The sequence below is a fragment of the Vidua macroura genome, chromosome 17, assembly GCF_024509145.1.
Source record: "Vidua macroura isolate BioBank_ID:100142 chromosome 17, ASM2450914v1, whole genome shotgun sequence".
NCBI lineage: Eukaryota > Metazoa > Chordata > Aves > Passeriformes > Viduidae > Vidua > Vidua macroura.
The window spans coordinates 4,583,123-4,723,533 of NC_071587.1; the positions used below are offsets into that span (position 1 = coordinate 4,583,123).

At 46.1% G+C, this 140,411-nt stretch overlaps 4 protein-coding genes across 6 annotated transcripts; all 4 read left to right on the forward strand.

Moving 5' to 3' along the window:
- The first annotated feature begins 11,665 nt into the window (after positions 1-11,665).
- On the forward strand, positions 11,666-66,497 carry PPP1R16B (protein phosphatase 1 regulatory subunit 16B). Its single transcript, XM_053992929.1, has 11 exons — positions 11,666-11,731; positions 29,267-29,669; positions 56,589-56,659; positions 58,596-58,741; positions 59,924-60,027; positions 60,279-60,403; positions 62,168-62,293; positions 62,651-62,726; positions 63,104-63,233; positions 63,973-64,141; positions 64,715-66,497. The coding sequence occupies exons 2-11, from the start codon at positions 29,423-29,425 to the stop codon at positions 65,234-65,236; spliced, it is 1,716 nt and encodes a 571-aa protein (XP_053848904.1). The 5' UTR covers positions 11,666-11,731; positions 29,267-29,422; the 3' UTR covers positions 65,237-66,497.
- Positions 66,498-71,441: 4,944 nt separating this feature from the next.
- LOC128815948 (protein FAM83D-B-like) lies at positions 71,442-78,450 on the forward strand. The gene is made up of 4 exons (XM_053993113.1): positions 71,442-71,891; positions 74,473-74,640; positions 75,361-75,485; positions 75,834-78,450. The coding sequence occupies exons 1-4, from the start codon at positions 71,442-71,444 to the stop codon at positions 76,786-76,788; spliced, it is 1,698 nt and encodes a 565-aa protein (XP_053849088.1). The 3' UTR covers positions 76,789-78,450.
- Positions 78,451-78,711: 261 nt separating this feature from the next.
- LOC128815949 (protein FAM83D-B-like) lies at positions 78,712-83,752 on the forward strand. The gene is made up of 4 exons (XM_053993114.1): positions 78,712-79,216; positions 80,086-80,253; positions 80,879-81,003; positions 81,249-83,752. The coding sequence occupies exons 1-4, from the start codon at positions 78,767-78,769 to the stop codon at positions 81,637-81,639; spliced, it is 1,134 nt and encodes a 377-aa protein (XP_053849089.1). The 5' UTR covers positions 78,712-78,766; the 3' UTR covers positions 81,640-83,752.
- Positions 83,753-84,260: 508 nt separating this feature from the next.
- On the forward strand, positions 84,261-112,907 carry DHX35 (DEAH-box helicase 35). 3 transcript variants are annotated; one of them, XM_053993108.1, is made up of 22 exons: positions 84,261-84,336; positions 85,738-85,871; positions 86,252-86,344; positions 86,504-86,581; positions 88,168-88,272; positions 89,106-89,167; positions 89,759-89,828; positions 90,455-90,514; positions 92,417-92,529; positions 92,696-92,792; positions 93,885-94,043; positions 95,309-95,519; positions 97,721-97,845; positions 98,311-98,365; positions 103,225-103,320; positions 103,671-103,765; positions 104,343-104,420; positions 105,538-105,667; positions 106,356-106,437; positions 106,982-107,053; positions 108,659-108,797; positions 111,164-112,907. In XM_053993108.1, the coding sequence occupies exons 1-22, from the start codon at positions 84,297-84,299 to the stop codon at positions 111,206-111,208; spliced, it is 2,139 nt and encodes a 712-aa protein (XP_053849083.1). In that variant the 5' UTR covers positions 84,261-84,296; the 3' UTR covers positions 111,209-112,907. The 3 variants fall into 3 exon arrangements, with proteins under 3 accessions (XP_053849083.1, XP_053849084.1, XP_053849085.1); XM_053993109.1 differs by having other exon boundaries at positions 108,659-108,770; XM_053993110.1 differs by lacking the exons at positions 108,659-108,797; positions 111,164-112,907 and adding an exon at positions 108,169-108,252.
- The last annotated feature ends 27,504 nt before the right edge of the window (positions 112,908-140,411 follow it).

The window sequence follows — 140,411 nt, forward strand, 5'->3', positions numbered from 1 at the left end:
CCTGCCACTAAATAAGGCACCATGAACTACTCACCACCTCCACTCTGCTTTATACATTACTGCAACAATTACATGGCACATTTGGTTGGAGCATTTCTAATCCTTGCAGAATAAAAGGGATCCTGCCCAGCTGTGCCTGTGCTGTGTTGGTGGGTGCATTTGAGTGCCTGGTGGTGGGCTCAGCCAGTGGAGGAGGTGTGGGTAGGCAGGAGATGAGCTCAGAGGGATGGGATAATGAGTGTGGAGGTTGTCCAGCTGGGAATCAGCTTTGTCTCACAGGGGTTTGATTTTCAGCCATGTGAGTTCAGAAATTTTGGGTCTGTTGGTTTGCATTGATGGCTGCTGTTAGAGGGGAGGAAAACAGGTCTCTGATTTGTTGCTTTTCCTTCTGTAGTGGAGTAACCCCAGTGATATCCCATTTTAGGTGTTCCTGTAACTCCTGTTAGACCCCTGACTCAACTCCCTGCTTGGCTTAAGCTTTGTGGGATGGGTGGGTGCTGAGGGTGGGATTGGAATGGTGTTTCTGCAGGACAGGTGTCTCTGGCCCCTGTCTCCTGGTGAGCAGAGCTCCTTGCAGAAACCCTGCAGTGGTCACAGGCTCCCTTTTCCTTTGCTTAAAGGAGGCTTTACTCAAGGTAGAAGAGACCAGGTTTCCACAGAAGACAGGGAAGAAAGCTGTAGATATACCTAAGACAATGTTCTCCTTACTCTTGAATTAAGAGAAGGCTTAATGATGGCTCTGAGAGTGTTTCCTACTGCAGCTGCTCAGAGAAGCAGCTCTCCAGGGATCACCAGCATCAGGACTGTTTCCCCATCTCTCTGCTGGCTGAAAAGAATCTGTAGATGGATTATGCTTTGCTGCTGGGGTTGTGGACTCTCTCTTTCCCAGACCCCTCCCCATTTCTGCCATGCCTGTGCATGGCCGGGCTGAGCACTGGGGGTGATTAGGGCAGGAAGAAGGAAGGGAAAAAGCCAATTGTCACAGTGTGGGCAACAGCCCACTGGACCTGCGGGAAGCAAAATCTATTGCAGCACCCTTGGCAGCAGTGCTGAAGGCAGGGCCTGTGTCTCACGGGCTCGGTGCAGGAGTCAGGGGCCTGTCTCCAGCCATGCTGTGGGTATGCTCAGGGCTGAAGTGAAGGATTCAGGCTGAGCAAGTTCAGCCAGGCATGCCAGCAGCACTTGGTGCTCCTGCCAGGTTTGCTGGGGACTCGCTGAGCTGCAGCCTGGCAGGGCTGTGCCACTGCTGAAGGGCTGGGACTGTCACCTGTATGGTGAAAGGAGGATGCTGTGAGGACACAAATTAATTATTTGAGTTATTCTTCTGCTTGTGATCTCTGTTGATGTGTCTGATCCCGGGTGGTTTTGGTGACACTCCTGTTTGGTGGCTGCCTTGGCACACTGTGGAAGGCACCAGCTGGCTGCACTTTGAAGGGAAATGGGTGAGGCCCTCAGGCAGAACAGGTGGAGGGGTGTTGGCTGACTTCTTGAGAGGTTCGTGCTGCTGGGGGCTCATTCTCTTGTGTGCAGTGCTGGAGCCCTGGGAACCTGAACAGGAGTGGTTTGGGTCCTTTTTAAATTCCCAGCAAAAGGAGGTGTCCAGTAGCACTGGGTGAGGGGGTCAGAGGACAAATGAGGCTGTGACCCATGGCAAGCCTGGGGCCAGCCAGGTCCACATCTCCAGCATGCCTCCTCCTGGGATTTCTGACTGTTCCTGCAGCCCCTCTGGGCAGGGGAAGGGCTGATGCCTCTCCAGAGGTCATTTAAGAGTTCTTGGTGATCTCTAAATTGGGTGTCCCCCAGGCCATGTGAGAGCCCAAGGAAACCACATGGACTTTTCCCTTCCAGTGCTGCTGTGTGCCATTATTGGGCAGAGGCAGTGAAAGCATCAGCTTTCCAGAAATAAGGAATTTATAGCAACCCATTAACTTTGTTAATTCTTGCCTTAAGAAGTGAAAGGAGCTGCCTGCATGAATCAGTAAAAGGCAGCAGGAGAGGATTTTGCTCTATCCCTCCCACAGGTGTGAATTGGGAGTGGGGCACCTCAAGCCTGCAGTCCCTGTGCTCCCAGGGGAGCACTGCAACATCTCCCACCTCCAGCTGGGCTCTGCCAGGCAGCTCCCATGGCTTTTCCATGGACTGGTGGACGATGCTGCCAAACCAGGTGTGCCAAGGCCTGACCTCCAAAATGAGCCTCAGCATCTCTGTGTCCATGAGAGCTGCAAAATGACTTTTTAAAAAATATGTCAGACCTGAAACTTCAGTTACCCTCCATGGGTGTATGTATTTTATTTAGATATACATGCCTGAGTGAGGACGTACAGCCCACCACCCAGGGGAAAAGGCAAGATCTTGTCCCTTGCTCAGCAGAATTTCTATTTCAGGCATTATAAGGTGATTTATAAGTGTCCAGCCTGATAACAAGACAAAGCTTCTGTTGATTATCTTGGGTGCAAACTTAAACCAATATTCATTGCTTTTGGAAACCTTTTTCCTACTGTATTTCAGATTTAGATTATTTCTTCCCCCACTGTTTCATGGTCAGGGATAAGAATATCTCCTTGATAGAAGGTAGTGATATTTTATCACCAGGCTGCTGTAGTCCAGGTATTAAAATTATTTGATAAGAATGTGATTTAAGGCACAGCCAGGAAAATAATTTTACTGTGAATACTCACAGCAACTTTAATAGATTTAATAAATATAAATCTGTGTTTCTGGTGACTTCACTGATGCCTCACCCCCCATATGCCTCTAAAACATTAGAACCAAGAAAATTTAAGACCTTACCAAAGTAGCTTAGCCACAGCATTCTGTGTTCTATGTTATTCAGGGTCCCCAAGTGCTGAGCAGGGGTTTCTGAGGAAGGGAGGGGTGGTTTAATCCCACACCTGAAGGCTTTGGTGGCTGTTTTGAGGGGGCTCCAGCTGACAGACCTGGCTGCAGAGTCTGTTGGCACAAGGCAGACCAGAAGTCTCCCACTGTAAGCACTGCCCCTCAGGAATGACTTAGCATGGGTGCCAAAGCATCTCCTCAAACGAAGGAGCAGCTTGTCCATCTCCAGCCCGTTGTAACCCAGCCACCCCTAATTCTCCCTACTCCAATCTGCAGAACTGAATTTCTCCTATGACTATAAAAATACTGCAGCTCCTTAAGAAATTAAGACTACTCAGATTAACCATCAAAAATCCTCCCTTCTTTCCTTCTCCTCCAGAATAATCCTTCTCAAAAACCATTAGGAAATGAGCGGGGTTAGGCTTGCAGAGCACTGGGACAGCCAGGTACTGCTGTGAGCTGGCCCTGTCCCTTTGGGGTCTGTTTAGTGCCACCAGTTTAAGTTCTGCTGGTAACCAGCACTGAGTCATTACAGCATTAATTCTGCTGAGCCTTTGAAAGTGCTCATTTCAAACATCAGGGCTTCAGTCCTTCACCTGTGGGTGGAATTAAAAAAAAATTAATTAATGCAAAGCAGTTATCAGCATCTAGCAGTGTCTTGTGTGCTTTGGAATAACTTCACACAGGGTCCTCTTATATTTTTCAATGTCATCTTCCTTTCTGCACCTGTGTTTTCCTGGGAGCCTGAGCAGTGTGGTAGCTCTGTATTTGTCCTGGCTACTGAGCCAACACCTGAAATGCTTTCAGACTGGAATAAGTGTTGTTTATGTAATGTAAGTGGCCAAGGCTCCTTTTTGATAACTTCACTCCCAGTGCTATGAGTTTTTTATCCATGCAGTCACCTTTAGAACAGCTGAATGGCCATGGTTAAATGTGGTTATTATTAAACAAGCAGCAGCATTTGAAGAGGGGATGTTGGGCATAGATAAGAACTTGAAATAAAGCCCTCTGCCTGGTCAGGCACCAAATCTTCTAACAGGAACTAGAAATTAACAGTTTTATGTCTCATAAAATGGAGAAGTATGTGAGGAGAACTCATCTGTGAAATAACCATCATCTTGCTCTTTGTTCCTTTTTTTCTTAGTATTTCTTTTTCCTGGAAGTTCATCTCTGTGTTAAAAAATATCAGCCAAACTCGGTGGGTCAGTAGGTACAACTGTGAACCAGACTTTCAACAAGCACTCAGAGTATCAGCAGGAAACTTCCAATTAATATTGATTAGAATCAATTCCCCCCCCACCTCGTTTTAGATGCTGTAGGACAGTGTATGTTGTCATCATCACTTTTCCTGTTACAGTTGTAATATTGATTTTTTCCTACTCGTTAGGATTTCAAAGAAGAAATGGTCTCTCATTTGCTGTGTAACACGACCAGGGCTGGTTAACTGGAATACATGTGAAAGCAATTAGGAACATCTTGACCTGCAATAGATGCAGGGCCATGCCCAAATGAACTGCTGAATGCACTGGGAAAGGAAAAAAACATTCATCTGCTTTGCTAAAAGCTTGATAAAAGTGGGGAAATCTGGGGGGTTGCAAAATAAAACCCAGGTTTGGGGCAGGAGTGACCTGTGTGTTACCATAACCAGGGAATGGGGTTTGTTCTGTGTGTTCTGCTCTGTTAGGGTGTCTTGATACATCATTAAACCAGGTCTCAGTAGCCTCAGGGGGAGAAAAAGAATCCTGATGTTGCTTTTAGTGCTGTGTGTGTTGTGTAATACTGAATATTCAATTGAGGCTGGATACCTTAACCTTGAGTCTGTATTTCGAATGTCAGGGAACTTTGATAAAGGGCTGAGTTTCTGCTGTCTCCTGGTGTGTCTTTTGGTGTTGCTTTGTTCTCATTCTCACTGTTCTTAAAAGCTGATTATTTAAATGTGAATTTGTGGATTTAAAGAGCAGAGGCATTATGCTCCCTTTGGGAAACAGTGACAGGGGAACTCTGAGAACATAACCCAGGTTGTTTGAGTGCTCCTGCTGCAGTCTTGTGCTTGCTCAGCATCATCACTGTCAGGGCAGCTGACCAGTAAAGCCATCCTTCTTCCAGAGGAGAAAGTCCTAAGCATGGAATATCTGTGTTTAAATCCCTATAAGCCAGCCCCTGACTCTCACAGCTGTAAGCCCAAGCTGCAGCTTTCCTTCCTCAGGCCCTGCTAAAACGAACATGGGGACTTTCATCAGCTGTAGAAACTGGATCTGGCTCTGAAAGATGGACAAAGGCTCCTGACACTCCTGCTGAGGCTTTTGTGCCTTCAGCTATCAAATGTGTTGTGTGCAGAGAGCGCCATTAAAGATGCATGGCCTGTCAGGATCATTTCCCTCGGGGCTGGCAGCAGCAGCTCCAGCATGCACAGTCTCCTTGTCTCCTTTCCTTCACAGATGGTCAAGTCCTGCTGAGCTCGGGGCCCTCTGAAGCTGTCTGGTGTGAGGGGTGGCAATGCCAGCCTTCCACAGCACGCTCGGGGGTGCTGCTCCAGGGGACAAAGTGTGTGGTCACCCCTGGGAGAGGAACAGGACCTGGGGGAAGGCACCAGAGCTGTGGGAAGGGCTGGAGAGAAGTTCCTGAGAATAAACCCACCTGGAAACTGGAAGAGGAAGCTCCTCAGCCAGCAGAACCAGGTGACTGAGTAGGCTGCAAGGACAGCATGGCTGGTTCATCTCAAGGGTTAAGTGCCAGAGCAAGCCAAGAGCTTGAGGTTATGACTCCAGAAGTGTGTTTGCAGTTTTTCTGTTCCAGAGGGTTCTGAGGCCGAGTTTCTCTCTGAGCTTGGATTAAAAAATATGTTGCACAATTGTATATCTAAACAGAAATGCCAGGCACACCCTTAAACCCTCCAGCTTGTCAAATACCTGAATGCCACAGGGTATTTTGTGGCTAAATGTTCTGTACACTTACTGCAAACCAAATTATTGGACAATATTTGCTTTAACTGGGGAGAAAGCTCACAGATAATGACAAAGCACTGATGAGTTTCAAGTCCAGTGCACAGGAGATATTTTAATTAATTCCAATCAATGGCTGCCTAATAAAAGGTGGAAGGGCCTCTAATGGGACCAGTGTGTGAATGTTGTGTAGAAAATGTCATGGTTTTCCTCTGATAGCGCCCTGACTTTCCCTCTAAACCACAGCCCTCTGCAAAAGTGACATTTGCTTTCAAAACCAATGTTGCTCTTTGTATTTGCCATTACACTTAACACTGTTGTGTTCCTGTGACCAAGGGCTTTATTCTCAGACTTTAAAAAACAGATTAAAGAAACCAGAAGTTAGAGAAATGAGTGGTGCTGCAGGTGTTTGAGGATGGTGCAAACCCCATTTTGCAGGTGTCCCAAACCTGGTAGCACAGCTCTGCTCTGGGTTTCTGTGTAAGTCTCTGGGCATAGTTCCCAGGCTGGAGAACAGGAGCATGGCAATTATTTTCCAAATTTCCATCAGCTGTGTGAACTACAGGCGAAGACCCACCCTGTTCCACAAGTGAATTATGGGCTGGATGATTTCCTCAAGGCCAGAAACGGAAAAATTCAAGGATGATATCAAGAGGGATAGCTGCAAATAAAATAACATTGTCTCATCTGGATGCTAAAGCATCTTGCAGTAGCTCTGTGCTGAGATATTTTAGAAGAATCCTGCTCTGCCTGATGTGATATTTTCTTCCTAAAAACCTTCATCCCTGACACCAGAGCTGTCCAGAAAGGCCTGGTTTCAGGTATCCAGAAGGTCTTGCTTCTGATTTGCTGTTTTTGGAGACTGTATTTTGAGGTTTCCCTCCTCATGAGTAGCTGTGACCTTTAAAGTCCTGATATGAATCTATTGCCAATGTGTCAATGCAGTGAGCCTGTGCAGCACCAGCAGGGTTGTGCTTTCATGTTTTAGTCTGTAATAAACATAAACCAGCTTGCTGCTGACCTTCAAAGTTTCCAGCCAGGTACAAAGTTTGCACCTTGAGATGATCTTTGTGATTAATCTCCCCAGAATGCTGCGAAGAAGGTAAGTAACAGGTATTAAAGTGCCATGGGAGGGTGAGAGGAAGGACACAAGCTATAGCAGATAAAAGGTTTTCATCTCCCAAACTATGGACAGAGAGAAATGCCTGGAGCTGTCTGTATGGTCTTCCTCAGAAACTTCTGGAGATGGCACTCACCCCACAGGCTGCTCTGCTGCAGCAGGAGAGAGGCCCCAGCAGGGATTGGAGGCACTCTAGAAGAGCTAGGGGTTAGTTGTGAGATAAAACCAGTGCTGCTGCAGGGCTGTGCTCTGCTGCAGTGCAATTCCTGCTTGGCACTGCGGCTCCTGTGCAGAGTGGGGGGAGGAAACCTCCTCCAGAACAAATCCCCTCAAAGCAAACCCCACAGGATTTTGTGCCAGGCACTCAAATGACCCCACAGATGTGCTGACCTGACACCAGGGGACTGCTCTGGCTACAGGCATCCCTGACGAGGTGGGGCAGGCGGTGCCCATTCCTTCAGCCCGAGGATGAGGAGGAGCAGGCTGCTAAAAACCAGGACACAGTTTCACCCTGGGCAAGCAGGCAGCTCCTAACCACAGGGATTTTGACTCGTGACCTTGCAAGCCATGGATCTTTGCCCACCAGCTTGTAATATTTCTTTCCTGTCAAGGCTTGAAATTCTTCACAGGTCAGCCCGGTCCTGGCTCTTTGTGAGTTTAGAGAGGTTTTCCTCTCCAGATCTGCTTCTGGCTTCTGTGTCTGCAGGTGGCCGTGCTGGGAAAGTCCTGAATGTCACAGTGCAGCTTTCACTGCCTTGGGTGACTGCTGGGGCTGGTACTGACTGTTCTGCCTGGAGGGAGTTGGCCTTTGTGCCTGCAGAAGAGCGGGACTGAGTGGTAGCCTGTGATAAGGGTGTGTTGTACAAATACTGGGGATTGATCAAGTAATCCTTTTTCTTCTTTTGGTCTATTTACAAGGCACAAACTGCCACTGGCACCATCTCACGTCTTAATTTTCTTGCAGTGGTGAGGAAACACTTGGAGAGTTTGTTGGTGTGTTGGGAATTCCTTGTGCCAGTTCACTGCCCAGTTTGGTGTGGACTTTCCCGGAGCAGGTGGAGTGATGTTCTCAAGTCACAGCCCCTCCCACCAACCTTTGCAAAGTTTTTTACTGATCTGAAGCTGAAGCATGAAATATTAGTTACTTTTGACTTTTCTTGCTACAGCACTTTTAAATTCAGCTGTACTGGATATATGCACCTTGTTTTTGCATCCTGGTTTATTCTTCAGCTAATCTCTGATATCCTCTCCTGAGCTTCTAGTGAAATCAGCATGAATATCCCAGATCTATTCCTCTGTCTCTTTTAGTCCCTCAGTTCTGCTGCTACTTTTACCTTTCCCTTGGTGTCCCCCTGTGTCCTCTCTTCTCTTACTGATTTCCTTAATCTAATTTTCCTTTTTAAGTCAGACTCTGGTTATTCCACTTGTAAGACATTTGAGAGCTTTCCCATGACATCAACACTTTTAAAGCCCTTGAATCCGTTGTTTGTTTGTTTGTTTAACAGAGAATAATCAATGTTAGTGTTCTTACTTATAAATCTTTCTCTATGATATTGTTTCACTACTGGCAACCGCCTGGCCTGAACATAATTTCCTTTTCTTGCCTCTTGCTGTTGCCTTCTAGAGAACCCACACACCACAGCTGGATCACTCCTCCCCTCCCACCACCCCGCAGCTCCCCTTGTGCTGCACCACTGATTTCCTCCCACTGTGCTCAAAACCTGCCCTCACCTGCAAGTTTTCTGTTTCCCTGTCTCTGTTTTACCCACCTTCTTTTCCAGCACCCTCCTGGTGCTTTCTGTGCCTCCCTTGGCTTCAGCTCCTGCTCTGGGTGAGCCCCAGTGCTCGGAGCAGCCCACATCCACCAGCCGTGGCCAACTTCTGCCTTCATTTGTTGTCTCATGACTTGTTCCTCCTCCCCAGCCCTCACTGTGCTGCCAGAGTGCCCATGGGCATTCCCAGAGGTGTTTGGACGTGCAGGCAGGGAGAGGACACCTCTGCAGAGGCTCTTGCTCCTTCGCAGCAGGTTTAAGTAAGGACATGGTCTGCTCGCTCGCCATCAGACAGCAGCTCTGAGCTGGAGTCAGATAAATACACCAGGAGACCTTGAAACACCACCAAAGGAGAACTTTGCCAGGGCACTAAAACTGCAGGGATTGGAAGCACAAATTGAAGAGGGGAGAGGAAAACACAGCAGCAGCCTCAGCCCTGTGTCGGGCTGTGGCCCAGCTGTGCCCAGCTGTGGGTTGGACAAGCTGGCAGCAGCACTGCACGGTGGAGCAGAGACCACGGGCACACGTGTCCTGCATGCCTGCAGAGCAGGGCAGGAGTTTTGCTGTCACCTCACTTCTTCACTTTAAACTCCCAGCATGGCCCATGGCAGCTCCTTCTGTGCATCCAAGGCACAGGGACTGCTCAGCGTCCTTCAGCCACTGCAGCTTTCCACCTGTTTGTTTAATCCAGGAGGCTCCTCTCACCACTGAGCAACTTATGTATTATGAAAGCACAAGAGAAAAATCTCCTTCTTAGGCCTGGATGAAATATTTCCAGCAAATAGTGAGCTTCCTGAAGAAAGGAATTTGAGCAACCAAAGCTATCTGTGAAATTGGATTGAATGCTGGATGAGGAAGAGGAATCTAGGAACTGGGTCTTTGAAACTGCTGGATGCTTTAGTGGTGCTTTTTGTTCAAGTTCACCTTTGAAATGTCTTTTTTTTTTCCTTAACTTAGGTCTCTGCAAAATTTTATTTGTACTGGAAAAAGAAAAAAAAAAACCAAAACAACTTGATGCTGTGAATTTTGACTATATTAGTAAACAAACATTGTATTTCTCTTCTAGCTCCAAATCTTTGCATGGGCAACTGAAGCAAAGGCTTTGATTTGCCAGCAAAAACGAGGATGATGCAGATGCCTGCGGGCTCTCAGATGAGCTCAGCCTTCCTTCTGCCCTGAAGGTCTCCACCTCCTCCAGTCCCAGGCCCTGGGCACTGCAACATCCTGCTGAGGCTGTAGCTGTCCTTATCTTCCCAATAACAATGCTGATACCCAAATTTGAACAGAAAAGTCAGGGGGGAGGGGCTGGGAGAGCAATTTTGAGGATATTTTAGGGTTTTTTTTAATCTTGTAGCTGTTAAGCTGCATTTCAGCTCTTTACGCTGACTCACTGGTCTGGCGCTGAGCCAGGGTATTTATGAGACTCCCCCTTCATTTCCATACGTGCCTCAGAAAGCAGCTGTGCTTACAACACAATTTCAATAAACAGACAGCTGAATTATGGACTTCAGAGACTGATGCAAAGTTGCTGAGCTCTCCAGTGCCCTGGGCTAAGGCTCTTGCTGCCAGACTCGGGCTTTGGAAAGCCGCCTCCACCCTGCGCAGCCCAGGGCTGCCAAGGTCCTGGCTGCTGATCTAAGTCTATCCCAGAGCTGTAATTAACCTCTAACGTGGCTAAAGCTTTTCCCATTCCATCCATCCTGCACCTATTTCCCTGTGGATCCAGCGAGGAGGAGAACACAGATGCGCTTTCTTCTCACCAGCTTTGTTTTCAGATTTTTGCACATACAGAGGCAGCAATAAGACAAGTTTTGCAGTTAAGCCATGTCTCCATGGGTCACTTGCTGACTCCTAAACTGTGTTCTGCCACGCTGCAGTAGTAATAAGTGAATTCTGGACAGAGCTCTCAATCACATGTCAGGGAAATCTCTTACCTTAGTCAGACCTTCACCCTGTGGATGGCTTCTCACGCTCCTGTACAATTGCAAAGATTCAGGTTTATTACCTGTGAGCACTTATCTACACCTTTTCAGGGAGTGACTCACATTTCAAACCTAATGACCTCTCTTGGGCTAGAAGGGTTTCAGTGAAACCCCACAGCTCAGTGTCAGAGCTGCTCCCCGTGGATCTGTTCAGCCTGGGAGGAGGCTCTTTCCCAAGGAGAAATAGAGTCCATGGTGATTAATCCTCCAAACCCTCTGAAACCCATTTCACCCTGGAAAAGGCAACTGATCCCAGACACAATATCTGACAGCAGCATGAGGAATCTGCTCCGCTCTGCTCCCAGTGGGTGAGTGTGGGCTCCCCGGTGCCACTCCCTGGCCCAGGAGGCTTCTTGGCTTCTCTCCCAGTTCCAGTGACTGGTTTGACTCCTGGCAAGGGCTCTTATCTGCCTATAAAATTGGCATATGGCACACTTCAGGAATGGCATTTGGTTTAAAGCGATGTTACACTGCACTGGGAGGATTTTGGTTCCTCCTAAAAAGTTCTCTGGGACCCCATCCCTCACACCAAATCACTCTGTGGCAAATAGGAACCTGCTGCCAGGCTCACATATTTATGATCAACACCCTGGCAAAACAGTTTCTTCTTCACATATCCACCTTCCAGCCTCAGTGGGGGCAGCAGCATCCCTCACCTTGTGCTAAGCCAAAAGTCGGGGTAAATCTTATCCATAGGCAGCTGGACAGGCAGGGGCGCGACCTTACACCGAAATTCAAAGGGTTTTCTTTAAAAAAATATTTATTTATTTATCCTAATTACCCCTCCCGGAGACAGAACCAGCCCCGCTCGCCCCATGCGGACGAGCCCTCGCTCCCCAGATGCCGCTCCCGCAGCATCCCCGGGGATGCTCCGCGCCTTCACCTGCGGGGCGGGCGCCGCTCCCCGCCCGCCTCCGGCCCCGGCCCCTCCTCGGGGCGGAGCCGCGGCCGCAACCGGGGCCGGAGGCGGGCGGGGACCGGGTCTGCGCGGCGCCGCTGCCTCCCTCCGCTTCCCTGCGCTTCCCTCCGCCTGCTCGGCTGCGGGAGCGCGGGGCCGGGCCCGCTGCGCGGAGCTCCGCGGTGAGTGCGGGGCCGGGGCCGTGCGGGGGGCGAGCAGCGGGGGCTGGGGCTGGGGCTGGCCCGGCTGGGCTCGGTCCGGCCCGGGGGATGCTGCGGGGGTGCCGCGGTCCTGCCGCGCCGCGGGCGGGCGCGGTCCCCGCCGCGGTCACCGCGGAGTTTGGGTAACTCCAGCCCCGGAGCGGGCTGTGCAGCCGCTGCCCTCCGCGGGCAGCCCGGCGACCTTCCCGTGGCACATGGATGAGGACGCGGCTCGCCCTCGCGGGGCGGTTCTGGCTCCTCGGGTTGAAGCGCCGCTCGCAGCGCGGGTCGCGGCGCGCTGTGGATGTGCGTGCTCCGGGCCGTTCGTGGGTGGGTTTTGCTCGGTGCACGGAGAATTCCTCTCCCTTCTGGCACGAAGGGGGTGTGGTAGAAATTTACTCGAGGTAGCACAAATACGAGCAACCGTAATTACTGAAATGGCATCGGGGTTGTAAGTGCCGGTTTCAGGTGAGGTGAAGGGCTTTTGGGGACAGTCTCCTTCAGGCTATGACAGACCGGGGGAACTTCAGCCTGAACTTCAGCCCCTTCTCCAGCTCCAGGGCCTGAGGTAGCAGTGGTGGTAGAGATGCTTTTTTGCCTGACGAGCTTCCAATTTCTGGTTTATTTCTCTGCTTGCTTATCGCTAAAAGATCTGTTCTGCACGGTGAAAACCAGTCGAGGAGGAGAAGGAAGATACTTCAAGCTGCAGTAGGGTAATAGTTGGAAAAGTGGCTTTTCTCAGATTGTCAGAGAAAGGAGAGGATTCACAAACCTGGGGAAAAAAAACCAAAACAAACTCAAACCCAGCTCTGAGCCCTCCTGTTCCCTAACAAACCCTCAGGGAACCTCGGGAGCAGCCGCTGCCTGGGCTGCCCTCGCTGCCACCTTGACCCAGCCTCCCTTGACCCGCTGTCCTGAGCCCTGCCATTACTGTTAAGTGGTTTTTCGCAGATGGAAGGGCCAAGTGCTGTTATGGCAGAAAGCAGAAGGGTTTTTTCTGGCTGGAACAGAACTTAGTCAGGAGGTAGATTGTGTTGTGAAAGATGTAATGTATTAAACCCTGATAGTGAAGAATACTTTTTTCATTCATGTTTTTTCCTTCCTTTCCTTCTCAATGCTACGAGTTGGATAAAAAAACTGTAGATGATATAAAAATACTCTTATTCCAGTATTTTCATGGGTTTTGCTTTATGTCCTGAGATCTCTTCTGAGGCTGGAATTTAAATTTAAAAAAAAGTTAATTTTCCCTCTGACTGGAAAACATAAGTGACTATTTCATAAGAAAAATAAGGTTTAAAGTGTTGAACTTCAGATATGTGTGATGGATGTGATGCAATGCTGAGATATCACATCTTCTTTTTGCCATCAAGATCACGTGTCCAGGATGTGCATTTCTAACAATGTCTTGTTGTTGAGTCAGTTGTTGCAGGAAAAATGACTCTGTGTAAATGTGCTGGTACCAATTGTACCAGCTCCTCGGTGCTTCTGCATCGCTTCTGCAGTCACTTTGTTGGAACCTTATTTTCCCTTGGTTTAATAATTTATAAAATGCCTGTTGCCTCTAGGCACATTTCATCCAGCAAGAAGAAAAACATCAACCAGTGTTTACTGGTTATGGAGCCTGAGGTTGACAAATAATGAAGCTTTTGTGGATGAGGGGGTGTCTCATTTTTATATTCTATAAACTCACAAAAATGCAGGATTTGTGCTGAAAGTCTTGCTGGTTATTACTTGGTTCTTTCCCCCGTCCTTTAAAAGGATGAAACTTGCTTGCTGGTGACAAAGTGGGTTTTAACTGTGACCTTCCTTACCTTAATTTTGGGTCTTCTCCTTTTTCCTTTTACTTGAGTCTGATTTAAGTTTAGCAGCTCTTAAGTATTTAACAACTGTCAAGTAAGATGGCAAAATCAGATCCTACATCTTCACCAGCTGAGCTGCTTTGGCTGAAAGAGATCAACCTTTTTTTGGGCAATAAATTGCTCTCTCAAATCCTCTGCCAGATACTTATGAGCCACTATCATTAACTGCATTTTGAATCACTCATTGAGCTGGAGGGGGGAAATTGGCCTGCAGTTCATCTCATCTCCTTTGAAACTGCTAAATGATGATTCAGTGACCTCAGTGGGCAAATTATATCAGCAACTAATTGGCCTAAGAAGAAAAACTTGCCTGATACCAAATAAACTGGCTGCTGCTGTTCATTACGTGAAGAAGATGCTCCAGGTGAAACCTCCAGTTTCAAACGGTGACAGGGTTTTGTTGTGGCACTGGCAAGGGGACACATTGAGCACCTTCTTTTGGCCATACCTGGGTGTGGTGTCCGCTTCACGTCCAGCAGGTTTTGAAGGTATTGTCCTTTGAAGGATAAAAATCTTAACACTTCAAGCTTGCCTTCCCCTGTGGATAGCCCTCTCCTCTTCCTCCTCAGAGGAAGAGGACCTCCTCAGACCTGCTCACTGGGGTGTGGTGTTTTTGGAGGACTTGGCTCTGGGGGGATCCCAGCAGAGCTGAATTTAGGAAGGAAGGCAAAGCATAATGCAGGTGCCCCACTCATCACCCTGTCATTCCCATGCCTGCTTTGGCAAAGCCCTTTCCAGGAGCCATGTGCCACTTCCCAAAGATGCCTGGCAACTTCCTGGCCCGATGCTGGGGACATGGGTCGGGGTTAACCCCTTGTGGGCAGTGAAACGTGCTGGGTGGCTGCCTGGGGAGAGGAGAGCAGGGTGCTGAGCTCTGCCGGTGCCACGGTCAGCCTGACCTCGCTGCTTGTTCTAAACAGTTCAGGGCCAGTGGCTTCTCTGCAGGGAGAGCTGGAATTGCAGGTGAGTGCCAGGGTAGAAGCATCCAGGTGTGGCCTGTTCAGCTTTCCTTGCTTAAGCAGCTGCAGGAATGAGCTGGGATCTGTGAAAGGGGTCAGCTGCTGGCAAGGCTGTTAGTCGACTTACACCACCTCCTAGGATGGTCTTGCCAGCTGGCTCATCCTTTAGGGAAGTTTCAAGAGGCTTATCACAATCTTACTAGAAATCTGTCGTCTTCTATTAATCTGCTTGTCTCTCCTTGTCGCCTTCCCGAGCGCTCCCCTGCACATTCACCTCCACAGCCCCGCTCTGCTGCTGGCCCACACCAGCTCTGGGGCTTGCCAGAGCCTTGTTTAGGGCATGCACAGTTGTGGGCTGTCACTTTTTACCATCCAACATGTTTTTTCTTTATATATAGAGAGATACTATATTTTTAAAGGTTTTCTTTGAAGGTGGCGCTCCTGAAAGGACAGTGGAGCCCAGCTGCTTTGCTGGCTGGGTGGAGGTGCAGGGTGGTACCAGCAGCAAGCTGAGTCCAGCTCTGATTAAGGCAAAGCCCACTCCTAGGTCAGGTCCTGCTCAGTGTGCAGCACGGGGTGCTTGGCCAGGGCAGCAGCACCAGGAGCAGGTAGTGGTGGGTGTGAATCACCTGCACCTCACCCACTTTGCTGGGCAGTGCAGGGCTTGGCTTGAGCACAGAGCAGCAGGAAAGCTGTCAGACTTTGGGAGGTGAGAGGAATGAATGCAACACCCCGGGTCTCACGGCAGTGGGCAAGGGTTTGTCAGTGAAGCGGCTGACACGGGACTGAGTCAGAACTCGGCACTGCTGTCTGGGACAAACGACACCTGCAGAGTGATGTGGCTCTTCCTGACAGAGCTTCTTGCAGCGCTCAGAAGTGTGTCAGCACTGGGGTTAACAGCCACATAGGCACTGAGGAAAAAGAATGAATAGCTTGAGGAAAGCTAAGCCTTAATACCCAAACAAAGCAAAAAAAATGGTGTATCGTTTGACGGCGATTAAGTGAGCTCTGAGATCTCTGGCTCTAGAGGCCCAGCCAGGAAATACACAGCCTTTGACAAAGGTGGCTTGGCTGCCCCTGCTTCCAGAGACAGCATCCATGTGCTGATGCAGGTGCTGAGCTGCCGGGGCCGCCCATCTGCCTCTCCCCTTGACTTTCACAGGGATGCTCTTTCTCCTGCACAACACATTGTTTGCTCTCCTTGAATGTTGCTAGCTGGTAGGGAAAGAGATCAGTCTGTTTTTTTCCAGAATAGTCAGCTGATTTCATCCCATGGGAAGTGGTTGAAAAGCATGAGACAGGTGGGTTGGCATTCCTGCTTTGTAGCCCTCCATAATTCCAGCAGGAGAAGGATAACCGGGAGAAGTGCAGTTGCTGGGTACATTTCCGTGTTTGCATTTGAAAGAGCTTGATAGGCTGTGATTAACGGGGCTAAATGGACGCTTGATAAATGGTAAATTCAAAGGAACCTCAAACAAAAATGGCTTTACAAGGAGGCCTTGGGGTGTGTGTAAAGGGCAGGCTGTGGGTCTGCTGTAGTGCTGTTTGGTTGCAGTGGGCAGAGAGCACTGCAGGCTCTGTTCCCTGCCTTGTGTGTCCCGTGCACCTGCTGAGGGACAGCCCTGTGGCTGTGCAGACACTCCTGCAGGTGGTTGTTTTTTTCCTGGTTTAAGTTAATATGATGTTCCCAAATTGAGAGTACCACATCTGCATCCCAGAGCCCCCCGTGTCCCCACAGCCAGGCTCCAATTAAGGATGCTCTAAAAGCAGCAGGCCAGCTACCATGGCCTTGCAGATGAGAACCATTGGCCTAATCTATTTTTACAGTGAATTAAACTAGAAAAAGGTACTGCCACTCTAGAATAAGAAGCCACCTGGGGAGTTAACCCAGAATAGTTGTTCTGCTTTGAATTCACGCCCTATCTCACTTCAAAATAACTTTCCTTCCATATATGCAGGCCCTGTAAATGCAAAATACAGGGCATGACTTAAGCAGGATCCCCAACAGAGCCAGGAAAACACCATATTTTTCCTGAGGTCTTCTCTGCATCCACACACACTCCTTAACTCAGGCATCCTTCTCTGTCATGATGTTTCATGCTCAGTGCCTTGCAGAGAGCTGTGCTCCTTTCCCACCCCAGCTCTGTGCTTTGCTCCAACACCGTGACTGCCAGCTCCCACAGCCACCTCTGCTGTCCTCCCCTGTCCCCATCCAGCTCCTGAGCAGGTCACACACAGTGAAATGAGCATCCCGAGTGCTCAGTCCCTGTCAGGATTGTGCAAAGAGCTTTTCTCAGGCTCGCCACCTTTCTCAGTGAGTCAGTGTGAGCAGCAGCTAAGAGGCAGCATCAGGTGGTTTTTTGGAGCTGGGGCTGATAACTTGGGCTGGCCAGAGGTGCCAGGTGTAAATTATTTGGAGTGGCCAAAGGTTTTGCTCTGGTGCTGCTCTGGTCTTGTGTCCATCAGGAGGAGCAGTGGGGATGTTGGCCTGATGGTTTGAGATGTGCAGGGACATTGCTCCTCTGGCTTTGTCAAACTCAAGTTAAATGTATGTAATTTTAACATCTGATTCTTCGGGGCCTGACTCATGCTTTCTTGGCCTGAATGATTCATAGCTCTTGAACTCCATTGCTAAATTCATTATGCAACAATTACAGGGTTGGAAATGCCACCCTAAGTGCACACAAACAAGCTGGCAGCAACTCCCCCCTCCTTTTCTCTCACCCTGAGTTGCCAAGAGACCTTCCTTGTGAGTTTGCTCTTGTCCCTGCTTGGTAGGTGAGGCTTTGCTATATCTTGATGCTCTGCCCTTGAGCAGGGAGGGGCAGGAGTTGCAGGCTGGTGTTTCTGGAAGAGGAGAGAGGACAGCCTAGAAGGGAAGGATGGAGATGCACAGCTTCATTCATCAGGACCAGTTGCCTTAATTTTATCCCAGCTGCTCCATATGATGTTATGGCATCCTTAATGATCCATATGGGAAAACCCCAAGTATGAGGCATTGCTCTAATCACCATGTGGTGATTTTGGAGTTTGGCAGCATTTCATGGGCACAGATTCTGCTTGATGACTGGCACAGCAGCTCAAATACCCCTCCAAGGAGAAAGACCAGGGAAGGAAAGAGGGCCCTGTGCTGGCTGTGAGGTATCCAGTAATATCTTCATTTTCTCTCCTTGGCGGGGCTAAGCTGAGATTTAAGGATTTGTGTAGGACTTGGCTTTTTACTAGTGAGGTCTCGAGCAAGAGTTCATCTGGTATGTGAAGTTAAGTGGGTTTTGTACTGGGTGGGCTTTGCTTAACCCCCCCAAAGCAGTGGGTGGGAGCAGGGCTGTAGGGCTGTCAGCGGGATGCAGAAGGGTCATCCCCACCATCTGCTCATCTGAAATCTGATCAGATTTCAGGCTTTAAGGTGCCCCTGTTACCTGAATTTGACTTCTGCACTGGTTTTTCTGCCATCCAAATAACATTTCTTCTCAGAACAAACATGCAAGTGAGGTACCTATCAAATGGCAGGGTTGGCACCTCTGCCCAGGCAGTTGTCCCTAAGAGCAGCCATTCTTCCCAGCTGAGGCCTTAAATCTTGATTTGGGAAGAGTCTCTCCTGGACAGGTCTGACTGTTTGCACATTGGGACACAGAAGAATGGCTGAATGTTGGGCTCATCAATGGCTGAGGTTTTCCAGGGTTTTCCTTGGTCCTTCTTGGCCTGTGGCAGCAGAGCCCTTGTGCTGGTAATCCCAGAAATGGCAGAAGCAAAGTAAGAACTGGACTGGTGAGGAGGAGAGCTGTACCAGCAATTCTGGTTCCATGCTCGCAAGTCAAGTCAATCTAAAGTAGACAAAATCCTATTTTCAAACGGGTAAGTGGTAAATATTTGATTAAACTAGATGTCAGAGCAATTGTATTGTCAGAGCAGCAAGTCAAGCCAACAACCACCCTGACCGTGGCCAAGAGGAGATGCAGAAAACACAGAAAGTAGGGCACGCATGGTGACGTGCGGGTTGATAGCTGCGCCTAAAAATAAGGTTCTTCAGAAATAAAAAATCTGCCTTGCAAGCAAGGCAGTGGCAAGCTGCTCCCAGAGTCTTGATTTCAGACTGAAACAGGCGATGTTGGCACTGCAGAGAGCTGTGCTAACGTTTTGTTAGCATTCTGCTAGCAAAACATTTCGTTTCAGTCTCATGGCTTGCATGTGAGATAAGGCGAGTTCCTCTGGAGTGGGGCGGGCAGAGGTGGAAGTGAGAGGCGGTGCTGCTTTTCCCGTGCAGGCTTTCTGCTCATCTGCATCTTAAGGAGCCTTTGTCCTCTTCAAATATTGTGGTTTCACTTTCTAGAAGATGCTCTTGTAATATTCCTGCAGGCTTCCAGGGAAAACAGCCTGGGTTGCCCTGGCTGATGCTGATCGTGGGTGCTGCTGTGAGTGGGCTGGCCCTGGTACCCTATAGCAGCTATAGGGTGCTGTAGGAGGCCTGACCAGGTCTGTGAGTGTTGGATCAGCAGCCTCAGGGACCCCTCCTTGCATGCTGGGGGCTAACCTTGACCTGCAGAATGTGGGGGAACTGGAGGATGAATTTTTTGGTGACATGTGCGTGGTTTAGCAGGTCAAGAAGTCATCATGGAGTTCACCGAGGTATAAGGGCTAAACCCTAGACAACAAATCCAGATGTCTGAGCTGTCTGGAACAAAGCATCCCACACTATCACATGGATAAACAATTTTTCCCAAAGTCTCACCTCTTTAGTCTCCCAGCAGAGCCTGTGGGCACCCCGCTGGTCCCTGCACAGCAGAGGCAGGAGAGTAGCACTACCCTGAGCAGCTGTACGGGCTCCCTGATGGATGCAGGATGGGTCAGAGGGCGTCTTTTTATGTTATTTTGTTAAGACCTTTTGAGGATTATTGGAATTGTTGTAGATACGCTCAATAATGTCCATAAGCTTTAGAGCTGAAAGCATTTTGTTAGCAGTAATTAAATACAACCGCTGTTTAAAATGGATGGATCAGATGGTTGGGAAGAGAATCCTCTCATAAATCTCCCACAAAATCAATATTCCTGCTGTCAGGTGTGTAGCAAACACTTTTAAATTCTGCCAATCAATGGCTTTGTCACCGTGGTGCCACAGAGCTGACAGCATCACACCTTTGCCTTGGAAAGGGGCCAGCAAGGCAGGACTTCGTTTTGGTGGCAGAACCCCCAGAAAAATCAATAAAAATTGAGGAATGCAGTCCCACAGGATGGTAACTCCCTGTCAGGAGGCACAGCCCTGGGGGTGCACATCTGCATGGAGGCAGGTGGGATGCCCAGAGTGGGAATTCCCAGGGAAAGGCACATCCCTGTCCACAGCTGGGAGCCTGCAAGAGCCCCTGATGCTGGCACATCCCACTGGCACGGCCTGAGGTGCCCAGGAGCTGCAAATGGAAAGTCCAGGCACTTATCTAGCTTGTTGCTGTGCCAGAATAGGGCTGTTCCTAGGATTATTTTTTTTTCCCCAGTGGGCCAAAATATGTGTAAATGGCTTTAAACAATGGAAGGATTTCTGTTAAAAAGAGTGGGGTGCGGGTGCGAATAGGGTTGTAATTTATATCTTGAGGAAAGGGTGTGGGCTCTTCCAGTGGTGTTTTTGAGATTCTGTTGGAAATTAACTTGGGGTTTGGGTTTGTTTTTTTTTTTCCCGTTTTCCCCATGTCTTATTTTAAAGCCTGTTTTGAGGGAAAGTTGTTGTTTTCCAAATTACAGATCTCTCAATGTGTAGCTGAAAATGTCAGGAAGAGGGATGCAGTTTTGGAAGCCTCCACACATCTGTCTGTGGCAGGGTTGATAAAAAATGGAAGCTCTAACCAGAAAAACAAATAAAAAGAGGTAATATCACTGTCACAGATGGGTCGGGCTGCTTTCCCTGCAGGTGTCTGCATTTCAACCCCCACTCCCATATAATGTGCTGTGGAAAAAATAAATTGAGAGCCCAATCGGAGACTTATGCCCTCAATTAATTTTTGTTCCACATAATCGGAGCTGCTGCATGCCTTTCCTTCAATATTTAACTGCCTGGCTCAGGGGATGGGGCTGCTCTCGTGCGAGGGAAGTTGGGATTCGTTTCATGTTTGCACAGAAATCCCATTCTGATCCCTCTTTCTTTGCCTAAGGGCAGGGATCCTGCTGCTCCTCTGATGCCGGAGATAAATTTTTGTTAGCAGACACTTCTCTGCTAAGGGGAGCAAAGGGGAGAGGTGTGTGCTGGATTCTTGAAGGAGTAAAATTGCCTTGTCTCCAAGCATCATCTTCCCCGGAGCCGTCTGTGCTGTCTGGGGCACAGTCAGAGGGGAGAGCTCTGCTCCTGGTTCCGTGTGCTCAGCCCTCAGCTCAGGGAAAAAGGCAAGCAGGACAATTAGTGAGCGAGTGCTGTCTGCAGCTTCACAGCCGCCGAGTGAGGTTTCTCTATGGCACTGAGTTACAGGGGAATGCCTTGTTCTGGTGTCGTTTGAAATTGAGCCCTGAACTTGCTTTCTGGTTTTTAACTCGACTCGAAATCGCCGTTAGGATTCTCAAGTTGAAGCTGGCAGAAACGCCCCCCTCCCTTCTCCTTGTGGAATTTCATAGCCAAGAGCCCAGGGTGTCTGTTTTTACTGATTCACTGATCGACCTGAAAGCAGAGGGGAACCCAAGGTGTCCCCTTTGGGAAGTACAAGGGGGCTGAGCAGTTTTTACAGCTCCAGTGCATCCTTCAAGTTGTTCCCAGTGCCTGGACTAGAGCTACACCTCAAACTGGGGCTGGAACAGCCCATGGATGTGGAGGAAGGGCCAGTGAGAGCAGAGCTTAGCTGGTGAGGAAGGTGATAGGGAATAAAAATAGAGGGGAGAAGAAACCCCCAACTGTTAGTGAGTGGGAAAGCCATCCACATGGAGTTTTAGTTTTGAAAATATCCCCAGGCAAGGGCAGCTTAATGCAGAAAGGTGTGTGAGAAATGGTGCTCACTTTCAAAACATTTAAAATGTTTATTGAAAGCTTATCAAAAACACAACAAAAGACTGAATAGAGAAAATGTTACAGCGCCGGGAGCAAAGGATTTTTCCCCTCTGTGTGCTCATCCACGCAGTGGATGTTTTGCCTTTTAACCCTTTAGCCCCTCCCAAAGTTCTGTCCATCCGCTCCTTCTTTGCTGTCCAGTGGTGGAGATCACTTTCTTACACCTTGATGGGAGGTCAGGTGCTGCCATGGTAACGAGCCAACCCTCCCAAATGTCCCAAACCCATTGTTATCAGGCAACCCCTGATAACAATGCAAGGGAGGGGTGAAACACATCTATAAATCTCTAAAAAACTTCTCTTAACATACACATAATATCTGCCCTTTAATTGTGAGAGTCAGCCATCGCACTGCTCATCTACCACAGGTGGCAGCTCTGAAGGGCTGTGCTGGAGCAGAAACAGAAAGGTGCATTTGCTCTGCAGAGCTTTTAGAGGAAGGTTTTTAAAACGCCTCCAGGTCCTGCTGCCTTGCGTTGGAACGGGGCTCCAGGAGCTGCTCTGCACAGGAGCCACGTGGAGGGAAGTGAGATCTGAGCTGGTTTAGCTTTAATGCTCTGGCGTGCTCCTAAATCCTGGGTGTGAGCTGTGCTCAAAGCCCTTCCCTGCTGTGCCTGCTGAACCCCCAGACAGAGCTCTCCAGCCCCTGTCGGGGCACCACCACCAGCTTTGGGTTACTCCTCACTGCACACTGATCTGGGGGTGGACTGCTTGGCACAGAATGGGTTTTTAATTTTTTTTACATTTTTTTAAGGAGGCCCACGTTGAAATATTGATAGGGAAAAGAATGTATATTGTGCTGTGTTGGGTGTTTACAGGAAATATATAGTGAAAATACTGAGGGGCTTTCCTCAAACAACTGCCAGTATTGTTAGGAGTGGAACAGTTGGGAGGAGAAATGAAAGAGGCGCTTAAAATTTTCTTTTGCCAGTGTTGGCTCCAAAGAGATTTTTTTTACTTTCTGCTTCACTTTTTTTTCTTCTTGCTTGTATTTTATTCCCTCTGCTGGGAAGGAGCTCATTGAAGACAGAGAGATTATCTGGAATTAGAGATAAAGCAGCCAAATGAAAATCTTCTTAATTCTCTGGAGCAGAATTTGGCTTGAAATTTTGAGCTTTCCATCAAGCTAGAAAATATTTTACAAGGAGGAACCTTCAACACATTTGCAGCAGGCAGCAATGAAAGTTCCTTTGCTGCAGATGGTAAAACAGTATCTTCACTTTAAGAAGGTAATTGGGGCACAGATTAAATTACTTACTTTGCATACAAGAAACGTGTGGGAAAGCCAAGAATCTCTCCTGAAACTCCCAATTTCTGACGAGATCTCTTACCCAGAATATTTCTGTACCTGCTCTTCCACACCAGCACTTCAGGGCAGATGTAGGAGTTGTGTTCCCTAAGGGGTCCTGGCTGAAATATATATATATTTATATATATATATATTTTTTTTTTTAAAGTGATGTTTCCTGCCACTTTCCCTGTCATTCCCTCAGGAGGAACCATTCTTCTGGTAGTGCTGAACATCTGCTGCTTAAAGTGTAGCTGAAGCCCCAGGTTGGGGAAGGAGCTGTTTACTTCTAAGATACCAGTGAAGTTAAATCAAGCAGCAACACCTTTCATAGTTTTCACTCCTCTGTGTGGTTAACCTGTGGGTGCTGTGGGGCTCACAGCACAACACAGAGAGAATCACACGGTGTGCAAGAAGAATTTGCCACCAGAAGCAATAGCCAGAGCTCCCAGAGCAGCACTGAGGGACCAGTAGGCTCCACCAGTAGGTTTGGCACCTTGTGGCAGGAGCACAGGACTAGAAATAACAATCCTGAGGTGGTGATACAGCTCTTGCAGTGACTTTGCTGCCCAGAGAGATGCCAGTGACTTTGATATGTGTTCATCTGCTCACCTGTGGATGCTCTTGAGCTCTGGAGAAGGGTTTGGTGCAGATTATTGAGGGCACTGGCTGAGGTGTGTGTCCAGCTGTGGTTTGATGTGCTGCCTTGGGCTGTGGGCAGGTTTCTGCCCTCAGCTGTGCCACCAGCCCTCGTGTCCAGAGCAGACTGTGGTCAGTGCCCACCTGTGTCACACTCCATGCACAGAGACCCAGACAAGGGAGATGGTACAACCCACCTGGCAGGGTGATACTGGAGAAATAAAAATTTAGGCTTCAGGAAAAAAGGAAACCCTTCAGGAGGCTGGAAATGCTGCTCTGTAGGAAAAGGGACTGTGTCCTGTGGCACTGCAGGTGAAAATGAGTGTTTTGGGACTGTGATTCTGTGGAGGAATAGCTCTTGTGATTTGAAATCCCTTTCCCAGTTTGCCATGTGGTCACTGTTGGTGTCCACCTCTGTGTGTCTTTGTTTGAAAACCCAGTGGCCAGGTCCCCTGTTGTAGGTGTGTGAGGCTGTGACAGGTGGGGCTCAGTGCAGTGTCCTTATTGATGGTGCTCTAATGAAATGTTTGCCCAAAAGGTGGGAAGTGACAGAGGCAGTTTTTAAAAATCAGTTTTAGGCTGTGACTGTCTAAGCATGAAGGACCCTCTTGATTTGATGCACTCTACGAATGAAACAAATAAACCACACAAACCCCCAGAGCTCCTGTACAGCACAGGGCTCCCTGCTCCCATCAGCAGAGGGAGTGGTTGGTTTCCCATCTTCCTGGAGGTGCTGCAGGTGAGAGCAGCTCACGTGTGTGTGGTGGGGAGTGCCTTGGCAGAGCTGCTGGTGGGTACGTGCTCTGTGAGACATGGCTTAGGAAATGACCTGGAGGTGTTCCCCTGGGAAGGCTGGGAGGGGGACGCTGCTGCCCTTCCCACCCAGGCTGGGCTGTGGGAAGGAGGGAAAGGACCTGAGCTCCTTGTGTGTGCTCAGCCCCAGGGCACATCCCCTGAACCCACCTTGTCCTCCCTGGGGATGGCTGGACTCCTGTGCCTGCCTTTCCCTGCTGTTCCTGCCCGACCCTTGGGCTGTCTCCTCCTTTTCTCAGTGGCTTTCTGGCTGGCTGTGTTTGTCTTTTGGGCTCAAGTGAGCTTGTGTCTCACTGGGGACCAAGGGGTGAAGAGCTGCTCTGCTGCTTCCTCCAGACCCTGGGAAGATCCTGGCCAGCAGCAGGAGCACCCATGCAGAACATGCATTTTTGGCTGGTCTGTGTCCCCAGACACTGGGGACAATGCTGAAGGTGATGCCCAAAGGAAAACCTGTGAATTCTTCATTGGTGCCTGCTGCCAGAGGATGGGTTCAGCAGAAAGGCTGCAGTGGGCTGGTCACTTTGCATTTCATGGGACAGGAACACACAGATTGGCTTTGGCCCTTGCAGGGAGCAGAAAAGGTGAATTTGGCAGCTGCTCACCTTCCATGGTGCAGGTGTTGGTGTTAGTGAAATAAATCAATCAGGCACCACCTCCTCTGCTGACTGCTTATGCCCTCAGATCCCTGCTGTAGGCTTTGGTGCTTGGTTTCCAATTCCAGTGGAGAGATTAGCTTGGTGTGGGGAGGAGAGGGCTATTTCTGTCTGTTCATGCCACTGACTTTTCTTTGTGCTGCAGACACCTCACCTGATCATCCAGGCCCAGTCCTGCAGGTGTCTCACCACGAGCAATCCAGTGGCTGGAAACGATCCCCTCAGCTTCAGAAGTGGCTCCTCTGGGCCTTCCTGTTTTCCCTTTGAGAACCTTTAGAGAATCTCCAGCCTTTCACTTCAAAGTGTACCATTCAAGGGCTGCTCTTCCATGGTTTGTGGGATTTTTTTTTTTTTTTAAGTGGAATAAAAAACTGAAATCAGTTGATGACACTTAAGTGAAGGAGTTCTGTGAGTGTTTGTGTTCTGCATCAATGTCATGCTGTGCTCTAACTGCTGCCTTGGGAAGATGTGACAGAGGATTTGCAGGTCTCAGCTCCAGCTTCATCATCAGATGGGGAGAAGAAGAGCCTCTCCAGCCTCACTCAGCAGCATGGCTGCTTTAACAGACCCAGCTCCAGCCTCAGCAGTCTTATGGCAAACTGTCTGCAAGTTGAATGCTTAGTAGGAAGGTCAGGGGGGCAGCTCTGAGTGTGTGCTGGTGGAAGAAATGAGTACCTTTGGTTTTTCACCTATGAGGGATGCAGGTACCAACCTCAAAGAGTGAAATGGGAAGGAGTGTGTGTGTGTGAGGTGCCTTCAGACAGGGTTGGTGGCACAAGCTGCAACCCCTGAGTCAGTAAACTCCCACTTCACTTGTACTGGCGGTGAGTAACCTGGCCTTGAGAGTCCTTTTGGGCTTAATCAGGTGACACAAACGACACAGGAAATGCAAATTTACAAAAAAGTCCCACGGTGGTGTTGGCCAACACTTGTGTGCCCTTTGCAGGAGCCAATCTTTGGTCAGAGTGAGCCTTTCCCTGCTGCAGTACCAGGAGGAGGGGGATGGCACCAGTGCCTTGCCTTCCTTTTGGCCCCTGAAGTGGTCCCCATTGTCCCTGCAGGGCCAGGGGCTGTGTGTGTGTGTGTGTGTGGCAGGATGTGCTCAGCCTGGTGGCACCAGTTCTGCTGAGCTCAGGGAAACTGCTCAGCTCGGCCCAACAGGAGGAATGGTGCTTTTTTTCTGCCCCCTCTGCTTCTTTAAATAAAACGGAAACCAAAATGCGATGCCTTGCAAGCCACAGACACCCACACAGCCACTTCTGTGTCACTGTGCAGGTAAGCAAATGCTGGGGCCTGGACCTGTGCTATAGTTAACCTGTTTGTGCCACGAGTCAATGTGCCATTTCTTTGGTACAGGGAAGGAACCAGGTCACAGGAAAACAGGCAGCCAGAGCTGTGGGGACAGAGTCTTTTTTGGGGCTCTGGGGTCTGTGAGAGTGATAGGGAATTATGTCTGGGAGAAGTTGAGCTGTGTCCACTTCAGGAAGAGCTCTCAGAGTGACCTTTTAGCTCCTCTAGAGGTTCATTTTCTGGTTGGATTGAGGACATGCTGGCATTTGGTACTTCCAGGCATGTCTTGATGTCTGTGGATCCCCCCTCTCCATTTCACTCCCCTTTGCAGACCACCTGAATCTCCCATTTCTTCTGTTGTGAGAGCAGAGGAGCTGCTGGAGGATGAGGTGCACGCAGGAAAGCTGAAACATGGGCCAGCCCAGCCACACTTGTCTTTTACTACTTATAAATTGCACTTTCCAAGGTGAAGTCCTAAACCCAAAGAGAAAACTTCCAGCCTATCTTGTGAAATGCTGAAATAAAGTTTCCTGCTTTAATAATCCTGCAGAATTAGGTCCTAGTTTCTACTCCAGGTATGTTTTGGAAAATATTTGTTCATCTTTGAGCAAACAATGGCAGAAGTGGCCTGGAGAAGGAGCAAGGTGGGAGTGCCTGTTCGGTATTCCGGGAGGCATTTCCTGCCCTTATCTCCCCTCCTTCGAGGTATTGTAACTGGGGCTTCAGATCTGCAGCCTGTGCTGCTGCAGCACAGACTGAGATTGCCAACAAAGATACTTCCCAGGAATGCTTGCCAGGGGCAGGAGCTGAGTTCACCAGAGGTGCTGAAGAGCTTTCCAGCTGAGCGCCTGCGCTCGGGAAATGCGTCTGTCCCAAAAGAAAAGCTTCTTGGGAAGTGCATTCATGCATTTTCTGTGGGGTTTCTGGGGACTGTGGTGAGTCCCAGCCCGTGGGGGCTGTGGGCAGGGGTCAGGGACAGCTGTGAGTGGCTTTGTGCTGTGGAGGAGCCATGGCACCCTTCCCTTGCTTTCCAGCGCCGTGCTAAAGCCACAAGTTGGTATTTTCCACCTCTAGCAAGCAAATTAAATTTGAATTTTGATTTAGTAGCTCCCTTATGAAAAACTTTGCAAGGTTTTGGGTTTGTTCCTGTGTGGAATTAAAGCATTTTTCGTCACTCTTAAATTCTGACAGGATTAAAGAGGTTTTTTTTTTTTTCTGTTCAGGTCTATCCTGAAGTCTTCAAAATAAGGTTTACAGGTGCTACTGAAGCTGTCCTTGGCCATTTGCTAGATAAAGCAGCTGCCTGGACCTGCCTGTGTGCTCTGGCCGAGTTTGTTTGTTTTCAGTTCCCAAACCAATTATCTGTTGGAGGAAATGGCGTGTCTCGCTCTCAGTCTGCCCAGATATTTATAGGTAAGGTCAAAGCCCTGTGGAAGGTCTGAAGCAGTGTTTAGTAGGTGTGGATGCCTCAGCCAGGATTCCCTGGGATGTGGTGGATGTGCTGTGTGGTGTGGATACTGCCCTGCAGCCCCTCAGAGTCCCCTCGATGGGCTGCTTCACCCTCTGACAGGGATGAGCCGTGGCTTTTCCTGCCTCACCTGGATGGGTAAGGTTGGGTACCCTCACCATGGCTCTCAGCTGGGTCCAGCTGCCTTTCCTCTGCTGCTTTTCCCATAGATTCTCTGCATCCAGTGCTTACAAGGCTGTTGCTTCCTCTCTTTGCAGCAGCAGAGTTGAGGTTCAGCTGTCTTATTAAGGCTTTCTCAAGTGCTTGTGAATACTTCAGCTCCTCAGTCACCCTTTCCCATCAACGCTTTATTTTTCTTTGTCCTTTGTCCCCTCCGAGCTGGCTGAACCACACAAGCTCTCATCTCATACCTGAATATTCTTTGCTTGCCAGGATTTTGCATGAGCCATTCTATGTGCTTTAAAGCACAGGTCTGATTGGAAAGGATAAATTCCATTTGCTTGTGATTTCGGCTTTATTTCAAATGCACCTGTTGGACATCTGAAATCTGGGCTGTGTTTCCTCCTCCTGTGCAGCAGGCGACTGGGCAGCTGCCCGTGGGTCCCTGGTTGGTCACTGTGGGTAGCCCTGCTCAGAGGTTTCTGTTGTGGTCACACTGAGGCTCAGGAGCTGTGAGCTGACTGCTCTCATTGCTTGTGGACCCCAAACAGCAAAACCAGAGTGATTTAGTGTGTGGTGAAGAGAAAACCTGAAGGAAGAGGGAGATGGACACAACCCCCGTGTTTTTAAGAGCTGAAGTGGTTTAAGTGTTATTAATACCTGAGAGCCAGGTCTATCCATCTGTCCTTAGCTGGGGCTGGATGGATGAGGCAGAGCAGCACAGATGATGCTCCTGGTGGGTCGAATTCCTCTGGGAAAACCTGCCTGGACTCGAGGCACCAGACAGGTATCCCCAGATATGTCCAGCCTCTGGCTTCTGGGTTATTTCTGCTGGAACGGCCTCATCTGGTGTCTGTGGCTGCCCTGGGCACTGCAGCTTGGTCCCCTCTTGTGCCTTGCTGCTCAGACTGAAATGCCTCAGGGAGGTGGCTGCTGGTGTGCATCGGAGCAGGACTGTGGGGAGGGGACACCTGGAACAGGGCTGGTGGGGAGGACCAGCCCAGGGAAGGATGGGAGTCTCAGTACTCCAACTGCCCCCAAGTTGTCTGACAAATGGTATCCAGCGTGTGGAAGATCTTTGCTCATTAACACTTTATTCTGCTCGTGGGAGAGAGTTAATGTGAGCAATAGACATGAACGAGCTGCACGGTGGAACTTCTACTTAATCAACAGGGTTTTGCTGGGTTGTTTGGAGTGGGGGAAGGAGGAAATCACCAAGGCTGGTAAGAACAATTAAAGCAATTACAGCAATTAAAGCACAGTTAACTCGGCTGCCTTTTGAGGTGGTAGATGTTGCCTGTTGTGTTCTCCAGCAGGCTGAGCTCATGTGCTTGGTGATACTTGATCTCTCCTGCTTTTCTCCTCATTTCAGGTTCCCACCACATTCTCACCGGACTCTGCCATGGGCCCTCCCCAGCTCGGCCTCGGGATGCTGGTATAGCAGCAGGAGGCTGCCATCCAGAGGAGCTGCGGTGGGACATCCCTTCCCACTGGGACATCCTCCCCGTCCCCTCTCTCAGCAGAAGCCATGGATGCCCACGTGGACCTCCTGACCGAGCTGCAGCTGCTGGACAAGGTGCCCACGCTGGAGAGGCTGCGGGCAGCCCAGAAACGGAGGGCTCAGCAGCTGAAGAAATGGGCCCAGTATGAGAAGGAGATGCAGCACAAGAAGAGGAAGCATGAAAAGAAGAGAAATGCTGTGAACAGAAAGAAAGTGTCTTTTGAAGCCAGCGTTGCTCTGCTGGAGGCGTCTCTGAGGAATGACGTGGAGGAAGGTATGGTGCTGGTGCCTGGCAGGTTTTGTCTGGCTGCCTGTGAGCTCCATGTGGTGTGCAGCCCTCTGTGGTGTGCAGAGGCATCTGTGCTGTCATCCACGGACTGCCCTTGGTGTGGTGTTGGGCTTTGGCATCTCTGACACAGCTCTGAGGTCCTCAAAGCCCCGTGTGACACCAGCGTTACCTTGGCTGGCTTCAGGAGTGGGTGCATGAGTGCCAGGATAGGGCAGGAATTGTGACCGAGATTTGGGTGAAGGAAGGCAGTTTTCATCTCTCTCCTTCTCACACTTCCTACTTACAGGAGGTGTGAAACACTTCCTTGCCTTCTGGGTGTGCCTCTCAGTGGTTTTAGAGGAGTCTGTCGCAGGGATTTACATGTCAGTGTAAATCTCTTCACTCTCCCTGCTTGAGGGCATGGATTCAGAGCTATGTGAATGTATGAATTTTTTTTCCCAAAATACTGGGAAGCATGGCTTTGCTTAGTGCTTTCTGAAGAAGAGACCTGCAAATCGTTCCAAAATTGGTTTAATTGCACCATTTCAAAGTGGATGAAAGTGCTTTGCTACAAAATCTGAAGGGAGGAGGGAAAAATACGTCTAAAAGTCAATAACCATTAGCCTTAGCACAGCATGGGGGAAAATCTGTGAGCTCTGGGGAGCCGGAGAGTGCTTCTCTGCAGACGAGTAAAAATATCTCTTGCAGGAGAGCTGGAGCAGCCTTTGGGGTTGGTGCTCTGCAAGGTAGCAAAATTGGTGTGATCTTCCTGATCCCTTGGCGTGGCAGAGGAGGGTGCTTAGGAAACCTGGCCAGCTGAGCACCTCTGCTAGGGAATGTTGCTCTAGTTTCCAGCACCCTCTACAAGAGGCAGTGTATCCTTGCCCGGTACGTGGGGGGAAGGCAAGGACCTCATCTTGTCTGGTGAAGAATCTCCCCAAAGTCATGTCCCTGTTTCTGAGCAAGCCTTTTCTGCACTGTAACTTGCCCTCGTGTGTGTGCTTTGCTCCTGTTTGCAAACAGAGCATGGACAGTGGTGACCCTGCCTGGACATTGTCACTGCATTTGCCAAGCCCTGCCGTGGCTCTGGTTCTTTGTGCTTTTGTGACCTCCCTGGGACAGCAGACCTGTGATAACGCCCTGGAACTGCAGGTTTTTATTTGTTCCTTCCTTGCTCTAGAGGTTTCATAGCTCTCTCCAGCTCTCTGCTTCAGTGGCCCTGTGTTTCTCTGAGCTGCTGTGGTCTTCTAGGAGGGCTCCAACAGTGAAGCCAGCTGTGACAGCTGGCATTGCCTGAGGGGGACACGTTTGGGACTTGTATCACCTCTGCCTGTGCTGGCAGGTACTGGCAGGTTGTGGTTTGGGTTTCATACCCAGCTGTTCAGCTGCCAGTGACAGGTCACAGCGTTGAGATGGATGATGAGAGTTTTACCATCTTCATTTTGTGTGGCGCCAGTGCCTCTGCTCAGCACTGTGCCCGGGGGTGTGATGGGTCTGCAAGAGGCCCAGCCCCAGTTTTGCTTTCAGCTCTCTCTGGTTTGGGATCTGGGCCGTTTGGAAGGAGGAAAGCTCCTCACTGTCTGTCCTACAGGTGCTTTCTCATTTTGTGAGGGAGGCAGGAATGGTGGAGGTGTTTGTGCTCAGGGCCCTGGTGAAGGATGGCTGTGCTCCCTGAGGGCAGCGAGCGGGCAGGGCTGGCGCAGTGTGTGCAGGCTGTGACAGGAGTGTTCTGGTGGCAGGGTCCTGTGGACAGTGGTGTTGCACCACGTGTGGACATGGACACTTCACTGCTGAAGCTGCAGAATTGATCTTTCAGCTCCCAGCTTCACTCTTTTCCTTCTGTGAGGGAAAATCCATCACCGCAGGTCTCTTTTGGCACTATAATCCTGTTCACCTCTTTCTGTGGGTGAGCCCAGGTTGTGGGCTTGAACCAGCAGCTGCTCTTTCCAATGTGATGCTGGTGATAAAACCCAAATGTTACAAAGCCACTTCCCTGCTGACAGAAAATCAATTTCCTTACCCCATAGAGAGGACAAGGGACAGTATTCCCAGGGCACAGGTGCTTCTCAAGTACTGGATTTTTCAGATGCCTCAAGTTATTACAGTCAATTTGTTTTGTGCTCAATTAAGTCCTAAAAGTAGTGTGTGGGCAGGTTCTGTGCCAGCTCTGTCCTCTGTATGATGTGGGACCAGGATAAAGGGAGGAGGGGACAGAGTCAAACCCAGGTGCCAAACTGGCAAAATTCCTTAGCAAGAAAGTGTGGGAACTCGTGGGCTTTTGGAGGTCCCAGGTGATTATTTTGATATATGAATCATCTTTTGTTTCCATGTGGGTTGTGGAGGGGGAGGTGAAATACAAATGATTAAGAAGTTGATAAGTCAGTGTGAGGAAGGTTGGAGCTGGGGGCGCAGCTGGCACGTGTCACCTCTGGGCGGCTGTGCCATTGCCATTCCTTGTGACTTCTCTGCTTATTTTTGTCATTCTCGCCCCCAAAGTGGGAGAGGGGATGGTGGTAGGTGCTGTGCAATGCAATCAGGGAGGAGAAAGTGGAGTTGGCTCTTTGTCCAGATGGTGTCTGAGGCTGTGGTGTGTATCACCACCTCCTGAGGTGGTAGTTGAGTGCTGTAGGATGGAGCTGGTGGGTGCAGAACCCAGCCCTGCTCTTCTGGGGTCCTGAGGTCCTGGACATGCTGCTTTCACTGTCCTTTGACTGCCTCTTGCCCAGGTGTAATTGAGAGAGCTACTGTGTGCCAGGTCACATGTGAAAGGCAAGAGGAAATGGCCTCAAGCTGCACCCCAGGGTAGGTTTAGATTGGTTATTAGGAAAGATTTCTTCACCCAAAGGGTTGTCCAGCCCAGGCACAGGCTGCCCAGTGCAGTGGTTGAGCAAGCATCCCTGGAGGGATTTAAAAGATGCATCCATGTGGCACCTGGGGACATGGTTGTTGTGGCCTTGGCAGTGCTGGCAGAATGGCTGGACTCGATGATCCTGGAGGGCTTTTCCAACCCAAATTGTTCTGTGGCTCCCTGGTCTCAGTGTGGTGGCCAAGCAGGACTGAAGGCAGGGGCTCCTGGAGACCATCAGCTGCGAAGGGGTGATGGCTCCTGTCTGCCTGCTCCTCTCATCTTCTGCAACAGATCTGTCAAAACACCCCAGGTTTTACAAACAAGCTGCTATTAAAAGCTCCTTTGGGTGTCTGCTGGCAGAAGCAGGGCAGGAGCACACTGCAAACACGCTGGTGGCAGATGTGAGCGGGCAGCCGCGCTGGGGACAGCGAGGTGACAGGCAGTGACCCCAGACTGAGGGCACAGTGCCCCTGGGCTGCAGGGGGCCACCTGGACCTTCTGTTTGGCAAGCTGGGATAGCTCCACACAGCTCGTGGGTGACTCTGAGGTGGGAGACCAGAGCACTCCCAGCTGCCAGGCTGGACCTGGTCCATGCTCCTCTGTGGGAATGCTGGGGAGGGGCATCCCACACCATCTCCATTTTACTTGGAAATATGCTCCAGTCCTCACCCAGCTCTGGGCTCAGTCTGAGCTGGTTTCAAAGGGATGCTGCAAAGGGAGGACCCCCAGCCCACACAGAGCTTACAGGGGGTGTGGTGCTGGATGCAGCCTCTGGGCTGTTCTGATGGCTGCAAAGGAGTTGCTTTATAGTGCAATAAAGGAATGCTTTATGAGCTACTCTACTGATTGCAAAGGATTTGAGAAGATAAGAAATTGCTGAGGGCTGTGGCCCTTTGAGGCTGTTGTGTGAGGTGATGGACTGAAACCATGGAGAGGAGGCTGGTCCTGCCATTCCCAGGGCAGCACCTTGTCCCCAAAAGCAGCCAGGGCTGTCATGTCCAGGTCTTTCTACATCACTGAGCTTTTCTAAAAGTAGCCCCAGAGCATGGGGAGACAAGCTGGTGTTCTGTAAACTAAAAAAACCAGATCCCAGAGGCAGGTGAAGTGGCTGCTTGTACAAACATGTGGCATTTGCTGTCTGGAGCTCCCTTTGCACACCTGGGCTGTTTGCAGTGGGAGCTCCTGCTTGAATGACACAAACTGCAGGTGTTGGCATTGGCTTCAGGGTGAGCTGGGCTCCTCCAAGGAGCCAGCAGAGAAGTAGAGACCCCAAGGATTGACTCACTTCCCAGCAGCATCAGAAATGCCCTGGTTTCTCCTGCTCTCTGGTGAGAGCTGCCTCCCACAGGCACCTCCTGCCCCCGGCGAAGGCATCGCTGCAGAGTCCTTCAGCTCCCACCTCCTGGCACTTCATCCTGCAAGCAAAACCTTATCAGACCCAGAGTGTTGCATAAAGCAGCACTTCTGCAGGCGTTTAACTGTGCAGATCCTCATGGCTGGTGAGCCTGAAATTGAAGGAAAACTCAGCTTTGGTGACCTTGGACTTGGCACCCGGCAAAACAGTTCCCAGTGACAGAGCAGAGGGCATGAGCTTGGAGCTCACTGTGTGGGGAAGATTTCCCTGGGCAGAAAACAGCTTATTCCTATCAACACATCTCCCTGCTTCCCTTTGTGCCATCCCAAATCTCCTGTTCCTGTGCCGTGGTGCCCAGCATGGTTCAGGCACCCTTCTGGGAGCATCCCTGAGCAGCTCTGACCACGCTCCCTTTGCACCTCTCTGGAATAAACCCAACCTTGTCACTTGCAAAGGCACTTTTAAAAGAGGCCCTAATTAGTGTCTATAAATTGCTTTCTTTAACCTTTCCAAGCTGATGTGATCTGTTCCCTTGTTACTTCAAACCCTTTATGAGGTGCCTTAATTTTCCACCCACATTATTAATCTCCTGAAGCTTTTTTTCGTGGGGTTCCTGTGTCCAGGTCTGTGAGTAAGTGCATTTATCTGTCTGAGAAGGTTTTCCCTTGGGTTTTGTGTCCTTTGAAGGGCTCTGAAAAGAAAAGATCTCTTATCACCATCAGTCTGAGTGTCTATCTGGGTATTTGAGAATGGTTTGAGTGAGAAATTAAGTTTCTTTTCAATAACAAAGGCATTTCTCTGAGTTTTAAACTTGCTGGGTGTGGAAATGAGAGCTGTCCTCTTTAGGAAGCTGTGTGTGGGAGCCCTTGGCAGTGATGAATTTTGTTAATTTTGTTAATGGGGGTTGGTATGTCTTCCAAAAGCAGATTCACGTATTTGGCCACATTTTAACTTGGCTTTTTCATGCAATTTGGATGTGATGCCAACGTGGGGTGATTTGCATATGGCAGCTAACTAGAGGCATCTGGGAACGTGAGCAATATTGAATCAGCAACTTTCTCTGTTGTCATAACAAGTAAATATTTTTAAATATTTTTCCCCCCTACTCTCTGAAATTCAGTCAAGTGGGGAAATTATATCCGTAAGAGACTCAAATGCCAACTTTCCTGTCTTGAAATTAACACTGAAAGTCCACCTAAGGTTTTCCTGGGATGAGGCCCTCTCCCTCTCCAAATCTGGAGTCAACCTCAACAATTCATTTGACAATTTTGCTTTAAACAAAAAAGGTTGATCAGAAATACTTCTCTTGTTTCTCAAAAGTTGGTCATTTACGCATCATTTCATTTTCTGGCTTTTACGCTTGGGCTGCCTCCCACCATTTTTGAAACCTCTGAAAATATTTCTGGTGTATTTTGTAATAGGATTACAGGGTAATGAATAAACATTGGATTCACACTGCAGTAAGAATGGGCTGTTTGGGTTTAAGGTGTTTTTAATCAAACAGGGATCGGCCAATCGCTGCTGTCAAGATTTTGTTTCTTACAAGAAGTAGCTTAAATCACTTAATCATCTTCCAACGTTTGGCTACAGTGTGTTTTGGAGGAGAAACTCAGTGTCTCCTTGGTTGCATGTGCACATAAACACAAACTGGACATTTCCTTGGTTTATTGGTGGTGTTAATGGTGTTGGTGTGTCGGTGTGTGAGAGGTGTTGCTGCCTCCCAAGGAGATCTGGGCAGCAGGGAGGAGAGGCTGGAACTGCTCAGGTTGTGCTGCAAGGTGCAGTAGGTGGGATATGTCAGGTCACCATCTGCTCTCCAACCTGCCCGGCCAAATCACGGCGGGGAGGGCTCAGAACGGGAACGTCAGACTTTTGTGAGCACAAGGCAGATTATCAATGGGACCTTAATTCAACCAGGTGCCTGGAGATGTCCCTGCCTACAGGTGCTAAATCAGTGGCATTTAACCTTTCCCTTCCCTGTCCTGGCTGCCCTGCTTCCTGTGATGTGCAGGCAGCCTTGCATGCCTGCTTGTTTCCTGGGGTCCAGAGAGCTGCCAAATGTCAAAGCCAAGACTTCCAAGGCTGCTACTACTTGCTGATATGTCGGTGGCTCTTTCTAGCCTGTAACTCCCCAGCTTGGTTGTCCTTGTGTTTCCTCCTGAGGGGACCACTGCCTGCCATGTGCACGAGGGGGGGCCAAGGCAGGGCTGTGGGTGGGATGGAGCACTGGGAGCAGCACTCCTGGCTCCTGCTCAGTGGGATAACAGCTGGAAGGGCTGGCACTACAGCCCAGACAGGTCCTTGCCCCAGGAGATGAGACATGGGGGCTTTTTCTTGCAGTCAGAGTGTTTCTTGCCTGCCTGGCTGCCTTCCAGGTGAGTGTTGTTTCCTGTGCTCCGATTCACGGTGTGTTTTGTTGTTGCAGTCAGGTAGGAAAATTATCAAAGAAAGGCTTCATAAAATCAGGCCTGCACTGTTAGATTGATGGCTGGCCTGTCATTTCTTCTAAGTGCAGCTAGTACTTTGCAAATTCCATGTGAAAACAATCTTGGTGTGAACAGGTGGTTAACATAGCAATCTATTCCTAGGTGGAAAACAGCTAGCACCTACATAAACATTAAATCTGTGCCATGAAAATCAGTGAAGGAAATATGTAAACAGTTTAAGAACAGAGAGATTTGATGGACAAGTAAAATACCTTTCACTAACCAGTAGAGTAATTGGCAAGAAAACTATTAACCAATTACAGTTGCACACGAGTTCTGTAAAAACAGTATAAAATAAGTTGTGTGAATAAAGAATAGGCTTCTCCACATGAAGAAAATGGAGTCTCACATTATTTATTCTGATATAATGTCCCAGTCCAGTGGTGAGGAACCAGAGAGCGTAAACAGCAGCTCTGTTGGGAACCTCTGGTGTCTTGTGTGTAAAAGGCAGCACAACCCAGAGGGAAATTTCATCTGCTTTCTGTCCTTGGCTGTGAGCTCCGAGAGCCAAGGCTCTGTCCTGCTGTGGGGCTGTGCTGTGGGGTCTAATCCACTTCTTCCAAGGGATGTGGGACATGAGCCTGATTGCTCCTGAGAGCTCGCTGGCTTTTTGCAGTGTCATTCTGTTTTCAAGTGTATTTTGTGCAGCAAGGCACAACCAAAACCACAGGTCTGCAGTCTGTATCTGATTGTTCTTTGCAAATGAATGTTGGTGGGGAGATGAATGCTTTGTGGGGGTGAATCTTTCTTGCAGGGTGAAACCTGATGTTGCTGCTTTACCCCTGGTACAGCTGAAAATGCATTCCTGGCTGGGAAGAAGCTGCCTCTAAGCTATGGTTGCAGGCTCTGCTTTCTGCCCCTTTCTCCTGGTCAAGGAGAACTTGAAAAGTGGATTAAATCTATTTTTTTTCCAGATTTAAATTCCTGCCTTTCTGGAGTGAGGCCAGCTCAGCTCAGCTGGTGTAGATTTCTGCCTCCTAGAATCATGGAAAATAGAGGTTGAGAGGGCCTCAGGAGGTCATGTAATCCACCTCCTGCCCCAAGGCAGGATCAACTGTATCTAAAATGCTTGCTAATGAGGGTGGAGTTAGGTATCTTAGTGTATTTATAGGCATCTCCACAACACCAGAGCACATCTACCCGTGCAAGGAGCCCTGCTTCTCATTCAGTTGTGCATATTTTTCCTACTTGTTTGTATTTATCCTTTTTTTTTTTTTTTTTTTGCTTTGCATCTCATCCTTACATCTTTATTGACTGGGAGTTTTCTACTTCCGTGAAGAATGCTCTAATTCTTTCTTTAATAGCAGTTGCTATGGCAGCTGGTTCAGGCAGTGCCTTATAGCCTAGTACAGAGCTGCTTCTACAGACACTTCCACTGCTTGTTTTTCCCTCTGGAGCTTGGCCAGATCTTTGGGAAACGTTATCATTCACTGCGAGTGTCTTGAGAAAAAAAAAATTTAAAAAACTCAGATGCTGGTATATAAAAACACCTCCTAAGCCTTGCCCACCCTCTAGCCCAGCACTAAAGGATGCTAAATAGGCCAGGAAGCCAACTGTTTAATTCTGGCTGCTGCTGGTGCATTTGTAATCAAGAGCCAAGATGCAATCAAGCACCTTGCACTCCCTTTTAATTCGGGGAACAAGAGCCCATGTGCAGCTCTGAGCAAGCAGATGCAGTTTCCACTGAGGTCCCTACAATTTGCAACTGTTTGTTGCTGGATTTGGCCTCTGGATTCCCTGGCTAGCGTGAGGTATGCTGGCTGCAAGTGCCACTCATGTGGGAAATGGGCTTTAGTTACTCTGGGGCATTTCTCCTGCCCTGAATACCTTTTTATAACAGTTCATAGCATTTCTCAGTTTGGCCAATGTTGTCAAACTGGGCCTTAATTCACATTTCCCTGGTGGTTTTGTCTGCTGTGCTGGGCTTTGCTTTCAAAGCAGCAAAAAGATCTCTGCCTTGAGTGTAAGAGCATCAAACTCTGAAATGTAGTGGGAAACTTCCAAAGTCTCATTTATCTTGGTTTGCCTTTACCTGGGCTGACAAGAGAAATCCCATTAGTAAAAAAAAAAAAATGTTAACCACAATCCTCCTCCATAATAAAACCCCAAGCAACCCACCCACCAAACAAAACAACACTCACATTTTTTTGTCCTAAGGGCTATTTCTATAGAGTTCACCCCTGAAAAAGGGGAGACTAGAGCAGGAATTAACCTCTAAGGCACTGTCACACCGTTCTCCTTGCTTGCACCAGCCTTGTTTTAGCCTGGTTGGCAGCTGATGGTGTCCATGGCAGAGTTACCTGCACACAGCTTCTGTTTTGTCCTGTGTTGCACCTGCATCTGTCTGGACACATCCACGTTTTGAGTGGCTGGGGAAGACTGTGGCACCTCCAAAGCATTTCCATTTGGAGCAGCAAGGGTTAGAGGTGAGGTGCTGACACTTCCATGGTTCTGGTTGCAATGATTAGGACTGAGACATGATGGCTTGGTGTATTAATGGTCTTTTAAGTTATCTGATCTGAAGGATTCTCTGAGGCAAACCCATCCTTATCAATAAACAGCAAAGTTTTACCCTATTCATTAACGTTGAATGAAAAGTACAAAGTCCTTGCACAGGAACAGAGCAGTAAGGTTTCACTGCTGCAGGGTGTTTGTGGTTTGCCCAATGACTGGGTCAAGGAATTCACCTGGAAATCCATCCCAGCTCAGCCTCCTGGGGCTGGAGAGGAGCAGAGAGCCTGCAGTAAAGAGCAGCCATTCCACCCGTGCTGGGGACCTGGCGAGAACTTTCTGTATCTGTCTGCCAACACTGCCTTCAGATCTTGGGTGCTGTCAGGGAAGACAGGTGAGATCTGACCTGGGGTGCTGTGATTCACCCTCTGGAGAGCCCATCAGCTCCACAGAGACCAGCACCTCACTGAGGAGCCTGGGGCTGGACAGCACACAGTGCTCCCACAGAGAGCAAGCTTCAACCTACTTAGAGCTCAGACTTGTCCTGTGCCTCTCAAACTTTTCAGACCTGGTTTATTTTATCATTTCAGATCCTGTCAGATTGTCTTTAATTAGCAAGGCTAGAGCAGGGCTCCACGAGAGTTTTAATGGGCCTCTTGTTTTAATTAAAATTGTGGTGTAACAGCCTGAAATAGCAGGCGTTGGAAAGAGCCAGAGCTCCACTGAAGGAGGACAGTCCCTGTGGATCTGCAGTGACATCCTCCTGCCTGTCAGGCACTTATCACAGGGGTTTCTTTCCTCCTACAGCTGTGATGCTGTCACAACAGTGATGCAAGGCCTGAATGTGATATGAAGTTCCAGTCTAGGCTGTAACCAGCTTCCAACCTGCTGCTGGATGCTGTGCCAAAACCACAGCATGTCTGGTTTGGGAGGTGGCAGTGGGTCATGGAGAGGTGCTGGAAGTCCATTTTGCTTTTATTAGAAGGGCAACTGGGTTCAAAATTTCATCTGTAAAGGCACCTAAGCAGGATTCCTTGTGCTTTCATAGGAAATTTATTTCTCACAACTTCAATCATGCAATTGTGAAATAGCTATGAAAAAGCTGCTGCTCTGTCCCCTGACCCAAATTACTCTCATTTGTGGCAATTTTCTACCACTCTTCAGAGCCAGGAAAGGTTCATCTGAGTACAGGTCAGCACTGGATCTGTAGCATTAATTCAAGGCTTGGCTCATCATTGCACTGTTTCAATCAGTGCTCTAGGATTTGCCATGTGTTCAGTAATGGGATGTTTGCAGCATTGATCTGTCAGTTACCCTACGGGGAACAAGTGAACAGGAAATATTTCTTGCTTTGCTTACATCCAGAGACTTGTCTTGTAGCTCAAGGACAATATTTGTTGGCTGATTTTTCTCCTGTGAGGTGGGATTGGCAGCTTGGCTTGCAGGAGGTGGAGGTGGAAGGAGCTGTGCTGAGAGCAGGGTGAGGGTGCTGAGCCAGAGGTGTGGCCATCTGGCTTTGCTTGGTCCTCGTGTCATTCTCGTGGGGTTCAAAGCTTCCACAAACACCTTGCTCACTCAGCTGTCCTGGGCTGAGCTCTCATAGGAGCACCTTCAGCTACCTCTCACTGAGGGCTTCCTAATGAACCCTGAGCATTTTGGCACAGACCTCTGAAGATATTTGGGTATTTTGCCTTTATTGCAGTCAGTTTGGGTGGGTGACCTAAAGCACTGTGCTCCATAGGATCCAGAGTCCAATGTGAAGAACACTCAGCTCCTTCCTGCTGGATGCTGCTGTACAGACCACCCCATTAATCCCTGCCCCATGGTATTAAAATATATTGACATGGCATTTTGAGTCCCTCGGGGATCACCCTGATCAGAACCAGGAGCTCCCAGCAGCACTGGTAACATCCTGTGTGTGCCATGGGCAGGAGTGGTGCCCTGGGACAGCCAGTTCCCAGTTTTGGAAGCTGACCCCAGTGCTGTGGGCTCCCCACCCTCCTCCTTCCCTTCCTGCAGGAAGGGCCTGTGGGTTTTCCAGCCGTGGAACAGGAAAGAAGTGGGGATCCTGTTTACCTACCCACTGAGCTGCTCACATCTGTTTAAAGCTCCTCCCTGTCCCATGCTGCTCACGGCTGTGGCCTCATTTGTCAGCTGTCCTGTCTCTGCTGTTCCCTCTGCTGAGAGCTCTGCATGGAGCATCCTGAGATGCCACAGCCAGAGAGGCCTTCCAAACCCAACAGGCTGGTTCCTGTGTGACTGGGACATGAAAAGAACTGCTTGGTCACCCAGGGATCCTGGGACTGGAGGGCACGAAAAGGGTGTTTGCTGGCACTGCAGTGGGCAAAGTTGGTTTTGCCCTGTCCCAAAACAGCATCTGTGTTAGATCCTAATAACATCCAGTGCAATATCAGCTCCTTGGGAGGTGCCAGGTGGCATCTGACACATGCAGGAGTGTGGAGGGGTGGTGGGACTCATGCAAAGTCTCAGCCACGTTTATCTCTCACTAAAATATGAGAGGACTTTGGGCTCTTTTATTTTGGGCATCCCTTTGCTCTTGTTGGGGTGTCTGGATTCTCCACATCTGGGATAGAAGCCAGCAGGATGAGACACAGAGCTGTGAGAGGGTGTGCTGGTGGAAATGCTTATGGAGTAGGTGAGAGGGAGGCTGGAGGTGTCGCTGTCAGAGCAGGGTGAACGCTGCAGCCTGCCCGGCTCTGGGACAGCCTCCTCAGCAACAAAAACCTCTTTAGATTGGGCACAATTTGTGGTGTAGAGCGATGCTGTGGAACGCTGCCTCGGGGCATAGGTGTTTAACCTGAACCAAAGTGTCACAGGCTGGGGAGTGTCTTTGCTACGGAAAAATGCTGTGTACCTGTGCTCACACATCCCCTGGGACACTCACAGCCCTGGAAAGCAGCAGGGCTGCCAAGAGCTTGTGGGGACACTGCCAGGGTGGCCTCTCTGAGACTGCTGGTGGCAGGGAGCTTTTGTGCTCTCGTCATCTCTGGGCAGTGAGCTGTTCCCGTGGGGTTTGGGGACAGCAGAGTGGCTTCATGGAGCTTTTTACCCTGGCAGCGCCTGGGTGCTGCTGCAGAGGCACTTGCCCTGGGGTAAGGAGGAGGCTGTGGCTGTGCTGGGCATGGCACAGGGTGCTGGGGGTGGCTGAGAGGAGCCCCAAAGTCACTGAGCAGCTGCCTTCAGCTGAGGGGGCCCCTGGGCAGCAGTGGTGGCAGCTCTGTGCAGCAGAGGCTTTGCTGCAGGAGGTGCTGGTGCTGCAGGGAGCAGGGGCTGTGTCAGCCTTTCCTTGCAAGGCAGCACGGTGCTCCTGGGGGGTGTGTGTTACATTCCTGCACTGTTCAGTGCTGCAGCATCCCAAGAGCAGCACTGAGGTGCCCTGCCTGGTGTCAGGGACCACGGAGCCACGCTGCAGACCTGTGCCACAGCCAGTGCTGGCACCAGACCTGGGGCTGTCTGAAATGGGCTGTGCCAAAAGCTGGGCTCTGGCAATGCATCCCTGCCCTGCTGCAAGCAGGACAAGGTGCCCCGAGCGGGGAGAATGGCACTGACTGTCACCTACTCTGTTTAATTGAATTTGGGAGGCTTTTTTTTATGGCCTATTTTAATTTTTTTTTTTTTTTTTTTGGACAGTTGCTTAACTGGGAAAGTAAACTGGAGAAGAGAAGCTGTCCTGGTTTAAAAGGGTCTACCCTTAGCCCACAAATCTGGGCCAGATCTACTGGTACATGCTGATGCTTTAAGCAGCCCTAGAAAGGAAAACAGGCATAAATATCACTTTATAGCTGTTCTGCTTTGCTCCCTGAATCTGGATCAGTGACTCTCTCCCTCCTAATCGGGTTAGTTTTCTTTTGATCTACCTCTGTTAAGGAAATCTAAACTGATTTAGCTATTCCCATCCATTTTCCATTTGCCTGATGGCTCTTTCCACAAGGCTGTCTCAGCTCTACCCTAATTACTGTTGAGTTGTCTGATGCTGCAGCAGGTGACACTCTGCTATGGAACTTCGTAAATCTTAACCAATATTCACTGGGATTTTTTTTTGGCAGATGTTTTGTTTCATTTTTGGACAGATTCATTTTAAATTGGCAAATGCACTAGGCTTAAGGAGAAGACAATTGCTACTAGCTGCCAAAAAGAAAACACTAATTATCAATCATGTTTTATTGAGCCTCTGTTGAACTGATTTGCTGTAGAAAACATAATTTTCTTGTACTCTAGCTTCAGGAAATCTGATTTTTGAGAGTTCTGCTCTCCTGACGGCGGTGATGTATGATAGAGCGTAGAAGAGAGGAAAAATTAGCTCAGAATTAAAATCTGTGACATCTTGGAATTTTAATCACCTGCTTTTAGGGACATAAAACCATTTTCTATGCTGATGTGCCATAAAACCATTGCAGATGCATCTTCCTTGTCACTCCTGCATGAAGAGCCTGTCCCTGCACGTGATTTACAGCAGAGTTCAGTGAATGCCATGGCCTGTTAGTTGGCTCTCAATAGGTCCCAGTTTCCAATACTGTGAGACAAGATAAGAGCAGCTGGGGGAAATCTCAGTGTTCCTGCCTTGCTGTGGGGCTTGGCTGCTTCCTGTGACTGGGAGCAGCAGCAAAGCACTGGCTACCTCTGGAATCACCCGTGTTCTGTGAAGCTGCTGCTACAGTCACTAAGTGAATCAGGGGTTTAGTGAGTTATTATCCACTGGGGTTACATGTGATGGCTGAAACATCTCTCACTGTGCTCCTGGTGTCTGTAACACGCTCAAACTGCCCGCTGGGAAAGGCAGGTGGGGCTGAAGGAGCATCTTCCCAACTGGTTCATGTAGCCCCTTCCTGACTGCAGACTGGGCTGGTTTTTCTCTTGGGGTAAGTCCAGCAGGGCAGCTTTTATCCAGCTGTTTTTCTTGTGAGGGGGCAGTGCCATCTGTGAGGGGAGATGCTGTAGCCTGTGTCCTTGGACACGTGGGAGCTGGCCCAGGAGTGAGGTGGCCAAGTAGGACTGGTCAGTGTGTCAGCATAGCCTGGCCCCTGTCCATCACTGCTGGGAATGTGCTTCATCAACAGCAAATTTCTCCTTAGTTTCAGCAAGGCTGTAAATTCCCAGCCAGGGAGCTGGGAAACTTTGTCATTCAAATCTAGTCCACTCTCTGAAGAAACTCCTTGATTTAAATACACTGCATGGGGAAGGAGGGATCAGATGGTTGCAAAGCATCTCAAAGCTGCTGACAGAGTAAGGACCTCCTTATGAGAGCTCCTGGTCCTTTCACAGTCCTTTGAAGAACCTCCTTCTAATGCTATTTGGCATTTTACTGCAGAATAGAAACCCAAGGGAAGGTTTGTGCATCTTGCTGAGCTGCTCTGGGGCTCAGGTCTGTCCATATTCCCACCTGACCAGGGCTGTCCTGGCTGGTGCTGGGGTGGAGGAGGAGATGGCTTTGCCTTGCCTCTTGTCCCCTTCCCAGGGTGACTCTGCAGTTCCCAGCTGCTGTGCTTTGCCTGCATGTGCTGAGCTTTCATCTCTGCTTTTATGGGTGTGTTATTTGTTAGACTCTCTGGTGCAATATATTCTTCTTCTTAATGTCTTTGATGCTGCCGTGCATTGCAGGCACAAAACACCTCACACCAATCTGGTTATTGGGTCTGTGAAGAGAAAGAGCCCTCCTGAGGAGCTGGGGCTGCACTGGTGAGCAAGGCTCCAGCAGCTAAGAGGTTAATGCTGTCTGCCCCAAAAAGTCTCTGTGTCACCTGCTTGTCACCTTGGTCCTTTGAGCTGTTCTGTCCCAGGGCAGGCTGTTTGCCCCCTGAGGGAGGAGTGTGCTGGGGAATGTCCCTTGCTCCAGGGCTGCTGCTGCCCTGTTTGGTGGCACAGGCAGCACCAGCTGGGCCTTTGTGTGTCCTTCAGCCCAGAACTGGCTGCTGATGTGTGGAGAGCTTGGCCACCAAACCACGTCCATCTCTGAGTTGTAGGTGACACTGATCATACAATTTATGCAACCAGAGCCCATTTTTAACTCACTTTTTGCTGGCTATGCCAGCAGCATAGCCCTGCTGGCTGTGCTGGATGGAGGAGACCTAACAGTCCTGTTGGGATGTGGAGCCAAGCTGGGATTACAGCTGTGGGAGGTGGCAGCAGCCAGGGCAGAAGATGTGTGCAGCCTTCACGTGCTCACTTCTCAAAGGGAACAATAGAATTTGGTTCAGGGTTTGTAGGTCAGGTTTCCATTATACAACTGTACTGGTTGCAGCTGCTTGTGTGAGACCCAGCATCGCTGGATGCTCCTGGTGGGGTGGGCTCCTTTCCCTGGGAATGATTTTTTGTGATCAGATGAACAGAAAGAAACAGGATTTCTCTGTTGTAGCACTAATTGGGTGCTGATGGAGGCTTGGAGTGGGATTGTTTCAGCCTGTGAAATGTGAGAGACGTAGCAAAAGCGTTTCTTACAAACAACTGACTGGAAAAAGAATAATTTTCTTTAAGCTTGTGTTTTTCCCAGGCAAAGCTGAACCAAAAACAGCTGGGGAGGGATCTTGTGCTTAATCACACATCTAGCAATGAGGATCAGATCTGCATCTCCCAAAACAGACACAAGTGCTCTTGGCACAAGTCACACTGAGCACGTGGGGGTCTCTGCCCATGCCTTCAGGAGAGGAGTACTTGTGTGAGGAAAGTTCTACCCCTGGTTTATTGAGGGAGAGTAGAACCCTCCCACTCCATTTCACAGGAGTTTAAATGGTCCATGATGTCTCCAGGAACAAGAACACTTGGATTGCTCTCCTTCTGAGGGTCTGTAAGGGCCCTGTCACCTTGGCTAGCCAGCCCTTCTGTTAATGAAGGGCTTGCTCTCAGAAAGGTGGTTAGGAGGATGCTCCAGGTCTCTTCTGCTGGGTGTTGTCTGCAGAAAACCAGCAGAAGCTGCTGGAGTTGCTCAGTTCCACTTGGTGCTGGAGATGCTGAATTTTGGGGTTAGGAGCAGGAGGAGCCAGGGGAGTGCAGGGTCCAGCCCAGGGATGGCACAGGGCTGCACAGCTGCCCCTTTCCATGCCAGCTCCTGGTCCCCTTTGCTGTCGCTGGGATCCACCTCTGCAGCCTGTAATTAGTGCTGTCAGCAGAGCTGTAAGCAGCCACTTCAGCATTAATTACTTTAATGAACTTAGCCAGGTGGGTTGAGCCACTAAAGCATTTTGTTGTTCTTGTAAATGTTCAAGTCAAAATATTAAACTGCAGAATTGATGGGGGATGATGCAAAGCTGGAGCCTGGATTTCTTCTTGCCTTAATGTTCAAAATTGGGGTTGTTTTAGTTAATTTGGTCATGTAGTCTGTTCTTATCAAAGCAGCATGGCAGGAGAAAGTAAGGAGGCTCCTTTACTCTTCCTTTACTCCTTGGTGTAAGGGGAGCAGTGAGCACAGGGCAGTCTGCCATTCAAGCCCAGAAGATGGATGTCACCATTGCTGCTCTGTGACAGCTCAAAGGTGGTCCATGGCACTCAGGCTCTTGTAGTGTTAAATATGTAATGAAAAACTCCCTGATAAGAGGGATCCGCTGGTGAGGGAGCTTTCAGAAACAAACAGGGTGGGATAAAATGGCTCATTAACAACACGGGGTTTACTACAGAAATAAGTAGAGTTTTCACTGCTGCTGGGAGCAGAATGGTCCTGCTGGTGCTAGTGGCAAAACTTAATGGGGAATTTTAATGGCTGTTAATTATTTTGCAAACTGCCATTTTATTGGGAAATGTGATATACTTTGGCAAACTGAAGCTGTTCTCCACTGGTGCAGGAAAGAAAACTAGAACTCCTCTGAGCTGCCTCTTGCTGCAGAGGCTGGGGGAGGCATTTCACTTGCAATTCTGACATGGAGACTTGTCTTTCATCCCAGGATAAGAGTCCTCTCACAGGGATGAAGGGAGAGAAGTCAACAGATGGTTGGACTTGATGATCTTCAAAGTCTTTTCCAACCTGAGCAGTTCTATGATTCTAACTGGGATATATTGTGCTCTCTCTGCTCCCTGCTGTTGCCTGCAACTCCTTGTTCCCAGCATCAAGGAGCTGTGGCTTCAATGTTCAGAGATACTGCTCTGATAAGTGGGGTGCTTTAAACCTGTGTAAGAGCTGCAGGAATGACGTATTTTTTAATTTGGTGGTTTGAGCTATGCATTTTGTTGATATGTATTACAATAATATATTCAGATAACACATAATACATGTAATTATAATAAGCTCAGCGTGTGAACACAAAGCAATGAATTAAAACTAAATAAATCAGTGTGTGCATAGAGACAGAAGTGCTCGTCTCGTATCAGTGACCTGGCCTGAAGCACTAAGGCAAAGCACTTTATGGAGGAGACTTTCAGTTCTTTTCCTCTTCATGTTAAGTAAAGGCTCTCAGGCTGCCCCAAAGGCTGGTAGAGTTCTGAGCTCAGAGCTCCAGTCTGAGCTGCCGTAGGTTTGGACCCCAAACCTCTCCTTCCTCGAGGGAGCATCCTTGTTGCCCTGCCAGGAAATGGAGAGCTTTACTCTCTCTGCCCATCACTAATCTGAAGGGGTTTGCTGAGTTCAGGCTGTGTTGTGCAGATGAAAGAGTGAAGCTGATGGAGATGGCTTTTGAAAGTGAGGTGAAAAAGGAAAGTGCTGCCAGCCCCGTGCTCAGTTCCTTTCTTCTCTGCATCAAAGTGCCGGAAGCTCAGCAGAGGAGAGCTGGCAGCAAAAGCTGTCCTGAGTTCACATGAGGCTGCACTTTGGTGTCTGTGCACAGGGCAGGGATGGGTGAAGACAGCCAGCTGGGCTTTTTTGTGCCTTTCTAAGGTCTAAGTGACCTGTCAAGCTCTGGAGCTGCAGTCACAGACCTGTACTGCATCACCCTGCCTGGGAACGCTCATCTTCTCCTTCTTGAAGTGGTGGCAAGCAGAAATCATGTGGAGCTTGTGACAGAAGTTGCTTGAGAGAGTTTTCAACTTTTGTGTGATGGAACAGATGAGATAATTATTAAAACAAGGTGATCTGTGTGCACAGCACTCACAGTCAGGTTATAGACCAAGCCAGGTTGTATGGCTGTGTGCCTGCTTATTTTGAGCAAATGTGAAGGCTTTTTTGCAGTCTCTGTCTCATTTATTGCAAGCACCACTGCAACTGTGAAAAACCTGCATTTCTGCCAAGCTCAGGTGCTAACTTTGGATTCCACTCTCACATGTATGAGTTGGTTTCCATGCAGTGCTGAATACCTCTTGTGATGATGTTCACAGATAAAGCTGACTTCTCTGACAAGAGTTTGTTGGTAACCAAGGGACGCTGGACTTTGGGGATTGCTTTGGAATTGGAGGTATTTGACCTGGAGAGCAAATTTGAATGCACTGCTTAGTTCATACAAAGAATAAATTATGGTTTGTGTGATTTGTCTGTGTGACAGGTGCTGAAATGAAGGTTCAAAGAGCAGTGCTTGGAAAGTCTGAGGGAATAATGAGATTTGATCAGCCCTTAAAAATTGCAAACTTCTGGGACTTGGGCATGTGAGAGCAGGGATAAAAGATTGCTGTTAGCACTGAGGCTTCAGCTGCTTTGTCCAATTGCTCTTGGCTGAGCAACAGAAAGGATGGGGGAGAGCAGAGTTTTCTTGTGCTTAAAGGGCAGAGCTGGGACCTGGGCTCAGGGGCAGTGTCACAGGACAGTGCCATGGACTGTCATTGTCACCTTGGCAAAGAAAGGTCCCTGAGTCTCCCAGAGCCTTGGTCTGACTTGGGCTGAGATGTCACAGCTGTGAAACGAGGCAAAAACTGATTGTAAAATCCCAGGAGATAGCCTGGAGCTCACTCCACTGAGGGCAGCTGCACTTTGAGAGATCTCTGGATGGAAGGTGCTGTTGAAATTCAAATCTCTGAAATGTGTAAAATTTCCTGCTGAATAATTGCAGGTTGCAAAAGCAAAGGGGTTGCTAAGGATTGCCAGTGCTTCTCTGGTAAAGTTCAGGTTGCTGCTTAACTTGCATGAAAGTTTTTTCTGTTTTTTTTAAATGAAACCATATTCTGCCTTTATCTGATATTAGAAAAGGGGCTGTGGGGGGTGATTTTCTGCTTTTATAGACATTTCCGTTCCCACACTGCGTGGCAGCACAGCATTTGCAGTTAGAAACAGTGCCAAGGAGCAGAGGTTTTAGCAGATTACTCTTTAACTGCTGGCATGTCCCTTGTGGTCTCCCAGGTGGGAAATGGTGTGAGACACATCTGGGCTGGCAGCAGCTCCTGCTGTGGCACTGTCACACAGAGCTGGGCGCGTGTCCTGGCACACCGCAGGCCCTGGCAGGCGTTCAGGAGTGCAGCCATCCATGGGAGCACACCTAAGGGTGTGATGTGGGTCTGTAGCTCTGAAAGATCTCCATCCCCACTGCACTCATCCAAAACAAAAAAGAGACAGCTTTGGAGGTGGGGAATAAAAAAACCCCAGTAAGCAGCATCGACTGAGGTCAGAGTGGAGCAGTACTGAAACAGCCAGAGCAGGTGGAGAGAACAGAGCAGGGCCCTCTGAAGACCAGAGTGTGGTTAGAGAAACACAGAACAAGGGTCTCTGGAGTGGGGCAGAGGAGGAGAGCCCAGCCTGCCATGAGCTCCTGGGATGTGGTCAGCAGGCTGTCACTGCAGGGAATTGTTCAGCATGAACTCAGGGCAGCTTGAAAAGCAGATCTGTATTTCCCCACCCTCCACCACAACCTCTCTTCTGCTACTCTAAGTAGAAAGTTTCCTGTTTTATAATTGAAACTCTTAAAAACGTTCCTGTGGTTCAGGTCACCATACAGCTGCTTAGCTGAGGCCATAGGATGCCTGAAACACGAGCTGGGGCAGAGGCTGTTGGCTCTGGAACCTAAGAGCACTTTCAAGTGGCAATAGGAGCTATTTCCTGCTACACAGAGCACATCAGAGTATCTTCTTGCAAATCCTGACAGTCTGGCTCTGTGTGGAGGTTGGAGGGGGCCTTTGCAGTCTTGCTGCTCTGATCACCTGTTAGGTTATTGTGTTCATGTGGCTGGGGAAGCTCTTCACAGACAGCTGCAGAAGTTTCCCTCCTGACACCATTGCTCCCTTTTATCTAAACACTTCTCAGGCTGTCATTTCTGTTAAAGCCAATTAATTTTTATGATGCATTTCCTTTTTAGTACCCTGATAGACTTAATTTCTAATAAGATTAGTACAGACAGGTGCTGAGTGCTCCATGTCTCAGTAGATAGATTTTGGTCCAACACATCAAAAGTTGTTTCTGAACTCGTGTACAAGTGAGATCCTCTGTGCTGCTCAGATAAAAGGCACATGTTGTGTTGATTTTGTGTTGTCTGAATGGATTTGCTTGTGTTGTCATGACTTCCAAGAAGTGCTTTTTGTAGGAAGAAAGCTGGAAGTAGCCAGAGGAGTAGGAGAACAGGAGGTCCTGGCTGAGTTTCTGGCTCTGTAGGGGCCCTTTGTCTCGCTCTGCCTGAAACTCAAATTAAAATGAGATGAGTTGCTCACCTGCTTGGGCCCACCAAACCCAAAATTTCAGGTGTGAACTCAGGAGATGGGGGGTGCTGGTGCCCCTGGAGCTGCTGCTGGAGAACGTGGCTGTCCATCATCCCTCGCTTTGTGTCGTTCCCTGCTCAGGCCACTGAGCCATGTGGCTTCCACCACAGCAGGACCATTCCCTTTGTGAGCTCTCACACCCTAAAAGCCAGCACTGCTCTGCTGGTGCCAAGCTCCTGAGTCATCCTTGGGAAACTTGGCCTTGGGTTGCTTGGGCCATGCCTCCCAAAGTCTGAGTTAATATATATTTTTTAGTACTCTTTAAATCAGGACTGTTCAAATAACTACTCTGAAATGCCTCGTAAAGAGAGAGGAGGCTCTGCTGCAGCCCAGGTGTTTCTGTCACAGTGATATTGGGGAATCTGCTTTCCTGGCTCCCTGCCCACAGCAATCCTGCTGAAGGCAGCTGAGCCCAAAGGTTATATAAAACACTCATCCCTTTCAAATCCCATCATCTGTTTAAAAACCATCCCAAAATGATTTATTTATTCTTCCAATATCAGATGACAAATGGGAAACCAGGGAAGTAACCTTTGACTTTAATTTTGCTTTATGTATTTAACATTTCCAGTGTGGTCCAATTTCACTGTTGGTCTGACATGAGAAGAGGATCAGGATACTTTTGAGCATGACATTACACCCTTTGAAAGGTGTGTCAGATGGCAGCATCCTCTCATTTTTATTTTCCCATTTGAAATAAATTTGGCTTTGTTTCTGCTACGCCCTTCAAGCACTGTGGCTGCAGGTGGGTAACTTGCACATTTCCTTATCCCAGTAATCCCAGGTGGATGGCAGCCATTAAAGAAAGATGCTTTATCATCACTAGCACTAAGTGGATTATCAGAGCTTGAAGTCCTGCATGCAGAACAGGAAAAATGTGGGATGCAGAAGGATGTGGGGCCAGGCTGTGGCCCATCCACCCAAGAAGCAGCTGTAGGAGGTTGTCCCTTTGTAGCATTGCTCTTGTTACTGTGGTGCTCCAGTGATGGGTAAGGGTCAAAGCATAAAGCAGAAATGGATTCAAATATGCACAAGCAGGAGGAGAAAGAGTTGGACTCTGTGCATTAAATAAATGTACGACTTGTTGACTTGCTGCCAGAATAAAACTTGTATAAGCCAGGCTCCCAACCATGCAGGAGGAGCCTGCTGTGAAAAACAGGCTCCTCGGGGCTGAGGAGGGCTGTGCCCTCTTAACTAAGAAGCATCAAAGTCAGAAATAGATTTTCCTTGAGAGAAGCAGCACCTGGACTCAGTGTGGCTGCGTGCAGTGTGCCTGCCCTGTGAATGTGGCACCAAGCAGCTGGCCTCTCTCCAGACTTGCCAGATTTTGTGGGTATATTAGAAGCAGCGTGTGTGCCTGGCTATAAACTGGGTGGGGAGCGTTTAACAGGCTTTGAGCCTTGCTGAGAAAGCTCAGAGATCAATCAGGATGGGATGTCTCGGCAGCTGGCTCAGCAGGCAAACTGGGCCATATTTATTTTTAGGAGTACTCTCTGTTTGAAGCTGAGTGTGGCATTTTGCTTTCTGTGGGGTTTTTCTGTCTTTCAGAAAGCTTTAGGGAGCTGTGGAGTTTATCAATGGACCAGCATGGGCTATCAGCTGTACATTGCAGGGAGTGGAGGATAAGGCTGAGTGAGTTCATCCTGTTATTGCTGAGAGTTTAGATATGCTGTAAAATGTGAGTATCATTGTATGCTGGGCTAGGGAGCTGGCAGAGCACTCACAGCTCCAGTGCTGTTTTCCTGGCATTGTTTCTCCTGTGTAATAAATATCCCTGCACAACCACAGCAGTAAACATGCAGCTTTGAAGTAGCTGAGCTCCTCCACAGTGCCATGCCTGGCAGGCTGGGATCAGTCTTTGCAGACATTTGCCAACACCCCTGTGTGTATGTCACTACAAATAATGCTGGAAGGAGCTTCTTCTGCTACACTGGGTCTTTGACTAAAGCTGCATTTGGGTGAAAGGGACTTGGAACAATGCGTAAAAATGGTTTATTAACCCAAGTGAAACTTCATTTTATGCAGTGAAATCATGTGTGAATATACAGAAATTATTGTACTGTCATAGAGACCCCATCTTTTAAAGGTGGCTTGAAAGTGCCTGGTTCACCAAAAGGTGAACTTGAAGAGTTTGGATGATTTCAAAGAGAAATTGTTGAGTAAAAAAGGTTGAGACAAACCTGGATTTTTACAAAGTAATGGCCTGTGTGTGTATGTAAACTCGGAGCACACAGGTAAGCCTGCTTGCCAGGAGAGGCAGTTTGCCATTATATATTTTTGGGAGGAATCAGGACCTCCTATCAGGAAGGTGTCTGTTGGAATTTTTTTTTAATCCCTCCATGGTATCCATATCAGTTCCAGCTGGCTTTTTCTCTTACGAGTTATTAATGCTTTAGGTATGCAAGTGCTTGGTATAGATGGGAGTGTAACAGTATCCAGGATTTTATAGTGTAGCTTATTGACTTAGGGGAAACTACACTAACAGAGGCTTTTTTTTTTTCTTCATCTGGTTTAGGAACTTTCTGGAAAAGCTGCTTCTAGTGTAAACTCAGTGGGAAGTAACACCAATAAAAAATGATAGCACTGCAACATCTCTTCAGGCTGGAGAGTCGATTGTTGAATTTTCCTTAGGACCTTTGCACTGTTGTTTTTGCCTTTCCCCTGCTTTTTAGTTTTTGGGGACAATAAGTGAGGCTGGGAGGAAAAGGAGCTCCTGAGAAGTGGTTTGCTGTGTTTGGGGAGGAGAATCCTTCTAAGACTGCCTCGGGACATCTGATGGAGGGAGGCTTAAAACCGAGGCTGTATTTTTACAGCTGTTGTGGGAGCTTTTTCCATTTGACACAGCACAGATGTGAGTGATAACATATAAATTGAAGATTAATGTACACCATCTTGGTGTGTGAGAGTTTCAATTATAGGCAGAGCAAGGAGAATAATGGAAAATACATTTGAGTGATCGCTCAGTTAATATAACTTGCAATGAATTATTCACAACAATTTGCTCACCCAGCTCTTATTGTGATCATTTTCATTCCTTCATTTGCTATGCCTTTGGAACTGCTTCCCACAACTTGTGCTCGACACGTCATAAAGAATCTCCACGCACCCAGCCCCTGCTCCCCACCTGCCTCCGCCCACGCGCAGCTTCGACACAGCTCAGCATTTCTGGCACCGAGCTCCCTAAGAAGTTAATCGTGGTGTTAGCGTGGAGCCTGATGCTGCTGAACACGCTGGTGTGACCCCAAAGAGCACATTCTGTGGGGCTCAGGGGCTTGCAGAGGTCTCATTTCTGTGCTGTTCCACGAGCATGGGGGGATTGTCCTTCCACGAGTGGAGGCTGAGGCTTGGGCCAACAGAAGGCGATCAGCTGTGCTGGGTGATTAATCTGTGTCCTCGGGAGCTGAGGGGTTTGCTTCCTACCTGTGCAGCATCAGTCATGCCTGGAGGTGGGGGAGAAGGTGTTGGGCTCTGCAGAGAAGCGTGTGACACCAGCAGGGCTTGAAGAGTTCTTCAGAATGCTTCTGCATTTTGCGCGCTCAGGTCCCTGTGACTTATGTTGTGTGTGAAGCAGCTGAGCAGGGTGGTACTGCCACAGGTGAGGGTCCAGCTTCCAGCACTGCACAGCATCAAAATGAGCCCACCTTTCCTATTCTTAGGGCACTGGATAACCCACAAATGCACAATTTCTCCTGAAGTTTGTCAGAAAGGAGGACTTGTTCTTCCTGGCTGTTTGGGAAGGGCTGTTCCTGGGTAGTGGGCATGGAGAAGGTGTCCATGTGCTCCCTCCGTGTGCCTCTGCAGCTCACAGGGAGAAGGGGTGCTGAAGCTGCTCTTTGCCACCCCAGGAACTGCTGCTGGGCAGGACTGGGGCTGTGTTCTGCTGTGACCTTGGGCTGCTGGGCAGGAATGAGGGCTTGTTGCTGCCTGACCTGTGCTCCCCTGGCGAGCCCTGACATACAATCTTCAGCTTAGGACTGGACAGAAAGCAGTCTGATCTCTTCTTCCTGCCTTGTTTGCCTGGACTCAGTGGTACCACATGCACACCTAGCTGCATTAGCTGACTTTTCTGAGCCCTTTTCTGGTGTCTCGTGGCTGTCAGTCTTCAGTGTGTTAGGAGGTACTGGGAAATAAGGTGAGCCTGTCCTGAGGGCAGAAGGGAGCCAAGGGGAAGTGCACTGGGAACACAGGGCTGCTGCAGGGGTTAGTGAAGAATTCAAAACTTCTTTAGGGTAAGATTAAAACTTCTCTGAATCTTAACCCTTCAGGGCCTCTTACAAGCTCTGTCAAGCTGTGATCACAGTGCCTTTGACACAAAACCCTGTAACAAGCTGGGATTTATGCTGCTGCTTCTTCCCATGGAGAGACAGCACTTACAAGGTTAATTCACCAGCATCTACTTGTCCAAATCTCCATAATCAGGCAAAACATGATTATGGAGCTGTGTGTCATTAGTACACAATGGCACTTAACTGACTGAGATTGAATTAAAACCCTGATGGCAGAGCACCCAAAGTAAATAAGAGACAAGCAGACCCACTGGTGAATGACTTGTCTATCACTCAGCTTGGATTAGGAGAGCAGGAGCTCAGGGCTGGCCAGAAACAGTAGAAGTAGAGTCATTAAATTGGATATACTGGCTGAGGTTCAGTGCTCTTATTACTGTTAAGCATGCAAGTGTTTGGGCTGTGAGTCCAGTGTAGGCGTGGGCTTCCTGCACTGGCCTTTGAGCTGGGAAAAAACCCAGAGGCTTTGGATTCACTGTGGTGCTGGATGAGTTTTGTTTTTGCTGTATTCTGCTTTTTTTTTTGCAGCAGTTTCATCAAGCAGGTGTCATTGCCTTGAAATTATTTCCAGCAAAAGTAAATCCAAGCATTCATTTTGAGTTGGCTGAAACAACTGTGTGATGTGAAGTGTTTTATTTCACTTCTGTCTGGTTTTGCCTTCCTTTGTGATAACGTCAGAGCAGTGGCTTCCAATTAAAAATTCACTTTGCTTTCGATTTGCCTTTCTTGCAAGTGTGTTTTCCAGATCTTTTAAACAAAGCCTCATAAATCATCACTGATGTCATGGTGGGTGTGTTTTCCATGTTCTGTTTTGCATGCCAGAAGTGTTCTGTCCCCAGGGACAGCCCTGCAGATGGTTTTCCCTGTGGATGTGCTGGGGAAAGAGCTCCCTCTGACAGCAGCACAGGGATCAGAGGCTGCAGGATGCTTTGGAGTGGGCAGCCTTGCAGTGGTTTTGATTGCCAGCTCTGAGGAAAGTTATTGCCCTTTTGGCTCTGTCAGTGTTCCTGATTGTGCAGCTCTGGTTTCACTCAGTGCTTGCATGCCTGCCATCAAATAAGATGTGACGTGAATATCTGTTGCTGCTCTGGCCCTGGGGAGATGATTATGAACCTCTGGCTTGTGCTTGTGCTGTCAGTGACATTTGAGGTAGGAAAAGCATTAGGTAGTGAAATCTCTGGAGAAAAAACAGGGAATGAGCAAGGAAACAACAGAAAATGGGCATGGATCATCAAGATCTGTCAGCAGTGTTGAATTTGAAGAGTTTCTGGTGTTGCTATTAATTTATGCCCTCTGCCAACCTTGTTGCTGTTGCCCTGTGCAAGTTTTTCACCTAGGGGCTAATGACTTTTCATGTGTTTCAGAATTTTGCATTTTAATGGAATAAATGTTACCTTTTCCCCCCAAAGCACTGATTGAAAACTAAAGCCTCTGGGAAGCTTTCTCCAAACACCCAGCAGCTCAAGTGAAATATCCAAAGCAGCCCTGGTGTACTCAATGTGGCAGGGCCCTGAATGGATAGATTAGTTATTGAGGCAAGGCCTTGTCCCTCTCATGGTGGGAGGAATCTCTTCCATGGTTGTAACTCGGGACCCCAAATTCCCCTTTGGGCTCTCCTGGGCCACAGAGTGCAGAGGTTGCACTCTTAGGCATTGTGAAGCACACGGCAAAAATGGAGACTCTTCCAGCAAAACGGAATGAAAATTGTAACTGTGCAAAGCCTCCTTTGGAAGGAAGTTGGGGGAAAATTGTGTGCTGGTGCTCTCTGCTGGGTAAACCCAGGAAGGCTCTGCTCTCACTGCGGTGACAAGCCAGCGCTGGGCTTGTGGCTCCCGCAGCTCTGCCCACACTGATGGTGTGAATTGCCTGCCTTGAACTGTCCAGGGCTGGCTGAGAGCACGAGATGTGGCAGGGTGGCTGCTCTGACTCTCCTCTGTCCTTGCCTTGCAGTGTGTTACTTGCTGAAGAGCAACATCAGCCCCGACCTGTGCAATGAGGATGGATTAACTGCGCTGCACCAGGTGAGGCGTGGCAGGAGCTCTCACCTCCCTGGCTCTTCCTGCTGCCCACTCAGACAACTTGTCCACGTGTAACAGGGAGACCTCTTAGATTTCTTTTTTTCCCCTCTGTTAAAGCAGTGAAACTTCACCATGTTGTGCTGCTGATCTGGTTTCTTGGGGAGCAAACTGAGATCAAATCCTTTTCTTGCTGTATCTCAGATTTTATTCAGTGATAATAAGAGCTCAGGACTCAGGGCTGGACTTCACATGTGAACAGCATTTTCCCTACCCTTTAATTTTTGTAGGACTAGGCTCCAAATTCTTATATCAGATTAACTCAAATTTAGAAACCTTGGCAATCCATGAGTTTTGAAAGTGATTTAAATAAATGATGCACAAGATGCTTGAAGAATCCGCTGCTGCTCACTGTAGGCTCAGGGACTTCCAAAGTCTGTATGAGATGGCAGTAGGTGATCACCAGTGAAATACAGACTTGCTACAGTGGTGTGTAGGTCTGTGGCCTTCCTTGGAGCCCCTGTGCTGCTTCCATAAGGGTTTTTCTATTCTTTCTCAGGCACGTGGGACTGGCTGTGCCTGGCAGCTGCCGCCTCCACTGCCTCAAACAACAGTGGCAGGGTTGTCACACGAGCACTCAGGGCTTTCTGGCCATAACTCCCTGCTCTGAATGCTCCCATTGACTTGGGATTTTGGATTCTTTTGCCAGTCGCCTGCTCTCTTCAAAGCTGGATGAAATGTTTGTTTAAAAATGCAAACTGGCTCCTGGAAGAAAAGGTCCCACCACCATCACCTCTCCTAAGAGCTGTTGTCCTGCACTCACAGAGACACTGACAGCCTCCTTGCTTTCCCAGCCAGGGAAAGCCTGGAGAATCCCACCTTGCCCACTGAGAGGTTGTAAAAGTGCATTTGGGGGTTCTGATGGGAGCTTTGTATCCACTGAAATTAACTGAATCCCTGAGCACAGAGAAGCCCCTCAGTGGGCACATTAGCATTCCTTCCAGTGAATGTGACTTCCTTCCACTTCTGTGATAACTTGGCTGTGTGACAGGCATGACTTTAACCCCACTTCCATGTACAAATAGTGAACAAAATAGAAGTACCTGAAAGGTCCTTGTCACTCAGCTGCTGAAATGCTTGTTGTGTGTTGGAATTCCAGCCCCATTAACAGCCCATACTGTGTGCTGAGCTGTGTGGGTCTGCAGCAATGCACAGACCACAAACAGGCTTTTTGCACAAGAATGAATCTTATTTTAATGTCTTTATCACCTGCACATTCATGTCTAGGGGTGAACAAGAGGTGGATCAAAGAGCAAATTCCACCTTCACCAAAGGAAGGAGGTTGAGGCCCTTCTGGCCCGCTGGGCTATACTCTAAATGCAGGAAGGAAGCTGCTTTTTTTTTGGGAAGTGAAAAGTGCCCTGCAAAGTGCCTCATAATTCTGGGAATCCAATTTGTGCCTCTCCAGATAACTGTGGTAGGTAGCATGAGCTCTTGAGAAGACTTTTGCTCATCACATGCCAGTGTGTGGAATTTTCCCTAAGAAAAGGGAATGTCAGCTTGTCAGCTCATCCCTTGGTATGTGGTTATACTGGTTACATTGAATTTCTGCTATGTTTGCTCTTGAATATGGAAGACCCAGTGGAATAGAAGCTGTGAGCGTGTTTGCTGTTATTCCCTGCTGCTTCTGCCCCCACACCAGAAGGCTCTGGAAAACACCAGTGACCTTTTGGTATGTCCAGTGTAGGTGTTCTGCCTTTTTGGCCTGCTGGGGCTCAATTTGGTGTTTAACTCTGCTGGAGATGCTCCTTGCCAAGCAGTGCAGGATAAAGTAGGTCTCCATGTCCAGGTGCCCTTTATTAATTTACAGCTGAGCAGGTATGAACCCTCATTTTGCCAAAGTTTAAAAACCCCCAATCTGTCTGCATTTCTTCCTCCCCAGTGCTGCATAGACAACTATGAGGACATAGTCAAGCTCCTCCTCAGCCACGGGGCCAATGTCAACGCCAAGGACAACGAGCTGTGGACTCCACTGCACGCAGCAGCCACGTGTGGTCACATCAACCTGGTGAAGATCCTCATCCAGCAGTAGGTGGCCCTTGTGTCTGTCCTTTCTGTGGGTCTCATTCTACCCACAGCTTCTGTGGATGGAAACTGAGACTGCTTAGGACCTTGGGAGATTGCAGCAGTGGTGATGATTGCCTGCTTTCAGGCTGCTTGTGGGGGTCCTTCCTGCTTGGGGGAGAAGGGAGTGAAGGAGGAAGAGCAGAAAGGCTGAGAAGACAATAAAACCCTCTGTGATTAGGCTCAGTTTTGTGAAGTTTTTGGAGACTGGGCCAAAAATTGTGCCTTTTTGCCTGTGAGCTGGTGTGTCTGTGTGTGCCTGTGGAACTGTGGTTGCTGGGGGGGTAGAAACAGGAGCAGCCAGCAGGATCCACCCTCAAGCTCCTAAACAGCACTTCAGATCTTGCAGCCCCAGTCAAGCAGACACTAGTGTAGGAGGGCAGCAGTGTGTTTGTGTAACTCAGACACCTGGGTGAACTTTGTGACCTGTCTCACTGGGGCTTAATTAATGATCATTAAACTTCCTGCAATATTTGATCCCCAGTGGTGACACAGGGTGCTTGACCAAGTCCCTAAAGATCAAGTCTTCCTAGACTTGCCAGCAAGGAGGAGGAAACCAGGTGTGTTTTGAGCTGTTTATGAGCACCTGTGGTGAATCCTGCCTGGAGCAGATAGTTGTGCCTGTGCATGGAGCCCTCTCCTCCCTTTCCCAGAGTGCTGGTGCTTTGGGAGTGTTAACCTGCTGCCTTGCACAGCCGTGCCTGCTGCTTCTTCCTCAGGGAGGGAGACTTCTCCCTGTGGTGCTGCCATCTGGGAGATAAGCATTGAAAATTTGGCTTTTCTTTGACTGTATAATGAAGGAGAGAAGAGGATACAGTCAAACATCCCTAGAAGGATGTTCCCACTTGGGTTAGCAAATTTTTGCATGAGAGTTATAAAAATGGAGCGGATGTGGAACACAGGGCATTACTGACTCAGGAAGCAGGTATAGTGTGCTGCCTTTCATCCAGTTCTGGAATTAATCTTCTCCATTCATAGCTCCACAACTTTGCTTCAAATCTTTCTTATCTCATACATACCTTGGTGGCATTTGGGCAACTATCAAATCCCAGTTACTTTTTCCTAAGCATTTATCCCAGTGTTTGGCACTGTCTGCTCCAGGATGTCTGAGGTCCTTGCTGGTGTAACTCAGTTTTCCCCTTGCAGTGGAGCAGACCTGTTGGCAGTCAATGCAGATGGCAACATGCCATATGACCTCTGTGAAGATGAGCCAACCCTGGATGTCATTGAGACTTGCATGGCCTATCAAGGTAAGGAGATTGAGTTTATGTAAAATCCAGAAATGGGTCAATGTGGTACTAAAAATTAACCTGTTTCTCAGCTCTTAATTTGCTTCTGGAGAAAAGCAGAGAGCTGCTCCTGGCATAATTTCTTGGGACCTGGTTATTCTGATTCCTAAAGATCATGAGGGTGAAGGATGTGGGGTCATATCAACCAGGATCATAAGTCTTATTTTACTCAACCTTTCCAACTGTCCTTTTTCTGACTGGAATTTTAACAGGGATTACCCAAGAAAGGATCAACGAGATGCGAGCTGCTCCGGAGCAGGTCATGATCTGTGACATTCATGACATACTTGCAACTGGCCAAGACCTGAATAGGACTGATGCCCAAGGTGCTACGCTGGTGAGTGAAACTGCAGCGGCTTCAGTTTTGCTTTCCTTCAGCCCAGAGGTTATGAAACCTGCCCTGGAGCAGGAGTTACACAAAACCAACAGGTGCAAGTCACTGACAGGAGAAGTCCCACAGACCATAACACATCTGCTGACCTGCAGGGAACTGGGCCTGGAAGACCTCCCAGTAACCTCTTGCTTCTCATGGATTGACTGGACTCCTGTGGAGGAGATGTGAGAGCCCTCTGGTTTTCCCAGGAGCAGGATCCAGTGCTGAGAACCCTGGAGTCTTCCTGCCTCCTTTCTGCTTTGTGTGGGTCTGGCTCACACACAGTCAGTGGCCGCTGTGTTTGTTCACACTGGTGGCACCTGGCCCTGGGCAGAGGTGGGCACCCAGGACAAGAGTACAGCACAAGCTGGCATCTGGTTTGTCTGCACAGGGACTGAGAAGGCTGAACAATCCTAGTTCTTTTCACCCCACAAATATGTCTCCTAAATCGTGTCTTAGAGCAGTCCCAGCTTAGGGAAAGGTCAGTAATGAGGTCATGTGTGCTGGGAATTTCATACAGCCATGGTCATTTAAGGCTTGGGTCCAGACATAACTGATATACAGGCACTTGGTTCGTGTGTTTGAGGGCCAGGCCATGGCAGTGCATTCCAGTTTCTTAATCTAAATGTCACCTTCAGCATATACCAGAACTGTAAGGGGAGGGCAGGCTCCCTCGAAGGTAAGCTTGGATGATTGAAGTTCTTATTGCAGCTTGTTTTTTAACACATTTTTCCCTTTAACAAGGATTACATACATACATTTAAGCAGACCTCTGGGCTCTCCCTTTTGTATCATCCCCAACTGATTCCTTATTAATTTATGTGGCCTCTAGAAAGTGGCATAAAATTTATGTAGAAATTGATTGAGTTGCCAGAAAGCATCAGGATTTATTTCCAGATGAAGTTTTAACTCCATGTGGTGGCATCCTCATGAAAAGCTTTTGAAAAGAAGCTTTGATTCTCCCATTTAGCACAACTGAAACAGGAGGAGCTCTGAGTGGAGTTAATCCCTTCAGAGCAGTGCATGGGTCAATGTTTTGCTCAGAGATGCAACAGCAGACTGCAACTATCAAAATCTTCCGAGACATGAAGCTGGGGGACTCAAAGAGACCATTATTGATTGTCTCCAAAGTGGTGGCTGTAGTTGGAAGCCAATATCTGAAAAATCATACTCCCTTAAGTTAAAGTAGCCAAGGTTTAAAATGTTTTGGACTTTCAAATGGTGAAAATAATTATGATGTGATTGGAAGTGCAATTGCATGGAGAGAGTCCTGACTAAAGCAGGCTGTAAATTTGATTCAAAAAAATCACATCCACAGCACTTCAGTGGGGAAGAGGAGATGTTCTTCTGGCATGAGGAATGCAGAACTTAGAGTGGATGATGTTCTGCATTGCAGGCTCGTGTTTTGATGGTGCTTTCCTACAGATTGGGAAGCACTTAAAAGCCCCTGATTTAAAATGTGAATACATTATTTTTCTCATCCATATATCTAAGTTATTCTAAGAAATGTTAAGCAATTTCCTCTCCAAACAGAACTACATGCAGGCAATACTGAGCTTTAATAACAGGAACGACCTGCTTTTGACCTGGTGCCATCTGCCCAGTGTGAAATGTGCTGCCTGTCCAGCTCTAGGCTCAAACATTATCCAAGAAAATCCTCTGAAACACGGTGTATAAAACCATTTGTGGTCCTTGCAGGCAGCTCATGCTCTATTCCTTATCTCCTAGCTGCATATAGCTGCAGCCAATGGTTATCTGCATGCAGCTGAAGTGCTTCTTGACCAGGGGGCAAGCCTGGATGTTAAGGACTGGGATGGCTGGGAACCTCTGCATGCTGCTGCTTTCTGGGGGCAGGTAAGGATTTTGCTGAAAGTGTCATATGTGAGGGTGGCATTTCTTTCTGCCTGGACAAACTGGAGTACTCTGAAAATGGAATAAACCTGCTCTGGGGTTGGGCTCTCTGGACAGCATCAGAGGAGATCCCATGGGCACCAAAAAGACGTGGTTGCTGAGAAATTTCAGGCAGAGCATGCCAGTGCAGGTGGATGGGTGGGAACAGTGTTTAACATCATATACATACCTGAGTTATTTGAGGCAAGTTGAACCTGCCTGCCATTGCCTCTCATCTTATTCCAACCTTTCAGCTTTAGGGAGGAAAGCCTAAATTGCCTGAAATACCTCTGTCAACTTGCCTTTCCTTCCATTCTTTAGATGCAGATGGCTGAATTGCTCGTGTCCCATGGGGCTAGTTTGAGTGCTAGGACATCTTTGGATGAGATGCCAATAGGTGAGTTTATGGAACTTAAAGAAAGAAATGTTTAAGAAATGGCTGGAGTCCTCAGGTGGTGCTTTCAGAAGCCTTAACATAATGTTTTAGGTATCCTTGTAGAATCAAAGTTAAAGTTTCTTTAACTGGGACTGAAGTTTTGAAGCACCACTTTACTACAGAAAATGCTTCTTCCTGCTCATAAAAAGAAGGAAGAAGGCATATCCCAAGCACCAAGTCTTCCTGCTGTGTGTTTCCTATGTTATCCCTTGTGCTTGGGAGCCTCCCTGCTGTTGTGTGCAGCCCTAAGACCTGGGTGTCTAACTAGGAAGGCACAATTAGTAACATGGTGTTAATGAGAACTATCTGACAAAGGGCTTGGTCTGTGTGTGCCATAGATCTGTGTGAAGAGGAGGAATTCAAAGTACTGCTTCTGGAGCTGAAGCACAAACACGATGTGATCATGAAGTCTCAGATGAGGCATAAATCCTCCCTGAGCCGCAGGACCTCCAGCACGGGCAGCCGGGGGTGAGTTCTGCTGTTCCCTGCAGGTCACTTGGGGCACTGGCCTGGCCACCCAGGTGTGGTTGCAGAGCTCCCTGAGGTCGGTGAGAACAACCCATCTGTCCTTTCTGAATGAACTCAGTAGCTCACTTTGGTTGCTGAAAGCAGAGCTCCTTTGAAGAGTGGCTTTTTCACTAGGAAGAGGTGCTAATTCTTGGTGGGGGAAATGGTTTTGTGCTGGTGTGGTGCTGCCCTGAGCACAGGACCAAATGGCAAGAATTTACCCTGTTAAACCACTGAAATTGGTGTTGGAAAATCAGTGCTTCAAGTGGATTCACTTGAGCTTTTCAGTAGTATGTCACATGGCCAAGATGCAGTGCTGAGACACAGTTTGCAGAGGTCTTTATGAGATGTTTACTAGACACCAAAGCAGTCCTGCACACACAAAGCTCCCTAAACAGCCCATGGGCCGTTTCCTTCTAGATTTATTCCACTGGTTGCAGAATAGGTCCATAAGATGACCTGCATGAGCTCTAACACAGATTTGCAGTGCCAGTTTAGAGCTCCTTAAAATTCCTCCCACCTTCAGTATCCACGCCAGTGCCTTCACTTTGCGTGGGTGCTGGGAAGCTGAATCCACGTTCCATTCCAGAGGGAGAGGCTGTGAAGTGTGAGGAGGAGGAGGAGGTGAGAAGAGCTACAGGCTAAGAGGAAATGTCATGTCCTGCTCACAGCTTTGATGCCTCTTGTCCCTGTCCCACAGGAAGGTGGTGAGGAGGGCCAGCCTTTCGGACAGGACAAACCTTTACAGGAAGGAGTGTGAGAAGGAGGCCATGGTGTGGCAGCAACTGGGGGCAGCAGAAGAAGGAAGAAACTCTGTTCTCATTGGAGAAACTGGGGAGACTCGGTCTGACCAGGAGAATACAGACCCTGTAAGGAATCTCTTCTATTTCATGGGAGTCACTGAGGAGGGCTGGTGGTGCAGGTTCAGTAGCAGTGGGTGGAAGGTGGCTGAAAAATTTGTAGACCTCATCCACCAGGTGTAAGCAAGAGACCAAATTCTCGTTTGGTATAAACGGGGATGTCCCACTCAACTGGAAAGCCTGTTTTGGATGTACAACTGCATACACAGTTTTGAGATAAAAATGAACCAGGATGCTCCAAAAAAATAGTGTCTACCTTTCATTCTAAAGCTCACAAAATGGTAAGCACAAAAGAATTGTAAACTTGCTTTGCAGTGACTTGTTTTTAATTAAGTTATTGTCACATTATGTAGATAAGCATATTATTTTTGTGTGTGTGTGAGCCTTCAGAGTTAAGGTTCCATGTCCTGTTTGGAAAACAGCTCCTGGTTGGGGCTGACAGCATTAGTGGGGGAATTCAATGTTTGTGCTGCAGCACCTGTCTGGTAGAAAGGCTGAGTGTGAGCAGACTTAGGAGGTTGTCACAGGGATGAACCCTGCTATGGGTATTGGGGGAAAACACTCTTTTATGTCTTGTTACAGAATTCAGTGCTGGAGAACTCCTCCCTCCTCCCGGAGCTAGCGAACAAAAGCACCCAGTGTGACACCGAGATCCCGCTCCAGAATGGACTGATGGCATCTGCCAGCCCTTACCAGTACACCTTTTCCAACGGGGACATTTGGAGCATGCACGCTGACCCCGACAGCAACCCCGGGCACGTGCTGCCCTACGGCAACCCCGGGCTGCCCGAGGCCCCGCAGCTCTGGGGCACCTACAAGGAGCACAACCACCAAACGCTGTCGGAACTGAAGCGGCAGCGAGCTGCAGCCAAACTCCTCCAGCACCCCTTCCTCAGCACCCACTTCAGCACCGGCGTGGCAGGAGTGGCTGAGAGCGTGGGCGAGGCCAAGTCGCACTTAATCGAATCCAGGACTTCTCCCTACAGCTCCAATGGGACCTCAGTGTATTACACAGTGTCCAGTGGTGATCCGCCCCTCTTGAAATTCAAAGCTCCCATGGAGGAAATGGAAGAGAAGGTGCATGGGTGCTGCAGGATTTCCTAGTCTGGTCTGTGTCTCACCCCAGAGGACACAAGACGTGGGTGGGCTGGTTGGATCTATCACAGTGGCCGGGTTGTTTGCATTTCAAAGGGAGAATTTGGTTATGGACATCCTGACTGTGGCAGCCTTGTTCATCTCAAATTGTACTTCACCCTGCCAATTACTTCCATTGCAGCTGGATGAGTAATGCAGGTGGAGCAAAGCTCTTAGGAGGGATGCACATCAGTAAGATGTCAAAAGAGTCTCCTGAGTCTTGCTCCCTGGGGAAGAAGGTATGGTGTGCTGCCTCCCCATCCTTGGGAAGTCCTGAGATGCCTTGGAACAAAGAAAGGATCTGAATTCAAATCTTTGTGTCTGAGCCTCTTGCTGCAAGTCACTGAGCAGCTGGAAGGTGACAGTTCAGACCTGTGTTTTCACTCTTCAGTGATGTACATATCCTGGAGGGGAGGTCAGCCCCCACATGAGGTTTGCAAGAGTGGACAGAGCTGTTTTCCACACAGCTGGATCCAGCACTTCCTGGGCCGGAACAACAAGCACAGATGCTGCACTTCGGAAGTTTGCAAGGTGTTACCTCCTTGCAGTGACAGCTCACCGTCACAAACTGTGCACTGGCTGGGTCCTGTTCTGCTCGTGTCAGCTTGTCACTGCAGACTGCCATCAGGTTTGAAGCAGAACTTTTCCTGGAACAGGCTTCACCCAATAGGCTTTAAAACTGATGTTGCAATAAAGGGGCCCTGGCAATAGAATTTTACTGCAATAAAATACTGACAAAGGTCTATATTGGGATAAGTAATTAAAAAAACTTATTTGTACTATTTAGACTCTTAATTTGTTAAAACTGAAAAGACTTTTGTTGATCTCACTTTCCTATTGATTCTGTTTGTTTACTTTGTATGCTCAACACAGATACTAGGGGCAACATGCTTTGCGTTCTGATTTTTTCTGGATTTCCAGAACCACAGGGCTCAGGAGGGATGGGAAGGAAAGGCTTGCCAACACTAACCTAGGAATGCCATGAAAGCATTTCTAATCCCGTAGATGTGACGACACTTGCATTAACCTGCAGTCTTTGGCTGGGAAATAACTGTAACCATTGCTGTGGTAGTTGAACACTGCAGCAGGACAGATGTTTTGTTCTGTTTTCCAGCTCCCTTGCTGAAGCTGTCAGCAGTGGGTAGCAGCTGGCAGAGGAAGGTTTAAATGCCTCTGTGTCTGGGGGAGTTGCCTGACACTTAACAAAGCCTCTCTGCTGTGGAGCAGCTGCAGTGCCATCACTGTCTTGGTGTAGTTCATGTGAACTCTGACAGCCCACCTGGTTACCCCATTACTGGCACGGGGTAACCTGGGGGTTTGGCACTTCAGGCTTTGTGTACCTGGGGGAGGTGAGAGGAGAGTGTGGGACAGCTCTGAAGAACTGGCCACACTTGAGTTGTATCTAAGAAATAACTGTAAATCTCCAACTCCTCTGCACAGAGAGGCTGTCACACACCTGTTTGCCTGCATGAATATGTGTCTTCTTGGGCAGCTTAAATTCCAAACTCTGAAGGCATGAACCTGTTTGGGTCTCTGTAAGCCTCAGTGGATTAAATCCAGCTCATGTAGTTGTGCTTCAGCCAAGCAACAGCAAATGCACCTTCCACCCATTTTCCTTTTATCTGGCACCTGTTAGACATCAACATTCCCTTTCACATGTACTCTCCCTTTGTGGGGATCCTCACAGCCTTAACTTTTTTCTAGGCTATAAAAAGTTGACTGAGGCTGCCAGTGACTGTTAAGTGCTACCCTCTGCCCCCCATCAAACCCACCCATTGCTGGGGCTGGATACATTCCCATACAGGGCTCTGGGCTCCTCGAGGCAGCAGGGGTGGCTGTGTGTCACCACCACTGCCACGCTCTGCAGGAGACACCTTTGGACCTGTGAGGTACCAGGCTGGCAATTCAGTGGTTTGAATTGTAAGAAGATAGAATTCTCTTTCCTCTCCAATTTTAGGTGCAAACTAGAAAGTGGTAGCAGTTGATCTGGTTCACTTAAAACCTCAGTTCTGCTAAAGGCAAAGCTTGAAGCATCCAGAGAAGTTGGGCTCCCTCCGATGTTGAAACATATGCTAACTTCTTGTGCTTGACCTTAAGGGATTTTTAAAGTCATTCTCTAGTAGCAAGAGGATGATTTGGTAACTGGAAAGACTTTACTGCACCTGTGTGTGGATCGTCTGATTACCTTGAGTAAATTATTCTGGGATTACACCAAGTGTGGCCTGGCTGTTATTCAGAACTGGGGAGATGATCTTTCAGGTGCCTCTCTTCTCCCATGGTGGTGAGGTTTGTCTCTCCACATCCATCCTGATGAGATTTCTGTACTCACTCTAACAAATTTTGGTGCCACTATCTACTAGGTTGCATATGGTGCAAAATTTGGGCCCAGATGTTGCCTTCCCTCCCAGCAAAGGAGGAGTAGGGCCCTTTTCCTTCTCAGAGCAACTTTGTGCTAGCAAGTGTATTGAGCCCTGCCTAACTCCAAGGAAGTGAAAAGGAGATCACTGAATGCAATAGTGTAAAGTAGTTTGAGGCTTCTTTTCACTGACAGCTATTAATATGTTAAAACTGCAGGAAACCAGTCCATTTTAGACAAACAGCTTTTTGGCTTCCACTGGTATTTCACATAAGTAAAACTCTGGGATCTCATCATCCTAGCTGTGAAGTCTAGTGGTGCCTGTTCAAATGTAATCCATTCTTAATCAGACAGGAGAGTTATTAATGGTAAGAGGCAGCAATGGCTAAATCTTGCAGGATGTGTTTCACAGCCCTGCCAAGTATTTACTTACCACTGGCTTTGGGCTGAAGTTGCACCAAGGTGTGAGCTGGAAGGCTGTTGAAGAATGGCCTGGAATGGATTCATGCTTCTGTGTGGTGACATTTGGGATATAATGGCCACTGCCTGTGGAGCACTGGCAGAGCTGTCGGTTGTAGGTCTGGGAGGAAGGATTCTGTAAGGTGGATAATTAACTTGCTTCTGGCGGACTATTTTGTGGAGAAAAACAGGCTTTTGGGGGAATAAAAAACACACAGGTTCTCCACACGGGCATTGTAGCAGCCTACCTCTAGGAACAACACTTTTCACTGTAAAATTTAGCAGCGTTACAATAATAGTGGTGGCTTGATATCTGTGTGTTTTAAAGGCCATCCCAGAGGAAAGCTCTGAGGTACAGAGCAGAGGGCACTTGGCTGTTTCATTGGATCTTAATATGGCTGAAAGCTGTAGAACCTAGAAATCATGTTGTGACTGACATATCTTTATTGAAGGAGCATTTGAAGTTTTTATGATATACTGAATGGTTTTAAGATCAATAAATATCTAATTACAGATTCAAGGCCAGATTAGAGTCCCAGTTCAGTTACCAGTAAGCCAAAGGTTGTAGCTGTTCATAGAGACTGTGAAAAGATCTGAGAATGTGAATATACTGACAAGTCTGTTGCAGGCAGAGCTGCATGAGAATAACCCTTCCTTCTCCTCACAATGTTCTCCTGTGTGCTGAATTTGTACTGTTTCTAGTGGTTGATTGAGAGCAGCTTTACATTCCATGCTGAGAGAAATTTGTTAGATGGAGAAAAAAGTGTCTTTCAAAACAATGTCTCTACTTTAGTGAGCTCAGCACTGAAATGTTAGATAAGGGCTTAAGTCCCATTGCTGGGATCTGTTTGAAATCAGACCGGGATCTGTGTTTCACGTACCACAATATGTGATTTCAGCCCACCTAATTTCACTTCTTTGGTGCTCCTGAATCTTAAAACCCTCCCAATTTTGGGAAGAACTGACTCTAGCTGAAGTGATTCTGTGCCATCTTGGAGGTGTGCTTGAAGAATCACCTAGATGAGGAACTGGTAGGGAAGGGGAAGAGCATGGCAGGGCAATAGCAATAATGACTCAGTGCAATACTCAGTGGAAGCAGTGAATTCTTGAGTCTATTGAGCAGGATCTTACTTCATGGGGTTGAAATCCCTTAAAAGCTCCTAAATGAAATTACAATTTCTGTCTAGTGTCCTTTTTTCTTCAGTCTTGGAGCTCTGATTACCCCCATCATCCCTGCTGAAATGAAATCAGTTACCATGGAAAAGGGAATATCCTGAGAAAGCAATAGCACTGGTCTCCAGTGAGCCATGGATGAACTGTTTGTCTGCTGGAAGGTTTCTCCCTACACCTGGCTTATTTCTGTGCCTTATACTTGCTAAAGGTAACTCGTCTGGAAGGTTTGTGGTGACTATACAGTTCTTGCTGATTTTTAACTTGGAGACTTTTGCAAGGGGATAACAGTCCAGAGCATGCCAGATTGTGACATTATTAATTGTTCTTTCAATTTCTCTCATGATCACCACTTCTCTCTTCCTAAATACACAGAAAGGAAATGCACAGGGGCTTCGTTGTATTTTAACAACTCATGTTGACTGCTTTGGTGTGTCAGTTCTCTGAAACAGGCAGAATTCAGAATGTGCTTGCAGCAGCAAAGTCTCACCTCTTACACCAGAACACCTTTACATTTTTTCTTTTGTTTTGCTGTGTGACAGAACAGTTCTCCCTTTGGTTGTTCTTCACCTTTATTCTGTTTTCATGTTGGCCAAACTGCTGAAGGACTTCTCAGTTCTCTCACACTATTCAAGTACCACTGGGCTCTCTGGGCAACATCTGCCATGGCACAATTATGACCTAGAATATTTTGCTGTATTTCAACCATGGAAGCTGTAGCAGAGGAGACTCTGCTTGAGATACCTGTTCCCAAAGCTACACCAATGCAATGATCTCCACCCGCAGCTGGAGGGGAGACACGGGTTTTTAAACAGTGCAGATGCAGCCTTAGTATTGCCACCACCATGTCTTCAGCCTTTAGATTGAAGTGTGAGGTTGCAGGAGTGTGGATAAGCCTGGTACAGGCGGGACTGCTGCGTGTACAGGACAGTAAGAGATGATGGCAAGCCTTCTGCAATAACTCGTAATTCCATTGATCAGTAGTAAACGATGTACAGATAAAACTTGATGAAATGTATTTTATGTGAAGAAAAAAAATAATGTAAGAACTGTATATTGTATTAGCAGCTTTGTGTATAAAATGGCATTTTGGCAATCAGAGTCTAATATATTTAAAACTTTTTTTAAAAAAGGATATTTGATATTGTATGGAATTGACTTTATTGCTACTGTAAGTATGAAGATGGTTTCTTAACATGTTGAAGCAATGCATAAAATCTTAAACTTTATGTAAAACTCATGCCAAAAGTGTATGTTTGACAGTATTAGCACCTGACTCAGTGTCTTTAATAGAGAGATTGAATTTTTTAATTTAAAAATTATATTAAATTTCTTTTAATAATACAAAAATGCCACTGAGGGGTTTTTTTTGTTTGTTTGTTTGTTTGTTTTTTTTTTTTTTTTTTTTTTTTTGGGTTTTTTTTGTTTTTAACTGGTTTGAGTTTTGGCACTCTTAAATGTCTCTGCCTCTCAGCTGTCTACAGCCAGGGGATGTCTAGAAGAGAAAATCTAGGCAGTGGATGGGTGTAACTTGGTTTCAAATGCTCTCAGGCCATGGTGCCACTCTTGGCTCTGCCCTGTGCATGGCCAGAAATTTGACTTTGGTGAGGCTTGGGGATCCCTTCCAGCACAGAATATTCCGTGATTCTGTGAAGTGGCGGCAGCTGGAGCTGGAGACAAGCTGGACAGCCAAAGCTGTGCTTGCCTTCCGTGGGAGCGCTCAAGGCTTTAGCTCCAGCATTGGTGAGCACGCAGCATTACGGGCGCCCTTCTCAGAGGGGTTTGATTCTATTCCGGGCAAAAGCTCCGCGATCCCTGCCCGTCACCTGAAGGGCAGCAGGGCTCGGGGCAGAGCTGTCCCCAGCCAGGAGCTCCATTGAAGGGCAGCAGGGCTCGGGGCAGGGCTGTCCCGGCTCCATTGAAGGGCAGCAGGGCTCGGGCAGAGCTGTCCCGGCTCCATTGAAGGGCAGCAGGCTCGGGGCAGGGCTGTCCCGGCTCCATTAAAGGGCAGCAGGCTCGGGCAGAGCTGTCCCCAGCTGGGAGCTCCGTCCCGGTCCCGCCCGGCGGAGGCGGTGCCGCCCTGCCGGAGCCAACGGCGGCGCGGGGCGGGGAAGGCTCCAGCGGCGGCCGCGCTGTTTGGATTCAAACTCGCCGCAAAGCGCCCGGCGGGCTCGGAGCCGCGCTCCGGCCATGGCCAACGCGTCGCAGTGTCTGGAGGAGGGCTCGGGGCGCTGGCCGCCGCCGGCCGGGCCGTACAGCGAGGCGCAGCGGCTGGCGCTGGAGGAGCTGGTGGCCGGCGGCCCCGAGGCGCTGCGGGCTTTCCTGCGGCGGGAGCAGCTGCCGCCCTTCCTGTCGGAGCCCGAGGTGCAGGACATCGCTCGGGCCGCGCTGCCGCCCGCCGCGGGCCCGGAGCCGGCGGCAGAGCCGTCGGCCGGCGCCTCGCTGGACGCCTCGTCGCTCACCTACTTCCCCGAGCGCTCGGACCTGGAGCCGCCGGCGCTGGAGCTGGGCTGGCCGGGCTTCGCCAGCGGCGCCTTCCGCGGGCTGACGCGGGTGGAGGCGCATTTCCAGCCCGGCTGCGGGGACAGCATCTACGGCTGCAAGGAGGCGGTGCGGCGCCAGATCCGCTCCGCCCGACAGGTGAGTGCCCGGGGAGCGTCCTGCTCTGCCCTGCCCGGGCCCCTCTCCCCTGGGTCTGCGAGCACATCGAAAATCGGCACCGCTGCGCGTCGCCATGGGACACCGAGCGTATCCAAGTGGCTTTAAAACTCTTGTCGAGCAGACAGTGTAATTAAGGAGGACAAGCTCGAAAATACAGAAAAGTGGCACTCTATTTGCTGCATCTGCGAGCCCTCCCTTTCCCGGGTGCTCTGGGTGATGCGCCAAGAGCTCCCCGTCCCGCAGTGCTGCTGCCGTGGCCAGCGCAGCCGCTGTATCCAGCTGATCCTGCTCTCACTCGGAGCAAAAGGTCTCCTATTCAGGATTCCCCACTGATGTTTTCTGCCAGACAGGTGCGCTTGCAGAAACCTCCTACTGTCCTTTAAAGGGTGTGACACAGAAAAAGCCTCTTCTATAAGAGAAGATTACCTATAGATATAACACCGTGATTGTATTTTCCTTCCTTAGCCCACTAAGTGACGAACAGAACTGCTTTTGACAGGACTTTCTCCCTACAGGAGTGAAAGCTTTTGTTCTGATGCACAGTATGGCTTGAAAATCACGTGGCGTAGGAACTTGTAACTGTTCCCAGTAACTCATTGCATTCCCGGAGTTTATAGCCTCCAACTGTAATCCCCAGCCAGGAACCACCCTTCTCCTGAGCAGCCATTCCATTGGCTCAGCTAAAATTTAAATGTGTAGCTTCCTTTTTGGGTGGCCAGATGAAGCAACCCCTGTCTCTTTGTGTAACGTGCACGGCACACCCTGAATCAGAACCGAGCTTAGAGTCTCTACTCCCTTCCGAGGGCAGAAGCTGAGGGAGTGTGTGAGGATGACATGAAGGACGGGCTCCTTGCCAGAAACGGTCACAGAGGAAGCTCTGTTCTCAAACAATCCCTACAGGTATATAAGACCATTCTGGTAACTCGAGTCAACCCATAAAGACATTTATTCCCCCCAAAAGCTGTACTTGTTGGTAATATTGTTCTTGCAGCATCCTGTCAAACACCTTCCCTCACTCTGAGCCAAGAGCAAGGCAAGCTGCTCCTGTCCCATTTTGGCTGTGCCTGATCCAGGGAGCATTTTTGTGGACATAAATGGACATTTTTGAAACCCTGAGATTTACTGAATGTTAGATTCTGTGTGATACTTCTCAATAATTTCTGAGTTCCTCAAGTTAATGTGAAGACTGGGAAAACTTCAGATGCTGCATAATTTAGTCCCTAATTAATGCACTCAAATGCAGTTAGTTCAAGTGACGACTGTGATCTTGTCCATGCTATCCTCAATGGATGAGTAGAGAAACGGGTTTTCTCTCTTTCCACTAAACATTTTGGGCAAAACTGTATTTCTTTTTCAGCTGCTAATTCTGGGACTAGAAATCAAATGTGCTGTGAATTGAGCTGTCATATGAAGGCATCAGTGTTCCCAAGGATTTAGTGTGAATTGTTTTGTTTTCAGGGGTGGTTTTCTTACTTGTCTAGTCTTGTCAAAAGCATCTTATTGGTTTTTAATCTTCTTCAACACTTAGACCAGTGACTGGGTGCCAAGAAGCTCAGGACACACACAAGAAGCATCAACATAAAGTAACTTTATCTAGAAATACCCATGTGCTTGTGCATGTTATATGTCAGAGCTCAGCCAAACAGAACCAGTCCCTTAGGGAGCAGGACAGAGATGGGAATGCAAAGCTCAGCTTGTTCCTGTGGGAAAGGTTTCCTGTAAGTGCAGGCTGTGCCACACACAGAGCAGCTGTGTTGCGTGCTTATACACCTTGGGTGTGCTGCAGCAGCCTCCATCCGATAAGGGCAAGTGCCAGGCACACACAGTGGTTGCATTCTCATTGTTCTTTGTGCTGGTTTAATAGAAAAGTGGAAAATTCAGTCATAAAGTTGAATCTTTTATGCCTTTGTGTCCCTACACGGAAGTGGTTTGGAAGGATGAAAACTCAAGCAACAAATCAGTGTGTGAGGTGGCTCTGAATTAGCTGGAGAGATGGTTCATACATGTGATATTCCCATTTTAGGATTTGCCTTTTTGAAAGGCAAACTGTTGGGTGAATGGAGGGATTTCCTGTGAAGGTAAGGGATAGAAACTCAGTAAGAATATAGAAACCAGGAAGAGTCTGGAAATCAGCTGGGGTTTGTGAGATCTGACAGCAAGGAGGCTATTCGAGATAATTCTCCTGTAGCTGCTTGAAACACTGGGAGAACAGATGTGGAGATGGTTTGTCTGGATGGTTTGTCAGATTCCACTGTGATAGCTTCCCCAGTCTGGCCATATTACAGGGGATTGTGTAGGAAAGGAGGATGTGAAAGTGTACAAAAGCAGCAGACAGAGGATTCAGCAGCATTCAGGCCTACGCTTTGCATGCTGGGGCACAATAAATTTACAGGAGTGTTGTGGGAATATAGAAATCTTTTAGAACTTGCCAGAGCCTGTGCAGGAGGACAAGGAAATGTGCATGAGGCCCTGATGATAACAGCAAGAGAAAATGGCTGGGAGAGGCAGTGGTCTTGTGTAAAATAAGTCCCTTGAGTAAGTGGTGTGGCTTTCCTTGCAGGTGATTGCCCTTGTGATGGATTCCTTCACAGACATTGAGATCTTCAGTGACCTTCAGGATGCCTATAACAACCGCCAAGTCCCTGTCTACATCCTTCTTGACCAGGACTTTGTGCCCCATTTCTTGGAAATGTGCAACAATTTGGGAGTTTGTCCTGAGCAGGAAAGTGTAAGTACTAAAGTGGGGTCAGTGTGGTTTGTTTTTATTTTTGTGGTACGGTTTATGCATATCAAAGAAACCTTTCTATAAAGCATCAGACTACCTTGAAAGGCTAAAGCAACCTATCTATTGCCCATATGTAGGAGCTACAACCATGATGTGCACCAACCCCATGTGCTGTGTGCAGTGTGCACTGGGATCTCTGTCCTGAGGATGCAGCAATTTTCAGGGATTTAATTTTGCAATGTTTAAATGGCTTTATTCTTTGGCTCAGGGAACTGCTTGCTAAGGAAAACAGAAACGTGGGAAGCTAAAGGGTGGTACAGCTCTGGTATCATCTGCTTTCTTTCCTAATACTTTCTTTTAAGAGGGTTTGGATGATGTGAGCCAGGTGATTTGTTTAGCTGCTGTGAATATAAATGGACATGGCTGTATTATGGCTTAGCTTGGATAGGCTTATGTTCACTGCAGTAAAAGTTTCTCTGGAGAGGAAAAAACACTCCTGCCTTCCTGGACAGTGGCTAATTGGAACTGACTGTTCTCACCTAATCTAACAGGAATTTAGCACTGTGTGACTAAAACCACTCATATACAGACTGTATAAAAAAGCTCATTTCATTCCTATCTTCCATACTGTCCTTAGCCGCTTTTAAGTAGAATTGCTAATCAAAAGCTTTTTCAAGTTAACTTAAATTTGATGTCACTTTTTTCCTTACTTTTCTGAACCAGATGATGAGAGTTCGAACTCTCACAGGGAGCACGTACTACATGAGGTCAGGTGCCAAAATTGTCGGGAAAGCCAAAGAGAAGTTCATGTTAATTGATGGCATTAGAGTGGCAACAGGCTCCTACAGGCAAGTATTTGGGGTCTGCTGGTGCCCAGTGAAACTGTAGAAATGGGGATTTGCTGGAAAAGGATGTATTAACTTTGCTGTTTGCCCGGTGTTAATGAGTGCCAATAGTGCATGGACTAACTGAGTTGAAGTGGGACTGATGCAAATCCGAAAACACCTTTGGAAAACTGGTTTACTCAACTTGTTGCTAGCAGAGAGCTTGGCCATGACTAAATAGAGTTCTTCCTGCAGAAATTAATACCTTGCCTTCTTACCTTGCCTTCATTTTTTAGCCTGAGTCTTGCTGTCTGTAGCTTACTGTTGAAATGCACTGGAGATTAACTGTGAGTCTTGGTTTGTTTTCAACAGTTTCACCTGGTCTGATGGGAAGCTGAACAGCAGCAACTTGCTGGTGTTGTCAGGTCAAGTGGTTGAACACTTTGACCTCCAGTTCAGGATTCTTTATGCCCAGTCACTACCCATCAGCCCAAAGCGACCGTCCAGCTGCAGGAACAGTGGCATGTTTGATCACCTGCTGACCAGAACAGAATCCTCTAAAGAATATACTGTGGAAGGCAACTTGAGAGCAGAATTTGCCAGACTGTCTAGCACTCCGAAGAAATTGCTGGAAAAAGCAGATCAAACTGAATATACTCCTGCGGGAAAGCTTTGTAACCTGCGGCTTTCTTGCCTGTGTGAAGAGGAGTCGTTCAGCAATCAAGTGGCCACAGTGGAACAGAAAAGTGCATCAACTCAAACTGGCCCGTGGGAAGAGATGGCAGCTGTGAGGAAATGTAATGCAGCCACTCAGGCCAGCGCTGCCACAGCAGACACTAGCACTCAGGCTTCTGTCACGGCCAGAGTGACAGGCACTCAGACATCCATTTTGCTGAAGACTGCAGTGACACAGACGAAGGAAGAGGAGGGCACAGAAACACCCCTCCTTCCCAGAAAGTTGTCAAAAGAAGAGTATTTTCTGTCTGGAAAGGCCGTATCTGGTTCTAGCCTGCACTCATTGTCTTCATCATCATCCCAGTGCTCTCTTGCAAGCTCTACAGGCTCAATATCCTCTCTCCGGTCCTTTGAGTATTCCAGTAGTCACAGGGCACAATATTTCCAAAAACTGCACAAAGAGAGGCAATTCCACTACTCCACGATCAGGTCGAAGCTGAGCCACATGGTGGATATCCTGTCCCGGCGGGACCGTGTCCCTGCCAGCTACATGAGCCAGTACCCCGGCAGGTGCAGCCTAAAGCAGAGGCGCGACATCAGCGCCAGCCTGCGCAGCCTCCGCGACGACTCGCTCTTTTCCCTGAAAAAATGATTCCTGCCCTGACCACACAACACACAAACCCCAGTCTCAAGTTGCTGTCACTTTGTACCTAAAGATTCTTCCACTTCCGTCCAGCACTTTTACTTCTTTGATACCTTTTTAATACACCACTCTCCAAGCACTTTGTTTTATACTATGCAATGTAAGTGATGAAAAAGTAGTAACAACTTAGAGGTTCCTCTTGTATGGATTAGTGGTGAGGATAATTTTAATTCTGGGTATTTAACCTCAAAACTGAACTTGTTACTGATTTCCAGGATTGCTAATGCCCTAATTTTAATTTATGTAAACTTGGAAAAATCTGAGTCACACTGAACTTGCTCAGAGTAGCTTTGGAGATCTATCTTATATCAAGGAATTCTCAATCTTTTTTTCCAATATTGGCTTTTATTTCCACTTTATCTTTGACAGGAGAGGAATCAGTTTTTACGAAGAGCCATAAAGCTGATTTTATTCTAACTTCTGTGATATATGTTATTCTTCCACTAAAGTTGCAAAGAGTCTGTTGAAACAGTTGCAGGTTATCTTCAGCTGTATTATTTTTTCCATTGTTTAAGCCTTCTGAATGAGCTAACTAGCCCTTTAGTTTGACCATGCTCTTGTGCCTTTGTTTAGAGATATAGAAATGTATCTCTGTGTGTGTGCTTCCTTCTTTGCAGTGAGCTCCAGGGCGAGACAATCACTGAGGGCATGTGACAAAACCCCTGCTCAAAAGTAAACTGACAAATGCACTACGGAATGTTATGGGCTATATAGGGTAATGTTAATTTACAAGTAACTGTTGGAATTTAAATATTTTTCTCTTTTTAACTGTACTGTCTGAAATACTCTTTCCTGCTCTATCATTTTTCCACTACTAACTTGGTTTGAGGAGCTAAGGTGCCACTCTGGTTTTTGAAGGTACTTCCAATGTTGAGTGGATCTGAGGTTTGGTTGCTTTGCAAAGCTTTTATCTGTTTGCAGATTTCTGTGCATGTCTGTGCTTGCTGGGTCTCTTACCTGAGCAGTGGGTGCAGTCTCTCCCTGAGATCTGGCCTGTACTGTTTTTCTTTAGACCTGCATCTCAGTACTTCAGTGACCAACTGCACTGAATTCTGCCAAATCAAATTGGAGTCTGGGATATGTATTTTTTTTATTTAGGGACATGTGTGTCCAGTAGATGGCACATTTCAGCTGTTGGCTTGAGAACTGGATGAATGAATGAATAAAAATATCCATAACTCAAAAAGGCTGCAGGTGTTGAGAGTAACTAACTTTGGCATTTCTGTCTGAAATCTCTATGGATAAGGAGGCTTAGCTACTTTTATTGCTTGGATTTCTAAGCAGCCACTCCTTCACTAAAGCTGGAGGTGGGGAAAAAAGTTCTGTCTGCACTTGTTCAAAACGATAAGGAATTTATTGCTTGATTTGTGGATCTGGAACACTGGCACAAAACCAAGTTGCAGGGAGGGAGCCAAGATTACACCTTCAAAGCCAATAGCGAGTTATATTTTTAAGAGCTCAAGTCCTGCAGTTCTTGAATGTATGTAAAATTACCTTGTTTGTTCTATGTGCTTTTTAGCTTTATTATACCGTGCAGCTGTTAAGGTACTCTAACAGGAACACGAAACCGTTTACAAATAAACTCCTTTTTGCCATGGGGCTTTCACCTGATCATAGCTGAGATTTGTTTTCTTTTTATTTGGCATTTTAAATCGGGGTGACTAAGTCACTTCGTCGGCGCTTGGTCCTTTCCGGCTGGGGCCATTTGCCCTCTCCAACTTTAGGAGCAGCCTTTTGATCCGGACTGGGCAGCAGGCCCAGGGCTGGGCTGAGCCTTCCTCCTTCGAGGCTGGCGCTTCTGCGGGCGCTTCCCTGGGCGTGGGGAAGGCTGCGGGCTGTGCCACCCGTGACTGTCCCGTGGGCGGGCGGCGCGGAGGAGCCGGCGGAGCGCTATAAAGAGCCGGGGCAGCGCCGGGGCGCTCCGGCCATGGCCAACGCGTCGCAGTGTCTGGAGGAGGGCTCGGGGCGCTGGCCGCCGCCGGCCGGGCCGTACAGCGAGGCGCAGCGGCTGGCGCTGGAGGAGCTGGTGGCGGGCGGCCCCGAGGCGCTGCGGGCTTTCCTGCGGCGGGAGCAGCTGCCGCCCTTCCTGTCGGAGCCCGAGGTGCAGGACATCGCTCGGGCCGCGCTGCCGCCCGCCGCGGGCCCGGAGCCGGCGGCAGAGCCGTCGGCCGGCGCCTCGCTGGACGCCTCGTCGCTCACCTACTTCCCCGAGCGCTCGGACCTGGAGCCGCCGGCGCTGGAGCTGGGCTGGCCGGGCTTCGCCAGCGGCGCCTTCCGCGGGCTGACGCGGGTGGAGGCGCATTTCCAGCCCGGCTGCGGGGACAGCATCTACGGCTGCAAGGAGGCGGTGCGGCGCCAGATCCGCTCCGCCCGACAGGTGAGTGCCCGGGGAGCGCCCCGCTCCCGCTGCGCGGCTTCCCGGGGCCGCCTCGTCCTGCCCCGCTTCGCTTACTCTTTCATAACCTTTCGTTTTTAATTATTCTGCTGTTTCCTATTGCTTTATGTCTCTCCCATCATCTTTTGTAGTTATTTTTTAATCAGGTTCATCATTTGCCAGCTTTTTTCCCCCCCATACTGCTGAAAACCGAGTCCGGGCTCTCTGGGTGCCGCTGAGTTCCCTCGGAGTTGGCACCCGTGAGCGATAAATCCGGAGCGCCCATTCCCAGGTCTCTGAAACTGCCGTTGCTTCCCCATCCTGCGGAGGATCCACGGCAAATCCTGGGGTTCAGTCCATGGGGAAGATCTGCGGGGGTAGGAGCTGGCTCTCAAGGGATGTTTTATTCAGATCTTGACTTGAAGTATGAGAATCTGAATACAAAGGTGAAGACCAACCTGACTTTTATCTTAAACAGAGAGCTGAGATATAAAGAGCAGTCAGACACTGGTAGTTTTGGGTTTTCTTACTGTTTATTTTTATATTTGATAAGTTGAAAGACTGGAAAACTGTAGTATTGGAAGTAAGGTCACCTTTTTCTTCTGGCAATGCTTTTGAGGAAAAGAAATCTGTTCTCAAGAAAAAAACCTCTTCAGCTTAGGAAGAGATCAAATTTGCCTAACATAGGGCAAAAACAGGGGTCTACTTCTATCTCAGGGTGAGGAAGAATACTCTTTATCACAGAAGACTGTACGTTCCATAACCACCTGAAAAAAAGGAGGGAGTATTTAATTTGAAACTCAAATTTCTCATGTGCTATGTCCTTTGTGCTGTGGAAACAGCCTAATGGTTTCTTCTGAAACTCGTTTCAGATGATTGCCCTGGTTATGGATTCCTTCACAGACACTGATATCTTCACAGACCTCTTGGAAGCCTGTAGCCAACGGCAAGTTAAAGTGTATATCCTTCTAGATCAGTCTTCATTTTCCCACTTTCTAAAAATGTGCAAGGATCTGGGAGTTGACCTTGAGCAGGAAAAGGTGAGCCTTGTCATATTTATAAGGGTATGCCTATAATCTTTAAGCTGTAAAAAGAAGAAATTATTATGGCTCTCTTATGGCTGTAGTCTTTAAGCTGTGAAAAGAAGAAATTATTACACCTGCTGCCACAACTTAAAATGGGTTTTATGTAGCTCCAGTTCTATCTTGGAAGATTTAACTATTCTTACATAAGACAGCAATTTATAGAAAATCTGAAACCTTTGTAATTGGATGTTACAGCTGCTTTCTGAGCACAAATACTAATTGAATGTTCAAGGAAATGCAAGAGGAATGTCCAGTTCCTAAAGCATGACCAGAGTTGCTTGGGCTCGCCGAGACTTTGAAGGCTGAGGGAGAAGCAGGTTCTCAGGAGTCTGTGGAATTTGGATCCTGATGATTAGGTGACAGGAATTTTCACAGTCCCATTCTGCATAGTCAGTTTATGGGTTTGCCCCTTAATGTCACCTCTTTGCCTACAAAAACAAGACAAAATTCTCACTTGGTTCCTAGTGGGTGACTCTTGTGCCAGTGTGCAGCCCATCAGGGATGGTTATTGCTGTGTTACTCCTTTAAATGCAATCACTGAACTTTGCAGTCCACCTGACTCTTGCCGTGTCTTTAACAGTTGATGAGGGTTCGGATTATCACGGGGAGCACATACTGCACCAGGTCAGGCACCAAAATCATTGGAAAAGCCCGTGAAAAGTTCATGTTAATTGATGGCATTAGAGTGACAACAGGCTCCTACAGGCAAGTGCCAATTTCTTTCTCTTGCTTTACATGATTTCTCTCCATGGAAAGGAAAACCAGCAATACTGAAGAATTGCTTTCCTTTTCAGATTTTATGACCAACATTTATCCTTAAAAAGAGTTCACTGCTTTTCAGTTGGCTTGTAAGAACAACATAACTAAATGTGATGGAGAATTTTCAGTGAATACTTTCTTTACTGATTATTTTTAATTAACTCATCATTTTCTCACTCTTCCTTTGCTAGTTTTACATGGACAGATGGGAAGCTGAACAGCAGTAACATTTTGATCCTGTCAGGCCCCGCAGTTGCGCACTTTGACGTGGAATTTCGGATTCTTCATTCACGGTCAAAGCCTATCAACCTCAAAGAGTTTTCTAGCTGCAAGAAGAACAGGGTGTGGGACCAGCTGTTTAGGATAACAGTGGCTTCCAGAGACATGACCAGGGAACACTTCCTGAGAATGGAATTTTTGTATCTGAGAGCGTTTGTAGGAGATCTGAAGAGGAAGAGGAGCTGGCTGCACGCCTCCAGGGAGGCCGTGTACACCCCAAATAACACGATGCACACCTCTCCCCCGCTGACTAAGAGGAATGGCTCCCTGGTTATGAGGCCACACTGGATCATAGAGAGATGAACTGCATGTCCATGCAGAGCAAGCAGCAGAACCTCAGGAACCACGTCTGTCCATCCGTGTCCAGCACTGTCTTGCAGTGTGTTTGTGAGGGCAGCTGGGAAAGAAACCTCAGACTGACAGAAAGTGAAACTGGAATTGTGGCTTTGTTTGAAGAATACCATAAAGCCATTATTGACTTCTACTATCCTGTTAAATTTTCATTTCTCAACCTGTTCATGCATATTTTAAGCTGATGGGTTGGCAGTGTCACAGCTCAGTAGCTCAACCCTTTATTTTTTTTAAGAAATCTAGGTATTGAAATTCATATTGCTTGAAAGTCTGTTCCAAGATGAAAGCAGGCTCTGAAATCAGTCTTGGTCTTGTACAAACTCTCCACCAAGTGATTCATGACACAAACCAGGAGTAACCCTAAGCTAGAAACCAGGAGTCAGTACCACACACACTACTACTCCTCCAATGTTACATTTTCTTCATACAAAGCTAAGCTGGCAGGCAGAACAAGCAAGCAAGGCTTTAGCAGTGACTGAATTTCAAATGGCCTTTATATTAGACTGTTTGGATTGTTGGACATCATGCAATAAATGTGTGCAAGTGATAATATTCTAAAGGACCCACTATGTTTGTAGGAGAGCCAAATGAGACCAATTCCTTGGCATTACCAGACAGACTTGTTATCTTTGTGGCCACTGCTGCTGTCTGGTCTTGTGGGAAAAGCTGAGTAGATCTGAAATCTGTGAAGCTTCTTCCTCTTCACAAAAGTCCTAATTCCACCAGAAATGCAATGACACAGAAGTGAGCAACAGAACCATTTTTAAGGTCTCTTTGGAAGCTCAATTTTTTAAATTATTATTTTTAATCCATTCATTTCTGGAGGGGAAAAAAGTCACCCTCAAATGAATAAGCTATCCTCCCAAACAGCTGCACATTGAGGTACTGAAGTTCCAGCAGCCTGCCAATGCAGACATTCATTAGTCAAAACAAAGGTTTACCATTTTTCAATTGTTCTTGTGGCTCTTCTACTGCAAAATACTCAAATATGTGCTTGTGTGAGTGTCTTGTGGGTTCTGGGCTTCAGAGAGGAAGGTTAAAACTCGGCAGGGGAATTTCACATGGGTTTCAGCTAAACAGCAGCAAGGTGACATTAAACTGGACAGATGGATCTTACAGAAATGTAAGATTGCAAAAATGGACACTGCAAAAATGTACTGATTAGTATGCAACTAATCTGGGCCCTCTTTCTTCTGCACTGACAATCATGGAAATGTAATAATTCTGGCTCTCCTAATCTGTAAATACTCAATAGTTTATAGCTTTGTACTGTTAACTTCTATCCAGATATAAAGAAGTTTGAAATATATATTTTTATTCTTAGCTATATTTTCCACAAAGGCAAACCCCATACAGTGTTGGACTCTATGCAAAATACTCTTTGTGCAGTCTTATTTTCATAATAATTATCTGTATATATTTTCTCAAGCATAACTTCTCCACTTTGTTATTCATCTCATTATTTTAATGGGCAGCTCTTTCCATGTGGGTTTTTTTCTCAACAATTACTAATATATTCATGATAAAAAACACTGTTAGTTGCGTTTATTTTTTGATAGTGTGAACTCAATATCGAAAGTACATTGAAACATATACTTAGAACTTTAAGAACATCATAATTATAACTTAATAACCTCTTTTACATGTGGTTACTCAGCTAACAAGTGACCACGGAGGTAGAGTGTTGTGAGGTGCAGTTTGTTTAATCACCATAACTGCACTGTTAGTGTGGGAAGTTATAAGAATATAGGATGTGATTCGATTTTTACTTTCCCATAAGCATGAATATATTACAGTATTAATAAACTTACTAGAAACAGTTTGGGCTATTTTTTGTATTTCCTTTAGCTTCTACTTAATTAACTCAAAGCCTACATTAAGTTTGATTCAATACTAACTTCCATGGGCTTTCATGGATGATTTTGTGGTTTAAACAGGCTGTAAGCAGCCTGTGGTGGGGCACAGCTGCGTCTCTTCACCATTAGTGTCATAATTTTCTTTCTTGTCCTTCGGCTGCCTGGTGTAAAGTGCAGCAGCTGTGGTGTGGGTAGTGTGGAGGCGTCCTCCACTGGAGAAGGAATCAGCTCTAATTAATTAATGAACAGGGACTTTCGAGCATTGATCTTTCGACCCAGCTCCCCCAGGTAACCATAGAATGGGTAGGGTTGGAAAAGAGCTTAAAGCAGATCTCATCCTAACCCCTGCCATGGGCAGGGACACCTTCCACCATCCCAGGCTGCTCCGAGCCCCGTCCAGCCTGGCCTTGGGCACTGCCAGGGATCCAGGGGCAGCCGCAGCTGCTGTGTGCCATGGCCTCACCTGATCCCAAGGGAGCGCACCTCCCTCCCTGATCGGGCAGCCACTGTAGCGCTGGCAGCCGTAGTTTGCCGGACGCTAGCTGTTACCAAGTGCAGCAGTTCCCCCGGTGTCTCTTGGCTGCAAATCTTTGCCTTGTGGGGGAAGAAGGGCAGAGGGAAGAAGGGCGGCCGAGCTTCTGGCGGGTAACGCCTGGCGGCGAGGGGGGCCGGGACGGGGCGCGGTCTCCATGGCAACGCGGGCCGCGTCACGTGGGCGCCGCGCGCCGCTTCCGGCCGCCCTCTCACCCCAAGATGGCGGCGCCCGTGGGGCCGGTGAAGTTTTGGAAGCCGGGTGAGGGATGTGGGGGGTGCGGGATGTGGGCGTGCGGGGCACGGAGCCCCGCCGCGGGCTGGCCGCGGTGAGGCGTGCGGGGAATGGAGCCCTGCTGGCCGTGGTGAGGGGTGTGGGGGACAGAGCTCCGAGCTGCCTGGTTGTGGTGAGGGGCGCGGTGAAAGCCGGCGGCGCTGCCCCGCTCGGCTCTTTGGGGTCGCTGGCGCATTTACAGTGAAGGGCAGCAAGGCTCTGAAAGGATTCGCGAACGTGTCTTATGAGGAGCGGCGGGGGCAGCTGGGTTTGCTTAGTCTCCAGAAGAGGAGGCGTAGGGGTGACCTCATCGCTCCCCACAACTCCCTGACAGCAGGCTGTGCTGAGGTGCGAGCCGGTCCCTTCTGCCGTGCCTGCCGTCAGCGAACCGGGGCAAATAGCCTTAAAATGAGACACGGGAGATTCCCGTTAGCTATTTTTTTTTTTTTTTTTTTATTTCACTGTTCGGGCGGTCCGGCATTGGAATAATTTGCGCGGGGAGGTGGTGGAGTCACCATCCCTGAGGGTTTTTAAGAGGCGTCAGAATCTGGTGCTGGGTGATGTGGTTTAGGGATTACAGTGCTGGTGCAGGGTGATGGTTGGGCTGGATGAGCTTGAGGGTCTTTTCCAACGTCGATGATTCAATGAGGGCAGTGGGGAAATGGCTGTCCCCTCAGTGCCAAAGCCCAGGGGGTGTTCGTGGCTCCAGTGCGGTGCTGCCCGCTATGGGGTGGCAGGGGAGGGGATAGGGCGGGTGGTTTGTGGGCTGGGTGTGCTGCCCTTTGCGGGGGTCTCGAGGGGATAGGAAGTGTGCAGGGCAATCCCAAGGAGTTCCGAGGGAGGAGCAAAATCCTGGCCATGGGTGGGAATAACCTTGGTTAACACCAGGGAGAGCAGCTCAGTGGAGAAGCACCTTGGAAACCAGGACGGTCATTGTTGATTTGTGCTAGAACTGTTTGGCAGTTCTGAAAAGGACTAACCTTTAAACAGGGGAGAAGTGCAAGCAAGGCAATCCTACAAAACAGGGGAATCCTCTTTGCTCTCAGACTTTCCTGGTTGAATCTGCAGCTGGAGATGACCCATTCTGTTACTGAGATGAGTTTGTCTCTAGTTCACTTGTGTGATTCCACAGTTTCAGTTGTCAGTAGTTTTGTGATAATTTGCAGCAGGAATAAATCAAGTTTCAGTTCCTGAGGTAAGTTCAGAGCTGAACCAAACCCTTGTTTATTGTTAGGTAATATTTCGATTGCTTTCACAGAAAACTTGTTTGTTTTTTTTTTAATATGCTGCCACCCATGATTCCTATCTGTGTGAAACATACTTTGGCTGTATTGTGATACACCAGGCAGAAGTGTGTTGTTCCAGTTAAAATTCACTCCTGTTGTGCAGGCTCAGAAGGTCCTGGTGTCAGTGTCTCCGAGGAGAGGCAGAGCCCTGCTGAGAGCAGCGCTGTGACTGTCATCTACAACCCTTATGCTTCCCTCTCCATTGAACAGCAAAGGCAAAAGCTACCTGTTTTTAAGGTATAGGAGTTCTTTTTCATATATTAAGTGTTGTATGATGCCTGGTTCTTGTGGTTTTTTTTTTGTTTGTTTGAAAGAGCAGTATAAAATCACTTTGCAACATAAATAATAATTTTATGGCTCTGCTCTTTATTTATTGGAATTTATTGTCCTGTTTGGCAACTGTAACTGGCAGTTCTAAGGGCTTTGTTGATGGATGTTATTTACTATGTGCTGTACATGTCATTTATAGATTTTAAAGGACTGTTTAGCTTTTGGCAGTGAACTCCATGTAACAAGAAGTTACTGTGTCTGCCAGATATGTAAATATTGTATTTTCAATTGTTTTCTTATTTTTGTACAATCTGCTTTTTATGTTTATATGTCATTTTCTCTTTCAGCTAAGAAATCACATACTTTACCTAGTGGAGAACTACCAGACGCTGGTGATTGTTGGGGAAACAGGATGTGGGAAATCAACGCAGATTCCACAAGTAAGTGTCTGTTTAGGTTGGTAAAACCAGGTAGTCCCTCAGGGGATTTTACAGGGAATATTGAGCAGAACCAGGTAAAAACACAAAGTGTGAGGAGCTAACACCTTGGTGTAAGCACAGCATGACCAGTGTCTCTCTTATCCCCACTGTTGTTTGCAGTACCTGGCAGAAGCTGGCTGGACAGCTGAAGGAAGAGTTGTTGGGGTGACGCAGCCTCGTCGGGTCGCTGCTGTTTCAGTGAGTGTCCCCATCTTCCCAGTCTGTTGGCATTAGAACCTCCAGTTTAGCAGCAGGTTTTGCTGAATAGCAGGAATCTGCATGAGCTCCTGAATGAATAGGTGTTTCTGTTTGTCTTTCTCTAAGAGCTGCTGGTGTTACACACGGAATTCAAGCCGATTAGTAGGTCTGGCCAAAAATTCCAGCATTCCAGAATTGCAGATGTAGAAGCTTTGAAGTAAAATTGACTGATGTCAGCAGAACTGTGTGCGGAACTTAGGGCTGAGCTGTGATTGACTCAGGACTAGAACTGTGCTTGTGTGACCCTCAACTTCTTTCACAAGGTGAAACAGTGATGTAAATCTGCGTATAGTTATGCAGCCACTGGAAGAAACAATTGCTCTTTCTAGCAATTCATAGCTAAGTTTTTAATATTTTTTCTGTGTTTGTTTTTTGTTGTTTATATGGGGTGTGGGTTTTTTTGGTTTCCCTTTGTAAAAATGTCAGGCAGAGGAAGAAACAGTTTTAGTGTGAGAAATTTTTGCATATACATATTTTGTCTTGGAGAGCATAACATTATCTGGGTGTGCTGTGAGGGAGAAAAGGAGATGCTGAAGGCAATGACTTCTCCTCTCTGGTAGCAGCATGCACAGAAAGCATCTACTGCTCCTTTGTCTTCACAACTGCTGCCAGGCACTGATTGGAGTGAAGTTTCTGCTGCAGCATTCTTTTTATACAGAGAGCTGTGGTGCCATTTTATAACCCTCAGTTTGCCTGTTCTCCATAATATAGTAAATGGTATCTGCAACACACCAGCATCTACCTTGGTAAATACTGTAGAATCCAGCATTCCTTGACCAGATCCAGCCTGGTTAAGGGGACAGTCTCTAGCAGTGCTCTGCATCTTGTGCTTTGGGCAGTCTGCCTGCAGTGTCCTCCCTTTTCTCCTTCATAGGGCATCCAGCTGACAGAGCACAAGTTCTACAGAATATGTTGTGAGTGCTGCAATGATTTCTCACAGCAAACTCACTTTTCCCTTTCATGTCTTAATGCGTCATTTTTAAGCCTAAAATAGAAAGATTATTCCATTCAGGCTTAGTACATGGACACGGGAGGTTTTTTCTTTGAGACTGTTGTTGCAGACTGCCTGGACTGTGGCTGTTACTGGAGATGAGAAATATAACTGATGATTTATTGCTTTGTCCTGAACTGAAAATGATATTTTATTTTAATAGGTGACTTATCTGCTCTCCCATCTAGAGCATGGGGGTTGTTAGAAACAAAGATAGGTAGTTGCAAAGATATAAAACATAGTTTAGAAATTCCTGAACTCTTGCTTGCATTACCCAGATTGACAATTATCCTGAATTCTTGGGCTCAGAGTGGTGGGGTGATAAGATTCCAACTGAAATAATGAATTCACTGCCTGTAGGTATAGGCTAGAGTGTCACTCAAATGACTGGCACTAACTTGTGGTTGGAATTCTACAGGGACTAATTAATGTATTGTGGAGTTTAATTGTCTCTTTAGATGTCTTTGTAGTTTGTAATGACACAAGGCTGGAGTGTGCTGAGCTGTTTGCTCCTTACGAGGATCTCTTTTCTCAGGTTGCAGGCCGAGTTGCTGATGAAAGAGGTGCAGTGCTGGGACATGAGGTTGGATATTGTATCCGGTTTGACGACTGCACAGACCCACAGGCTACAAGAATTAAGGTGAAACACGAACAGTGTGTGGTTACTCTGAAGGGATTAGTTAAAACTCTTCAAATACTTCTGCAAAATTAATGAGAGCCTTGTGATGCCCACTCAAGAGAATAGGTAACATTTCAGTTTCCCACGTGGGTGCCCCAAAATTGTGCTTGAAATGGCTGTAGCAATCCAAACCTTAATAAAATGAGTACCTGTTCTATTCTGATAGTCTGACAAGCAGCATTTTAAATCTAAAGAACGATTTCAGGGTATGGCCAGCTGTTGGTACAGCACTGGTGTGAGCTGTGTGTCAATCAAAGTCATAGGGAAAGGCTGCAGTGAATCACAGACTAAAAGTGACCTCCCCTAACAATAGATTTTGATTAAAAGCACAGATAAACCCCAAGATGAGTAAACTGAGAGATAATTTGGTGGATTAAATAGCAACTTTGCAGATGTTTTTCAGTGCTGTGAGCAATGTTAGTGTTGCTTGTGTTCTGCAGAAGAGGATTTGCTTTAGTTGTGCTGGAATAGCAGTGATGATGAATGAGACAATTTGCTTTGTGATTTTTTTCCAGAGGCTGGTGTTCCTTTTACACTGAAAGAAATAGTTATTTGTTCACTACATAGAGCTGAATTTAATTTTTTTAAGCATGATTATTCATTTAGAGTTGGAAATTTGGAGTTTTTTACCATCAGTTCTTACTTAGTTCAAGACCATAGTTGCAATCACAGTCTAATTTGGTAGATCACTGGAAAATTAAAGGCCAGGAAACATTCAGGCAAAAGCCTATAAAACATCTATAAAATCACAATGATAAAGATTTTTTTGCCTTTTTTTTTTCATTCACTTCTAGTTTCTAACTGATGGTATGCTGGTGAGGGAAATGATGGCTGATCCTTTATTAACAAGATACAGGTAAGAAAATGTAGAATGAATGCTTTCTGAAGTGCAATTTGGTAAAAATCTATTTTTTTCAAGCTATTGTGATAGCAGTTTTTATAAATTATTAGTGGCTATTATAAATTAAATAGCGAAAAAGTGAAAATTATTGTAGAACTCTGACTTCTTTCTGTTGTAAAAACAACATTGTTTTTATCAACAACATATTGTTGTTAGTTGATCATTGCAACACCAAAACCAACAAGATTTGATGCTGTAGTTTTGAGACAAAGCTAAGGGGGCCTTATGGAGTCTGAATTGTTTTATTTCCTAATTTTAAATTATTTTTTCTTCCTTATACTAATAAAAAAAAAAATCAACAATGAACAGGCTTTTCTGATATCCAGAAAACCTGTGCAGTACAATGAGCATAGACGTGTTTTCTTCTACTCCTAGCCTGAATAGGAAACAGTGTGTATGTGCCACTTCCCCAATTCTGTAAGTGGCTGTGAACAGTAATAGTCCAGCAGCAGATTTCAAATAATGGTGTTTCTAGAAGACAGTGAGACACTGATTCTAGTGTCAGTCAAGTAATTTCTGAAACCTTACCTTTCTGTTTTTTCACAGTGTCCTCATGTTGGATGAAGCTCACGAAAGGACTCTTTATACAGACATTGCCATTGGCTTACTAAAAAAGGTAATTCTTTTTTAATTCACTGTAACTCTGTAATTTTAGGTTGGTAATTTTAATACAGCTCTCTGTTACTGTTTTAATTTCCATCCTTTTCATTCAACCTCTGATCCTGATGGCTGGTAATTGAGGGAGTATGATTGCTGCTTCCTCATTTAGGGAGTGTGATTGCTGCTTCCTCATTTATCCTGCAGCCCATTGTACATACCCAGCTATTTACTTTGGTCATCTGACATTGAGGATCCTCTGTTTCTTTCCCCTGATGCTGAAATGTCTCCTTAGCTGCTAGTTCCAAAAATACACTGTTGATTCTGCTGCTGCTGATCATGTGAAGTGATCTGATAGGGTCTTGTTGCTGACTTTCAGCCTACTGAAGATCTGAGTCTCATCAGAAATCAAGAATAAATTAAAATAACTGACTGAATGCCCTTAAAATAATTACATAAAACTCCAAACAGTCATTGGGTTCTTAGACCTGTGGGGTGATAAGGCTGCTTCATTTGTCACCTGTCTTGTAGTTTAAAATAGTTTTACAGAGAGGTTTCTGCTAATCTGGATTCTCTAAATCTTGGTTCTAGTCTTGTATTTCAGAAAACAGTTTTAACTCTGGGTGTTGTTGGTCTCTCTCCCAGGTTCAGAAGAAGCGTGGGGATCTTCGCCTGATTGTGGCTTCAGCCACCTTGGATGCAGAGGTACAGCTCAGAGATTTGGGTTGAAATGAGGTGACATTAGGTGACAGCTCTGCTGCTGTTCATGTACAGCTTATCCTCTGTACTGCCTGAGTGGTTGCAGGAAAAAATCTGCTGTAGTTCAGTTGCTCTTTTTTTGTTTCCATGTTCTATTAGGAAACTCTTTTAGATGTGAGTTTAAATATTAATCTGCTTTTTATGTATTAATATATCTTTCTCCTTATATGTATTCTTTATAAAAATATGTTCTCTTGGCTTAATTTATTAAGGGGCATTTAGCTCAGTTTTGCTGATAGAAATAATCTGAGGCAACTATAGACAAGTAAAAATAAGTGATAAATTAATAGATTTAATTTCAGTGAGATCTTACTAGATTCCCTGATTGACTCGTGGCCTGTGGACACTTATGTAAACTTAGTAAAAGCACCATGAGTTTAATTCTAAGTAGGAAGAGAAGAGGAACTCTTAGAGCTGAGCTGTGTTTCACCCAGCCCTGTGTTGTGCTTGTAGCAGCAGCAACAGGAGATGCTGTTTAGGGAGAGCATGTGAGCCCATGCACCTGCTGTGGGTCTGCTCAGTCTGAGCTGCCTCAGCACCTGCAGTAGTTGTAGTACAGATATTAGTCAGCACCTTCCTGCTGTTTCCCTCTACTATGTATTTATGGACCTGCTGTTTGTTCATTTGTCTTTGTATCTGCAAGTCTCCAGGACACCATGAATAATTTTCAGGAGTTTGCCACCTGCTGTATAATGAAGTACTTGGACTAATTCTTTCAAATCTGTTAGTTTCATCAAGGATCTCCCGGTTCTTGTACTGGGTATTTGTTTTAAAAAAACACACCAAAACCAGTTTTACATTTACTTTGTCACCTTTGATTCTGTAAACCTCAGCTGTGTCTTCTCAACCTTGTGCTCCTCAAGCACAGCCTTTTCAGTCTCCTCATATGGCAGCTATTCCATCTCCTCTGTCATGTTCATTCCTCTTCTCCACTTTTCCTAACTGCTCTGTCCTTAATAAGATGTGGTGGTGAGAGCTTACATGTGGCACTGAAGGTGTGAGCACACAGAGATTTCCTTTAGTGACAAGTACCATAAGCCATGAATGTAGGAAGTGTGCTGTGCTTTGGTAATGTTTACACTGCTGTATATTCTGTGCACTACAGTGCAAAATTTTAACTGCCAGAAACCGTATTTCAAATAGGTGACAGTTAATCTAAAATGAGTTAATATGAGCAAAATGATTGGTGTACTATATAAAGGTTTTTGTTTAATGCAGAGAGTTGATGGTTATCTCTACAATGCTCATAAAAGTTGAGATGAATTATATGGGTTCTTAAGTTCCATCTTTTGCTGTTATTTATTGAAAATACTTCATGACAATAGATCTAAATTTATGAAGGTGTCTCACAATGCATAAATCAAAAACTTTCATAAATCATGCCTAACTCTGCTTTTACAAAGTGAGATCTTGGTGTTCAGTAAGGGCTGTAAAATTTACTCACTCACCCAAAAATGGATGAGAATATGCAGGCCCTACACAAACCTTTTTGCACAATTATTTCCAAGTTCTTCTTAGCTTTGACTTTGCTAATTTGATAGATTTAACTTACAGTTAAAAGTTTCTTTATCTTCTTTTGCCAACTGTAGCAGCTGATATAATTAATTTTATTTCCCTTTCCTGTTTTTACTGCTCAAAGTAATGAGACATTGCAACACTATTTGTGCTAAATGCCTGAACCCCAGACAGAAGGCAACAAAATCAAACTTTCATATTTTTTAATTGGCACTGTCAAATTGATGAAGTAAACATCCAAGTAGTAGCAATTTAACTTCTTTGTGTCTTTAGGTTTTTCTCTCCGTTCCTTGAAATGTCAAACTGAAAGTGTTTGTTTTTATTTTAATGTAGAAATTCAGGGATTTCTTTAATCAAAATGATACCGGTGACCCCAGCAAAGACACCAGTGTGATCCTCACTGTCGAGGGGAGGACGTTTCCAGTGGACATCTTTTACCTACAGAGGTGTGTTCCTGTCTGGTCTTGGCAGTAGTGAGACTGTGCAACTGTGCTATCATTTTCTCTAGGTTAGAGCTCTGGTGTCCCAAAGCTGCTCTGTTTGTCCCTGCTGGAGGGGAGGAGTCTGTACCTATTCTTCTGCTCATGTCTCTGCTGTTTTCTCTCCCCATAGCCCTGTTCCTGACTATATAAAATCAACTGTGGAAACGACAATGAAAATTCACCAGATGGAGAATGATGGTGATATACTGGCATTTTTAACTGGCCAGGTATAGACATAAGCAATTTTTTTTCTTTTTTTGCTTTACAGTGCTGTATTATGAACTTTGCAAAGCTGCATCAGTCTCCTGAGGCTTTCCTTAGTTTTGCTTGCTTTATTCTCAGTAAAGATGACAAACATTTCTCTATTGATGGGAGCAAAACTAGGCCAGTCCCAAAGATATGAAGACAATATATGGCCTGAATTTATCAAAGCTAGTGATGGATGATAGTTTTTGTCATTTAATGCTGTATTTTCTCAGCCTTGTTAGTGAGTGGAATTCTGTGTGGTTTGCTGGTGCAAGTCACACATACCCAGTTATTAAATTGACAGTGAGTCATCATTAATAATTAAGGCAAATGGAATTTCCATTTGTTAGGCTTAACATCTGAAATGTTTGACAGAAAAACAAATTGCCATGAGATCAAAATGTACTGGTCTCTTCTGCTCTATTTATGCTTGTCAGCTCGCTTTGCAGCTGGGAAGAGCAAATGGGAAACAACTCATTCCTCCAGTGAGGAGCTACCTTGAAGAACTTCACTAACATCTTGCATATTTTCAAAAGCAATTCCTCATCCTCTTTATTGATTTAACTTTGGAATAATGAATTTGGTATTTCATGAAGCAGTGTTTGAACATTTTGTTTTCTGTCTTTAAGAGTGAGATGCCACAGCTGAGATTAAATATGAAGTTGAGCAAGAGGTATCAGTGCTGTTCCTGTTTCATTCCTGATCGAGGCCCACAGCATTCTGGTCTGCCAAAATATTTTGGCCTCCCATTTTGCTCTCACCAGTTGAGATAGACAGAAAAATTAACCTGCTTCCTCCTAAGCTTGGTTCAGTCCTTCCCCATGATTTTGCTCATGTGTTTGTGGTATGACATTGACTCAGATAACAGTGAATGTAAACAAGTATATAAAGCTTTATTTATTACTAGTAGCAATTTATCTTAAGAGTATTACAGCATGGGATGAGCTAGTCAAAATCCTGAAGTTTGGACAATTACAATGGTATTATTTGGTGCAGTTTCTGTATCTAGGTGACAGGAACGTGCTGTTAAAGTGCAGCCTCTCATTGTGTGCCCTGTGCTGCTCTGGCTGCAGGAGGAAGTGGAGACTGTTGTTTCCATGCTCATAGAACAGGCTCGAGCCCTCGCCCGCACCGGCATGAAAAAGCACCTCCGTGTTCTGCCCATGTACGCTGGGCTGCCTTCTCCTGAGCAGCTCAAAGTGTTTGAGAGAGTCCCTCACACTGTCAGGAAGGTGAGCTCTTGTGTCTGTCTCAATTTCCCCCACCCAGAAGGGTGTCTGCAGCACACAGGTTTCATTTATCAGGTTCACATCACGGGACTATTGCAAACGCTGCTTTGAGGGAGGCTTTCTGCATCTCCCATCAATGCTGTCAGCTTTCAAACTGGGAACCAAGAACATGTTCCCTGGCTTCCTTTTTCATCTTTGATCACTCCTAGACATGTCAGTTCCAACTTTCCTCTCTGCCTCATCAACTCTGCAATTTTTAAGTGTCTCCACACAACTTTGTATTTGTCTTCATTCAGTTGCAGCTTCTTACACTCTGAACTCCATTGCTTTTACCTTTTTCTTTCCTTTTGTGATCGAAATGTCCATGGCTGTTTTCCACCAGTAGTAGAAAAATTAGTGACAGAGTGGGTATGTGCTATATTTTCATCTAAGGAACAAGTTCAAGCTTACTTGATTTTAGTGGGAAAAAAGCTTTGTTTTGACTTCTGCAAGTCTTGTTTGGACATTTAATGTCATAGAAGTATATAATTGGATGTGATTAGTTTTTTCTGCTTATGCAGAGCCTGTGTTGGGGCTGAAATAAGCTGACAAAACTACAGCAAGGTCACTTGTAATTCTTGTACCTGCTGGATTTGACAAGTAAAATTGTTCATCTGCCATTGAAGAACATTTAATATAAATACTTCTCTCGAGGATATGACATTAGTCTGTTAACTTTCAAAATTTCCTTTTTAATTTCAGGTGAAATAAACATTAGATTTCCCACTGTTGTCTGGGAACAATTATTTTTTTTAGGGCATACATATATAAGTGAATCCCTGCAGGAATGCTGAATGTGGAACTCTTAATCAGCTCTGTTCCCCTCCTATCCCCCACCTCATTCTAGTATAAAGAAGAGTTCAGTGTAACTGCAAAGCATAAAGAAAACATTCTTAGTTTGCTACATGAGAACACTTGATTTACAGTCAGTTAATCTTTTTCTCTGCAAACACTGCCAAAGATTTTCTCTGCAAACACTGCCAAGCTCTTCTTTTATGAAGAGAGAATAAATTTGAATAAGAAAGTGATTGTGAAGCTGTGAGAACTGCTGTGCAAACTGGGCTTATTTCAAGCTGACAGCTCCTTCTGCTGCTTGTACTGTATCGTTTTGTGCTGCTGAGCGTGTCCTGGGCCTGTCAAGGCTGAGATGTCTCCCTGGCTGCTATTTGGCTGATGGGCTCACTGAGCCCGGGGAGCTCACAGGATCCTCTCTGTGCCTGTGCCCGCAGGTGATCGTTGCCACCAACATTGCTGAGACCTCCATCACAGTGCACGGCATCGCCTTTGTCATCGACTGTGGCTTTGTGAAGCTGCGTGCCTACAACCCCAAGACGGCCATCGAGTGCCTGGTGGTGGTGCCCGTGTCCAAAGCCTCGGCCAAGCAGCGGGCAGGGCGTGCCGGCCGCAACCGCTCCGGGAAGTGCTACCGGCTCTACACAGGTCAGCAGCCCTGGGACCTCGCTGCTGAGCGCTGCGCTCTTCATTAGCCTGAGCCTAAGGACAAAAGGCTGTGTTTGTTCGTTCATCAAAGGAACAATATTTCCCTTTGTTGTTCATCGTTGTTGCTGTCAGCAATGAAGGAGTGGGATTGCTTTTGGGTTAAGAACAATTTACTATTTCGATAAATATAAGTTTTTGAGATTTATGAGCGTAAGTAGCTGGTTGTAGTTCAAGAGTAGTCACAAGTTACAAGGTAATATATAACTTTCTAGTTTAATGGACAGATGTTATAAGGTTTATTTTGTTTTTTTAACTTATCACTTTTACTTTACTGCACTGTGGATACTTTTGTCTAATAGGCTGCTGTTGTACATATACACATGTTTCTATTATAACTTCTAAACTCTTAGCTTATTCTATATAAGCTCTACACTACATATTTATAACCTATATAATCTATATAACCTCACCCCGACATTATAAACCCTGTATCTTATCAACAGTCTCAGGTATTTAAGGTATATTCTTACTTACAACTATAGAAACGTAAGTTTATGATTTTTCTGTTTAATGTCTGAGTATTGTATTTTTACATCAATTTAAGCTTCTTCTAAGGTTATAAATCAAACTCTTTAGTATCTGTGGAAGTTTCTATTTTCCTGATTCCCACAGTTGTTCCTCTGGCTTATTTAGAAATACCTTGTTCTTATGTGCTAGGTGCTAGAAACTTAATCTTTTTTGTGAATCAGAAGCACAAATGGGGCAGAGTCAGCAGTTGCAAACATGAAATGTTAATGCAGCTCTTAAAAGTGGTGAGCTTATTAAGAAGTTTGCTCTTTAAGGATTTTGGTTTCTGAACAGTTTCAGCTTGTAATACTTACCAGTATTATAAGCTCTCTTCTCTGATGTCTTTATAGACCTTGCATTTAACAAAAGGGCTCTGGAAGGGCTTTAGGTAACTCAGAGAAAACTTCATGTCTCTTTTTTTCCTAGGAATAGCTGCCAACCCCAAATTCTTCCCTTGAATCAATGACCCTGGCAGTGCACAAAAATTACTGTTATAAATAAATCTCTTGGCTACCTTACACTATCCAGAGAGCTGCAATCAAAGAGTCTGTTCTCAGCAGCTTAATGAGAAAAGGCTTTGCAGCTGAACACTCCCATTGCTGATGGGCTTCAGGTCCCTTCTAGTTTTACTGGTGCTCTGAGATGCTGGAGATGAAGCATTTTCCTTTAAAATGTGTATGTGCTTGCCAGCAGTTGCCACATTAAACCAAGCCATGGTTTATGCTCGGAATTTTTATGTATCCAGTAAAAATCAGGAGACAATATGTGCTACACAATATCCCAAGCTTACATAGCTTTGTGAGTGTTTTACTGGAGAAACTGTGACTACACTGAAGATATTTTTGTGTGCTCAAGAGCTGGTCTAGGGAGTGCTTTAAGAAATGTTTTAAAGGAGGAAAAAAATAAAAAAGAAAAGAAGACAGTGCACAGAGTGAACAACAGCAGAGAAACAGCACTGTCTTTGTCCTAGGGAAGGTTTGAGATAGAAAAGGGTTATGTAGAAATGAAAATAGTTTGGGTGAAAATAATGTAGAATGTGCCTTTGTTTTTACTGCAGAGCAGTTGGTTAGTGGAAGGTTTTATCCTTACATGGAGTATTTTTCCAGACTTGGACTTTATAGTGAATGTGATTTTAAAAAGGCATTGTTAAATAAATTGCTTTTCCATCCTTAATCTTTATTTAAAATATATATTTTAGACTGTTTGTTTGAGTAGTAACAAAAATAGTGTTCTTGTACTGAAAGCATGCGGCTTTGAAACTTTTCCATGTCTCTTTTAAAAAAATTCTTTTTTTGTAGTATTGCACTCTGCCTTTTATTTTCTGACAAAAACATGAAACAGAAGAGAAACAAAACATTTCCAGATTTCTGTGAAGAATTTATAACATTTCGAATTGAAACGTGGGTGGGTGAACTACAAAATCAAAATTGTAGCCAAAACCATTGAATTTCTATTTAAATAACGTAATAGAGTAACTGGAGAAAGATCATCTTTGGGATAGAGATCATCTTCTAACACCTGTCAAGAATCCATATGTGATAATTTAAACTTGAAATGGGTGTGATTCTGTCGTGATGATTGCACAGAATGGGAGTTGAAGCTCAGTCCCCAGTTGTGTTTTTCTCCCCCCACAGAGGAGGACTTTGAGAAGCTGCCCAAGTCCACGGTGCCGGAGATGCAGCGCAGTAACCTGGCCCCTGTCATCCTGCAGCTCAAGGCTTTGGGGATTGACAACGTGCTCAGGTTTCCCTTCCTGTCGGTGAGTCCCAGGCTCTGGAGGCTGTCACCTTTCCTTGGGCTGAGGAGAGATCAGGGGATGACCTGGGGGTAGCCCGCAGAGCCTTTCACCATTGCCCTGCTGGTTTGGAAAGTGTAGCTCGTTGTCCCCTGTCAGGCAGCAAAGGGTGTTCCTGGGAACCAAGAGTGCAAATAATGTGTGTGACCACTTAGAAACAACCCTTTGTATTCCAGAGTTTGATGTTTAAATTGTTGAGAAGTCAGGAAAGTTAAAAAGACAAACTGTGAGGTTCTGTAGAATTGTAACAGCAGTCCCTTTGCACTGAATTTATGAAGAAGGAAGAGTGTGAGAGCTCTTTGTTCATTTTGCAGCAGAGAGTAGGTAGGTAAGGATTTTGCAAAAGAGGAAGATCTATGAACTCATGTTCTATGCTAAACTCATGTTCTATGCTGATAACTTCAATGAATGCACATTTTCTCTTCACAGCCACCCCCTGCACAATCGATGGTGCAAGCTTTAGAGTTGCTGTATGCTTTAGGAGGTGAGATTTTAATGCTTTACTTTATTTGTAGCTATATTGCAGGAGTTGTGAAAAAAAACTTGTAATTTGTATTTGGTGATTGGATGAACATTAATAAAATTTGCATTTCAGAGCTGTGCTTTCAGAAGGAAGAAGGAGAAACACAGCTGTGACTGGTGGAATTTTTTTGTTGGTGGGTTTTTAGAGTGTACCTCAGTCTCTTCTGAATTTACTCTTTTGGTTATTTCAGATGGGTAAGCAAGCAAACAGCAATGGAGTTTAAACTAGAATTTAACTATTTAGATTGGGTAAATGAGTATTTTGTAGTTATATTATCTGTATTTCCTTGCAATTTCATGGGAGGAAACCAGCTATTTGTCCTTGCTAGGAGCAGGGCTCTGAGCTGATGAGGGTGTTTTTCTCCTGGCATATCCTCTGTGTTCCTTCAGTCCTTACAGAGTGGTATGAAGATAAAAATGGAGTTTGGACACTAATTAGACCAGTAGAGGAGTTAGACACTAACTTTACCTGCACCCAGTTAGATAAGTTGTCACATACCTAAGACTTGGTGTGGTAGTCTTTTATTTCATGTTACTGTGCCAGTAGTGGAAACATGTAATGCTTGCAGATATAAACAGAAAAAGTTGTAAGCAAAGGTTTGACTGTAATAACCCAGAATTTATCAAGGCTGATAGAGTTGGGACTTTATTCCTTAGTGGGACTCTGAAAAGCATGGTGTGTCTATTGTAAATTTTCCTGTTAACACGTTGCAGTCATTATCTGATTTTGCAGTGTGTGTGCTGGAACTTTGCCTAAGCACTGTGAGTCAAATGTGATGCCCGAATTTGGGAGAGCTCAGTCCCTGGGGGCTGTGCATAAAACCCCACAGAGAGTGTGATAGTTTTCAAACTACCTCCTTGCTATGATTTTGAAGGTTTTACTGACAGAAGTTATTAAGAGTTAATTTAATTATAATTTTTAAATGAGTTCCAGTCTATACTCTGCTCTGGATGCAGGATGGGCTGTGGCTGAAAGGCTGCACCTGCTGTAGTGTAATGCTCTTCCTGTTTGTGCTGTTGGTCCTGCAGCTGAGGCAATGTTCAAACCCACAACAAGTCAAACTGTTCTGATTCTATTAGCTGTGATTACAGGATACAACCACTAACAAAAACCCCTGATCATCCCTAAAACCAGCACATTTTCTCCTGGATGAACTGGAACTCTGTTTCTCAAGGCAGTGTGTGTGTTTCAGTGAACAGCTTGCTGGCTTTTCATGCTTTTAAATGCATGCCACTTGCAGAGACTCTGCTCTAGTTTTAGTATTGAACTTGCCAGTTATGGACAAGTCAACAGATACGCACAAACTTGTAATGAAAAGATTAGTCTGACAGATCTTGAGAGCATAATTTAAAGTACTTTTCTACTGTTCAGCTACTTAAAAGAGTATCTTTTTTTAAATTCTGTTCTCTGTGTTACTAATCAGAGCTTGTTCTCCAGTTCATTGGAGTCTGAACAACATTGTTGGCATATGGTTTAGTTGTAGGTGGCTCTGTGAGGAGCAGGGACTTGGACTTGAGCCTTATGGGTGGGTCCTCTCTAACTTGAGATAGTCTTTGATTCTAAGTGTGTTCATTCTGGCTTTATTCATTATGCTGCTGTTGGCTACTTTTAACACTCAGATCACACTGTAGTAATATGTTTTTATACACAGTTTTCAACTCCTTTTTGTGTGGCCAGTGAGATGCCTGCTGCCTAATTTTGTTTATAGGAAGAACTGTTATATTGTTGAGTTTTTTTGACAGCTGTGTAATCTTTTTGAATGCAACAAACTAAACAAAACAGAAACTTGATATGAGGCCAAGTAGTCAAAACTCTATTTGACTTCAGCTCCTTGTTTGTAGCTAATTCAGAGTTGACAATGTTTGCTCCATAATGTAAACATGAGGCAGCATAAAGGAGATTGTGTAAGTTTTGGAAGCTTCCAGAGGTTTGTGGCTGTTTGTAGACCACTCACAGATGCTGTGCTGTAACTTGTGGCAGTCTGCTCTCTTTTTATTCTCATGGAGCTGTAACTCTGCTTGGCCAGGATTTTGCCCTGTGCTGGTTCAGTTCCATCTCGCAAAGGAGGGTTTCACTTAAGACACTTGGTTCTTGGCAACCTCTGCAAGCTTGGAACAAGGACCTTCACAGTGGCTCAGGAATGTGTTGCAAGGATGAATTCACAGCCAAAACCACCTTAGGGAAATGGAGAGGAAAGTTCAATAAACTCGCTGATTAACTGGGTGATGTTTTGGCAGAAGCGTTCTGCTCATGTAGCTTCAAAGAGATCTTATTCTCTTGGCTGCGCAGCTTTGTAGCAGAACAGAGAAGTGCTGATCTTGGTGTTTCAGATGGAAAGAAATATGTGTGCATGTGTGTGATACACTCTTCAGTTTTTGCTGAAATTTAAGGTGAAGTTAAGTTTTAGGTGGTTTATTACAAAGATTTTATATAAGGTGCAGAGGTGGAGCTGCCCAAGCATTTGCAGCTGCAGTGAGGATTAAATTTCTCTTATGCAAGTAGGACCATGAATTTCGTCATTGGCATTGCAGTCACATTCAAAAAGGCAGTTTGGGATCAGGCTCCTGTTGTGCCAGTGTGGTGCCAACTCGTGCAGGGCAGATGCTCCTAAGGCTGAGATAGCTGTGTTGAATAAACACATCACTGTTTGTAGAGGAGTTATTTTTACAGTGGTGCAAACTGATTACATCAGAAGTATATCTCCTCAGCCTTCTCCTTTGATGCCCTTTTGAGAGTCTGAATTATCAGTTGGAGTTCATTGGTTTTAAGCATAATTTAAGAGGTAAATAAGCAGGCAAAAAGTGGCTTTATTTTTAGGGTTATTTCAGGTCTTTGTTGAAGATTTGTTTGAGAGTTGTCACATATCAGAAACAAACACTACCTAAATTTAAAAAGGATAGTTTTAATCCCTCAGCCTGTCACACACTAGTGGTTGTTACTTGAAACCTTGTAGTGCCATGGTACTTGAATAATCTCTCCTGAGCACATTTAATTAAAATCTTTGTAATACCTTTTTCTAAGATCTTTAATTTCCTGTATATATGTGGATTCAGTGATGGCTTCCAGGATTATTTGAAGGAAACTTTCACCTATTCCAAACTAGTATCCATTGCAGGCTATATTCTAGCTTATTACTACAAATAGATCTGTGCACAACCCATATATAGATCATGCAAAATTGTATTGGCGTTTGTAGGATGCAGTAGAAGCCAAAGGATTTTGGCTTGATGCACCTGTAGAAGGTGGTGCATAAATATATGGAATTTTTTCCTTTTTCCTGCTTAGGAATGCAGTTGTCTTTCTGTAGATGAAAACCTATCTAACCTATTAGTTGTGGTAGAAGTTAAACTTCTCATATGACATTAGTCAAATGAAAGCTATCATACCTTAATTTTTGCAGGTGCTGTGACTTTGTGTTTAAATATGTTAGTTCACCATTGCACAAAAGCTGCCTTTGGTACCTGTTTCTGAGGAAAACTCTGTGACATTATGTGAAAAGCCTGGTAGGTTTTGTTGGACAGTGTAGGGGTGTGTGAGTGAATTACTACATTGTCATGTAGCATATCAAATAGTAAAATAAACACTGGCTGGAGGGATCTGTGGGTTTGCATGTGCTGACATGAGTTCTAGGAGATCTCATTCCTTGACCTGATTTGTGGTTTTGCTTTTCTCTGTGAAACAGAGCTGCAGTGCAGCTGTGGCTTTGTTACCACCACACAGTCTGACAAATAATGTGTTTATATAATGTGAGAGCTGTGGTTGTTTCCCCTCAGTTCACTTTGCTGTGGTTGGTTATGCAACCTGCAGTGCCCCAAAGTCCTGCTATTGGGCTCTCACTCACCCCTGCTTGTGTAGCCTTTCTCTTGTGCTTTACCTTTGTCATACCTCATACAACTTAGTCTCTTGAAGTTTTCTCTTTCAATTTTTACTCTTTGCTGCCTTTCTTAGCAAGCTTTTTTTCCTCATTATTGTTCCCTGTGTATTGTATTTTTTAATTCTATGTCCTCTTGCATAGGAAAGGATTTTCCATTTATGTCTTTCCCTGAAATCTCAGCATAAAGCTCAGAGTTAGACTGTGACCTGTGCTTTGCATGGGTCACCCTTGTTGCAGGGGTTTGACTGCAGGGAGCCAAACCTCTAAAATGGTAAATGTGCAGGATTGCTCAGGGCTCCTCTGGCCATCACAGATCAAGCTATCAGGCCTCCCTCCCTTGCCATCTCCAGTGAAAAGGCTACATCTGGAACGTGACTGGCAGTTGAGTGGATGATACACTAGACTAAACTGTAGAAAAGCTTCATCAACTGTACATCTCTTGTTTAGATAATAATACATTCTTTTTCTCCATGACCTAAGTAGATGTGCTTAGAAAAATGACACCCTACCATCAGCAGTGCTTCCTGTTCCTGCAATAATGCCTATTCCATGTTTATTCCCATTTTCGTTCTCATCTGCTTTACATCCCCATTAACAAAGATGTTACTAAATATTTAAGAAGAGGATCAGAGGTCTAACAGCTAATATCCTCTCTGGCCATGGCATTGACTTGGAGTGCAGGTTTTTTAAAATTATTGACAGTAAGAGTGAAACTTGGCCAAAAATAAAAAACTTGCATGTTCAGGTATTTTTGAAAAATAAATCCAGTGACCCATGGGAGAGCAAATGGGTATCATGGATTGCCATTAAGCTTAGTGTAATATACATTCAGCAACTCTAAGGTGCATTTGCTATATTTTAGCTTGTAATTCTGCTCTTTAGTACAGTTTAAGTCTAAAAGAAGCCTTGCTGTGCTGTTTTGCCTACATTTCTTAATATGCTGCAGGTTTGGATATGCACTGCCGATTAACAGAGCCCCTTGGAATGAGAATAGCAGAGTTTCCTTTGAATCCTATGTTTGCAAAGATGCTTCTGGAATCAGGTAGGAGGAAAAAGATCAGTTTCTTCAGAGTTATGTAGTTGTAATGCATTGCTAGACATTTGCTAAACTCAAGCTATGCTTCATCTTGGTGTGGTCTGCAGTGAAAAGAATTGCTTAAAATCTCTCTTAAATAATTAGTCTAAGATGTTTCTCAGTCTAGTAAGTCTTAACATCTGCTTCTTAAGGTTTCCACTGAAAACATTTACCCTTATATGAAAAAAATACAGGAGTTTATGTATTTTTGTTTTCAAGAATATAAAAACATATTTTGCTTCTTTTTAGTTTTATTCTCTATGGGGTTAAGTTGAATGGAAGATTTCCTTTATTGAATTTCGTCATTTACTCTTCAGGAAATTTTGGCTGCTCCCAAGAGATTTTGACAATTGCTGCCATGATGCAGATTCAAAACATCTTTGTGATTCCTCCAAATCAGAAAAACCAGGCTGTAAGTTCAGTTATGTCTCCTTTTCTGTTTGTTGGTTCCACATTTCTGGACTTCTGGCGAGTATTTTACTGGTGCCTATTACAGACTGCAACTTTGTGTGAAAATAAAATAAGGTCTGGAATTGTATCTGTTTGTTGTAGGTAAAAGAAGAAACCAAATAACAAGGGAATAACAAGGTAGTCTTTTAGTAGTGCTGAAAATCTCCTTCTGAGGTCCTGGAACATGAGATATTATAAACTAATATTGGTCAGTTGAAGGGTTTGCAAAAAAAAAAAAATCCCCCAAAACCTTCCCGCACACCATTTCCTTTTGAGATGAACAAAACAGGAAGGATGTAGCAAATTCTTAATTGCCTAATTGGAGATTCTTTATCTGTTCATTTTTCCAATTTCAGTTTTAGAAGAGTTCCTGAGTTTAGGGGGGGCTAGTAAAGTATTGCTATTGCCCAGAGGAGCTGCCCTAGATGGTAAGAATTTAACAGTCCCCAGGAAATACAGAGCTGAAGGGAACTGGGCATGTCAGACATGATTTCAGCAAAAATCCATCTGCCTATAAAATGGTATTTCTTGTTCTGCAGGCCAGGCAACACAGAAAATTTGCTGTGGAGGAAGGTGATCATCTGACCATGCTGAATGTTTATGAAGCCTTTGTCAAAGTAAGTTGGTTCAAGTGGATGTGGATTTGCAGGAACGGGAGGAACCTGAGGTTCTCACTTCTGAATCTGGAAGTTCTGGATACAAAAAGTTCTCAAAGCTGAGGACTTACTAAGCTTATCAAGTGATAAGTCTACATTAAAAGACTCTCTGGTCACCATTTGCCACAGACCTTCCACAGGTCCTCTGAACAGGGAATAAAAGAGAATTTTCTTAGGGTACAGCATGGAAATCTTATGGGTAGACAGCTGTGTTTTCAAGGAGACAGGGATTTTGTCTTGGGGTTTGGAGAAAACAAATGTCCAAATTTCCAATGAAATTAATATTTTTCTCATGTTTTACTGATGATAATCTGCATTTAAATCTAGCAGTCTTTTTTTGGTGTTAAATTAACTCATTGATATCATACCCTGAGGTCTAACACCAACTTTAGTACTTACTGCTCTATAAGCTGAGGTTTATTTAATAGTTTTGAAGTTGCTACACCTCTTTGGGAGAAGTATATTTTGCTGGTATAAACCACTTCTTTAGTAAAATACTTGCAGCAGTGTTGAGTTGAAGCAGTGTAACCACCCAAGTGTTCAAACATGACTTCTTTTCCCCAGCCACAAAGCAGCCAGGCAGGCACCAACTGAAATGTTGCCCTTCACATTTTGTATCTGTGTAATTCTCTTAGAAACAGTCAGATGGAAAAGCTCTTGGAGGGAGTGCTGGTTTCTGGAGAAACAGCTCTTTGCAGAGAGAAGACCAATGAAAACAGCACTAAAAAGGTTGTTTACATTTTGAGGTTGAAAACAGATGAGTTTATGATCTGAGAGAATTAAATTGAATGACTGATGCTCTTCTCTTTCACCACATATGAAGAAATGAAGCACATCTGTTTGAAAATACTCCATAGCATTTGATCTGCCGCTCTTTACAAGTTGTTTGAGACATGTTTTTTAGTTACTAGTGCTACATACCCTTGTTAGTTGCTCTGTAAATAGGTAATTTTCAGGGAAAACCACAATAAATGTGTTGTAGGAGACCAGAATTAAGACAGAACAAGGCTATCCAAAAGAGACTGGGTTTGCTTTGCTGATGGTATCTCACTGAGATTTTTTTCTCTTCTCTGTACAGCACAGCAAGAGTTCCCAGTGGTGTCAGGAACACTTTCTGAACTACAAGGGGCTTGTGAGAGCTTCTGTTGTAAGAGAGCAGCTGAAAAAACTTCTCGTCCGCTTTAAAGTGCCAAAGAAGTCCAGTGAAGGTGATCTTTTTTTTAAGCTCTTGTCCAATACATAGTGAATGTAGTTTCCAAACTGTCAGTCTGCTCCCTGCTTTTCTTGTAACCTTTGGAGTATTTTTATCCTGGCCTCAAAATAATGTTAATTTAGACCAGATTTTTTTTCCTAAAAATGGCTGCAGAAGAATACTTTAGCCTATTTTAGTCCAGTCTTCATTAGCTGAGATTTCCAGCAAAAGTTTTAATCACTGATTACCTGTTTAATGGACAGATTTTCCAAAAGACTTATAAATAGGTCACCTTGTTCCCTCTTTGTCTTTTCAAAAAGGCCATTTTTGTTCAAAGTGCTGTTCAGCCTTTGGGATGTGATTTCCAGCTGTGCTGTGTGTGCACGGCTTGCCAGGACTGGTTCTTAGCACTTGTCTCTACCTGCTCTGAAAAATCAACCCTCAATGCTCAGCTGTCACACTGGGCTGCTTTAGGGACTGTGAAACTCTTCATGGAGACACAGGTGGCAGCATTCGTTTTTTAGGCAGCAATTTTTGCTTTGCTGTGAAATTGAAGTCAAAAGGAATTGCAGGGTTTGTCTGCTCTCCTGCCTTTGCTGTCAAAGCCTGATGCGCTCTGAAAAGTTGTTTGAGATGATTAAGTGGTATTTTAGGGATTTTTGCCTTTCCATTGACTCATCTTACAGAAAAATTCTTCTTTCCAGGTGATCCAGATCCTGTTTTGAGGTGCATAGTTTCTGGATTCTTTGCTAACGCAGCTAAATTCCACTCCACAGGAGCTTACAGGTGACTATATACAGTTTCACTACAACTGGTGCTTGGTTGAAAGCTTCCCTGATGAATTAATCTAAGTTTAATCAACAAGCAGATGTTTCTCCTAATTTGCAATTAGGAACATGTGGCAATCAATGCACTAAATATTTGAAGTTCTGTATTTGCAAACTGCTTCAGTGTTTATCTCTTCTCTTTGGCAAATATAACTAAAATTATTAAGAGTGGGGAGCTGCTAATAGTAGTCATTAGATTGCTTTAAGTTAAGCAAGTACAGTTGTAGTGCAGTGGTGTTGTAGCACTCCCAGACCACTGAGTAAAAGCCTAAAATGTTACTTTTTCATTTCATGTAGATAAAGCTCTTTTAGGACATCAAATTATCAATTGTTCATTTTGCCAGCATTTAAGCCTTGTTTTATCTGCTCATTAAATGCAAATGTTGTTAATTTACTCCAGTCCTTTCATTCTTGCTTTTATAAACATTCCTACTGGGGCAGAAAGGAATCAAATGTTAAGCAATAAAGAGAGGCACAGTCTGAAATACTATCTTGTTTTCAAGGACTATCCGTGATGACCACGAGCTTCATATCCACCCCAGCTCAGTGCTGTATGCAGAGAAACCTCCACGCTGGTAAGTTGGAGCTGCTTTCTCATCTTTGGGGATTTTTTTTAAGGGATTTGCAGCATCCAAATTGAATTGCTTCTCTCCATCATTGGAGAAATAGATATTAAAGGTCATAGTTCCCATAGGGAGAATCCAAATGGCATTTTCCTTTGCAACATTTTGTAGGAGTATCCAAATAAATCAGGGGAATAGAGTGGTGTTTAACTGTCAAAGAAACCTGCAGAGGCTGGAAAGCAGAGCCAGGTGACCCTGTTTAGTGGGCATCACATCTTGCACTGCAGATTGTTCTCCAAGTAGCCTCTGTACCTAAACAGAGCTAGGGTTAATTTACTTTTATTAAGCCTATTAAGGAAATATCCTGTCAAACAGGTGCTGCAGAAATGGTAAATGGATTGCAGGGAAAGGGCTTACACATAAAATGCATGATGTGAAAAGTTATGGCTGTCCAGCAGATTGAGGAAAGAACTGGCTGTGCTTCACATTAGCTGGGATATGATCATTCCATTTGCAGGTCAAAAGTCCTCAGATAACAAACAGAAATGTGTGTGGAACTCTCAGGTCAGCATGATCAGCCTGAAGTATTTGGACTTCCATCCTGCTGAGGATGGAAGGATGCTGCTGCTGAGGCCTAGAAGGATAAGCTTGGCCTGGTGTCATGGCATCCTGTCACATAGGAGTTAACTTAGTCAGCAACCTAAATTTCAGTGCTGCTGCAGCCATCCTCTTCTGAGGCCTTCAGTTCTCTCTCTGCTAAAAGTGTTTAGGAAATGTGTTGTCATTCTGGTTGGTTTTCCTCTGATTTATTTTTAGTTGTGTTAGTTGTCATGTCTCGAGATTCATTTGGCAAAGAGAATTTTGGACTCTTTCCTCTTTTGAAAGCTAAATACCAATTAATAAGAAGCCACAAACCTCAGGTGTTTGCAGCTCTGCTGTGTGTAGAAGGCAGATGGTGACTTAAGGATTTGGTAGCTGCCCTTCAGTGCAAGAGTTTGCACTTCTTGGGGAAAAAGACCTTACCTGCTGAAGGTGACCTCAGAAATAGATGGTCCGTGCTGGCAACCAGACTGTGCTGGCAGTGGGGGTGAGTCCACATGGTTGGCTGTTCCTAAATCTCTTCCCAGGAGATGTTCTGGCAGGAGTTAAAGCTGATTTCTTCCTCTGATGCTTATCTCACTTGTCTGCAGACTGGCGCCAGGGATAGTCATGCTGAGGTTTGTGCCCTCCTTGTTGTGGGTGCAGGGTTTTGGTGCTTTGGACATTTTCCCTTATGATATCACTGAGTAATTAACATTCTGTCTTCCAAAGCATCAGTTGTGAGTCCCCCTTGACCCTATTATAAGTAAAATTCTTTTATATATACCTTGCACTCATATGGTCTGGTAGTTTGTGAGGTTGTTTTCATGGCAATCTAAGGACTTTCTTAACGTGGACAACTCTGGCCAACCAGAGAGAAAGAGGCAAGAGGCTGAATTACAGCTTAAGGACTCTCTTGTCACTATGTAAGTGCCACCTCTGGCAGCATGAATGTGAAACGGTCTAAATATGCTGTTAATCAGCTCTCCCTCATTGCTTGACAGCAAACACTATTCATTTTTGTCTCCTTTCTCCCAGGGTAGTCTACAATGAAGTCATACAGACTGCTAAATACTACATGAGAGATGTGACAGCTGTTGAATCCTCCTGGCTGTTGGAGCTGGCACCTCACTTCTACCAGCAAGGAACGGTACGGAATCGGCATAAAGGCCAAACGGTACCATTGCTGCAGAGCAGCTCTTGTGTCTGAACTTTCTGAGGGTTTATGTTTTGCTGTGGTCTAATGGGACAGAAATTAAGTTGGCTCTGCTCATTGTAGTGATTTTAATATAAAGGAAGAGGATAGTAAGTTGATGCATGAAATGTTTTTCTCTGTTAGGCAGCCAATGGATCTGAGAGTTACAAAATGAGATCCATTTGCTGGTAAAGTTACATTTACCATGGTATCACTTTGGGAAATGAAGCCTTCAGCCATTCCACACTTCAATATAGGCCCTTGGTAGCACATCCCTGAGCAGAACTCTAGGGTAGGCAGTGATCACACTTGGCATAATCATTTTAGCAGGCCCTTTGCATGCTTTGCAAATGTTTGTGAAAATCCTGAGCCTTTTTTTTGAGCATTAATTATGTTTACTGCAGAAAAATTAGTTTTGATCTGTTCAAATGTGAAATGGCAAAGAACAGCTGCTGTTTGTGCAAAGCTTTATTGCAAATTGCTGTGTGTGATACAGATATCTTTCAGTACTTGTAACCAACCTGCATTGACTGTCCATGTGAATCTGTCAATCCAGGCTTATTCACTGGTCATTCTGAGAACTGAATTGATGTTAAATATTATCTAAATTTAGTTCAGCTGGAGCTGTTGGTACCACATAGCCTATAAATAGTGTACAGATTACCAAATTGATCTTGTATTTGAATTTCCCATGGGACATTAATATCTACTGAGCTTTGTATTTTAAATTAATGAAATATTTCCAAAATTTGAGTGAAAAAATGCATTTGCATATCAGACTTATGAAAAAGATGGTCTGTTTCTAATTTATACATCTGCTTCACTATTTGACTTCTTGGAGAATCTGATGTTTGTTTTCTTCACTTCCTTGGGGTTTTGTCAAAATGGAGAATCCTGTGGTGCATGGAGCATCTTAGGACACCTCTGTGGTTACAGTTCCCAGCAGTTTGGCATCTGTTCATGTGATTGACTTGAGAGAGGGGTTTTTTATGTTCATCTTGGATAATTCATTTTAATTATCCAGACAATTCCCATCTATAAATGCACTTACTAAGCAACTGAATATTTTCTGCCTTTTTCCTCTAAGACATTTGACAAAGGCAGTGATGACCCCTGTGGGGCAGAGCCTTGAGCCTTCAGCTGCTGGGAGATGATCTGCAGACATGGTATAAAAAGGAGCTGAGCCAATGTTGTATCAAATCTGTTCCTGCAATAATTAGTCCTTTGACTCACATGTTTGCAGTTGTCACATCATTTACATTTAGCAGCCCACACCCACACAAAATCCTGTTGTGACCTCTCTATGGGCTGAAGTTTGGGTTGAGGTTTTCCTTTTAGGTGGTAGCAAAGATGACTTGTCTTGAATGAGGAAACATATTTTTCAGGGTAGTGCTACTACTGCTGTAGATATTCTAGGAAATTACATCTAAACCAAATTTTTACCAAGTTTTTTACCTTTTGATAAAGTGAAGTCAGTTTGCAGTACGACCTTATCATTGCTTTCATCCTAAAATAAATGGTAGCTCTCACGGATGGTGCTGATTTTGAGGAAAATTCTCTCTTCCAGCCTGGTCAGTTATCCATATCAGCCAAAAGTCTTGGGTGTCCTTATAAAATGTTTGAAAATTAGAAATATTTCTCTTGTGTAAAACTTTGAGTCATACATGTAAAATTTGAATAAGTGAACTGTTGCAAATCACACAGGTTTATGTTAATTTATACTCAGATCCTTTTTCTACTGAAGGATACATATTTGTGCTAGGAAGGAAAGGTTTTATTCCTTTGTCAAGTTACAAACAAATTACCACTGAATAGGACTCTGTTAAAAATGTTCTTCTACAGCTTGATCTTGGTCAGCTATTTTTCATTCCAAGTTTTGCAGAACTCTTCTCATATTTCATTCCACATTTGTAGGTCTTTAAGGGCACAGAGGTTCCAAAGATTCAGTGCAACTTCAGGATTAATACAGTTGTTAAAATCTTGTCCTTCACATACATTCTCCTGGTGTTTTTTGCAGATGTATTGTTGGGAGCACATCTTTCTGTGCATTTTTACACCTGGAAAATTGCTTTCAACGGGAAATTGTTCCTATGCTTGCAGCTAGTACAGAAGAACTAGGAGTTATTTTATTACAAGCCAGAATATCACTTTGGGGTACATGTGGGTTTTTATTTAATGGGTTTGTTTTACTTGTGTCAGTAACAAGCAGAGCTTGGATAGGTGTGGATATTCGTGTTAGAATTTATTTAAATTGTGATTAAGGATAGAAAGCATTGTAGTTGACTTTTTTTTCTCTGATTTTTGGTATATCTGCTAAGCAGTTTCTTTGTTCTTTTCTTTTCTTGCAGCATCTTTCCTTGAAAGCAAAAAGGGCTAAAGTAGATGACCACTGACATGACTTCAGTTGTTGTGACATCAGAAGCAGAACGTACCAGTGATTTCAAGCTGGCCACAGTCCATTCAGCAGTCAGTTCATTAGCAATTTGATCTTCCATCAACCTAAATGTTTAAATGCCTGCCAGGATCTGTAGGGGTTTATGCATGACCAGTACATTGTAAACCTAGAGCTTGCATTGTAGACATTTTAATCTTTGCCTACTTGACCTCTGTTGTTAATCTGGGCATGTTGCTCCTTTTAAATAGGTAGAAAAACAACTTAAAAAGTAAGAGGACATACAGGACCACAAAAAACCTGAAACCTTCAAGAAAGAAACAGATTTCCTGGAGTGGTACTGCCTTATGAGCATGGGGAGTAGGGTACCCTGCCTCCTGTCACCCAGAGCACTGTGACTTACACCGGCCAAACTGAGCCTGGCTCCTGCCAGCAGGAGCTCAGGGCAATCAACTACCCCTTGAAATGCAAGGTGCTGCCACGGAAACATTGATTTCCTGTTGGACCATCCCAAACTGGTGCAGCTTGTGCTCCCAAGCAGTAAAAGTGTCCTGCCCGAGGCTGAGCTGGCCCAGCTCACTGTGCTGAGCAGTCCCTGGGTACTCAAAGGTCTGGGTTCTGCACATGGGAGTTGCTGTTTGGGGAGGGGAGAAAGAGCAGCTCAGTATTTTTAAGATGGATTAATTTTCTGCTCAATCAGGGGACTAAAGATGTATGTTGATAATCAATCAAGGTCACAGACAGGGCTTTACTGTTCTTTTTTATCCTATGAGAGAAAAAATGTTAACCTTCCACTGGTTGGAAATACTAGTAAATTTCATCTGAGGAATATCATGGAACTCTGTTTTTTAGCCTCTGTTGATCAGCAAAGAAGGAAATGTTCTATACTTTCCTATAAGGAACACAGTCCTTTACATTTATTTTATTACAAATCTGTTCTTTGCTGCTTGGGACTCGTTTTCCTCTGTTACTGAGGAGAAGGATGCTCTGAACAGTTGCTGCTTTAATTGGGATTCCATGGCTACTTTTCAGTAAGGAATTATGCTTGTTTGTGTTTTAACAAGACAGCTTGGATACATGTATTTATTTTTCTCCATTTTTCCATTTTTACCTATATATATTTATTTTAGAAAGACATTGCTTGAAAATTTTATTTTTGTAATTCAGCTGATTTGATGAATGTGTTTTTTGGCATATTAACTGTTTAATTTCCTTACAAAAAAAAAGGATGTAAATAGGCAAAAATTTCTACATAGAACAAATGCCTTCCTCATCACAGGACTGCCTTGAAAACTTTCTTGAGAGCTTCTTTACCTTGTCCCTTCCAAATACCTGCAGAGAGAGCACGTTGTGCCACGTGCACTGTGTGGTCTCCTCAGTCTGTCCATCCTGACTGCCAGCACAAACACATGTACCAGTCTCCAGGAATGGCACCAGCAGCATAAAAACTGTGTCACCTTCCTCCTTCTTGTCCCTGTGCCCCTCACCTTTGTATTTCCCTTAGACTGGAAGCTCCTCGGGGCAGGGGCTGTCTCCTAGCCAGAGCTGAGAGCAGTGTTGGAACTCACTAAAAAGATTTAATTTACAGGTTTTTTTCTCTTAAAGGATTAGAGAAAGAACTGAATATGAAGATTTGTCAATTGTCTGTGTTTCTCTGTCCTCTGGAAGTATTCTTAAGAAAAATAAAACTGTTGAATTGAGGAAGCTTGGGAATGCATCACTTGGGTCTGAGCAGGGGGCGATTTCCAGGGGTGCTGGGTGGGTGTGCTGGGCTGGGCTGGCAGTGGCCACTGCATTTGCCAGCTCTGAGAATTTTGTGTGGCTCTGGAGACCTGTCTTGTTCAGATGTTCTTTTACCTGACTGCACAGCTGCAAGATTTCCTCTAGGAATGATTGTGATTCCTGCTGAGGTCAGAACCCAGGGATGTGCAAGCTTTGTCACATGCTGCAAACCATTGTAGTTAGGTAAGAATGAGTGCAGTAGGTCCTTATAAACAACAACAAAAAAAGAAATTGAGACATTTTAGCAGTTTTACAAACTACTGAGTTATCTCCACACCCAGAACAGGCAGACCCTACACTAGAGATGCAGGCTAAGATTAAGATGTTATTAAGATCCAGACTAAGGTCACCTTTAGACAGAAAACACTGCTGGCATCAGAGATATGGACCCTTGAAAGGTGTTGGAAGACAGAAAACTTTAAAAAACCCTAAAAATCTCTTTATTTTGTAAAGCTTTGGCCTCCAGCTCCCTGCTAGATTAGTACAGAGCATTCTGCTTTAAATAGCTGTATGTAAGGAGGTGGCTCCCTGCCTTGGTGATGGCTCTTTACTGCATTAAGGCTGTTGTTGGGAAGGTTGGAGTCATTTGAAGATGGTTGTCAGGAGTTTATGGAACATTTAAGAATTGGAACCCTGGCTTTTAGAGAATAAGGTTAAAATATCAGCCTGTTGAATCAAAATACTGCTTGGAATAGAAGTCATTCCACTGCTGGCAAGGAGACAGATTTTTTAAGAAGTAAATTTACTACCCATTGACATCAAATGATTGTGGGGTAAAAAAAAGGTGCACTCCTCAAGCCCCTCAGAAAGTGCTGTCAGTGTTTCTACTCAGGACTTCAGTATTGTCAGCTCTAGAAGAAAATGAAGTTCAACTGGAATAAAGATTCAGCCGAGAAAATATTAATTGAGATATGTTTCCCATCTTGTTGATTAAAAGTAATTCTGATATGGGGAAAACAGTCACAGCCATTTCTGGTTAATCTGAAGAAAGAGACAAGTAATTAAAAGTTGGGAGCCTTGGTTGCAGGAAGGAGGGAAAGAAGAGAGCAGGGAAGCAGAGAGCCTTTCAGAATCCCTTCTTTTGGGAGCATCAGTGTCATGGATAACTGTGCTCATCCTGGGATTCTGGTAATTGTCATTGTAGACAATTTTACTGAAAGCAGCTTGGAAACAGCTTTATTACTCTAATTTCATAATGTTCATCTTTATCAAGTGATCACACAACCAACAATTGGCAAAGAAAGTCAACACCCCGACTCAGCCTTTAGAGTAAGTGACTCTGCTGGGGCTTGGAATAAAAAAGTTGCAAGATGAACATGAGTAGCTTGTGGAAAAACTTATATCCAGTTTTTGGCTTAAAACTGGCTGCATTTTGAGAAAAGTGCCAGTAGATGGCAGGCACCGGTTTCAAAAAGTGTCTCAGGGAAAAACTAATTGGCCAATTCTTCAAAAGTTTTCCTTATTCTTCAGTTTTACCATTTAATTAGTTTAATGGTAAGTGGGATGAGAAAGGGTAAAGGAAAAAGCTGTTGGTGGCTGTTGGATAAAGGCAGTATTTGAGGTGCAGAGATTAGTGAAAAGCCCAGAGGGCTGAATGTCCTGCTGGTTTAAAAGCAAACAAACAAAATGCCCTAAAAAAGCCCAAAATTCCCAGCCAGGATATTCTGTAGTGGTTCTTTCGCTTACCCCCTGAGTCATAGAAAATGGCAGTTTGTCCACACTTCATATTCACTAGAAAGGAATCTTTGAGCTGTGTTGGATTCTAGCCACTATTGTAACAAACAAAATTAACAGTTTAATGCAGGAAAAAAACCCCAAAACCCCAAACCAAACTAAAAAATCCCCCATGTTTTTGTTTGTGGCAGCATGCAGATGTGATTTGTCTCAGAGGATGCAGGAATATTTTCCTGCTCCATTCCAACATTGGGTTTGCAGGGCTGTGGATGTGCAAGGCTGTGAGATGCAGGGGTTGAATTTGGCTGTGTTGCCAGTTATGAACAATCAAAAATTTCCTGGGGGAAAACAAAATCCCTCTTTTCTCCTTCCTAAAATAATAGTTACAATTTACAATAACGAAATGCATTTATCTTGTCTTTCAGATTTATTTGAACTCTCCTTTACAGTTCCTGGAGTGCACAGAGCATCAGGAGCACCACTGCAGGAAATCCCTGCTGATGAGCTCACTGTGGCATCAGGAGCTGGCTGCAGCTGCACATCCCACCCTTGCTGCTTCCTTGCTTTCCCAGGTCCAAGCTTGCTCCCTGTGCTCTCCTCCCAGGCTGGGTGCTGCAGGCAGAGGCAGAAGGGGAGAAAAGCTGAGGCAGAGCAGTCAGAGGAGAACGTTTCCTGTCCTTGGGGTGTTTCTGACGTCCTCCCACAGATGGAAATGGGTCCCTGCAGTTACTCCTGCATTGCTTGTGCAGCCTCTGCCTGCAAGGCTTCCTTCGAGGAGGGAGCACCTGAGCAGGGATCAGCCACCACATCCCTGGAGACTTTCCATCCTGTACTGCTTTGCTTGGAATAGTTAAACTTACAGGAGAGAGAGCAGCAAATCACAAGAGCTTCTTGGTTCCCTTCAGCTAAGAAATAGATTGTTTATTGCAGATGCATGTTGGCAGAGAGAGGATCCTGTCAGACAGGGAATGTTTTGATGTCAGGAAACGTCTTCCATGAGCCAGGTTTTATGGAACTCCTGCTGCTTCTCCCTTTGGTGTCTGGGGAGATACCAGGGTTTCATAAGCTGTGCAAAGACCCTGCTGCAGCCAGGGCAGGGAAGGGACTCTTTGGGCTGTGCTGGCGCCTGGAAGAGCCAGGATCATGTTCAGTCCTGCCACAGGGAGCAGGATCTGCCTGGCCCTGCTGTGCTGGCACAGGCTGGGCAGTGCTGGTGGGAGGCATCCATCACAGAGGCAGCTCTGGATGTAAATCCAGGCTGGGACAGTGTGAAATAGTGATGGTCATTAGGAGCTGTCAGAGCAGCCAGGACACCAGGAAAGCTCTTTGCAGTTCCCCGGGGATGCTGGGCAGCCTGGCACATGGAGGGGGGCTGTATCAGAGCTGCAGCACTGTTGAACAAGTCTTGGCTTACTCAAAATCTGTCTTTTTGGAAATTGCAGCTGCTGCTGATTTAACCTTTACATCTTACAGGTGGGAAAGCAGCATGTTACAGTGGTGAGGGATCCATCAGAGAAGCCTTGAAGCCTCTTGGTTTAGCTAGAGAAGCAGAAAGTGATTCCCCCTGCAGCTGTGTGCAGGGGACCTGCTGCACTGGGGCATTTCCAGGGGAGGTCATTCCTGGCTCTGGTACAAACCCTGCCCTCAGAGCTTGCCTGTCTGAGCAGGGAGTCAGTGCAGGGCTTGGACACCTGATCTGCCTTGCAGGGCTCACCATGGACAGAAGGAGACAGTCCTGGTGGGGTGGGGGTGTGTGTGTACTTCTTGTTGGCAGCAGGGCACATCTCTCTTGCTGTGCAGAGAGGAACCAGGCTGTCACTGCCCCTTTGTGTGGCCAAGGGTCCCCACATGGTGATGGTGTCTACATCCCCTAGCACTGATTTGTGAGGTGTCCACATCCCCTAGCACTGGTTTTCCAAGCAGCTGTCAAGACTCATGTTATGTTCTGTTCCTCATCCTGTCCCCAAAATATATGTGGAAAAGGCTAATTTTAAGTGAATTCTATAAATGGCAAGTGGCCCCATTCAAACCTCATGAACCCCTGCTCAGAATGTCCCCACTGGTGCCATTTTGGGGGCAGGATTTGCAGCAGGGGAACAGTGTGTAACCCACTCTGTGCAGGTCACTCTGTGGGTATTTGTGCCCTTGGTGTGATTCATCCTTGCACCTTTCCATTTCAGCCCCATTTGGGGGCCTCCTGAAGATGTGCTGTACCACAAGGAAGGCTTGTGGAGATGAGTGAGGAGACCCAAGTGGGAAGCACTCATCACTGGACAGGGAATGGAGGCAGCAGGGGTTGGTACATGTTGGTGAGAGCAGCAGCTGCTCTGGATCTGCTCCATGTCCTCTTGCTGCTCTCCATCCAAAAGCTTTTCACAGACACCTCCTAACTCTTGTCCCTTTGTCACAAAGTCCTCTTGAGTCTGCTTAAGGGTTGTCTTGTGAGAGTGAGGAGTGGAATACAGAGGGAAGATGTATTGTAGAAGGAAATCTCAGGGACTGGGGAGGCTGAAATATGTGGGAACCCGCTACTCAGTCATTTGAGTGAAGTTCCCATTAGGGTTTGGAAACTTTCCAGGAGCCCTTGTACCTAAGCAAGCAATAACTTCTGGCAAGACAGAAGTTTTAGGCTTTGCCAGAATTCCTGCATCAGCTGCAGTGAGAGGAGAGTGGAGCTGAGCCTGACAGAGCTTTGCCCAGCCACGGGGACAGGCACAGTGCCTGTCACCATCACAGCTCTTCCTGAGGTGGGTTCTCCAGGGAAAACACCTTCAAGGACTCCAGAGGCACTATCCACCACTTTGGAGCAGGATGCTGGGTGTATTTTTACCGAAGTTGGTAGATAAACATTGACTATTCTCCTCCTCCCTGCAGAATTTTATTCTGGAATGACTTTTTGGTTGGAAACAAGGAACTGGAACATGTGAATTTTGCTGTTGACTTTGTCTCTGGGTAAATTCACTTGTAGTTCATTTTACTGAAGTGTAAATACGGGTGAAATTTTATCTCCCACAGCAGTAGGAGGCTGCAGTGTCTGTCAGATTTATTGACACCCACAAACACAATGCTTTCTGGAAGGCAAAAATGGTTTTGGCAAGTGGGCTTGCATGTTTGGAATTTTGTCGCCAAAACTGGCTGAGACGGTTTGAGAGAAAACTCTTCTTTCTAAAACTGGAAGGAGCAGATTGCTGACATCTGATATTTCTCAGTGCTGACTGATCTTTAAATGCTGTGCTTGATTTCGGTTGCACTGTTTTCCTCACTTCACTCTCTCTGGCTGAGTGGTAGAAAGTATTTTGCCACATTCCTCTCCTTGCTGTGCTTTTCCACTGCAGAAAGATGGAGATCTGCAAAGGAAGCTTTTTTCCCTCCCTTCCTGTTCAAAAAATTGTGAAAGAAGCAGGGTGAAACTTCAAAACATGGATAAAGGGTTAGGATCTTCCTTGGGAAAAAAGATCAAAAATGTTTTAAATGAAAGTTTTCAGTGAAAAAAACACAAATTAAGATTGTGTCACTGTCTGCCACTGCCCATCTGTTGAGGTGTGGCTCTCCATGCTGTGCTTTGCACACACACCCCCCCACAACAGTCCAGCTCACTGGGCCTTTGAAATGAAAATATCCTTCTAGAGACTTCCAGCATTTGCTCCTGCAGGCCAGTGTTGTTTTGGCTGAAGGGTTGATGTGGCACAGCCAAGGTGGGAAGCATTGAGAAAGCTGCAGTCTGCAGGCTGCTGTTAAAATCTTGCTGCTTACGTGATGCTGGACAGATGATATGGAGCTCCTCATGAGCAACACGGGGCAAACATGCCAGGAAAAATGGCAAGTGAACCAAAATGAATGATTATGAGGAGCAGCTTTTCCAGGCAGCGTCTTGTCTGTGCAGCCAGGATGGTTTGGTGGTTTGGAAGCTCTTTTAACGTCTTTAAAGATTAAATCCCTCATCACTGTAGTGTAAACTTGCATTAGTTATTTACAGCTACATGCATGAAAGGGCTCAGGGCGTGAGTCAGGGAGCTGTGAGGGCTGACTTTGGGGTGCCTGGCTCCTGCAGTGGACACCACAGCCTTGTGTGGGTGTCTGATCTTCCATGCAGTGCAAAGGGACGGCTGATGCCAAAGGATAAGGTGCGTGGCACCCAGTTTGCTAACTGAGATACCTGAGATAGGCAGGGAAAAATGAGCTTGAGGTGGCAGTGCCAGGGAGAGCTCAGCTCTCTCAGGTAATGTGAAACCTCTCGTGGAACTGAGTTCTGGCCTCCCATAAAGTGATGTAGAGAGAGGCAAAGCAGTTCTAACACTGGGAGCCCAGAACTCAGACACCAGTGAGATGCTGATGGCCAGCAGTGGTTTGGCTGTGCACGAGTTACATCTCCTTCTGTGGGAGAGGGACACAGCCCATTTCTAGTAAGTGTGCAAAGAAATGTGAGGATGGTGAGCTCCTGCACCACACTGCTGCAAAACAGTTCAAATTCCACCTGCAGGAGGAGATAAGTGATAAATTCCTGCCCTGCATGTTGGCTCAGATGCATTCACTCAAACCGTGGTGGGTCACCAGCTCCAGGAGAGGGGTCAGGGTGCCAAGAGGGGACCTGGGCACTCCCTGTGTGCAGATCAGCTCCCCTCGTAAAGGGGAACCAGCATCACAGCACCCTGGGGAAAGACTGTGGCTGCAGCTGTGCAAAAGCAGCTCCACAGAGAGCCCCAAATCCTCCTACAAGTGCGGTGGTGTGTTTGGAATGAGAGGGATGCAGGGCAGAACCTCTGGCTGGGGGTTTGGGACACGGCAGGGGCCGGGATCAGAGCCTGGCCCCATGAGCTGGTGCAGACCAGGGGTGCCTGGGTAAGGCTGGGGAGCCCAGGATGCTGACAGCAGGGCCAGCCAGACCCAGAGGCACTCAAGTAACAAATTGAACAGTGAATATCTTAAGATGACTTTGGTTTATTGTCCAGATCAGGTCAGCGGAAAAAATATTGGGAGACTGAACAAAGAGACAGGCTGCTTTAGCAGATAAATGGACTGATCATTTCTTATTGAGGAACAATCTCTAAAACATAGTTTACTGCGCAGCTGAGGGCTGAAGCATTTGCTGATGCCAAGAGCTCCTTCTTTGACCCTCGGCACGCGTGGAATTAAATGGCGCGCTGCTTTTTGATGGTTAAACTCCCCGAAGAAGACACTCCATTTGTTACCAGGGCTCTGATGAAGTAAAGTGTGGTTTATATGTACAAGGCCGGCCTTCAACTCATCTCAGAATGAATGGAGAGGTAAAATTGAATTTTACACCGCTGCTGCTGTGATTAATGTGCGGGCTCTGGGAGCCGGGTGCTGGCCGCGGGAGGGCAATGCAGGCTCGCTCTGGGCAGGAGCCTCCTGCCTCCCTGGGGCACGGGGAGCCAGCCAGGGGAGCCTGCAGAAATGAATAGCTGCTGTAGGAACAAACCTGTTAGCACAATAAATCCTGCCCTGTCTGTCCCAGCGCAGCGCTCCCACGCCAGGCTGCACCTGACAAAGGAATAAACCTGTTAGATGAATAAAAGAGCACGTGGACATTAAATCAGGGGCTAATGGCAGGGACTGAGAGGGCTGGGCAGGGGTACAGCTGCTCAGGGGAGGGCTCAGTGCTGGCCAGGGACCTGCAGGTGGCCCTTCAGCCATGCAGCTCCATCCTCTGGGATGGCTCTGAGCAAGGCACAGGAAGACCCCAGGGGCTCGAATGCTTCTCATGGGCAGGACAGGGACAAACTGCCCCCCAGTCCTGAGTGTGTGTGCTGTTCTCACCCACCAGAGGAGAAAAGGAGAGGGTGAGACCTGTCCATGACTTCCTTTGGGACTGAGAGGCTGCTGCAGAAGGGAGTTGGGAGACCAGGACCTGTGCAGCATCCTTGCACTGGTGGAGGTGATGGCAGCAGCACTCACCATTGCACTCTTGCTCCACTCCCTGGGACTGTGCTTGTCCTGCTGGGCAGAGTGCTGCGTGCCTGTGCTTCCTTTCCCACAGCCCCAGTGGGGAAACAAGCTTCTGTGAAACCCTTCCCTGGTAAAAAATGTTCTCCTGCATGTTCTGGGCAGTCCTGCTGCTTCATCTACATGGTGCTGACCACCTCCTTCACCTCGAGCCCCAGCTGCCTTAGTGATTGCTCACCTGGCTGGGCTACAAATAAATTCTCCCTTCTGGTTAATTCTTGGATGTGGGAATGATCCAACCCCACTCACTGCTCAGTGCCCCAGATCTCCTTGGCAGCACTGGAACCCATGGTAGGATACTCAACTATTAAAGGGTGGTGTGTTCATTCAGAATACACATTTCAAAAGGTAAAAACCAGGAAAATGTTGGGCTGAGTACTGCAGGGGACAGTTGATTCAAGTAGTGGAATAGTTTCCCTGAGATTTACTGTACTATTTGCCTAAAAATGGAGCAATTCAAGCCAATGACATACATTAAAAGTAGAACAAGATAAGTAATTGTCTTTTACCATCTCTCCAGCCCTGAGGTCAGGACTTTGAAAGATTGAAGATCAGAGCTGGTAACAAGGAAACAACATGGAAACCTGTTAGATCTGCTCTGCTGAAACCAATGGACTCCCACCTATGTGACTGAAAATAGAACTATGCAAACCATTGCTTCTTTTTCCTTCATAAACTGAACTTTTACATGTCAAGTATCAGGTGAAACTTATTTTACTTTTTATTTTTCTGTTGGAATGCAAAATCAGGCTTACTGGTTTAGATCTTATGATTTATTATTTTTTAAATTCTAGATGAGTTACTTTGGTTTGCTTTTAGATATTTCTAAATTGAGATATGTTTCTAAGGTTCTCTCACTAGAAGTGATTCTCTCAGTCTCATCTTAAGATGTGAACAGTGCTCTGCCCTTACCAATTGTGAAATGCACAAGGCAGAAAGCCCAGAGTTCTGGAAATGAGCCTGTTTGCAGGAGTGGTTCTTTGTGGGTAAATTTCTCAGATGCTGGGAATGGAATGAGTTGATTCTTTTCAGGCAGCACCTTGCTAGTTTTGAAAACAGTTCCCTGCTTCCAGGCATGGCTGGAGAGGTTTCTCCATCCTGTGGCCAGATACAGTGGAATTAAACACTCCCTGCCTTAAGGAGGGCTCTGCTTTCCAGTGTTCCCCAAAACCAGCTTTGGTCTTTAAATTTGTATCATTCAGAAGGTATTAAACAGTGTTGTTTGTTCTACCTTGCTGTACAAAAATAATTCTGTTTTGCTTTCTGAGCTACGGAGCTGAGGGGAAAAGTTCTGTTGATGAGGGAGACAAAGTTTCTATGGTAAATCTGAGCCCCCCAGCCCAGGCTGGGTGGTGGGGCTGGGGCCAGGGGGGCTTTCAAACATCTGCTTCAACTCAGCCCCTCTCTGAGCCCAGCCACGGGCACCCGCTGACAAACAATGAACGGCTGAAGGATAACAATGAGTCAGGTGAAAAAAGGAAATTGTTTTTTTGACAATCTGCTGTTGGGCAGGAGGGGGAGGCAAAAGACCCCGTAAGAATGGAAAGCCTAGGAGAAAGGGGATAAGTTAACATTAAATGGGCATGTGGTGACAGGGAGGGAAATGGTGGGACAGCTGGAAATGCAGCAGGAGCCTGGAGAAAATCGATACGAGATAAGCGTTCCAGGGGTAGTGCTGTTCATCAGGTGACAAAGTTAAAGGCAGCAAGACACTAAAAGTGAGAAAATATCACTGACCCCCTGCAGTATTGATCAAACAGCTGAGACACTCAAGGCCAAAGTCACTAATAAAGTGAGACGTATCAGCAAGAAGCCCATGAGAGCAGATGAGTTGGCTTCCGAAGGTCTTAAAAATAAAAATAAAACATATCTGCAAAAGTTCTTGTTAACCATCTTCTTTGTCTTGTTAAGTGCAAAGGAGACAAAGCAGCTTTGTTGGGAGGCACAGAGGAGAGGCGTGAGGCTTGCTGTGTTATTTGAAAACTGAGTGGATTTTGTACAGAGAGGAAAAAAGGAGCCTGCGATGCTGGGGAGGGACAGCAGCTCTGCCAGAACACCTGCAGAAACCACCTGAGCTTTGGGTCCTGGCCCTTAAATGGGTCAGTCTGGTCACCTGAGCACCTGTGGTGACACCTGTGCACATCTGCCTCAGCACCCCCAGAGCACAAGCCTGAGTCAGGTCTCACAGGGAAGATCAGGTGATTTGTGCTCCTTGGTTTTCTCTAACTGCACTGGCAGAGGGAGGCAGGTGAGGACAGGCCTCTGCCAGGACACAGGCATTTCAAATAGGAACAATAATTAAATTAACAGAAGTTTATTCCCTGCCTCCTCCCACTTGAAATGCCTGAAGTTGTGCCTGGAGGATTTGATGCTCTCATTTCCTGTCTGAAATAGGCTCAGGTCAGCTTGTTGTGTCAGTGTAGGCACAACCTGCAGCTATCCTTGGCCACCTCATGAACTAAAACTTGCCCCAGAGCTGGATAAGATGTTTGGACACTGCTGTGTGTTGGGAACTGTCCAAATGTTCCAACTCCAAGACACTTCAAAAAGACTTCTAATGGTGAGAGGACAGTGTGAAAGGAGAGATGTAAGTAGTTGTAAAAAGAGCAAATGTGTTTAAAAGTGTTGCCTGGATAAGGAACCAGAAGAGATGAGCGAAGCTGTGTGGTTGGCTACAGGGGGGAATGGAGTAACTTTATTTTTAAGTCTTGTTGTTGCTCATCAAATAAGAAGGATCCCCCTCTCCTCTCTTCTTGAAATTAAAAGGAGAGTCTTTTTACCTCCCCTGTTTTTAATGGGTGGAGTTTCTGAGTGGTTGCTCTCTGCTGGGAAATACCTAATTTAAAGGTTTGACACAGGTCCCTTGCAGGTGTGTGGATTTTGAGTGAATACTTTTTAGATATGTGCATCTGTGCAATGAAAAACCAGTAAATTAGAATAGCTCCTTTTGTTTGCTCTTTTTATCTTCTAGCAAAACCTTTGCTGTTTCACACACTTTAGAAATAGGTGAGTTAGGAACTTAATGTTCTGCCTGACCTTTTCAATGCTGAAATGCCCTTTTATTCCAGTTCTTAGTGTGTCTAGGAAGGGCAGTGTCCCAGAACCAGTCAGAAACAACAGAGAGGGTCTGGTTAGGTTATTTTGTTGAGCTATTTTAGTTATCCCAGCATTTGCACTATTATCTGCTCACATGAACTGTTACCTTGGTGCACTTTTACCTGCCTTTATTGTGGTTGAATACTGGGAAAACAGAGCTACTAGGGAAAGAAAAGGAAAAACTCCACCCTTTTGTTAGTTTTTTTATGAAAGATAACTTCCCCTGGCTTCTGTCTTTCCTCTGGCTTTTGCCCCTCTCCCTTGTGGAGCAAAGCAGGAAAGGAAGATGAAATAAATTCTGGCTTGCTAAGTGAGGGTAGACGTGAGGTCCCTGCAGTGGTGGTGATGTAGAGCCCTGAGAGCATTTGTGCTGTGAATAACTGCAGCAAGGAGCTGCCAGGCCCCCCAGAGAAGGGATTTTTGGGGGAAGAGTCCACAAAGGAAGCTGACAGAGGAGATGGGATTTATGCAGCTCAGCTATAGGGAAGAGAGGTTAAAGGAATTGCTGGATTCATCAGGTTTCTGTGATTGTAGAAACAACTGCACCTTAAATTTCTGTTGGAAGACTCTAAACCCAGAAGACTGGCTTTTTGTGTGGTTTGTGGTTTGGGAGTTTTTGTGTGTTTTGTTTTTTGTTTTTGGCTTTTTTTTTTTTTTTTTTTTTTTTTTTAATGGACAGGGTTACCATTGGAAATGTTTGCAAAATTTAACTGGGACATTGGCCATTTTATAGACAGCAAGGTCAGATCAGCCAGCAAAGAGAGATTAATTTAATTAAATCAATATGTGATTGCTAAGCCTCATAAAAGAATCTTAAATAAGAACCTTGGAGAAAAAAAAATGATTACATTTACAGGATATAAAATGGAGCAACTGTTTGTTCATGAAATACTTTTGCAAAGGTTTAGAAAATGATTGACTTCTTCCTTTCCCCATTTCCCCATCCCTTCATGTGATAGAAAAACTGGTAACCTGTTTTGGCATTTTTCTTTTGCTGTTAGGTCTTCCAGCTTTACACATTTGAACATGTAGTGGGAAGAAGAGGAAAACCCCACTGCAACCCTTTGCACCTCTGTCCCTTCAGAAAGGTACAATTGTGCTTCTTTTGGTGTTTTCAGATGTTTTCTTTCAACCAGATCTCGTTACCTAAGTCCAGAGCAGTGATCAAGGTTTTTAAAAGCTCAGTGATTTTGGGCACCTCACCCTGTGGAGTGCACAGGTATTTCTTGCACACCCTGTTGAGTTTTATATTCTACTGAGCCTGTCAAATTTCATGATTTTATTTCCTAGGAAATCAGGTGAGATGCTTGGGCAGACAGGGAATATGATGGAGATGACCCTGGAGCAGCCCAGGTGCAGGAAGGGGCTGCTGCCCCAAAGAGCATCACTCCCCTGCAATAGGCTTTTCTCCCGAAATACCTGAAGCTGGCTTGTTCACTTTGCTAGCAGGATTCCAAATGGAATTGTCCAAAGTGAACAATGGAATCTACTCTTAAAACAAAGAACGTTTCCTTGCCTTTCAGGCACCCACTTTCTCATGCAGCTCAGACATCCCACTTAGCTTGTCTGCAGGTGTTGAGAAGTGCAGGTGAGGGTGTGGCTGTCCCACACCCCCTCTGGAGCCAGGCTCCATCCCATAACTGCTTTCTCTGTGCCCATGCCCCCTCCCAAGGCTGAGCCACCTCCTAAAGTGCTGCTCACATGGAGCCTTTCCCAGAGCTCCTTCCTGAGGAGCACTGTCCCAGGTGAAGCTGAGGGGACACGAGGAGCTGGGCAGTGCCACCCCGAGCAGGGATGATGTGCCAGCCCTGCAGTGCCTGTGAGCACAGCCAGGCCTGCTGGTTTGGGAACAGCCAGGCGTTCAGGGGAAGGCACCGTCCCCAGCACCAGCCTGCTATTTGTACTTGAGGTGCCACCCTTTGGGATGCTCTTGGTTTCTGTGAAAGCACAGCATCTCCTTACAGTGGAATGAGAAGGAAGATGCTGGGCCTGGATCAAAACCAGAGGGGTTCCTACCCCAGGGTAACACAACTTTGTTCTGGTGGCATCTCAAGCAGAAGCTTTGGAGGGTGTTTGGAAACCAGTACAGCCAAACGCAGCGTGAGCAAGTAAAGGTTTTCCACAGTGAAAACAACCCCCTCGCAGACCTTTCCCCTCTGGAGGTGTGCACTGTGCTCTCTGTAACACTCTGATCCCTGAGGACCATAAATCTACCCCAGGGGTCCTCTGGGGCACTGTGCTGGGAGTTTGCTTGGGCAGGGTTGGGAAGCAGTCCTGTTCTTTGTCCTCTGTCAGAACAGTCCAGAATTATTGAAATTCATGGTGGGTAGGCATCAAATCAGCATTTCTTTCCCTTGAGCAGCTTGTTCTGTTAACTGCTAAACCTTGTAAAGCAAAGCCATCCTTTCCTCTGGGGACAGGAAGGGTTTTGAAGCTCCAGAAGAGTGAAGGTGTGTTGTCTCTCACAATCAAAAATCAACATGTTCAAACACAAGACCTGCTTGTACTTGAGCATTCCTTGGTGAAGGAATTGGAAGATTGTTGGCTGAATTTCCCAGCAATTCCAGCTTGTGGCTGAACATCCCTGCTCACCCCTTGCCCTGGTGTGCAGGCAGGTCTTGGTTCAGAGCCTCTGGGGCCAGGTTTGACCTGCCCCTTCAGTTACCTGATCTGGGAAGGAAAGAAACAAAAGATGCCAGACCTAAAAGGCTCCAGCTCAAGCCAATCCGAGGGCACACGATGGGAGCGGCCAATTTTGATGGGATTATAAAAGATGGCATTACAGCACTGGAAGTATTGATTGAACCTTTAGCCATAGAGACATTGATAGAGAGAGAAGGAATGACTGGGAGATCAATATATGCATCTTTAGGCCTATTTATCTCTGGGTGATTTTTTCCATTCCCCTTCCTGTTCGATATGGCATAATTTACCTTCATAAAGTGTTCAGCGTCAGGGGTCCATTATCAGAGTAATCAGTTTTGATTAGTAGAGAAAGGGTACAAAATTGTTTAGCCTCTAGATAGAACTGTGAAGAGTGAGTAAACTATGCTTGACAGCACCTAATGCAGTTAGAATGTAGACTTAATTTGATTCCAATTCTTTATGGCTTTCCATGATTTCAAGCATCTATTGGTATGTTAGAAAAATATAATAGGAAATGGGCTGTGGCAGGTGGGAGGGGAGAGGGAGGAGAGAGATAATTTAAGTTTGCAGCATGCAATTTCCCTCAATATAAACATTCTAATGCAATTTGATGCCTGTTGTGTTTTGGTGCGCCCAGCAGGAGCTTTTATTTTTCAGATTTATTTTTAGCACTTTGAGGATACTCAGGGAGTAACCCAGTCTGGGTGGTTGGATGTTTATTCCTCTGAAACTCTGTCCTGCAGCTCAGAGCTGGGAGTCAGCACTCTTGTCTTTCCTTCCCTGCTCTTTCCCTTGAACGCTGCTGCAGCATTGGCCTCCTCCTAACTCGTGTTTGCTCCTTTTAAAGTGGAGAGGAGAATCCTGTGAAAGGCATTAATGGTGGTGGGGGTCTTGGAGATCCTCTGGTGAAGGGGCTGTCCTGCTTTGAAGTCAATCATTGATGAGGAGGGAATTAATGCTGCTGAACTCACCATCAGTGCCAGGGAGAGCCAGTTTGGGTTTTACTGGGCAATGATTTCACTCTGCTCCAGCTCTCAGGACAACCAGCAGAGCAGCGTGCTGGAGAGGATTGGCTGGTTTCCCAAACTTCTGCAATGAGCTGGTTTGAATCCTCAGTCCATCTCAGTCATGCCTGAGGCAGCTGGTGCACAATGATTCCACCTCTGCCAGGTGGACACAGAGGTCAGTCAGGTGACAACGTGACAGGAGAGGAGTGGGGACAGTCCCTCCGTGTGGCTGAGTCCTGGTGCATCCCTGGCTGTGGTGGGAAGTGATGCTCAGGGCCTGGTGATCTGTCACACCAGGGTGCAGAATTCAGTCCTGAATGCACATCCCAAATGGAGAAATCCCCATCCCTGCTGCCCCTGCTCTTCTCTTACAGTGAACTGACACGAGGATTTAACCTCAGCCCTGAGTTGGGTCAGTAATCACCTGTGCAGAGGCAGGAGATGTGGGAGCAGAGCAGGCTGGGCACCTCCTGCACACCCATGGCAAGGGGCACAGGGCAGCTGGCTGGGTCATCTGCAGCTGTAAAACTTTATGTGAAGGTAAAATTGAGGATAAAACCTGAGTGTGCCCACTCCCATTGCATTTAGCTGAGGCATTTAAATTCTTCCCAGATACCCATCCTGTTCTAAATCCTCCTCCAGTTTTTCTCCCTCTGTCTCTGGTTTTTTTTTTTTTTTTTTTTTTTTTCCCTCTTGTTTTTCCAGAGAAGTTGAGCAGTTGGAAGAAAACCAGTCAGAATTCTTGAAGTTGGCCAGTGAAGTCCAACAAAGGAGCAGCCTGGATCTTGCAGCCCAGAGGCAAGCTGGGCCTCTGGAGCTCACACCCAGCTGGCACATCTGCCTCTGCCCATCTGGGAGGGTCCCTGGCCACGGGTGAATTATCAGTAGCACTCTGCAGGACATATTTATTTTTCTAGTTTTATAGATAAAATTAGAGCTGCACAAACCCATTTAAGTAATAGGATCTCCAGTCAGAGATCCTGTAGTGTTTGGTTTATACCCTCTAGTGACCAGGGCTTTAGTATCTTTTAACACTGAAGGAGACAGTGCTGCTTGTTCCAGTGTTTTTACTGACTCTTGGGATACTTGGGCTGGTGTTTATTATCCCAGCTCCTGGAGGCAAGGGACTGCAAGAGAATCTTGGCTTTTGTTTTAAGCATTTCTAGTAATTGTGGTTTGTGAGAATGGCTTTAAAATGTGATCTGGCTGCACTGTAAAGACTCATGGACTAGAAGGCAAATAAAAACTTAAGTTATAAAAAGCACAACAACCCCAATTAATTTTTGAGCTACTTATGTTTTTTTGTTTTTTTGGAGGGTGGACAATATATTCACAATACACGTCTATACACATAATTATATATATGGAGGTGTTCACTTCTATTTTCTTTTTTCATTTGGAAAGTTGTGTGTAATGTAAAGAATTGGCAAGCAGCTACCATCAACTACAACAAAAACATTTTAAACTGCTTTTCTCCTGTGATGCTTCACTTGCTCCACATCCAATGCAAGCCAAAGAATGCTGGGCTTGGAAATGACTTTTCATGGTGAATTCATGTCCAGTTGGAAGTGGCTGTAGGAATTTCTGCAGCTGGAATTGAGGGAATGCACCTTGGGATCTAAAGGGATGAGCAAGAGGTGGTGAGACTTTGAGTGGTTTGGATATGGTGGTAGTTGGGTGATGACTGTGATCAAAAAAGAACTGTTATTATCCAAAAAGCCATAACTGTAGCAGTGCTGGTTTTGGGGTTGGTTTGTTTTCTTTCAGGCATGAAAATGGTATAAATTAGTTTTTCTGTCTCTGTTATTTTTGGTTTTGTCAACCATGTTACACTGTGTATGGGCAATCAGAGGTAGCTGAAGACTTGCTGTGTGTCAGAGTAGCCTGCTGGATTGCAAATACTTGTGAAGAAAACAGAGTTGGTGCAGTTAATTGTTCACAGAAATTTCTCTGTGAGCTGTTTCTGTTCACAGGAGTGCTGTTATCCTCTTTCACTTGGTGAGAAAGCTGTGGTACCTGCCATCTCCCCAGAACAGTTTCTGATCTCTAAAGTTTTTGGTTTCTGAAGAGAAACAGGCTGAACTTGGGGGGTATTGCTGGAATGGGACATTTCCCATCACCTTTTATCTCTTCTGTAGCAGCTGGCCTTGCCCCACCATGTAAATGGGAGAATTTTGTGGTGAACATTAACTCTGCTTTTGCAGACCTCTGTCAGAAACTTCAGCCTGTGTGTGGATGGGTCAGAAGTACTAAAACAAAATTTCAGAGCGAACAAGAAGGATTCCTATGAGTGGATTTTTTGGTCCATAGCCCAGCAGAACCCTTAAACACATGTGCAATCTGAGGGAAGTGTGTAACATCTTAAGTGAATTTGTTTCAGCTGTGTTCACGCCTCTATGTCAAGTACTTCCCATGAAAATTGGGACTATAAAACCCTGCTGGTATGAAAGTTTTTTCTTCTATAAAGTTTAAAGTTGTGTGCAGCAGTATTCCATATCCCAAACTAATAGTTTGCATGTGTGAACCAAAATATTAAGTTCACAGTTTTTGGGCAAAGCCAATGTTTATTATGTGACACATCCAAGTGTCAGTTACCTGCTCAGTCACAAAGCTGCCTCAAATATTGTGGAATTGGGATCTGTGGGACAGCCAGACTTGCTGCTGCAAAGTGGTTAAATTAATCAAGTTGTTTGAATGGGAGAAATTATTAGCTGATCAGAATATACCGTTCATTTTTGTAGCAAAGTGAGGTGGATGGCTTGCTTATCTCAGCGTCCACATGCATGTATTCCTGGTCTTTCAGGAAATTCATCTCCAGTGCAAATCCACAGATTTCCTTTCTTTGGACTAGATAATTCAGATTTCTGGCCATGAAAGTGATTCCAGTGATAAGAAACTGGATCCTGTGCTGGGGAAGGGTCACCATGTGTTCTGTCAGCAGAGTTACCAGCTTTAAGCAGACACATCTATCTGGGGCTGCATGATTTAAAGGGGTAACATTTTTCAGTAGTTAAAAGATGCCAGCTGGGTAAATAAACCCAGACCATCATGCACGAGTCCTCCTTCTTCCCAAAGTTCATTAGTGATAACAAGACTCTTGGCATTTGGATAATAAATCCACGCTCTTAGGGCTGCTGTGTGCAGGTTGAGGAGCTCAGATGGTGACATTAATGGTGCAAATACAGTAACATTTGAAAAGAAACTTCTTGGAGGGGAAAGGAGGGAGCAGGAAAGGGCAGCCAAGTGTTGGAGCACAGGGAGGAATTTGATTATTGCACCTCTCTGTGCAGAGCATGGACCTGCCACAGGCTGCTGGTCATTTCTGTGTCAGGGAAGAGAGTGAGGCAGTGAGAGGTAGGGAATGGGGATGTTCCCTGCCTGAGCTGGTTTGTCTGGTGTCTTGAAAAGCCAGGTGTCTGCTAAGGAAGACAGGAGCCTCCCTTGAAATGGAAAATGCAAACCCCCTCCCTCTGAATTGTTATAATTTTGAAATTAAGGGGCTCTCAGGCAAAGATATGGGAATAGGAATAACAGTTCTTTATTAGGGAAATTAAAAATACAAATGCAATAGTACAAAAAAAAAACCAAAAAAAACCACTGCCAGAGTGAGAGCAGGCCCTGGCAGGCTGTGGGTCAGGGTGGTGGCAGCAGTGCCATTCCATGGGGGCTCAGCCCTCCTGCAGTGCCAGCTGTGCTTCTGCTGGAGCAGGAGCCTGGACAAGGCTGGAGTTTTCCTCTGGAGCTCCAGGGCTGCTGGAGATGGGCCTGGGCTCCCTCTGGGAATGCCGTGGGGAAGAAAGCTGCTCCTCTGGGAATGCAGTGGGCAAAGGCTGCTGTAGGGTTCCAAAGTCAGATTGGATCCAGGTAGGAATGCTTGGCTCCTCCCCTGGGCACAGCATCTCCCCATGGGATGATGGAATTTTCTCAGCCATGCAGGGACACTCAGTAGCCATGGACAGCAGAGATCTCCTGGAGGGAGGATTGGCTGTGGGAGAGATGAAGAAAAAACTGCCCAGGGAACAGCAGAGAACTGCCCCAGCTCTGACAGATGGGGATGGAATAAACATCCAGCCACATCTTGCAACCTGAGACATCTGGCCTCACCAGCTGCAGCAGTGGGGTCAGGTGGGCTCAGGGACTGCCTGGGGTGGTCACACCCAGCTCTTCCTCCCTCACCTGCCTCCCTGCAATGGTTTGATTTGCACTGAGTTACCTGCCTGTGTGCCTGGACTGTGGGTATATGTTTGTAACCCCAAAATACTTCTTGAAAAGTCTGTGCAGGGGAAAGCTAAAAACCTCCAGAAAAACAGGGGTACACTGTGAGATCCTCTGGACCTCAGTGAGGCAGGGACTACTTGTGATTTTTGGTAAGAAGCCCCTTCCATCAGATACAGAATCTGTGTACATCTACAATCTGTGCTGATCTGATAACACTGGATCTGCACCAGGGCTCTCCTTGGCCAGCAGAGCGAAAAAAAAAAAAAAAAGAACAAATGTAATTTTGAAACTTTCTTCAGTGAGAGAAGGGAGAGAATCTGGTGTGGGCTGAGGAGAGTGGGGGAACAAACACTGCTGCCCTGCCAGGGCTCCTCACAGGTCAGGGCTGGCTCTGCCTTTAAAGCCAGCTCTCCTGGCTTTGCTGAGAATTGTGAAAGTGTCTTTAAACTTATTTTTTTATTGTTCTGGGCTTTAATTTTTATTGTTCTGGAGAGCAAGAGACATGCTAGCACAGACTGATTTGTTTTCAGCCATGAGAAATAGTGAATTTACCTCTAAAATGCTCTAAACTGCTTTATTTCAGGAAAATGTTAACTGTTTGAAAGCTTCATGCTCTTGTACAAGGAGCTTTATTGGGGTTCATCTGTAATTTAGCAAATGTTAAAACCAAAATCCTTAATCCAAAATCAAAACCGTGTAAACACCATGGAAAAAAAAGCCAAACAATTGGTGACTAAATCTCTGCTTTGCTTAGAAACAGTCACAAAAGAGCTCCCTATGCCTGCTAGCTGGGCAAGATTTTGCCACAAGATTGAAAGTTTGGGAGGGTCAGAAGCTTGGTTTGCTGCAGGCTAAGCAGGTGCTTTTATAAATTGCTCTGGAGTGTTTGCTGAGTACCTGGGAGGACATCAGCTTCACCTGGGGTCACCTTCTGTGGGCAATAGTCAGCTTTTTGACCCTTGTCTTCTGCATTGCAGCTGAATTAATTAATTATAAAAAGGATGTCTTTTCCTCCCTACATTTTAGACCAAGTGTGTTTAGCAGTGTGGACAGCGATTCACACACAAGCTAACACTGTAGGCCTCCCCCCAGTTTGTAAGTCACTTTTGGCAAAAGCAACCCAAGCCAAGTGTGATCTCTGATCAGGTTACAGCTGAGCAAGGAGCCTCAATTAAATCTTCATCTCATAAGACTAGGGTGGAAAATAGAATCAAACTTCGCAGATAAATGAATAAAATCTCAAGGACATTGACAGAATAAACATATCTGCTAAGCAGGTTGGTAAGAGGAAATCTGGCGCCTCTTGTTTAAGGAGAAAATGTGAGGAGGAAATATGTGCAGTGCTTAAGTGCCTGCGGGAGAAGCTCTGGCAGGGGTAGGTGTGGTGCCTCTCGTGGTGGTTTGGTGCTGGACTTGGCAGTGCTGGGTCAATAGCTGGACCTGGTGCTCTCAACAGGTCCTTTCCAATCGTAGTGATTTCATGATTCTGTGATTCCAAGCTCGTTTGGAATGTCAGACACCAGAATCTCTGTCTAAATAACCTTAAACTGTGTCGTTGTAGAGACAGACACAAATGACACACCAAACAACGTATCAAAGGCTTTTTTTATTGCTGCATTTCTCCTTTTTTATACAGTTTTACAGATCTTGGAGCATGTGACTCTAGTTGATTAGTAGCTTTCTTGCCAATTACTCTATTGGTTAGTAAAAGGTATTTTTCTTGTCCAACAAATCTCTCTATTCTAAAATTGTTTACATATTTTCTTCACTGATTCTCATGGGACAGATTTAATGTTTATGTAGGTGCTAGGTGTTTTTCACCCAGGAAGAGATTTTTATGTTAATAAACTGCTCATACCAGGATTGTTTCCACATGTGAACTTGCAAACTGCTAGCCACCGATCTAACAGAGCAGGCCTAATATTATGAAAATTTTATTTTCTTTTATAATTTTTTCTACCTTACTGCAACAAAACTGTGCACAGCAGAATGTGTTTTCTCAGCCTGCCGTGAGTGATCCATCTCTTCCTGCCACTCTGACCCCACTGGAGTTGGCTCTAAAGCTCTGCTGTCCATGGCAACTCTGAAATGGCCAAGATGAGCCCAAATCACACAGTTTAGGAGATGAGGAGGTGGGTGCAGTGCTCTGGCGTTGCTCGGTGAGATGCCAGGAGATTTCCTCCTTCTTGTCCTCGCTGATTTAAATGGAAATTGGAGAAGTGCTAAGAACCATGCCATACTTCCCAAGGATAAAAGGAAGGTGTGTTCAGGCTGGTGTGCAGGGCCTTTTCCAGAGGCAGTGCTGCTGTCAGAAGTTATTGCATTTCCTGAGGTTATGATCCCACATTTGGAGTTATCCCCAGAGCATCAGCCTGTAATCAGCCCACGTTCAGCTGGCCCAGAGCCCCTCTCAGGAGCTCTTGGCAGGATTTGGAGGGAGCCAAGTTATGGTGTTATGGGCCTGGAGCAAAGGGCAGGATGTGCCCTTTATTTCTGGGGGCTGAGGAGAGTAAGGGGGCTCACAAAAATAAATATATTTAACAGCACAGAATGAAACAACAAATTGAAATGGTGCTGAAATCCAATTCTGGGGTTTTATAATCCACAGAAACTTATTAACTTCAGAGACCTGTGCAAACTGGGGGGAAAGAAGTGAACTTTCCACTCCATCCCCAAAACAGAGAGAATTTAGAGCCCTTTTATGGTGCATTTTAGGACAATGACCTGGGCAATGTGTTCAGCTGCTTTGCTTTTCTCATAAAATCCAGTTTGTACAGTCCTGGAATCAATCCTGTTCTCTTTAGGGCTTTCCAGAGCAGGGACTGCCAGCAGAAGCACTTTATGGTGTGGAGTTGAAGTGTCACTGGGACACAGAGCAGAGCCATCGTGCTCACCTCTGATCAATAGGAAAGGGATATTTAGACAAGAATTACCCTTGCTGTGCCATGGGAAGAGCCTCTCCCTGCAGCCCAAGGTTTGAGGGAACTTCTCTGCTCTCCAGGATCTGATTTTTTTTAAAGTTTGCTTACACAAGGTAGCACAGCTGAAACGAGAGAGACCCCTCAAAAAAGAACGTGAGCATATTTTACTTGATTGTGCCAGGGATCTCCACTTTCTGGTGCTGAATTTTCTGTAGCAGTGTTTGAATTTTATTGTGCATCCGTTCCCCCAAGACTTTTTTGTTCGGAAATACCAAATGCATTTTTGGTTGCTTTATACTTCACATTGCACAATTTCATTTTATTTTTTTTTTCAGGGAATAAACCTGCTTTTCCTGTTTCCAGATCTAATTCTGAATCTGTGTTTTAACGAGGTTTTCCAGCTCCCCTTTCCAAAGCAAAAAAAGGGGCAAACTGTCCAAAGGTTGCAGGGTAGAAAGGAACTGAATTTTGCACAATTTGAGGTGAGAAAAAGGTGTGGTTCCTCAAGACAAATCCCTCTCTTGCTGCTTGTGTCTCCACTCTGAATTTTTTGAAGCCTGCTTGTTTTTCCTGCGATCTTCTGGAGAAGCTTAAAGAGGAAAACATCTGGGCCACAGGAGAGGTTTAACTTAAAGAAGAGAAAATGGATTTGGGAGAATGAACTCTATTTCAGCCACACAAATAGACCAATTTCTGGGTTAACACTTGAACACTTACTTATTTTAGCCAAAGGTGTTTTCCTGTAGTCAATATTTCTGCAGTTTCCATGAGTATTTAGCTCTAAAAAGAAACCCCTCTTGACATTTCTTCTTGCAATTGCACAGTAACTGGCACTGTGGCCACAGCTCTCACTGTCCCTCCAGCCAGTGTGCACATTGCCACAGCAGAGGGAAAGGAGAAAAATCAGAATTCAACTCCTGTCTGAAAAGTAAAAGGGACAAATTAGTTTCTTGTCACTGCACTGCAATAAATACATTGTCATTTTTATACCCCAGTGAATCATATTCTCCATTTCCCCCGTAACTATTATACAGTCTGCTGGCAGTACATCATTTTTTGGTAATTTTATTTTCACCAATTGTTTTATGAAATTTTTGAGTTTTATGGACACTAAAACAAATCTAGCCTGCGCGTATTATAGCCCTTTAAATCACCAGCAGGAAATCTCAAGGTTCCTCCAGACTCTGAGAGAAGGAAGCTTTAGGAAAGAAAGATTGCTCCTAGCTTATAAACTGAGCAAAAACCCAGAGATAAGTTTGTAAAAGGGACATACATCATCACTGGCAAAAAGCGGGACGTAAAACAACATCTCTCCACTCAGCTCCCTTAAGAATAAAAATGGATTTTTATTTAGCAGAAACACGAAAGTAGTTGGGGAAAGGAACACACAAGCTTTTCCATGCTTTCTTAACCATAACAATCCTTATTTCCTGCAGAGCTGCAGTGTCAGGCACTGCCTTGGCTAAATTATGGTTAGTTGTAGTCCTAAACTAGAGGGAAATTGGAAGAAACCCTGAATTTTAAGCTGAATGTTGGCAGTGCTTGACTGAATTTGAGCCTCCTGGTGCTGAGGAAGTGGAGCCACCAGGGCATGGGGAAAAGGATTATCCAGGTTCTCCTCTTCTTATCCATAACCTTTGTTCATGTTTCCATGGCTAAACAATTTGGACTGTTTTTTTGAGAAGGTTTTGCTTAAATCAGTGCTGAGTTGGGGTATGATAAATACTATTTACTTTTTTTTTTTTTAATAAATAAGATTTTTATTCTCAAAACAAAAGTGGATTTTCTTGGTCCACTTTGATCCACTCTCCGTGTCCCTGAATATAAAAAAGTAAAAGAAGATGAGATGGCTTTGCTTAGATGGAAACATGGAACAAAAGCTTTCTTAACTGTAAATCTGACAGGGCCGATGACTGAGCTCTCACCTCAGTTCTGACTTGGACTTTGCAGTCTTGAATGATCTACTCCTTTTTTGCTGTTCCTTTTTTATTCACCTCAATATATTTAAGGGCTCTGAAGAGATTTAGATGATATATTTGATTTGTAAATTGGGAGAAAGATTGTTTTTAGATCAAGTGGAATATTTTTTTGTGTCTAAGAAATTAAAAAAAATATATAGTACAAATAAGAAATTTGAAAACTGGTATAAAAATGGCTGTTCTGTCTCAGACCTGAAAACTGGGATAAAAACCTTGAAAACTGGTATAAAAATGGCTGTTCTGTCTCAGACCTGAAAACTGGGATAAAAACCTTGAAAACTGGTATAAAAATGGCTGTTCTGTCTCAGACCTGAAAACTGGTATAAAAACCTTGAAAACTGGTATAAAAATGGCTGTTCTGTCTCAGACCTGTTGCTGGAAGTGGAATGGTATAACTTTGTATGCACCATATTTCCCTCAATATATCCTTCCAGCAATCTATTATATGGGAACTTATGAGCCAAAGGGAACACATTTGTTAATGGCCCTTGATGGATTTTTCCCTCTGTGAATTTATTGAGTTGAACATATGTACATTCATTACTTCCCCTCTGTAACATGTGGTGTGATGGGGAAAAAAAAAACAAAACTCCTTTTTTCCCTGCTTTTAGATTCCTTTCTTGTCTCCCTTCACCTGCTGCCCCACTCTGTGCTTTGTAAGGAGCTCTGCTCTGTCACCATCCCTTCACCTGCCCCGTGGCACCCATGAGCTTAAAGATTCCTGCCCTTGTCTTGTTTGGCCATCCCGTTCCCAGCTGGAGAAGCCCAGGTTGATTACTGATTTTGGAAAAATAACCTTCCTGAGGGAACGTGGTGCTGCTCCCAGACTGGGCTTGTCTTCACGTGCTGCAGATTTGGGAGGCTGGAACTGCAACTCTTTTCATTGGCATCAAGGGTGGGTTAAAGCTCAGTTCAACACTTCTCACTCAGAAGTCCTGAAAAAATTGAACCAGTAAAGACATATCCCATGAGGGAATGGTGTTTTGGTTGCAAAACAAAACTCTCTGAAAAGTGCAAGCTAAATTCTCCATTTGTTAAATTAATAGTCCCAGACCATGGACTTAAGACTGTATATTGTGAATAAATCACTTAAACATGGGCAACTTTTCCAGCCCTATTTGTATATCACCAGAAAAGAAATATCTACAGGTTTGAACTCAAACTGCCTTTGACTCTGCACTCCTGGTGTTAGGAGTGCTGTGCAGTCTCTGTCCAGAACACATCAGAGCTGCTCTGTGTCTGTGACCCGTTGCCATTTGAGTGTTTCAGGGGAGGGTGTCTTCAACAACCCGAGGATCAGCCCCTGCCATGTGCATGGTGATTTTTCTCTTCACTTTAGCACCAGAGCTTCCTGAGGATTTATAATTGGTTTTTATTCCTATTGTGGTCAATGGGGTGACAGGTGAAGCACTTCTTGTTTTGAATGGTGGTGAGGAAAAGGTACAATCGAGAGGAGTGAATGAGTAGATGTGCTCAGCATGCCTTGGTCCCTCCAGGAGTACAAAGCAGGGCATGGCTGGACAGTAATTATGAAATTTTGGGTATAGCTGTATTAGGCAAAGGTTTTATGTTGGTATAACTTGTGCTCTGATGAGAAGGAGTTAACTGCAGCTTTCTAAAGCATTTTCATGTCACTGGGGCTGTAGTCATGCTAAAGGCATGGAATGCTTCCATGAAAAATGTTCTCCTTAGGGTTTGGGTCACAGCCCTCCCAGTCTGGCTCAGAGGTTTGGGAAGGGCTCTGCACAGCTACCAGGGAATTGTGAGGAAGGAAATGGCCATGGAAGGAGGATCTACAGCTCTGTTCAAAGTGCTGGAGAGAAAAACCAGAGCAGCAGCAAAGATCCCTATCCCCGTGGTTTGCTGTGTGGGGGTTGCTGTGTCCCTCCTGTGTCACCTGGGGTCTGGCACTGATCCCCCGAGTTGAGCCACATTCCTGCAGGAGATTTGACAACACAGGGTGAAGTGCTGTGCACCCCATTTGTGTTTTAGGAACGTTCATCTGAGCCAGGTAACAAACACACATCTCAGCTTCTCTGTGTTTTACCAGCTCTCTGAAACTCCCTCTTTGCTGCTTTCTCCTCACTCCCCTCTTCTCTTTGCACAAAGTGCAGTTCCTAATCTTTTGCTTTTGCTCTCTGTAGCTAAATCTACTTTTAAATTCTTTTTCCTCCTTTTTTTTTTTTCCTTTTCTGCCTGTTTAATCTCAACTCAGCCCCAGCACTGGTGCAGCGTTACAACAGTTTTGTCATGTTGGCTGTCACCGTGCTGACAGCCCCGTGACAGCTGGCAGATGTATGGATGATGGATGTTTTCTCCCTTGTGCAAGGACGATGGGATAAAAGTGCAAACAAACCGGGTAATAGATGGGAAAAGCAGAGCAGTGTTGATAAGGCCTGGTCCCTACTCTGTGATGTATGGGAAAGCAAGCTGTGGGCAATTTGTTTCAGAGAAATGAGGGAGTCTTTGTAGAGAGGGACACAAGCAAACGAAGGGGAAAAAAAAAGAAAAAAAAAAGGAGAGAAAATAAAGTAATAATAATAAGAGAGGTGAGTACCTAAAGCTTGTCTGTGTTGTGCCAACACCAGCCTGTTGTTATGGCAATAGGCAAATCTCATTTCAAGGACAGGCTTGGGGTCCTTGGCATTCATTAGGGACTCCAGGAGGAGGCGTCTGGGATGGGAACACTGAGTTTGTCTTTGCTTGTTTCTGCCCTTCCCTCGCCTCCCTGCTGGCTTGCTGAGGCACCTGCTGTTATTTATGGGGCCTGGGTGTCATCTGAAAGAGCTCACAAAGGGCTGCAGTGCCTGTGGGCAGACAAAATTCTCAAGCCTCTCACCACTGGAGCTGAGAAGTTCATCCATGCCTGGATTCATGTGGAGGGGCTGCTGCTCCTCACCATGAGCCAGGCTCAGCCCTGCAGGCTCTGACCAGGGCTGTGCTCAGTGCACTGCCCTGGCTCCTGCCTCCCCAGTGGGAAGGATGCTGCAAACAGGCACTGGTGCAGGTGATCCTGAGCAGAGGGTGGCATTCCCCTTGTCCCTGAGAGCTGTGAGCTCCAGGCTGGGCCAGAGGGAGTGCCAGGGCTGGGAGCTGCCAGGATGCTGCTGCAGCACCATGGCTGTGGTGGCAGGAGAGGGTCAGGAATCCTTTAGCAATGACCAAGCAGGGAGGAGGATGCTCACCTTGCAGCCTGTGAGAATCCCTTCAAAATGCAAGGAAATCTTCCAGGGCTCCTGCATGGATCCTGATCATTAACCCCTCGCTGCTGGAGCTGCCACTGTGGCTGTCCAAAGGATGTTTGTGCCCTCACACACCTGCACCCCAGCACGGATGTTTTCTGGATGCAGACACCTCCCCAGGCTTCCCTTCCACCCTTGCTTCTGTCACTGTCAGGGACTAACTTAGGCTTGTAATAGTGCTAATTTATTGCAGCACACTTCCTACAGTGAGTAAATAAGTCTGTCTCCCTTAAACTCCCTGGGCAATTAGAAGAATGAAAGACTGTGCCACATATTAGCATTCATTTTCTCCCAGCATTTATACAAGGCCATTTTCTTGCTGACAAATTGTGGGCCAAATTGTTCTCGAGGAAGTGCGTCAGATGGAAAGGTGTTATGATTAAACTGTTGGCATAAATTTAGATGACAATAAATCCTTTTATTGCATTAGCTGGATTTATTTCCTTGCATCTACCATTAAGGCTTCGAAGAAACAGTAATGAACAGGTTGATTTTGCACCTGCTTAAGGGTAATTAATATGCACTCTAAAAATAGAGAGTCTGCTTTAAAAAATCCCTCCAGTGATCTAGAGGCTGCTACTCAGGAAATGGATGTGGAATCAGCTGTATGTGTCTGGTAACATTGCATTTACAAAAATCCTAAGGTGCAATAATGACACAGGGAAGGGATCTCTT

What these genes read in the sequence shown, in the direction of transcription:
- PPP1R16B (XM_053992929.1), top strand. Translation starts at nt 29,423, where the DNA reads ATGGATGCCCACGTGGACCTCCTGACCGAGCTGCAGCTGCTGGACAAG. An exon ending in GTGAAGATCCTCATCCAGCA is followed by an intron (nt 58,742 to 59,923) that starts GTAGGTGGCCCT and finishes TTCCCCTTGCAG; the next exon opens with TGGAGCAGACCTGTTGGCAG. An exon ending in ATGCCCAAGGTGCTACGCTG is followed by an intron (nt 60,404 to 62,167) that starts GTGAGTGAAACT and finishes CTTATCTCCTAG; the next exon opens with CTGCATATAGCTGCAGCCAA.
- LOC128815948 (XM_053993113.1), top strand. Translation starts at nt 71,442, where the DNA reads ATGGCCAACGCGTCGCAGTGTCTGGAGGAGGGCTCGGGGCGCTGGCCG. An exon ending in AGATCCGCTCCGCCCGACAG is followed by an intron (nt 71,892 to 74,472) that starts GTGAGTGCCCGG and finishes CTTTCCTTGCAG; the next exon opens with GTGATTGCCCTTGTGATGGA. An exon ending in TTTGTCCTGAGCAGGAAAGT is followed by an intron (nt 74,641 to 75,360) that starts GTAAGTACTAAA and finishes TTTCTGAACCAG; the next exon opens with ATGATGAGAGTTCGAACTCT.
- LOC128815949 (XM_053993114.1), top strand. Translation starts at nt 78,767, where the DNA reads ATGGCCAACGCGTCGCAGTGTCTGGAGGAGGGCTCGGGGCGCTGGCCG. An exon ending in TTGACCTTGAGCAGGAAAAG is followed by an intron (nt 80,254 to 80,878) that starts GTGAGCCTTGTC and finishes TGTCTTTAACAG; the next exon opens with TTGATGAGGGTTCGGATTAT. An exon ending in GTGACAACAGGCTCCTACAG is followed by an intron (nt 81,004 to 81,248) that starts GCAAGTGCCAAT and finishes TTCCTTTGCTAG; the next exon opens with TTTTACATGGACAGATGGGA.
- DHX35 (XM_053993108.1), top strand. Translation starts at nt 84,297, where the DNA reads ATGGCGGCGCCCGTGGGGCCGGTGAAGTTTTGGAAGCCGG. An exon ending in GCCAAAGAAGTCCAGTGAAG is followed by an intron (nt 105,668 to 106,355) that starts GTGATCTTTTTT and finishes TCTTCTTTCCAG; the next exon opens with GTGATCCAGATCCTGTTTTG. An exon ending in ATCGGCATAAAGGCCAAACG is followed by an intron (nt 108,798 to 111,163) that starts GTACCATTGCTG and finishes CTTTTCTTGCAG; the next exon opens with CATCTTTCCTTGAAAGCAAA.